This window comes from Amblyraja radiata, chromosome 15 (genome assembly GCF_010909765.2).
Source record: "Amblyraja radiata isolate CabotCenter1 chromosome 15, sAmbRad1.1.pri, whole genome shotgun sequence".
Taxonomy (NCBI): domain Eukaryota; kingdom Metazoa; phylum Chordata; class Chondrichthyes; order Rajiformes; family Rajidae; genus Amblyraja; species Amblyraja radiata.
This window is the reverse complement of record NC_045970.1, coordinates 35,997,745-36,101,343: the sequence shown is the minus strand read 5'-3', so window position 1 is coordinate 36,101,343 and position 103,599 is coordinate 35,997,745. Positions and strand designations below refer to the sequence as shown.

General features: G+C 45.1%; 3 protein-coding genes across 3 annotated transcripts; 2 read left to right on the top strand and 1 right to left on the bottom strand.

Annotated features, from left to right (window-relative positions):
- Positions 1 to 7,997: 7,997 nt before the first annotated feature.
- Positions 7,998 to 46,416, top strand: actr1a (actin related protein 1A). Its single transcript, XM_033034032.1, has 11 exons — positions 7,998 to 8,111; positions 27,540 to 27,604; positions 29,818 to 29,893; positions 31,102 to 31,227; positions 33,789 to 33,913; positions 34,535 to 34,751; positions 36,042 to 36,134; positions 37,169 to 37,343; positions 39,774 to 39,835; positions 42,465 to 42,505; positions 44,682 to 46,416. The coding sequence occupies exons 1-11, from the start codon at positions 8,019 to 8,021 to the stop codon at positions 44,782 to 44,784; spliced, it is 1,176 nt and encodes a 391-aa protein (XP_032889923.1). The 5' UTR covers positions 7,998 to 8,018; the 3' UTR covers positions 44,785 to 46,416.
- A 441-nt stretch (positions 46,417 to 46,857) lies between these two features.
- Positions 46,858 to 76,073, bottom strand: mfsd13a (major facilitator superfamily domain containing 13A). The gene is made up of 9 exons (XM_033034031.1): positions 75,853 to 76,073; positions 69,041 to 69,316; positions 65,087 to 65,166; positions 62,178 to 62,627; positions 61,160 to 61,277; positions 59,991 to 60,087; positions 57,347 to 57,518; positions 52,731 to 52,924; positions 46,858 to 51,656 (listed from the first exon to the last, which is right to left on the bottom strand). Exons 2-9 carry the CDS (start codon positions 69,200 to 69,202, stop codon positions 51,403 to 51,405), a joined length of 1,527 nt encoding a protein of 508 aa, XP_032889922.1. The 5' UTR covers positions 69,203 to 69,316; positions 75,853 to 76,073; the 3' UTR covers positions 46,858 to 51,402.
- A 5,132-nt stretch (positions 76,074 to 81,205) lies between these two features.
- c15h10orf95 (chromosome 15 C10orf95 homolog) lies at positions 81,206 to 86,875 on the top strand. Its single transcript, XM_033034030.1, has 2 exons — positions 81,206 to 81,447; positions 84,621 to 86,875. The coding sequence occupies exon 2, from the start codon at positions 84,735 to 84,737 to the stop codon at positions 85,347 to 85,349; it is 615 nt and encodes a 204-aa protein (XP_032889921.1). The 5' UTR covers positions 81,206 to 81,447; positions 84,621 to 84,734; the 3' UTR covers positions 85,350 to 86,875.
- Positions 86,876 to 103,599: the final 16,724 nt, after the last annotated feature.

Below are 103,599 nucleotides of genomic sequence, written 5' to 3'. Positions count from 1 at the left end.
TCCCCCTCTATCTCTCTCTCTCTCTGTCATTCTCCGTTTCCGCCCGCCATCCGTATCCATGTTTGGGCCGCCGGGTCTTCGCTCTCCTCATCCGTCGGCACGGCCAGCCGCCTTGCACATGTGCACCAAAGATCCTCCGCTATAGGATCTTTGATGCGCACTGCTACGGCCAGCACATCCTCCCCCTGCACATGCGCACAACCACGGCCAGCACATCATCGGCCGCCCTGCACAAGCGCACTGCCACGGCAACTGGTCGGTGCTGGGCACATTCTCCCTCGTTTTGAATTGTGGGAGATCTGGCCGCCATTGCTGTCTGGTCGTCGCCTCGCCGCGACCGCTGAAAACCAACGCAGAATCACTCCCTGGAGCTGGAGTAACTCCCTGGAGTAACTCTTGCTTCTGGTTTCCTGGTCCTCAAAAATATTCTAAATAGAATTTATACAGGAGGTGGTGGAGGATCCATCGCCAAACATATATATATGTGTGTGTGTGTGTGTGTGTATAATATATATACCCACACACACACAATTTCCCTCCTTATAAAGTTCTATCGTATAGTATCGTGTGTGTAGGAAGGAACTGCAGATGCTGGTTTAAACTGAAGATGGACACAAAAAGCTGGAGTAACTCAACAGGTCAGACAGAATCTCTGGACAAAAGGAAAATATTATGTTTTGGGTTGGGTCTGAAAAAGGTTCCTGCACACCTTTGGAATGTGGAAGGAAATAAGAGCACCTGGAGAAAACCCATGTGATCAAATGGAAAAGGAGCAAACTCCATACAGACAGCACCCATATTCAGGATCAATTCCGGGTCTCTGGCACTTTTAGGCAGCAACTTTATGGCCAATGCACTGCCCCATAGTTTTAAACTGAATTTAAAAATACAGTAGCTGTAAAGGGGAACATAGCGTCACTTGGAGATTTAAGACTGAAAATGGATATTTTCATTTTTTTAGTAACCAAAGTTATCAACGTATAATTTTGTGTGTGTTAGAAAACAAAATATAGTGGCACAGCTGGTAGACTTGCTGCCTCACACACCAGAGATCTGTGTTCGATCTTGTCCTCGAGCACTGCCTGTGTTGAATTTGCACATTCTCCCTGCAAGCGTGTGGGTTTCCTCCCACATCCCAAAGACGCATTGGCTTTGTAGGTTAACTTGTCTCTGTAAATTTGCCTCTAATGTGTAGGGAGTGGGTGAGGAAAGTGGGATAACAGAACTTGTGTGAATGGGTAGACAAAAATGCTGGAGAAACTCAACAGGTGAGGCAGCATCTATGGAGCGAGGGAAATAGGCGACGTTTCGGGTTGAGACCCTTCTTCAGACTGATGTGAGGGTGGGGGGGAAGGGAAGAAGAAAGGAAGAGGCAGAGACAGTGGGTTGGGGGAGAACTGGGAAGTGGAGGAGAAAGCAGGGATTACCTAAAATTGGAGGTCAATGTTCATACCGTTGGGGTATAAACTGCCCAAGCGAAATATGAGGTGCTGCTCCTCCACTTTACGGTAGGCCTCACGCTGGCCATGGAAGTGGCCCAGGACAGAAAGGTCGGATTTGGAATGGGAGGGGGAGTTGAAGTGCTGAGCCACCGGGAGATCAGGTTGGTTATTGCGAACCGAGCGGATGTGTTGGGCGAAGCAATCGCCAAGCCTATGCTTGGTCTCACGATGTAGAGCAGCTGACACCTAGAGCAGCGGATGCAATAGATGAGGTTGGAGGAGGTGCAGGTGAACCTCTGCCGCACCTGGAAAGACTGCTTGGGTCCTTGAATGGAGTCAAGGGGGGAGGTAAAACGACAAGTGTAGCATTTCCTGCGGTTGTAAGAGAAGTGCCACGAGAGGGAGTAGTTTGGGTGGGAAGGGATAAATTGACCATGGAATTACGGAGGGAGCGGTCTCTGCGGAAAGCCAACAGGGGAGGAGATGGGAAGATGTGGCCAGTGGTGGGATCTCATCGGTAGACAAAAAAGCTGGAGAAAATCAGCGGGTAAGGCAGCATCTATGGAGCGAAGGAATAGGCAACGTTTCGGGTCGAGACCCTTCTTCAGATTGATGTCGGGGGAGGGACACGAAAAAGAAAGAAAGAGGCGGAGACAGTAGGTGGTGGGAGAGCTGGGAATGGGAGGGGCAGGAGGGAGAAAGCAAGGACTACCTCAAAATAGAGAAGCCAATGTTCATACCGCTGGGGTATAAACTACCCAAGGAAATATGAAGTGCTGCTCCTCTAATATGCGGTGGGCCTCACTCTGGCCATGGAGGGGGCCCAGGACAGAAAGGTCGGATTCGGAATGGGAGCGGGAGTTGAGCCATCGGGAGATCAGGTTAGTTATTCTGAACTGAGTGGAGGTGTTCTGCGAAGCGATGGCCAAGCCTGCGCTTGGTCTCACCGAGGTTGATCAAACGCTGAATAATCAAACCACATTTTTGTTTGGAAGTGGAAAGAAATAATAGAAATTACATTCATTGCAATGTGTAAAAAGAGTTGAGATACTATATTATAATTTTGCTGCATGTCATTATGGCATCATGCCTTATTTGGTGAATATGTTTAGTTTGTGATTTTATTTGAAGCAGAAATAATATGTGAATGCTTCATTGAGCATAATTCCGACTGGTAACTACGCACTTCGTCTGAGCACATTGTCGCACGCATCATGCAAGAGAAAAAAAGTGAGAGCCCTGCAAGGTGTATAATATTTTTGACACTGTCATAGGCCTTTCTTACATATGCTGTCTCAACGCACTGTAGTCTCTAAACAACCCTTCAGTAATTTTCCTTCCTTCAGAAAAATAGTGTTTTAAGCCGATAACTCAACACTCGCACTGGCAATAAATAAATAAATAAAAAGCGCAGCTTTCCAGCCCCTTATTTCATTGGCCACGCTTGGCTGCAAATCGGTGTCAATCTGGTAGACCATCTTCCTCTAGTCGTGGGGATGGGGGATTGGGAGGGGCCTCACAAGTGGAACAGCCTAGGGCCTCTCTTCATCTAAATCCGGCCCTGGGTGTCACCTATGAATCTGAAGAGGCCTTACAACACACACACACACTGTAATTACTGGGCCAGACCTTTCTGGCTATTTCTTTGCAGTGAAAATGCAGTAATTCCTAGATTTCCTTAAACGATCAAACATAAACTTTTAATCCCTAACTTGCTGGGATTTCACAACATTACACCGTGAAAACCGCTCTTCGATCCTGCACCAGATCAGGGTAAAACGTTACTGTTTTTAATGGGGATTGCAGGGCAAAACCTTTAGTGGAAAAGGTTGCAACTTTTGAAATCATTTTTGCTTGCCTTATTTTTTTCAATGATTTGTATTTGATAATCAGATTAAAAGGTGTGGATGCTGGAAATCTGAAATAGAAACAGAAGTTCTAGAAACACTCATCAGGTTAAGCAACCTCTGCGGAAAGAGAACCAGTTAACATTTCGAATTTAGGAGTTTAGGGTCTCATTGCTGAAATTTTTTTTTTTTTGTCCAAAGATGTTGCCTAAGCTTTATCAGCATGTTCAACTTTATTTCAGTTACAATATTTATAACTGGAAGAGCCTTGTACCCCAATCAATTATGGAAGAGGCCTTTTCACTGTACTGCACAAGACCCTGACATTGAGGTGGTATACTCTGGGATGCAGAATCCGAATATGAGAGACTTACATCTGGAAAGTATGCCCTTTTTTACAGTGGCCAACTCTGACTGAAAGATCAACCAGACGAGTATCTGAAAAATGAATCTGCAATTTTGTCCTTTGCAAAATGTGCTGCTCTTTACATTCCCTTCTGATAAATCCCACATGTTGGAAGGTTTGCAACCCTGAAAGAATGTGGAAGAATTCTATTTTGGTCCTCTTTACTAAATACCAGTTGTACACCGCACATTTGGTCCATTAAAGTGAATGCATTTTTCACAGATAGCGTCTCAGAACACCTTCCAATTCACTATCCTATGATCACTCCATCGATATTGGAGAATATTCTTCCAGTTAAGCTGTTTTCAATTCCTCTAAAAGACATTTGGACAGGTAATGGACAGCAAAAGGTTTTGAAGAAAGGTTTGGGATGTGAGCCAAATGCAGGCAGGTGGAACTAGTGTAAATGGGGCATCTTGGTCGGCATGGCAAGTTGCGCCAAATGATGTATGACTATGACTCTTCCCAGAGAAATTCACAGGTCATTAACTATCCTTGTGTGTGGCCTGTTCAAAATGAAAACACTTCCCAGTCTTTTTTTTGAGTTGGTTATTTTTTAACTTTTTTTCTATTCACAATAACCTGTTGCCCTGGCCTCTTTCCCCAACGTGCTTTGTAATGATTTAGATGCCAACCACATCGCTACAATCTTATGCTTGCAACTATAGATTGCGATTATTTTTAGTCTTTAAAATATTGTTATAAGTTCCTTGTGCCCCTACAAATTCCAGTTTCTACACAACCTGTGATTGTGATCCATGTCCTCCAGGGTTGTTGCCTGGCCCACTGAATTTTGCTCCAGCAAATTGGGTATTTTTTTGTAAACTAGGATCTCCAGTTCCTTGTGTTTACACTTTGTACATCAGCATCTGCAGTTCCTTGTGTCTCCCAAACTTTCCGGTCTCTGCACGTCCTGTGATTGTCTTCTTTTTTTTTTCAATTCAATTCAACTTTATTGTCATTGCACAAATACGAGCATAGGTACAACGAAATGCAGTTTAGCGTCTGGTCATAGTCATAGTGCAAGATAGTAGAAGTAAAAATAAAAATACAAAATAAGCATACAATAAAAAAAAAAAATACTGGTTAACAATGTGTGGATTGTGGATGAATTAAAACTGGTACATAGGCAAATAACTGTATACAAATGGGAGAGTAAAGATAGCTAGCGACGGGACTCTGAGTTTAGCAGTGTAATGGTGCTGTTGAAAAAGTTGTTCCTCAGCCTGCTTGTGCGAGACCTGAGGCTCCTGTACCGCCTCCCTGATGGGAGGAGGGCAAACAGTCCATGGTTAGGTTGAGAGGGGTCCTTGATGATTTTCCCGGCCCGTCTCAGACACCGTTTTCGGTGGAGGGCATCCATGGCAGGGACAGGGCACCGATGATGTGCTGAGCGGTTTTCACCACCCGTTGCAGTGCCTTCCTGTCAGCTGCGGTGCAGCTGCTGTACCATACTGTTAAGCAGGTGGTCAGGATGCTTTCGATGGTACAGTGGTAGATGTTGGACAGGATCTGGGGGGACAGGTGAGCTTTCTTGAGCCTCCTCAGAAAGTAAAGGCGCTGCTGTGCCTTTTTGATCAATTTGGTGGTATTGAGGGACCAGGACAGATCCTTTGAGATGTGTACCCCGAGGAATTTGTAGTTGGTGACGTGCTCCACCTCAGTCCCGTTTATGTGGATGGGGGTATGTCTGCCACCTCTGGTCTTCCTGAAGTCAACAATGATTTCCTTCGTCTTCTTGGAGTTGAGGACGAGGTTATTGTTGGCACACCAGGCTGCCAGGTTCTGGACCTCCTCCCTATAGGCTGATTCGTTGTTGTCGCTGATCAGTCCTACCACTGTGGTGTCATCGGCAAATTTTATGATGGCGTTGGAGCCATACTTAGGGACGCAGTCATGGGTGAAGAGGGATTAGAGGAGAGGGCTGAGCACACAGTGTTCAGTGTTAGAGTGGAGGAGGTGAGGTTGTTGATCCTAACAGAGTGTGGTCTGTTGGTGAGGAAATCCAGTGTCCAATTGCAGAGGGAAGTGGTGATGCCAAGTCCGCTGAGTTTGGTGATCAAGCTGGCGGGGATGACAGTGTTAAAGACGGAGCTGAAGTCGATGAACAACAACCTGATGTAGGAGTTGTTGTTGTCCAGGTGGGTCAGGGTAGAGTGTAGGGCCGCAGATATGGCGTCCTCTGTAGACCTGTTGGTCCGGTAGGCAAACTGATGGGGGTCCAGTGTGGGGGGGGAGGCTGGCTTTGAGGTGAGCCAAGATCAGCCGCTCAAAGCACTTTGCGATGACAGGGGTGAGTGCCACTGGGCGGAAGTCGTTGAGACTCCCTGAAGCTGACTGTTTGGGCACTGGCACAATGGTTGAGGTCTTGAGGCAAGTAGGGACGACACCCTGGCCAGTGACAGATTGAAAATGTCGGTGAAGACCAGGGATAGTTGTCGAGCACATGCCCTGAGCACACGCCCGGGGATGCCATCAGGGCCGGCGGCTTTGTGTTCATTCACCTTGCTCAGTGCGCCTTGTACAGCAGAGGTGGAGAGACTGAGGGGTTGTTCGTTCGGGGGTGGGGCAGCTTTGATGGCTGGCGTTTTGTTGTCCCGGTCAAAACGAGCATAGAAGTAGTTTAGCTCGTCAGGAAGGGAGGCGTTGTCTGGGGGGGGGGTGTTAACTTTATGGTAGTCGGCAATGGACTTGATGCCTTGCCACATGCGTCTGGGGTCGGAGTTGTTTTGAAAATGCTCCTCGATCTGCCGTTTGTGTTTGAGTTTAGCGCTCCTGATTCCCTTTTTCAGGTTGGCCCTGGATGAGTTGTATCCCTCAGCATCGCCAGATCTAAAAGCGGCATCGCGAGCCTTCAGCAAGAGTCTGACCTCTCTGCTCATCCACGGCTTCTGATTAGGGAAGGTCTTTATTTGTTTATGGGTAGTGACGTTGTCGGTGCAGAATTTTATATAGTCCAAAACGGATGAGGTGTATGTGTTAATGTCCACTTGGGAGTCAAAGGTGGACTGAGTGGCAAACAGACTCCAGTCTGTTTGCTGAAACTGTTCCTGTAGTGCAGAGACAGCCCCCTCAGGCCAAACCTTCACTGTCCTCACGGTTGGTTTCACACGTCTGATGAGAGGTGTGTATTTGGGGAGCAGGAACAGAGAGAGGTGGGTACACAAAAATGCTGGTGCAGCAGCATCTATGGAGCGAAGGAATCCTTCCTTCGCTCCATAGATGCTGCTGCACCCGCTGAGTTTCTCCAACATTTTTGTGTACCTTCGATCTTCCAGCATCTGCAGTTCCTTCTTGAACACAACAGAGAGAGGTGGTCAGACTGACCCAGGTGGGGGAGGGGGAGGGCTTTGTAGGCTTCAGTAATATTAGTGTATACTAAATCCAGAATATTGTCTCCTCTCGTTGGACAGGAGACATGTTGATGGAACCTGGGGAGTACAGTTTTAAGGTTGGAGTGGTTAAAATCACCCGCAACAATAAAAGCCTCTGGGTGTGCAGTTAGTTGTTAGCTGATAGCAGCTTCCATTGCTAGCCTGGCATTAGCGTCCGGGGGTACATAGACTGCAGTGATAACAATCGATGTAAATTCTCTGGGCAGATAGAAGGGCCTGCACTTTATCATCAGATATTCCAGGTCAGCAGAGCAGTGACTACCAATCCTAACAACGTCCGTACACCATGAGTTGTTCACATAAATGCACAGTCCGCCGCCCTTGGTCCTCCGCTGTTCTGTCGGCCCTGAAGACAGTGCGCCCATCCAGCTCGATGGCGTTGTCCGGGATGTTATCGTTGAGCCATGTTTCGGTAAAGACCATGGCGTTGCAGTCGGCGATCCGTTTGTGTGGTGATCCGCCGCCGTAGTTCATCGATTTTATTGTGATCCATGTTCTCCAGAGATGTTGCTGTCCCATTGAATTACTCCAGCACTTTGTGTCCTATTTTGTCAACCAGTATTTGCAGTTCCTTGTGCCCACTCTTTGTAAATCAACATCTGCAGTCCCTTGTTTCTACACTTTGTAACCCAGCATCTGCAGTTCTTTGTGTGGACCAAATTTCCAGTTTCAGTGCAACCTGATTGTGATCCTTGTCCTCCAGAGATGTTGCTGACCTGTTGAGTTACTCCAGCACTTTGGAATCAAGCATCTGAAGTTCCTCGTGTCTACACTTTGTAATCCAGCATCTGCAGTCCCTTGTGTCTACACTTTGTAAACCAACATCTGCAGTCCCTTGTTTTACACTTTGAACCAGCATCTGCAGTTCCTTACGTCGCCGTGCCTGTGATTGACTGGATGGCGGTGATGTCATGGTCCGGGGCGGCGCATGCGTTGTTGCGCCCTGGGCGAGGTGAGGCAGGGCGGCTGCGGGATGGAGTCGTACGATGTGATCGCCAACCAGCCGGTGGTTATCGACAACGTGAGTAGCCCGCCCGACATTAGCCGTTAGCAACTCGTGGAGGAGAGGAATTAAAGACATCGGTTCAGCCAAACCAAATAAAAATAATTGTTAACCGCCCTTTGCAAACGCTGGCCGCTGCTATGGCAGCAGCCGCACCCCGACTGTCATTCATTCGGACCGCCTGCAAAATCACGGACGCCTTTTTTAATTGTAACATCGGTTTATGGGAATTATCCATTCATATTTTGATTATAACGCGTTTACCTCCCGTTAACTGATTGTATGAACGAACTATATGTTAGCCTGAAGGAAGAATGAAAGCCTGAGGCCTAGTGCTGGGCTTCGCTCCATGGTGGGCGGGTCGATGGCCCGCCCCCGAGCTCCACAACGATTGGTTCATTCAAGGCGGTGACGTAATCTTCCGCTGCGTGATTGGCGGAGGTTGGTGTCAGTTTTGATGTCAGGTTGACTTCCTATGGACACAAAACACTTGTGAGATGGAGGATTTTTATTTTAATGTTCAACGGTTCCTTTATTAAAACGTGTATCGGGGTGCAGTGAGATTTTTCTTTTGCATACAAATTAGCGAGATTATTGCTAGACATAAGTATAATCCCTGGTTAGCACATAATGCAAAGAAACAGCCCACTGAGTCTATGTGCAATAACATAGAAAAATAGGTGCAGGAGTAGGCCATTCGAGCCTGCACCGCCATTCAATATGATCATGGCTGATCATCCAACTCAGTATCCTGTACCTGCCTTCTCTCCATACCCCCTGATCCCTTTAGCTACAAGGGCCACATCTAACTCCCTCTTAAATATAGCCAATGAACTGGCCTCAACTACCTTCTGCGGGAGAGAATTCCACAGATTCACCACTCTGTGTGAAAAAAGTTTTCCTCATCTCGGTCCTAAAAGATTTCCCCTTTATCCTTAAACTGTGACCCCTTGTTCTGGACTTCCCCAACATCGGGAACAATCTTCCTGCATCTAGCCTCTCCAACCCCTTAAGAATTTTGTACGTTTCTATAAGATCCCCCCTCAATCTTCTAAATTCTAGTGAGTACAAACCGAGTCTATCCAGTCTTTCTTCATATGAAAGTCCTGACATCCCAGGAATCAGTCTGGTGAACCTTCTCTGTACTCCCTCTATGACAAGAATGTCTTTCCTCAGATTAGGAGACCAAAACTGTACGCAATACTCCACGTGTGGTCTCACCAAGACCCTGTACAACTGCAGTAGAACCTCCCTGCTCCTATACTCAAATCCTTTTGCTATGAATGCTAACATACCATTCGCCTTCTTCACTGCCTGCTGCACCTGCATGCCTACTTTTAATGACTGGTGTACCATGACACCCAGGTCTCGTTGCATCTCCCCCTTTCCTAATCGGCCACCATTCAAATAATAATCTACTTTCCTGTTTTTGCCACCAAAGTGGATAACCTCACATTTCTCCACATTATACTGCATCTGCCATGCATTTGTCCACTCACCCAGCCTATCCAAGTCACCTTGCAGCCTCCTAGCATCCTCCTCACAGCTAACACTGCCCCCCAGCTTCGTGTCATCCGCAAACTTGGAGATGTTGCATTCAATTCCCTCGTCCAAATCATTAATATATATCGTAAATAGCTGGGGTCCCAGAACTGAGCCTTGTGGTACCCCACTAGTCACTGCCTGCCATTGTGAAAAGGACCCGTTTACTCCTACTCTTTGCTTCCTGTCTGCCAGCCAGTTCTCTATCCACATCAATACTGAACCCCCAATACCGTATGCTTTAAGTTTGTATACTAATCTCTTATGTGGGACCTTGTCGAAAGCCTTCTGAAAGTCCAGATATAACACATCCACTGGTTCTCCCTTATCCTCTCTACTAGTTACATCCTCGAAAAATTCTATAAGATTCGTCAGACATGATTTACCCTTCATAAATCCATGCTGACTTTGTCTAATGATTTCACCACTTTCCAAATGTGCTGCTATCCCATCTTTAATAACTGATTCTAGCAGTTTCCCCACTACCGACGTTAGACTAACTGGTCTGTAATTCCCCGTTTTCTCTCCCTCCCTTTTTAAAAAGTGGTGTTACATTAGCTACCCTCCAATCCTCAGGAACTACTCCAGAATCTAAAGAGTTTTGAAAAATTATCACTAATGCATCCACTATTTCTGGGGCTACTTCCTTAAGTACTCTAGGATGCAGCCTATCTGGCCCTGGGGATTTATCGGCCTTTAATCCATTCAATTTACCCAACACCACTTCCCAGCTAACCTGGATTTCACTCAGTTCCTCCATCTCATTTGACCCCCGGTCCCCTGCTATTTCCGGCAGATTATTTATGTCTTCCTTAGTGAAGACACAACCAAAGTAGTTATTCAATTGGTCTGCCATGTCCTTGTTCCCCATGATCAATTCACCCGTTTCTGACTGCAAGGGACCTACATTTGTTTTAATTAATCTTTTTCTCTTCACATATCTATAAAAGCTTTTGCAGTCAGTTTTTATGTTCCCTGCCAGTTTTCTTTCATAATCTATTTCCCCTTTCCTAATTAAGCCCTTTGTCCTCCTCTGCTGGTCTCTGAATTTCTCCCAGTCCTCTGGTAGGCTGCTTTTTCTGGCTAATTTGTACGCTTCATCTTTTGTTTTGATACTATCCCTGATTTCCCTTGTTATCCACGGATGCACTACCTTCCCTGATTTATTTTTTTGCCAAACTGGGATGAACAATTGTTGTAGTTCATCCATGCAGTCTTTAAATGCCTTCCATTGCCATTAAGAATCAATCGCCAGTCTATCTTGGCCAATTCACGTCTCAAACCCTCAAAGTTACCTTTCTTTAAGTTCAGGACCCTTGTTTCTGAATTAACGATGTCACTCTCCATCCTAATGAAGAACTCAACCATATTATGGTCACTCTTGCCCAAGGGGGCACGTACAACAAGACTGCTAACTAACCCTTCCTCATTACTCAATACCCAGTCTAGAATAGCCTGCTCTCTCGTTGGTTCCTCTACATGTTGGTTTAGAAATCCCGCATACATTCCAAGAAATCCTCTTCCTCAGCACCCTTGCCAATTTGATTCACCCAATCTATATGTAGATTGAAGTCACCCATTATAACTGTTTTACCTTTGTTGCACGCATTTCTAATTTCCTGTTTGATGCCATCCCCAACTCCACTACTACTGTTAGGTGGCCTGTACACAACTCCCACTAGCGTTTTCTGCCCCTTAGTATTTCGCAGCTCTACCCATATCGATTCCACATCCTCAAAGCTAATGTCCTTCCTTTCTATTGCATTAATCTGCTCTCTAACCAGCAACACTACCCCACCTCCTTTCCCTTTCTGTCTAGCCCTCCTGAATATTGAATAGGGATATTGAGCTCCCAGCCTTGGTCACCCTGGAGCCATGTCTCCGTGATCCCAACTATATCATAGTCGTTAATACAGGTGCACAACCTTTTATCCGACAGCCTTGGGACCAGACACTTGTCTGATTTCGGAAATTTTTCGGATTTCCGAATGGAAGATTTTTAGCGTAGATTAGGTAGGTAGCACGGGCGGCTTGAAAAGTCTAGAGCGGCTGCCTCCTCCCCGGAGACCGGGGAATCATTGCTTAAATGTTAGTCAGTTAGTTTGGAGGGATTTTATGTGGGGGGGGGGGGTGAAGGGGGAAACTTTAATACTTAGTCCCCTACGTGGTCGGAGAGGCGGGGAGCGGTCAATGCCTTACCGGGTCGCCGTGCAGTAAGCTCCGGAGCGCTGCGGCCGCCGACTCCCAGCTGGGGCTGCGGGCGTCCGGCCGCGGGCGGCGCCGGTTGTAGTTCCGACCCCGGCAACTCTACCCCTGGCTGCGCGGCGCTCCAAATCCAGCGCCGCCCGTGGCCGGACGCCCGCAGCCCCAGCTCCGCGATGTTGGGAGTCGGCGGCGTCGCAGCGCTGGGATACCAGCGGGGAGCAGGCAATGCCTTACCGGGTCGCCGTGCGGTAAGCTCCGGAGCGCTGTGGCCGCCGACACACAACATGTTGGCGGCCACAGCGGTGCTGGGTCTGCGGGCGTCCGGCCGCGGGCCGCGATGGATTTGGAGCGCCGCGCAGCCAGGGGTAAAGTTGCCGGGGTCGGAACTACAACCGGCGCCGCCCGCGGCCGGACGCCCGCAGCCCCAGCTGGGAGTCGGCGGCCGCAGCGCTCCGGAGCTTACTGCACGGCGACCCGGTAAGGCATTGACCGCTCCCCGCCTCTCCGACCAGGTAGGGGACTAAGAATTAAAGTTTCCCCCTTCACCTCCCCCCCCCCTTCACATAAAAGCCCTCCAAACTAACTGACTAACATTTAAGCAATGATTTACAGATGTTTAAGTGTCTCCCCGGTCTCCGGGGAGGAGGCAGCCGCTACAGTAGTACAGACTTGGGTTGACCGTGGGTCGTTTCGGGTCAAGTTTGGCGCCAAACGCGAGCTTTGGTGTGCAGACGACATCCTGGAAAAAATGGCCGGTTTTCGGAGTTTTTCGGTTTCCGGAACTCCGGATAAAAGGTTGTGCACCTGTAGCTATCTGCACATTCAACTCATCCACCTTATTACGAATGCTCCTTGCATTGAGACACAAAGCCTTCAGGCTTGTTTTTACAACACTCTTACCCCTTATACTATTATGCTGAAAAGTGGCCCTTTTGAATTTTTGCCCTGGATTTGCCGGCCTGCCACTTTTACTTTTCACCTTACTACCTATTGCTTCTACCCTCATTTTACACCCCTCTGTCTCTACGCTCACATATTTAAGAAACCCTTTCCCTTTAACTCCATCCTCCACTATTCCATTTGACACCCCATCCCCCTTATTCAGTTTAAAACCACCCGTGTAGCAGTGGCAAACCTGCCTGCCAGAATGCTGGTCCCACACCTGTTAAGATGCAATCCGTCCCTTTTGTATAGTTCCCCCTTACCTCAAAACAGATCCCAGTGATCTAAGAATCTAAATCCCTGCCCCGTGCACCAGTTCCTCAGCCACACGTTCAGGTCCCGTATCTCCCTGTTCCTGCTCTCGCCAGCACGAGGAACTGGAAGCAAACCGGAGATAACAACCCTGGAGGTCCTGCTTTTCAGCATTTTTCCGAGCTCTCTAAAGTCACGCTGCAGAATATTCATCCCCTTCTTTCTGACATCGTTTGTGCCGACATGCACTACCACCTTCGCCCTTGAGGATTTTCTGCACTCTGTCCGTGACATCCTGGATCCTGGCACCAGGAAGGCAGCACACCATCCTCGCATCCCGTCTGTTGCCGCAGAAACCCCTGTCCGTACCTCTCACAATGGAGTCTCCCACTACAATGGCGTTGCCTGCCTTAGGCCTTTTTGGTTCTGGCTCAACAGCCCTATTCGCATCGCAAGCCAGTCCGCCGCTCAGTGTAAACACGTCTTCTGTCCCGACAGCTTCTAAGTGGGTGAACCTGTTCTCAAGAGGTACAACACCCGGGGACGTTGGCATTCCATGCTTCCCTCCCTTTCTCACTGTCTCCCACCTTCTCTCTTCCAGTACCTTAGGTGTAACAATCGTACTGTAGGACTTGTCGAGGAACGACTCTGTTTCTCGGACGAACCGGAGGTCATCCACTTGCTTCTCCAGTTCCCAAACACGGCCCTTCAGGAGCTCTACCTGGATGCACTTCTCGCATTTGTAGCAGCCAGAGGCACCAGCGGTGTCCTTGACCTCCCACATACTGCAAGCATCGCACTGAATCAGCTTGCCTGACATCTCCTTCTTTCGTCTCTACCTCTCAAGCGTATTGCGTGGTCTCCTCAGCCGAAGACTCTCGAGCCAAAGACTCACACTTTTCTCACAGGGCCGCTCACTCACTGCCGCTTGCTAAGAGCCGTCTTGCTTAAATTGACGGATAAATTGCCTGATTTACCAATTTGCAAACCTCAGTTTACAAATTCCTCAGTTTTCAACTGGTTTCCCGGCACTGACTCACTTCTCTCCTCCCACTCGGGCTAGAGCCAATCAGTCGTATCTCTTGCTAAACTCCTGCTGCTGTTGCTCCCAAAATCTACAGCAGTTCTGAGTAAAGTCTGCCTGTGCTTGGCTTCTACTTTTCAACTGTTTTCACCCCTCTGACTCACTTCTCTCCTCCCACTCGGGCTAAAGCCAATCAGTCGTATCTCTTGCTAAACTCCTGCTGCTGTTGCTCCCAAATCTACAGCAGTTCTGAGTAAAGTCTGCCTGTGCTTGGCTTCTACTTTTCAACTGTTTTCACCCCTCTGACTCACTTCTCTCCTCCCACTCGGGCTAGAGCCAATCAGTCGTATCTCTTGCTAATCACTAATAGTCGTGTAGAAACGAAATACAGATGTTTGTTTATACCAAAGATGTTTGTTTATACCAAAGATAGACACAAAGTGCTGTAGAAACTGAATTTGTCAGGCAGCATCCATGGAGAAAAAGGATGGATGATGTTTCGGGTTGGGAACTTCTTCTGATCCCCGGTTCTTCCTACAGTCATTTGTCCAGTGTCCGCCACCGCCTCCCTCCACCTCCTCTCCAGTTCTCAGTCTTCGGGGCGAGTAGTGGTCGAGCTTTGGCTTCACTCTCCCAGATCCCCGGCGGGCGAGCCAGGCCTGCTGTCAGGGTATGGCCGTTTAGTGCCTATTCAAAGTGATGTATTTGTAGTGGGGAATTAATTCGTGCAGAAATATGGACAATTGTGTACATTCTGGAAAGCTGCATGAAAATGCAAAACACTAAGTACATGGAGCCACAAGGTGCTACAGATGTAGGACTCTTGAGCAAAATACAAAATACTGGAGGTACTCATTGGGTCAGGTAGCACCTGTGGAGTTTCAAGAGAGTTAGATTTAGCTCTTTGGTTTAAGGGAATTAAGGGATATGGGGAAAAAGCTGGAACGGGGTACTGATTTTGGATGATCAGACATGATCACATTGAATGGCGGTGCTGGCTCTAAGGGCCAAATGGCCTACTCCTGCACCTATTTTCTATGTTTCTAGCATTTTGTATTTTAGAACAAAGTACATCCTGGAAATTTGATGTAAAAACTGAAAATGCTGGAAATACACAACAGGTCTGGCAGCATCCGTGGAAGCACAAACAGGGTTCAGGTCTCATGATTGAGACACGTCCTCAGAACTGGGAAAGAAATAATGAATTGGTTTCATTGCAGAAAAGGTTAGTGAGAATGGATAGGATGAATGGAACATCTGTGACAGAACAAATGTGTCAGTTAATGTTTATTTGTGTTGCTAACAGCAGGGCTGTGGGATATGTCATGCAGGTCAGGGCTTAAACTAATGGAGAGAGAAAACGGAGCCAAAATTGTAGATAGATGACTTGTAGGAACGGTCAGTCTTAACGACAAAGAAAATTGATAATAAGCGAGTTCGGTATTCCGAATAATGCAAGGAATTATGGGATTTGTCAAAGGTCATTTGTGATAAAGAAAATGCGAACGAAGCGCTGGCGGTATAAACTGTGTATAAATTGTTAACTATTCTATCAATTAATTAATCTAGAATTCTGTCAACTCAATAGCTTCCTTTCTTGTTTTGCTGTTCACACACTACTTACACAGTCCCAGTTCTAGTAATCTGTAATTATGAGATATTCAAAAAGTTAAAGAATTTATTATTTTCATTTAATCCTTAATGTGTTTACTACTGGAATAAGAAAATATTATTTGTGTTTGAAACATTTTCTTATCTTTATTCATAATTTATGTGTAATTTTTTTTTTTAATCTGAGGAAGGGGGGGGGGGGTGCCAGGTAGCGGGAGAGCGGGGTGTAACAGCGAGTGAGAGGGGGGCAGATGCAGGTGAGAGACGGGGAGAGACTGGACCGGCGAAGAGACGTTCTCGGCAACTGAGCTGCTGCATGTGTACAGACCTGCGTTTCATCCGTAGTCAGGATCAAACGTGGGTGTCCGGCGCTGCAAGCGCTGTTGAATTGCTACTGGACCATCCCCGTCCCCTCCCGAGTGCTCCATCCCTGTCTGGGGGAGGCCGGAGATGTCCGGGGTGACCCTGGGCTGATGGGACACCAGCCCGGAGAAGTGGCGGCCCCAGGCTTACAGCCAGCGCGGAGAAGAAGCGCTAACTCCAGCTCAACTCTGCTCCAACTCCCGAGGAACTCGTTTCCCGACAGGCCGGGGACCATCAGCTGCACCTCTCACCTTATCCAGTGGCTGTCGGTTAACCCCATCAGTGCCGGCGAAAGCCGAGCACCCGTCATTAACGGGGATACACTCCACTCACAAATCTGCCTCCTGGGGTTATGCAGGAGAGCGGTGTGTGGTTCGCCCCTGTATAATAACCCTGTATAACCCGGGAGGGCAGCCCAAGTGAGAATGGAACCCATACACCCAGGCTGAGGAGGACCTGACCATGATTCATTAGATTGTCACTGCTGAGCTTTCTGCATGGACCGGTGGAGAAGGGAAAAATAGTGTCGCTAACTCCCGTAGCAATTCACCAGCGCTTGCAGCGCCGAAGACCCGGTTCGTTCCTGACTGAAAGGGTGAAACGCAAGTCTGTATATACGCAGCAGGCCTGCTGCCGAGAATGTTTTTCTCGAGTGACCTATGACCTGGGCATGCGCAGTCGGAATACCGAACTCGCTTATTGATATTGTCTGAAGGCTGCAACCTGCTCAGACTGATGATGACACGTTGTTCCTCAAGTTTGGATTGTGCAGACTACAGACAGACAGCCTCAGAAATGGAGAATTAAAGCGACAGGCAATTGAAAGCTGAAGATCACTCTTGCTGAATGAATTCTGATGCTCTGCATAGTGAACACTTAGTTTCCATTTAATTTCTCAAGTCTAGAGGAGATCATATTGAGAATACCAAATGCGGTACATTAAAGTGGAAGAAGTGCAAGTGAATTGTTGCTTCACCTGGATGGTAGGAAGGGAACGGGCGGAAGGACAGGTTTGCATCTTCTGTGGCTGTAAGGAAAGAGGGTGAATGATTGATGGGGATGGAGGAGCCACCAATGACTCATGAAGGAAGCAATCACTTTCAAATGCTGGAAGGAGAGGGGAGAGGGATTTTTTTCCTGGTTCTGATGAAGGGACTCTGACCTACTGCGTTAACTGTTTCTCTTTGCACAAAGGTGCCTGACCTGCTGAGTGTTTCCAGCATTTTCTGCAGTAATAATACTTTACTTATTCATAGTAAAAATATTTAACAAGAACAAGGGAAATAAAAGCAGGGGGTGAACTACAAGCCATTTAAGCTATTTTTGTCAGACCGTTCCATGGCTGATCCTATTGGGTACCTTGTGCTTTCCATTCCTGATCCATTTAATATCCAAAATAATCAAACTAGCGCTGAATATTATTAATGATTGAGTATTGAGTAGTCATCTGCAACTGTGAATTCCAAACATTTACAATCTCTAAAAAAGAAATTACTTTGGCCCACCTTATCCATGCCAAGACCCAGATCATTTCAACCATGATCTTATTAAATGGCAGATAAGACTCTAGAATCTGACCCACCTTCTCCTTCAACTGTTCCTGGAATTCTCATTTTTTGTTGGGTGTAAAGAAAGGTTATAATATCAGCATAGATTTCTCTTGGGTGGTAGCACCAACTTGGGATCAAGGGATTGAATGACCCTGTACAGGTGCACAACCTTTTATCCGAAGATCCAAATAACGAAAACCTCCGAATAGCGGCCATTTTTTCGGTCCTTGAAGAAAGGTCCTTGAAAACGTTCACCGAGGGCGGCCCGCAGAGGTGACAGCGGAACCTCCGGTCGGTCCTCGAAGAAAGGGGAACTAAATCCCCATTCATAAAAGAGAAGGTGAGGGTATATTGCGCGGGAGGGTTAATAATTGACAATCTGCTGCTGCCTGCCCGCTGAGTTAAAAAGTTCCCACGGTAGACTCACGATACACAGTGCAGATTGTCGCTCCCTTCAGTTTCACCCCACCTACGCCCCTCTGCTTCCCGGCCATGTGTGTGACCCCTTCCCTCCCCTCTCCAGCTCCCTGCCCATTGCACCGGCGCGGGGGCTTTGCACTGTCTTCACGTCAGCGATTGCAGGACCGTGCCAATCACCGGAGACGTCAGGACCAATTGGACACCGACCCCCAGCCCACCGCAAGCACGGAGATCCCAGAGACCCACAGCCAACAGCAGCCCAGCCCAGCCCCACTCCAACTACAGAGGAACCTGGGTTGCGGATGACGGGGCGCAGCTCGGGGCGTCGTAGGGGCCCATCGGGGAGCGGCCACTCAAAGCCACGCCGGGCGTTGTAAGGCCCTGCCCCGGTCTTGATGTTGGAGCCCCCGGCGGGCTCTAGCAAGTCCGCGGCAATTTACAGCCGCGCCGGGCGTTGTAAGGCCCCCCTCCAGGTCACTCTCAACCCCGTAATTCGGGCGGGAGAAGTCGCTGCTGCCGGTGCCCCGCAAAGCAGTCTCCCACCGGGGACCCGCGAGCTCCCGGTGTCACCATCCACCGGAGTCGGGTCGCAGCAGCGCGCCACCGCAGCTCTCCACGCTCCGAAGCTGGCTAGCTCCGTAGGTCCACAGCTCCCACCACCGCCCACCGACCCCCAGGCCCACTGCAAGCACGGAGATCCCAGAGACCCACAGCCAGCAGCAACTCCAGCCCAGCCCCGCTCCAACTCCAGAGGAACACGTAGGGGCAGAAGCTGATGGTGTGCAAGGTACGTCTTGTTCTTGGGGTGGCGGATGAAGGGGCGCAGCTCGGGCTGTGGGCGAACTGCCACTTGTCGCTGTAGCGGCCAAAAATCATAGAGGAGCTCCTCTATGATCTTTGGTAGCGGCCCATCGGGGAGCGGATTCCTCTGGAGTTGGAGGGGGAGGGGGTATTGTGCTGTTTGATCGCCCCCTGCTATCCCAGGGACAGGGAGACACAGCGGCTTTTTAGACTGGTGGGCAATCACTTCCAAAGTTCTGCCCACACAGTCAGTACACTTCTCCTACACTGTATTTCATACAAACATTTATTCTGCAAGAAAAAACGACATTGAAGACTCAAACTCGCGATCGAGTAACTGCCAGGATCAAGGCGCAAACTCGCGACCTTGCGGATATGAGCCGAGCACTCTACCACTGAGCCAGCCATTAAAATCTACGCTAAAAAATTTCCATTCCGAAGACCGACAAATTCTGAATTACGAAAAGTGTCTGGTCCCAAGGCTTTCGGATAAAAGGTTGTGCACCTGTACTCTAAAATATTGCTCATCTACTCCCATATCTTTTTTTTGATTAAAAAATGGTGCAACATATTCTTGTGCATCTGATTCTGTCTTTTATTTATTCAATTTATTCAAAGTTTGTATTATGAAGTCTTAGAATAGAATTTGAATATCAGCTGGAATAACTAAATAACTCGGGAATTAATTGCGTCTGTACCACACAACACTCAAGGAAGAGTGTAGACACAAAAAGCTGGAGTAACTCCGGGCCAGGCAGCATCTCTGGAGAGAAAGAATGGGTAGCGTTTCGGGTTGAGACCCTTCTTCAGACTCAAGGGAGAGAGTTGGCTTGTAGTATGGCAGCATGCAGTATTGGTTTTGTACCCCACCTACAGTAAATTACCAACTTTGGCATAGAAGGAATGTTTTGTTTGAGTTAATTATTTCTAAAATTGCAAAGTATAACATGTTGGCAGAACTTATTGGCAGATTTTCAGTAGCAGCTTTTCTATAGTTAAAAATGCAAATGATAGGAATGGTTCATGAATGTTTTTTTGTCATGAAGTGCAAGTTCTAGCATTTAAAGTTGAGTTGTGCATTCTTGCCCTCGTAATAAGGCACCTACATTTCAGAAGAATATTTTGGCTCTCAGCACAACACTCCCCCCTGGCTACTCCTGCATCTCATTGAATTCACTAGCGATAATCCATTTATGACCTCATGTTTTATACGTTCCTTAAAAACCAGGTTGAGGCTGTTCCGAACTTTTTTTTTATCAGTGAACATGCGAACATCCCCAAATTTATTAACAACTAGATAACATGAACACACACTACATCGAACAGTGCAGCACAGGAACAGCCCCTTTGGCCCACCTTGTCTGTGCCAAACATGATGCTAAGACCAACTCTTATCTGCCGACACATAATCCATATCCCTGCATATCCATGTGCCTATCTAAAAGTCTAAATGCCACTATTGTGTCTGCCTTAACCACCATCCCCCGCAGCACATTGCAGGCACTTGCTGCGCACTGTGCAAACAAAAAACCTGCGCTGCGCATCTGCTTTAAACTGCTCCAATCTCCTTAAAGCTATGCCTTCTAGTATTTGATATTTCCATCCTGGGAAAAATCTTCTGACCACCCCATCTATGCTTCTCGTAATTTTTAATACTCTTAATATATATATATATATATGCCCAAACTCTTCCTGCAGCTGATGGTCCCTAATCTAGGCATCATTATGGTAAACTTCTGCACTCTTTGCAAAGCCTATTCTACGAAGAATAGAGTTCCATGAAAAGTTTTGTGGAACTGACGATTTATGGAGCTACAATGTGGCCAAGGGGTGGGAGATTGCAACCTTTTGAGATTTTAAAAATCAAGCCTGTAATTTATCCCATCAGATAAAGCTTAAAAAGAACTTTAATTTGATACCCAATTCACTTTCATATCTTCAGTATTAAAAGGTAATGGTCATTTTCATACTCGGAAATTAGCATCTTGTTCCCTATTGCTTTTCCATTAACTTAACACGAAAGCTGTGATCGAGGACAGTCAATTGACATAAAAGCCCATAACTTTCTTAAAAAATAAGAGAACGGAATGAATTTTTCAGTTATTATAGATTGAAGCATTCTGAAACAAATATGATCTTACTTGGATGGCCTGAACAGGGCTCTTGCTTAACTTTTTTCCCTGTTGCCAGCCAGGCAACCATGGCAGCTTTTTAGGTTGCCAAATGACAGTTTAGGTAGTCATTTAAGATGGCTTGCATGACGTGTGCGATAATGTGCTCGGACGAGGTGCGTAGTTACCAGTCGGAATTATACTCAATCGGAATTATACTCAATTATACTCAACTCTTGGCAGGACACTGTTGTTTGTCATGTACATCAATGATCTGGATGATGGTGTGGTAAATTGGATTGGTAAGTATGCAGATGATACTAAGATAGGTGGTGTTGTGGATAATAAAGTAGATTTTCAAAGTCTACAGAGAGATTTATGCCAGTTGGAAGAGTGGGCTGAAAGATGGCAGATGGAGTTTAATGCTGATAAGTGTGAGGTGCTACATCTTGGCAGGACAAATCAAAATAGGACGTACATGGTAAATGGTAGGGAATTGAAGAATGCAGGTGAACAGAGGGATCTGGGAATAACTGCACAGTTCCCTGAAAGTGGAATCTCATGTAGATAGGGTGGTAAAGAAAGCTTTTGGTGTGCTGGCCTTTATAAATCAGAGCATTGAGTATAGAAGTTGGGATGTAATGTTAAAATTGTACAAGGCATTGGTGAGGCCAATTCTGGAGTATGGTGTACAATTTTGATCGCCTAATTATAGGAAGGATGTCAACAAAATAGAGAGAGTACAGAGGAGATTTACTAGAATGTTGCCTGGGGTTCAGCAACTAAGTTACAGAGAAAGGTTGAACAAGTTAGGGCTTTATTCTTTGGAGCGCAGAAGGTTATGGGGGGACTTGATAGAGGTCTTTAAAATGATGAGAGGGATAGACAGAGTTGACTTGGATAAGCTTTTCCCACTGAGAGTAGGGAAGATTCAAACAAGGGGACATGACTTGAAAATTAAGGGACAGAAGTTTAGGGGTAACATGAGGGGGAACTTCTTTACTCAGAGAGTGGTGACTGTGTGGAATGAGCTTCCAGTGAAGGTGGTGGAGGCAGGTTCGTTTTTATCATTTAAAAATAAATTGGATAGTTATATGGATGGGAAAGGAATGGAGGGTTATGGTCTGAGCGCAGGTATATGGGACATGGGGAGAATACGTGTTCGGCACGGACTAGAAGGGTCGAGATGGCCTGTTTCCGTGCTGTAATTGTTATATGGTTATATGAAGCATTCACATATTATTTCTGCTTCAAATAAAGTCACAAACTAAACTTATTCACCAATAAAGACATGATATATCCCACAATGACAAAATTATAAGACAGTATCTCAACTCTTTTTACACATTGCAATTAATGCAATTTCTATTAGTCCCTCTTAAATATAGCCAATGAGCTGGCCTCAACTACCTTCTGTGGCAGAGAATTCCAGAGATTCACCACTCTGTGTGAAAAATGTTTTCTTCATCTCGGTCCTAAAAGATTTCCCCCTTATCCTTAAACTGTGACCCCTTGTTCTGGACTTCCCCAACATCGGGAACAATCTTCCTGCATCTAGCCTGTCCAACCCCTTAAGAATCTTGTAAGTTTCTATAGGATCCCCCCTCAATCTTCTAAATTCTAGCGAGTACAAACCGAGTCTATCCAGTCTTTCTTCATATGAAAGTCCTGACATCCCAGGAATCTGGTGAACCTTCTCTGTACTCCCTCTATGGCAAGAATGTCTTTCCTCAGATTAGGAGACCAAAACTGTATGCAATACTCCAGGTGTGGTCTCACCAAGACCCTGTACAACTGCAGTAGAACCTCCCTGCTCCTATACTCAAATCCTTTTGCTATGAATGCTAACATACCATTCGCCTTCTTCACTGCCTGCTGCACCTGCATGCCTACTGGACCATGGTAACATATATGCGCACGTATAGTTGTGAATGTTGCTCATTAAATAACTACAGTACTGATACTCCATATTAAGAGCATTGGTTTGCTGCTAAAATGAATTCTGTAATAACGTGTCAATGGCAGCAGTGACAATCGAACACTGCGGTTTTAATGTTCCACGTGTTCACAATTTAATTAATCCATCTTACAAATAATAACATTGGGAATTAAAACACATTTGATTGCATTCCGTTATCAAACATAGTCAATGTTCGCTCTGAAGATATTCCCAGGACAGTAGGGTCAGGGAGGGGGGGTGTGTATGAATCAGTGTGGGGTGGATAGATGGCGGGGGGGGGGGGCAGTCGGTGCAGAATGGATGGATTGAGGCAGGTGAATTAGTACGTGTTGGTTGGAGTAGATAAAATTGTGAGGGGAGAGCACGGGGGATGTCAGTGGTGTTGAATGGGGGGGGTTCAGTACGGGATGGATGGGGGTAGACAAAAGTGCTGGAGAAACTCAGCGGGTGAGGCAGCATCTATGGAGCGAAGGAAATAAGCAACGTTTCGGGTCGAGACCCTTCTTCAGACTGTTCCCCCCATTCTTCTTGAATGGGAGGATCAGTACAGGATGGATGGGGGGGGGAGATCAGCGCAGGATGAACGGGGGGGGGGGGGTGTCAGTACAGTGTGGATCGGAGGGTCTGTGCAGGATGAATGGGGGATCACTACAGGATGAATGAGGGGAAGGTGCAGGGTATCTTTGCTGATAAGGGCCTCTGCGTACAAACCCCCTAATGGCGCCTTCAAAACAATCCCTCCCGCAGGCCGAGGCCTCCCCCTCCCTTCCTCCTCCTGGCCTCGGCATGTGGGAGGGTTTGTTTTGCAAGCGCCGTTAGCGGGTTTGCAAGCAGCGGCCGCTATCAGGGCGGGGGGCGGGAGGAGGAGGAGATGGAGCCGCTGTTTGGGGCCCGTCATTCGCTCCGACCCTTCCTCACCTAGTATCTTTCAGCCGTCACTGCCGACACAAAACGTCGCAATCCTTTTCTCCAGAGATGCTGCCTGACCCGCGGAGTTACTCCAGTTTTTTGTGTCTATCTTCGGTACAAACCTGGTTGCCAAGCCGGGCAAAATGACTCGGTGTTTAGGTTGCCCGGCGGCGCTTTGAGTGGTCAGTGGCACCCGGGCAACCGTTAATTTCGAGCCCTGCTGAAATTAAAGTATATAATTAGTTAATTACCTAATTAAATAGCTAAATACAAAATTAACCGTTGTGACAGAAATAAACACCCAGACTGCCTTGAAATTTCAAAAATGTGAATAGTAAATACCCAACAAAAAAACATATCAGTGTCATCAAATCAATTAAATTTATCTAAATTCAATTACTAGATCTAAACATCTATCCCATTCTTAAGAAAAGGCTAAAAATAAAATTTTAAATAGCCAAAGTATCCAAATAACAAACGATCCCATTCACACAAGAATTCACAATATAACATGATTTTAAAATCTCACTTTGTCATGAATTTCTATGCCAAATGGAAGGATTTGAATGTTTAATTCCCATAAATTTTACTCTTAGATATAACACTGCAGCAGGCACGGGCCGTTTTACACAGACATTTTTTTCTAAAGCCAGAAACATCCACTCTCAAGATAATCAAAATCATTATTTTTTGCACAATCATGTCATAAGTACATCTAAATTATCTATATTTTGTATTATTGTCTATCCATGGTCAATGTTTTCATACTAAACATCTCACTAAAACTTTACAGTGGAAGTTTTCAGATATTTAGTATGAAAATATTGATCATGTATAGACAATAACACAAAATATAGATGATTTAGATGTTCTTATGATGTTCTTTAGATGTTCTAAACTGCCCAAGCGAAATATGAGATGCTGTTCCTCCAATTTGCATTTAGCCTCCCTCTGACAATGGAGGAGACCTAGGACGGAAAGGCCTGTGTGGGAATGGTAAGGAGAATTAAAATGTTTAGCAATTGGGAGATCAGGTAGGTTCAGGTGGACTGAGAGAAGGTGTTCAGCGTAGCGATCGCCCAGTCCGCGTTTCGTCTCGTATAAGAATCCACATCTTGAACAATGGATACTGTAGATGAGGTTGGAGGAGGTGCAAGTGAACCTCTGCCTAACCTGAAAGAACTGTCGGGGTCCCTGGACAGAGTCGAGGGAGGAGGTATAGGGATAGGTGTTGCATCTTCTGCGATTGCAGGGGAAGGCACCATTCCCTCCGCAACTCCCTGGTTAACTCATCCCTTCCCACCCAAACCAGGGAGTTGCGGAGGGAACGGTCACTGCGAAAGGCAGAAAGGGGTGGAGATGGGAAGATGTGACGTGTTGGGATCCCATTGGAGGTGGCTAACATTTCGGAGAATTTTTGTTGGATGCGACAGCTGATGGGTGAAAGGTAGGGACGAGAGGGACTCTGTTTCTGTTGCGACGAGGAGGAGGGGGATCAAGGGTGGCGCTGCGGGGTACCGAGGAGACATGAGTGAGGGCCTCATCTATGATGGGAAAGGGGAACCTCTGTTCCCAAAAGAATGAGGACCTCATCTTGGGCATTGATGCGGCATAGACGGAGGAAGTGGGAGTAGGAGATAGAGTCTTTGCAGGAAGAAGGGTGATTTCTCTTTCCCATCGTTGCTAGGTAGATAGTGGCTACATGTTAAAGCAATATCAACTTAACAGTCGTGATGCTTCCGTGGAATTCTAGCGTGCCCTGTTGTAACTTGCCTATGAATGAAAGGCTTGTTAGCAGCTGGTAATCAAATTATGTACAGTGCCCTCCATAATGTTTGGGACAAAGACCCGTCATTTATTTATTTGCCTCTACTGCACAATTTGGGATTTGTAATCGAAAAAAATCACATGTTGTTAACTTGCACATTGTCAGATTTTATTAAAGGCCATTTTTGTACATTTTGGTTTCACCATGTAGGAATTACAGCTGTGTTTATATATATATCCCCCCCCCCCCCCCCCCCCCCGTTTTAGGGCACCATAATGTTTGGGACATAGCAATGTCATGTAAATGAAAGTTGTCATATTTAGTATTTTGTTGCATGCAATGACTGCTTGAAGTCTGCAATTCATGGACATCACCATTTGCTAGTTGTCTTCTCTGGTTATGGTCTGCCAGGCTTGTATTGCAGCCATCTTTAGCTTATGCTTGTTTTGGGGGCTAGTCTCCTTCAGTTTTCTCTTCAGCATTTAAAATACATGCTCAATTGGGTTCAGATCGGGTGATTGACTCATTTGTTGCTTTAGCAGTATGTTTGGGATCATTTGCTGTAGAATGAACCCCCAGCCAATGTGATTTGAGGCATTTGTTTGAACTTGAGCAGATAGCATGTGTCTACACACTTCAGAATTCATTATGCTATTACCATCAGCAGTTGCATCCTCAACGAAGATAAGTGAGCCAGTACCTTCAGCAGCCATATATGCCCAGGCCACAACACCCCCACCACCGTGTTTCACAGATGAAGTGGTATGCTTTGGATCTTGGACAGTTCCTTCTCTCCTCCATACTTTGCTCTTGCCATCACTCTGATCTATAAGTTAATCTTCGTCTCACTAAACCTTTTTCCAGAACTGTGGTTGCTCTTTTAAGTACTTCTTAGCAAACTGTAACCTGGTCATCCTATTTTTGCAGCTAACCAGTGGTTTGCATCTTGCAATGTAGCATTTGTACTTCTGTTCATGAAGTCTTCTGCAGACAGTTGTCAATGACAAATCCACACCTGACTCACGAAGAGTGTTTCTGATCTGTTGGACAGGTGTTTGAGGATTTTTCTTTATTATAGAGATAATTCTTCTGTCATCAGCTGTGGAGGTCTTCCCACACAGCTCACCAGTGCTCTCTTTCTTAACGATATTCCAAACAGTGATTTTGGTAAGCCTAAGGTTTGGCTGATGTCTCTAACAGTTTTATTCTTGTTTCTCAGTGTCATAATTTCTCTTTGACTTTCATTGGCACAACGATGGTCCTCATGTTGATAAACAGCAATAAAGGTTTCCAAAGACTAAGTGCTGAGAGCTCTCTTAGCCCTGCATGAAGGGGGCAATAAATCACACCTGAGCAATTACAAACACCCGTGAAGCCATGTGTCCCAAACATTTATGGTGCCCTGAAATGGGGGGGACTATGTGTAAACACAGCTGTAATTTCTACATGGTATGTATAAAAATGGCAACATGGTATGGATAAAAATGGCATTTAATAAAATCTGACAATGTACACTTTAACCACATGTGATTCTTTTTCTATTACAAATCTCAAATTGTGAAATACAGAGGCAAATAAATAAATGATGGGTCTTTGTCCCAAACATTATAGAGGGCACTGTATCATGAATCAGCAATTTGATTCACTTGGAGGAATAAGACAGAAAGTTTGGAAAACATGTGGTTAAAACAATAGAATTGGGTGGCATGGTGGTGCAGCTGTAGATTTGTTGCCTTACAGAGCCAGATACCCGGGTTTGATCCTGTCTGTGGGTGCTGTCTGTACGGAGTTTGTATGTTCTCCACGTGACCGAGTGCTTTTCCCTTGGGTGCTCCGGTTTCCTCTCATGCTCCCACTACCCTCTTCTATTGCTTGCCTCATGGAAGAAGGTAGAAGAGGGATTGTCCGGGGTGAGACTCGTTCTTGATTTGGACGGTTTGCCGCTTACATATGTTTGTTCTCATATGTGTTTATCCTTTTTATTGCAGGGTTCAGGAGTTGTGAAAGCTGGGTTTGCTGGTGATCAGATTCCAAAGTACTGCTTCCCTAATTAGTAAGTACCTTCCCATTACAAATTCTATTTTAAGAAAATTTGTACCCGATTTCTGCAAACAGTGTAGATTAAGCTGAGCAGTGGCAGATGGTCAATGCACAAAAATTGTGCTTGAAACATTTCTCGCCTTCAAATTGTCATTACTGATGCCAATCCATCAACTAATTCTCACTGATTAATGTATTTTTAGCACATCTTGTAACAACATAAGAACTTCATTGGGAAGGTACCTTGATGGGTTTTGTTTCTGCGTTGCATATACAGGAAATGTTGGAATTAAAATCTAATTTTTTATTTTTTTTGTTCATAGCAAGTTATTGTTTGTGACCAAAATAAACGGAAACTTCCTTCAAGACTCTTGTAGTGACTTAAAGGGACCAGAACCCCCTTCCTCTATTTAATATGGGGAAGAAGTTTGGTTAATATTCCTGATCATTAGGGAACAAAAAATTTAATGATGAAACCTTGGTCAGTGTGGACTGTGTGTCTTCCACTGCCAAATAAAGTTGGGCTTTTCCTTCAGCCCGCAGAAGCAGATAAAACATGGGGAAACAAGGAACTGCAGCTGCAGGTTTATAAAAGAAGACACAAAGTACTGGAGTAACTCAGCCGGTCAGGTGGTACGTCTGGGGAAGAGATACCGCCTGACCCGCTGAGTTACTCCAGGACTTTGTGTCTTCAGATAGCAAATGGGTATATGCTTGCATGACAGGTGGTAATCAACAGCATCTTTCACCTTACAGACCCCTATCTGGCAGCCTCCTGCCAGGATCTTTTCATTGTAGTCCTATCGTTTCCATGCCCACTTTGGGCACTGTTATGGCTTTAAGGCTTTTACAGATAATATTAAGGTTCATCTGGTTAATGTGTGAAGGCTTAGAAAGTTCATTGCGTCCGCAACAACTCACACCAACCTCTACAGATGCGCCTTAGACAACATTTTATTGTGATGCAACACAGCATGGTTTGGGAACAGCTCATTCCAAGACTGCAAGAATTGTGGACGCAGCCCAGACCATCACGCAAACTATCCTCCATTCCATTGAAGGTAGACAAAAATGCTTGAGAAACTCAGCGGGTGAGGCACCATCTATGGAGCGAAGGAAATAGGCAACGTTGCGGGTCGAAACCCTTCTTCAGACTGATGTGGGGTGGGGGGGCAGGAAGAAGAAAGGAAGAGGTGGCAAGTGGTGGGATCACGTAGGAGGTGGCGAAAATGTTGGAGGATTATTTGTTGTATGTGATGGCTGGTAGGGTGGAAGGTGAGGACAAGGAGGACTCTTGTCCTCACCTTTCTTACGAGTGGGGGGATGTGGAGTGAGAGCACAGAGCCCTTCCATTGACTCCATCTACACTTAACGCTGCCTTCGCAAGGCCACCAGCATAATCAAGGATGAGTCTCACCCCGGACACTCCCTCTTCTCCCCTCTCCCATCAGGCAAGAGGTACAGAAGTGTGAAAACGTACCCCTGCTAGTTCAGGGACAGTTTCTTCCCAGCTGTTATCAGGCAACTGAACCATCCTATCACCAACTAAAGAGCGGTCCTGACCTACCATCTAGCGCATTGAGGCCATCAGACTATCTTTAATTGGACTTTACTGGACCTTATCTTGCACTAAACATTGTTTCTTTTATCCTTATTCTGCATACTGTGGACAACCTGATTATAATCTTGTACAGTCTTTTCGCTGACTGGATAGCACGCAACAAAAAACTTTTCAATTTACCTCGCTACACATGATAATAAACTATTGGCTGGGGCAGATTCTTAAAATGATATTTTGGGTGCAGATTATTTGAACGCCATGTAAAATTCAGCTCTGTATGATATGAAAAGTGACACAGCAGAATTTGCGATACAGAACTCACAAGCTTATGCAGTGGCGGACTGGCCAGGGTGTCAGCTTGCCTGATGGCAAGTGGGCCCCCTATATCTAGTGGGCCCCCTATATCTAGTGGCCCCCCTATATCTAGTGGGCCCCTGATGAAGTGGGCCCCTGATGAAGTGGGCCCCCTATATCAAGTGGGCCCCTGATGAAGTGGGCCCCCTTTGTCTCCTGGCAACCAATATGTTTACACCCAGTCCGCCACTGAGCTTATGCGTATTTAGTAAGTTTTTGATACTGTTTTAGTTGTATTGCACTAATGTTACAAAGGTAAAAATCAAAGCATTTTTTTAATTAATGTTATTTATGAACCATTTCTTGCATAGTGTGGGAAGGCCTAAGCATGTACGTGTTATGGCTGGTGCCCTGGAAGGTGATATTTTCATTGGACCTAAAGCTGAGGTATTCCTGTTTAATTTATTTCATTTTCTGCATATCTGATTGAATAGTCTGCTTTCTGAAACGCTTTGCCTATGTCAAGGAGCAGTGTTCCTATTCATTGTCAGCATTAACATTCCTGGACCAGATTCAGAAAAGAAAAGGGAATTGCAATAATGAGATGTTTTGGCACAACTGTGGTCTAGAATTGCAGAGCATCAATAAGACTAAATGGAAGAGATGTACATCAGGAAACAGGATAAACTTAATTCCGTAATTAGGGCGAGGGGGGACGAGGGGGAAAGGAGGGGCGCGGTGGGAGAGAGCAGAAATTAAACTTCCCAAAGCACTCAGGAGGAATTGTTGATCAAACATGCCCTAGCTTCACACAGACGATGGTGGATATATGGAACCAGCAGCCAGAGGAAGTAGTTGGGGTAGGTACAATAACAAAATTCAAAAGACATTTGGACGTTTACATGGATAAGAAAGGTTTAGAGGGAACGTGTAGGAAGGAACTCCAGATGCTGGCTTACACCGGAGATGGACACAAAATGCTAGAGTAACTCTGCGGGTCAAGCAGCATCTCTGGGGAAAAGGATAAGGTGACGTAACACAACCCAAAACATCAGCTATTCTTTTTGCTGCCTGAGGTTTAGAGTGATGAGGACCAAATGCTGGCAAATGGGACTAGCTTAGATAGAGCATCTTGGTCAGCATGGACAAGTTGGGCCGAAGGGGCTATTTCCATTGCATATGAATGTATGACTCTAAGCTCTTTACTAGAGGTTTAAAGCCTGTTTTAGTATGGTTAAATGGTTTGACCATACCTGAGACAATGCTGAGTAGTTTGGGTTATTATTTTTTCTCCATGCAAGTTCCAACTTGTTTTGGTGGTGGTTCCCAACACTGCCTTGACAATATATTAAGTCTTCATAAATCTCTTTGCCCCCACTCCTGTCCACTCCTCAACGAGCTTCCTCCATGATCTCCATTCCCTGGGCTCCTCACCTTTGTCCCACTCCCAGCAATGCTGCATGAATGTGCACGTCGGAGGAGTTTAAAGCAGGAAGATTGAAAGTGGAGCTAAAATGATCATCAACAGACTTTGGAGAAAATTAAGCAGGTGGCAAGCTACAATCGCAGCCATAACGTTCTCATTTCATTTTAGTTTAAATATTGTCAGCAAAGAAAATAAGTGTTTTTATTTAAATTCTGTCTTGATTGAATAGGAACATAGGGGCCTCCTGACCATCAGATATCCAATGGAACATGGAATTGTCAAAGACTGGAATGATATGGAGCGGATCTGGCAGTATGTGTATTCTAAAGACCAACTCCAGACTTTCTCCGAAGAGGTGAGGTGGATGTTCTCAGCGTGAAATCCTGTAATTCCCATATATAATATGTCGGGTGTAGGGGGAGTTTGATTTCCCATGTATCTGAATCTTTTAATGATACTCGCAAACGTTGCTTGCAAAGTCTGCAGTTTTAATTTGAGTTTGAATGCCAAAAACATTGAAAGTTATAAATACAGGCCCATCACCGATTTTCTGGTAACTGATGGTCCGGCACCTCCTTTAATCCGGACAAACAGTTCTTCACAGCTGTGGTATACGTGAGTGCCCCCTGTCTTCCCCATGTCTGTGGGATCCGTTTTTTTGTGTTTGCAAAAAAAAATCTGAGTGGGAGCATGTAAGAGCCTCAGGGCTGCGAGTTGCCTGCTTCCAGATCAAGAGAGTGGGCCCGGCTCGGAGACAGACGGAGAGCGCAGCACAACGGTCGCTGAACGGCAGCCGAGCTTGGTTCGCCCAGCGCTTTAACTTTATAAATTGTGTGCCAGTGACTGTGCTCTCGCCTCTCCCATCTTCTCTGGATATTATCATTATGAATTATTGTTACGTTACCTCTGTCGGCCGGCAAAGGGGATAATCCGGCAAGGCCGTAAAGAACCAATTATGCCGGAAAATCAATGGAGTTACTATTCGGTTGAATGAATGGCAACACATCAGATGACAGAATCTCTGTGTGGTTTGTCCACCTTTTCCAAGCATAATAAATGTTGCATTCAAATACAAATACAGAGCTGTCAAGTAGTACGGATTTTCTGTATTTTGTAAGGAAATGCGATAAGAATACGGATGTACGGAATGGTTTTGTAAAATATGGATTTTATTTTTAAATCGGCCCGACTTCCTGTTTCATCTTGCTGCTTAAAAAATGCAAGGATGTAAAAAGTCATATTGTAACTAAAAATAATAGCAGATTAGTATTTTACATTTCAGGATCTAGATGATTATTTTTGTAAGATTTGATCTGCCTGTCCCGCTCCTGGTTTAAACAGCGCTGTCAGTTTAGCGGGTGGAAATTTAAATGAACAGCCCTATGGGTTCTAATTATAGCACTACCAGCTGGATGGAGCACTATTGCCTTTACACATAGTGCTGTGGGTCACAGACTGTTCAGGGAGGGAGAAGGAGTGAGGGAGGGAGGGAATAAGAGAGGGAGGGAGAAAGAAAGGAAGGAGAGAGGGAGGAAAAGGGGGGGGAGAGAGGGATGTAAAGAGAAGAAGGAGGGAGAGAGAGCGAGGGAAGCTTCCAAAATGGCTTCTACATCATCATCTGGTGGTAAAAGCAGGAAGCAGTCGTTCAAACAGAAGTATACAAAGAGATGGCAATGAATGCACTGTCAAGTAAGGTGCATAGAAGACATGTCAATTGGTAGCTAAGTTACATGGGTATGACTGCACATAGAAAAGAAAAATCAGCAAAATGGCACCATGTAAAAATACTGCTTTCCTCAGTAAAATGCTGATTTTCAGGTATTAGAATACTGAAATGCTCTGACAAAACTTGGCAAATATGAGATTCTCAGGCTGATTGAACCTGGGCTATGCACCATTTTTTAAATCTTTGCTTCTTGCTATTTTGTCATGACTTTCTCGAAGATTCTTGATTAGAAAATATTATTATTTTTTTGCTGGCTGGCATTTGACAACTAACACAAGTAGTCATGGTTCATTTGAGAACAAATGTTGGCAGCTTTAAGTGCAGCATGTCTAACTCTGTGCTCCACACTCCAGCTCTGTCATACACACTTCAGCTCTGTCATACACACTCCAGTGGATTTTATTGGAAAGCTTTGCTAAATTCCTTGATCTGATTTTATGCATATAATTTCACCTCTTGTCTTTCCTATATCTCTCCCGCATTGTTACACATGTTCCTTATATATTTGCTGACTTTGCCTTTTGTTTCCCATTATTTAATGCCCCCCGCCCAGAAAAAGCGCTTTCTTCAACTAATGCAATCAGCTGCATTCTTCAAAGATTCTGTGCATGAATCTTGACTTTATTTTTAATACAGTCCTCCAGGGGAACATGTAGCCTCACAGCAGGAAGTACGTGTGCTGTTAACATTACTATGTGGACAATCGGATGCATACAGAAGAATGCCAATTAATCTGCCCCTTCAATAATTAGCTAAATTGGAAAGTTATTTAATCATTTACTAGCGTGTATCATTTACTACACTGAAATATCTTTGACTTGTGGCTGCCAAAAAATACCTTTCCCACCTACAGCAAAATGTTCTGCATGATAGTTCCATTGCCCTGTACTTCCTGTACAAGTCACAACACCCTGGTGTTCCTTTGTAATTGTTTGCCTTTAAAAAGTAACTTTATTGGCTTGACATAGTTGGCTAGGCAAAATAAATCAAATTAATTGTATTTTGCCTGCAAATGTAATCATTTGCTGAGTGGATATCCCCCCCCACCCCCCCCCCCCCCCCCCCCCAATTTTTAACTGAATCGTCAACTTTTAATTTTTGCTATTCAAATTTTGCTATATTTGTAGAGCAAATGAAAATCTATTTAATTGAAAAAGAGAATGACACATATTTTTAATTAAATCTTTCAGCATCCTGTACTCCTCACTGAAGCTCCATTGAATCCAAGAAAAAACCGTGAACGTGCCGCTGAGGTTTTCTTCGAGACCTTCAACGTGCCTGCATTGTTCATCTCAATGCAGGCTGTGCTTAGTCTGTTAGTATTTCATATTCATAAATATATTAATATTTGAAATGCAGTCTTCTGAGATTTTTTGTTGCCCTCCAAGAAAAGAAAGGATATGATTTTCATACGTCATCGGGGTTTAAGATTGTGAAAACAAGCAAATAGTTAGGATCTCAGAAAACTTCCTTACATCAATGTATTGTCATCATATTAAAAGCTTAATGGGGGTTCAGGCTAAAATATTCTTGCTTGGAAAGGAGCACTTGTCAACTGAACCAAGTTGGTATTCACCAGCACAATTCCTTTTGTTCGTCATTGCCTAAACTTCGTCCAAGAATGTGGAAGGCTTCCAATTGGGAGTAAAATCACTTTACAAATCCTTTTGGCGTTTTAAGGTAGGAATATGCAGTGAAAGTTAAAATCTGACTTAATTTAAATCAAGTTTTACCTGAATCTTCTCGTATAACTAACCCAGGGAAGGGCTAAAGGCTAGTCTTGCTATCAAAATATGTTTATTGATGGATCCCCCCCAAAAAATAAAATTCCTTCTCGGAAGTTCATTTATTGTCGTATTTCATCAGCTTATCAGACTTGATAAACAACATGTTTGTCTTTCTTGTAAATGTGTTTTTCTGCTCTACTTTTCTGAAGATATGCCACAGGTAGAACTACAGGTGTGGTGTTAGATTCAGGAGATGGAGTCACACATGCAGTTCCTATATATGAAGGGTTCGCGATGCCACATTCCATCATGAGGATTGACATCGCTGGGCGTGACGTGTCTCGCTATTTGCGCCTCTTCCTTAGAAAAGAAGGATATGATTTTCATACGTCGTCGGAGTTTGAGATTGTGAAAACAATCAAAGAGGTAAACATTTATATTTGTTTTGTTTTACTACCAGGATAAATGCTATTTGAGCTGTGAAATTGGATGAAATGCTGAGAATACGTTGCTAACTAATAATACAATTCAATTTGCCTCCATGGCTAAGATCGACCAACAATACTGAAAGCAGACACAAAATGCTGAAGTAACTCAGCGGGTCAGGCAACACCTCTGGAGAAAAGGAAAAGGTGACGTTCCGGGTCAGTCTCGGTCTGACCCGAAACATCATTTATTGCTTATCTCCAGAGATGCTGCCTGATCCCGAGTCACTCCAGAATTTTGCATCTACCTTCGGTATAAATCAGCATCTGCAATTCCTTCCTACATATTAATGCTGAAAGCAGATTGAATCTGAGCTTTCTTACCCTGAACATAGGTTTTGTTTTTATTGAAGTCCACTGCAGTTTAGAACGAGTAATTGCATAAGTCTTTTACTTTTTATAAAATTAGTAATGAGTCTTTAATGTAACATGAGCAAATCGTGAATTTTGTCTTTGATATTCAAACGCCAAATGGTAAAGCTGCTGTCTCACATTCCCAGAGACCCGGGTTCGAACCTGAACATGGGTGCTCTATGTAGAAAGTTTGTACGTTCTTCCTGTGACTGCGTGAGTTTCCTCCGGGTGCTCCATTTTCCAAACATATGTGGGTTTGTAAGATAATTGGCCTCTTTAAATAGCCCCTAATGTGTGGGGAATGTATAAGAAAGTGGGATAACAGAACTAGTGTGAACGGGTGATCGATGGTGTGGACCCAGTTGGGCAGAAAGGCCTAATTCCATGCTATATCTCTAAACTAAAACTTGGTTAAGAGATAGTGTCAGAAGGTCAGTTTAGAAAAAGTCATTTTGTAGGGCGACACGGTGGCACAGCAGCAGAGTTGCTGCCAGAGACCCGGGTTCGATCCTGACTATGGGTGTTGTCTGCATGGAGTTTGTACGTTCTTCCCGTGATCTAGGTGGGTTTTCTTTAGGTGCTCTGGTTTCCTCCCACACTCCAAATTGGCTTGGTAAATAAATTGTAACGTGTCCCTAGTGCATAATGTTGAGTGCGGGGATCACTGGTCGATGTGGACTCGGTGAGCCGAAGAGCCTGCTTCCGCGCTGTAAATTACACTAAACTAAAAGCCCTATTGTCTTCGTCTATTAAAGAATGTCCTCATTTTATCGGTTCTTTCTTGGAGAACCAAGGTTTAAAATTGTTACTTTAATTTTGAATGCGCATTTGACCGTTCTGGGAAATGACTTGCAAATTTATCTTTTCTGTTTCACAGCGTGCCTGCTACCTGTCAATAAATCCCCAAAAAGATGAGACTCTAGAGACAGAGAAAGCCCAATACATTCTGCCTGATGGGAGCACAATTGAAGTAAGGCACCATTCTCAACTCGTGATTGCTAAACTTGTTTGTTCAGAACACAATAAGAGGCACAGATTCAACCCTGCAGGATAATCCATCTCTACAATAGATTACAGAGGCAGAATCTGTGAATAATTTAAACTAAAACAGTAGGATGTCGCAACACAAACTAAATTTTATTTTGAGTACTGCCTTGCATTCTTTAATTAAGCAGCTTTGTGCTGGGCCCGTTTGCAAGTGGAGGAATAGTGGCCATATTATATGACCAGGACGGCACAGTGGCGCAGATGTAGAGTTGCTGCCTTATGGCGTCAGAGACCCGGGTTCGATCCTGACTACGGGTGCTGTCTACGGAGTTTGTACGTTCTCCCTTTGGTAAAACCAATTGTCAATTGTCCCTAGTGTGTAGGATAGTGCTAGTGTACAGGGTGATCGCTGGTTGGCGCAGACTCGGTAGGCCAAAGGGCCTGTTTCCACGATGTATCTCTATGGTCTAAAGTAAAGTCTATTGGAACTGTGGTGTCAATGAAATATTTAAATGTTGTACAACCACAAAGCAATTTTATTCCTCGGTGTTTATTTTCAGTTTTCGACATAACTGGCAACTCTTTGCCTCCTTTCTCCTCCCCCATAACTAAACTAAGTATTTTACATCAATGCACATGACTGTTACATCAGATCTTGCCTTTCTAAGTCTCCATGTGTTCATCATAGTGCCCAGAAAAAGCCCAAGGGTTTTATTCTACATTGCTTATGTAATTACATACATTTGCTGCACAGATATGAAGTTTACATCCATGAGCACCATTGGATTTCTGGCTAGTATATTAGATCCTGATGGAAATAATTTGCTTTAAATTTTTCCAGATGTAATCAATAAATGCATTTCTACCAATAAATTCAGTTTCTGGAAACATTTATGTCTTAAATATGCAGACATAACTAACAGCATTCTGACCAGAGTGAATGTTCAGAGAATTACTTATTCTATTCTGGTGATGTCCTGTGTATGGCAAAAAGGATGAGCAGATATTTATTTGCAGATAGGCCCAGCGCGCTTTCGTGCTCCGGAGCTTCTGTTTCGGCCCGACCTGATCGGTGAAGAGTGTGAAGGAATCCATGAAGTCTTGGTGTTTGCAATCCAGAAATCTGATATGGACTTGAGGCGAACACTATTCTCGAACATAGTTTTGTCAGGAGGCTCAACTTTATTCAAAGGTATGTTGTCGAATTGGGCTACCTCTATTGTAACTGCGTCCTTTTTATAAAAACTAAAACTAACAAAGTGCTGGAGTAACTCAGCGTGTTAGGCAGCATCTCGAGATCATGGATAGGTCACATTTCTGGTTGGTACCCTTCACAAATGCATGCCTTTTCTTGTCAAATGCACCAGATTTAAACCAAAATATTGAAAGTCTAACTTGCGGCAGTTTTACAGGCACGTTAGGCGCAACAGCAGCAATTAAATACACAATAAATTATCAGTTTTTCTAAGTAAATCAGACAATGCGAAAACCAAAGATAGACACAAAGTACTGGAATAACTCAGCGGGTCAGGCAGCATCTCTGGAGAAAAAAGATGGGTGGCTTTTCGGGTCCGGGACCTTTCTTCAGACTGCAGACATTCATGAAAGGAAATTGTCGGCTTATTATTTGGATCTTGTAGTCTGTAATTTTCCCCTGTGTGGATGATTCATTAATGCAAGGAAGCGTCTGGAAGTACACAGTGCCATCCACTGGGTTTAATTAGTGTAACTAGAGCCTCTGCTTTCTTGGACGTTTAGAGAGTTGGCATGTCACCAAATACTCTTCACAAACTTCTACAGATGTAATGTAGAAAGTATTCCGACTGTTGGGATGGCAGTTCCAATGCACAGGAACACAAGAGGCTGCAGAGAGTATTGAACTCAGCCCGGGTTCATCACGAGCACAGCCCTCCCCAACATTGAGAGCATCTGCCTCAAGAAATGTATCATTAAGCATCCCCATAAGGTCATCCATGATAGGGGCAAAATTAGGCTATTCGGCTCATCAAGTCTACTTTACCACTCAATCTATCTCCCCATCTTAACCCCATTCTCCTGCCTTCTCCCCATAACTGCTGACACCCGTACTAATCAAGAATCTATCTATCTCTGCTTTAAAAATATCCATTGACTTGGCCTCCACGGCATTCTGTGGCAGAGAATTCCCTTTCAGAATTCCAATGCCCTCTTCTTGCTGCTAACATCGGGCAGGAGATAAGCCTGATATCCCACACCCCCAGGTTCAGGAACAGCTCTCCAACCATCAGGTTCTTGATTTGATCTGCACAACCCCCTTGCCCACTGTAATGGAAAGCTGCAGACTACATCTTACACTACGATGGAGTTGTTTTTCAATTCTGTTTTACACAAACGTCTTTATTTTTTGCACATTTTTCTTTTCACTGTCTTAGAGAATTTACGTGCAATTTATGTATCATTTATATTTTGCATGTGCTTTGAGTCCGTGTTGCTTGCTGCAAGCTAGTTCTTTGTTGTACCTTTACTCACTGTACTTGTGCATATGACAGTAAGATAGACGTAAAATGCTGGAATAACTGGCAGCATCTCTGGAGAAAAGGAATTGGTGACACTTCGGGTCGGAAGTCCCACAGAAGAAGTCCTTACACATGTGACAATAAACTTGACTTGAGATACAAGAGACTGCAAGTATAAATTGAGTATAAATAAAGTATAAACACTTGAGTATAAATAAAGTGCTGAAGGAACTTGCAAGCTGAGTTCCTCCATCCCTTTGTTGACTTGACTTCTGAATTCTCAGGAGTCACCCCTGGCTAAAAATTAATGTTGTTCTTAAAAATGGCAGTGGTTATTTTTTTACTGGGATCGGAAGGCACAAACAAAGGACAGACAACATGGGAGAGGAAATGTGATTAAATTGTAAAGCCTTCTAGCATAGATGTAAAAACACAAACAGATTCACATTGAGAAATTGTGAGATATATTAGCTTATGAAGCATGACTCCATTTTGTTTACACAATTGCAGATCTGTCTTTGACATTGCCAAAGTAACAAGTACAGGAAAAGTAGGTGAAGTAAGACACTGCCAGTTAAATCAGACAGGTGGTTCCAAATGCATAAATCTTATCTGTCTATTTATAACTGCTGCATTATCTCATTCATTCCACAATGTGCTACAATAACACAGGGAGGTGGGGGGAGGGGAGCAGATACAGCAGGGGAAGGTTGTTAGAAGTCACCTAAAATTCAGTCTGTTGTTTGAAAATCACAGGTAAGAGACAAGTAAGACAGAGGTAGGTTTCTATTTCAGTGATAATCTGTTGAGTTTGAGTTTAGTTTATTGCACATGTACCGAGGTACAGTGAAAAGCTTTTGTTGCGTGCTAACCAGTCAGCGGAAAGAGAATACATTACAATCGAGACATCTGCGTATCACTTATTCTGCTACTGAATGTATGATTGATTTCTGATTAGATTTTGGGATATCTTTCAGTTGTTGATGGATCTGTGTGCATAGTTTGTCACTTTCCAAAACAGATATTTGATTTATGTCACTAGACAGATATAATATATATCTGAAAAATCTGTTGCTTCCTTTCACCTTTGTTGCCAACTGTTCTAAATTATTTTTGTTAAACCACAGGATTCGGTGACAGACTGCTGAGTGAAGTAAAGAAATTGGCACCCAAAGATATAAAAATAAAGGTATTGTTACCTTTCACGCTAGTGATGATTTTAGTTTTGTTTGTTTTAGAGATACAGCATGTACACACGCCCTTCGGCCCACCGAGTCCACCCCGATGACCGATCATCCGTTCTCACTAGTTCTATGTTATCCCACTTTCTCATCCATTCCCTACACACTCGGGGCAATTTTACAGAGGCCAATTAACCTACAAACCTGAAAGTCTCTAGGATGTGGGAGGAAACCTACACCGTCACAGGGAGAATGTGAAAGCTCCACACACACTGCACCCAAGGTCGGGATCAAACCGGGTTTGAGACGCTGTGAGGCAGCAGCTCTACCCTCTGTGCCGCCCTGGTCTCACCCTGCAATTTGTCTCTGGTTCCTAGGACAAACTGAAAGTCTGAGCGACTGGTAAATTGAGTCCATGGTTCACCATTTATTAATCCTTGGATTGAATGATCATCCCAGCTATACACAGATTAGTAGACACAAGGAATTGCAGATGCCGGTTTATTATTTTTTTTAAAGCACAAAATGCTGGAGTAACTCAGTGGGTCGGGCCGTATCTCTGGAGAACATGGATAGGTGACGTTTCAGGCCTGAAGAAGGATTCCGACCTGAAACGTCACCTTAACATGTTCTCCAGAGATGCTGCCTGACTCGCAGTTACTCCAGCACTTTGGGTCTTTTTTCATACTCATATTAGTTCTTGGTTTCCTTCAATAATGTTCAGTGAAGACCTGTTCAAATCCATAGGTCTTAATACTTGATATTCTACATACGTCATAGATTTGACCTCCAACTTGTCTCTCCGAAATCCCTTGATAAGTTTATTCAAGTAAACAATTGTAGTTGTTTATGGTTAAGCTTTTTCAAGTGAGATCTTTCTGAAGTAACCCTTGGTACAATGACCTCCTTGTACAATAGCTCATGATCCCTTCAATCTCTGTTAATCCCCTAACCTTCATTGCACACATCTGTTATCATAATTGTCACATACTTGTATCCACAAGCATTTCTTAAACATAACACCTGGAATGAAAAGACAGATCAGATTCTTGCTTGAGTCAGTACAACACCTTCCTCGTTGTTCTGAAGAGTCCCTTGCTTCACAGTATAAAAATGTTTCATGATTCAGTCTCAATTTATTAAGGATGCCCGACATACCACCACACACAATGCCTCTGCATGGACTGTCTTATTCTCCCACGTCTATGTGCATGCACATCCACAGTTTCTTCTCCTGCCTTTTTTTTTTAGTTTTTCAGAACAAAGGGACAGGAATAATGCAAAGGCATATTGATGGAGGAACTCGGTGGGTCAGGCAACATCTGTAGAGCAAAATGGACAGATGACGATTTGGGTTGGGACCAATCTTCAGAGTCCCGACTTGAAACATCATCTGTCCATTTCCCTCCATGGATGCTGCCTGATCAGCTGAGTTATAGAAACATAGACAATAGGTGCAGGAGGAAGCCATTTGGCCTTTCGAGACTGCACCGCCATTCATTGTGATCATGGTTCATCATCCACAATCAGTAACCCGTGCCTGCCTTCTCCCCATATCCCTTGATTCCGCTAGCCCCTAGAGCTCTATCTAGCCCTCTTTTAAATCATCCAGTGAATTGGCCTCCGCTGCCTTCTGTGGCAGAGAATTCCACAAATTCACAACTCTCTGGGTGAAAAAGGTTTTAAATAGCCTCCCCTTTATTCTTAGACTGTGGCCCCTGGTTCTGGACTCCCCCAACATTGGGACCATTTTTTCTGCATCTAGCTTGTCCAGTCCTTTCATAATTTTATTCGTTTCTTTAAGAATCCCTCTCATCCTTCTAAATTCTAGTGAATACAAGCCCAGTTTTCCAATCTTTCCTCGTATAACAGTCCCGCCTTCCCGGGGATTAACCTCATGAACCTACGCTGCACTGCCTCACTAGCAAGGATGTCCTTCCTCAAATTAGGAGACCAAAACTGTACACAATACTCCAGATGTGGTCTCACCAGGGCCCTGTACAACTGCAGAAGGACCTCTTTGCTCCTATTCTCAAATCGTCTCTGGAGTTCCTCCAGCAGTTTGTTTTTTGCTGAACATTCCAACATCTGCACCCTCTTGTATCCAAAAAAGGCAACACCTTCAGCCCCTCAAGCCCAGTGCACAGTTAGACTGAATGATTTGTTTGACCCATATCCCTCTAAACCTTTACTTTCAATGTACATGTCCAAGTGTATTTTAAGTATTGTTATAGTATCTGTCTCAACCACCTCCTCTCCATATACTCATCACCCTCTGTGTAGAAAAGGTTGTCCCTTGGGTTCCTATTAAATCCTTCCCCTCTCACATTAAACTAATGTCCCCTGGTTCTTGACTCTGGGTAAAAGACTGTGCATTCACTCTAATGATCTTGTATACAATCAGCCTTGTGTTCCATGGAATAAAGTGCCAATCTGCCCAACCTCCCCCTATAGCTCAGGCCTTCAAGTCCTGGCAACATCCTTGTAAATCTTCTCTGTACTCTTTCCCGCTTAACAATGTCTTTCCTCAAATTGAAACTCCCGCCCAGAAAATGTTGCAAATTAGATCTTGCGGACTTGTGTAGGCATTGCAGTACAATGAAATGGTTTATCCTTTCTGTATATGTTTTCTTGTAGATTTCTGCTCCCCAGGAGAGGTTGTATTCCACATGGATAGGGTAGGTACTCATTGCTGCATCATGACATCCACGATCTCTGCTTAAAATGAACAAAGTATGGTTTGGTAATGCTCATGGTGGGGGAGGCATGGTTCACCTGTTGCTGCCTTTACTGAACAACAAAGGCTATTGGCATCTTCTGAAGTACACGGTGTTGAACAGTATCAGAACAGTCGGCTGTCTTGTGAGGGAAGATCATATTGATTCTCCAACATATGATCATGGCTGATCCATACCCCGATCCAACTCCCCAGGCCCACTTTACGGGCCGGTATCTCGACTCCCCAGCGGCTTAGGTGGACAGTTCCGGTACCGTTCGACTCATCTCGGAGGCCGTGACCTCTGTTGGTCCGGCAAAGCCACCAATGCCCTAGAACCAAGGGTGCTGCTGGAAAATCAGTGGCGGACCTGTATTCACAAAGAAGTGCAGATGCCAGTATACAAAAAAGACACAAAGTGGTGGAGTTACTTAATGGGTCAGGCAGCATTCCTGGAGAATATGGATAGACAACATTTCAGGTCAGGGTCCTTCTTCAGATTAATTGTGTGGGGGTGGAGGGAGGAGAGAGCCTTGTATTTGTGGAGTGCCTTTTTAACATGTAGATGAGGGCAGGTATGGAGACAAAGGAACTGCAGATACTGGCTTACAAAAAAATACACAATCTGGTGGAGTTTTTCAATTCAATTCAATTTATTGTCATTTGGACCCCTTGAGGTCCAAACGAAATGTCGTTTCTGCAGCCATACATTACAAACAAATAGACCCAAGACACAACATAATTAACATAAACATCCATCACATCGTTGTGATGGAAGGCCAAAAAAACTTATCTCTCCACTGCACTCTCCCCCCCAATGTCAGAGTCAAAGTCAAAGCCCCCGGCTGGCGATGGCGATTGTCCCGCGGCCATTAAAGCCACGCCGGGTGATGCAAGGTCGCGCACCGGGTTCTTGGTGTTAGAGCCCCCGGCGGGCGCTCGCAGTCGCGCGGGGCGGTGATGTAGGCCCCGCTCCAGGAGCCCTTCAACCCCGCAACTCGGGCGGGAGAAGTCGCCGTTGCGGAAGCCCCGAAAAGCGGTCTCCCAGCAGGGACCCGCGGGCTCCCGGTGTCACTGTCCGCCAGACCCGCAGTTGCAGCCACCGAATCTCCGGAGGTCGGGCCGCAGCAGCGTCCACCACAGCTCCACCCGCTCTGGACTCGGCCAGCTCCGCGACGGTGAGGTGAGTAGTCGGCACCACAGCACCCGGTCTTCCTGTTGGAGGCCGCTCCTCGTTGCAGCCCCAACGACAACGGAGACCCGACAAAGAAAAGGTCGGGTCTCCCGTGCAGGGAGAGATTTAAAAGTTACCCCCTCCCCCCCCCACACATACCCCAACAAAAAATAACAAAAACTACATAAAAACATAGACATAAAATAATAAAAACGCAGACGGACTGCAGAGGCCGCTGCTGACGAAAGTCGCACCGCCCACCGAACTCAGCGGGTCAGACAACATCTCTGGAGAACGTGGATAGCACCTGTCCACACTCTCCAGAGATGCTGCCTGACCCACTGTGTTACTGCAGCACTTTGTGTCTTTTTGTTTGGAAGGAATTGAGTTGGGAGAAACCAGTCCCACCCAGCTCTGACAGTGTCCAGGTGGGGCAATAATAATAATGGAGAGATAATTTGCTACAGTCACGATATTGTTCATGGCTTTGACAATGGTTTATCAGGGTGTTAATCTGATGGGAGGGATTCAAACTATTGTGGGAAAGCTGCATATTGATTTGGGCAATGGTGAATTCATGGAGTGGAAAAGGAAATTAGTTTAGTTTATTATATTGTCACGTGTACTGAGGTAGTGAACGTTTTTTTATTGTGTGCTATGCAGTCAGTGAAAAGACTTTTCATGATTGCAATCAGGCTGTCCACAGTGCACAGATAAAGAATAAGGGGAATAGCGTTTAGTGCACGATAAAGTCTGATTAAAGATAATCCAAAGAATTGCAGGAAGAGAAGATGTTTTATGAGGAATTGGTGGTGACAATGGTAGCGGCACATGTGCAAGTTTTTAACTATAAAGATTTGGCAATAAAAAATAACAATATAACCTTTTTTTAAAGTATTATAGTAAAATCAATACCCATTGAAGAATACATTTGTGTTAATGTTCTTTCAATGTTTGTTTTCAGTGGCTCTATCCTGGCATCACTTGACACGTTCAAGAAAATGTGGGTATCGAAAAAGGAATATGAGGAAGATGGGGCCAGAGCAATCCACAGGAAAACGTTCTAAAGTACTTGGCAGAGTCTGTCCAGATGACGTGATCTTGCTTGTCTGGGTATGGTGTATGCCTGTGAGAAGGTGAATGTGTGTACATGAGAACATGGAGGAGAGAAAAAGACTGGGTTTTGGGACGCATGTGATCAAGACAAGAGGTTTCAGTCCATTTCAAGTGTTTTTCTATTTCCCCTTCCCTTTTCCTTCTCCAATTGCATTGTCATTCACAGCTAACATACATGTCAAACCTATTACACTAAACTATGGCAAGTGTAATTTGGCTACATCCACTGACTTGATTTTGTTGGAGGCTTCAATGATAGGGCAGAGCAAGGGATGGAGGAAAATGGAAACTGTGGTGTCTGCTGTGTGACTATTAAAAGCGTGGTATGAATGGGAATTTAAACTGGCTTTTGTTTCTATTTGCTTTTGAGACTGGTAAAGGATTTATAACCTGTTGTGCGTAGACAAATTGCACGTCCCTGAATTAAAAATATTAGCATAGCTCAGTATGAAGAAAATATATATATCCCAGCGCTTTAATGTGTCTCCCGTAACATATACTGCCTGTGCGTCCACTAGATGGGGTGTTCACCCCTGCAGGCTACAAGCATTTAGTGCTATTTAATCAAGTGCTCAGGGAGAGAATGGACAAGCAGGAAACATTCATTAGGAGCAACCCCCCTGCGTGTTAATGTTGTGGCATGTAATATAATTTAACTTATTTGTTCTTCTGTAAATGTTTCAATATAAGCCGATACCAACAAGTCATGAATTCCAACGTCAAACGTTGATTGCCACATGCAAACAATTGTTACCAATAACAGGCACAAAGTGAATGCATTGCAACTTAAAAGCAAGGATCAAGTTGTTCAGATTGCTACTACAGTCATTTTCAACATCACTCTGGTTTGCTGAACTAATGGTTGAAATGAAGGGATACAAAGTGGCTGCACTTGTTTTTAAGTATTTATTCACCGCTGCAGGGGTTGGGGTGGTGGAGGGAGAAAAGCAAGCGTGGAGTTGAGGATAAAGTGAAGGATATTGCCGTTTAATCTCAAATCACAAATCACGAACTAAATTCATGCCTGTGCCGGAGAGCCTTCCTGTTTGAAAACACTCCTCAGTGTTTAGCATGAAAGGAACAAAATAGTGTTTTATTTTAAAAGGGAAAAGTTTAAAGCCTTGAAACTATAGTGCCACTTGTACTAGTGACACTAATCCACAGTGGAGAAGTAAACCACGTTTTGTAAGTGCCAGTCGTTTATTTTAACTGTGCAGTTGTTAACCTTGACTGCAAAGGGAACTGCTGAATGCTACTGAACTGGTTCTGCTCAGTAAATGCAGTAAAACACTTTATTTTACTATGTAGCTTTCATCTGAGTGGTAGACTTGTTTGATTTTGTTTTTAACCTAAGCACATATGTCTTGGCAAGTGACCAAAATTGACTGAAGACCACTGCTTTGTCTCGGCTGCTGTAGAGCTAGGTCCCTGTACGATGGTAACGAATGAATAGGTCCATTCCGACAGTAGCTTTTACTACATTGTCATCCAATGTTTTACCATGCAGACGTATTGCAAACTGTGCTGCCACGTGTTGGCACTGGACGAGAAAATGTTAATAAAACAGTTCAAAAAGCCTGGGATTATTTTGTTGTCATTGAGAAGATAGAACAGTGCAACACAGGAACGGGTTCTCCAGCACATGTCTGTCGCACATTATGCCTAGTCAAACTAATCTCATCTGCCTGCACATGATCTCCATCCCTCCTTATCCAACTGAGGCGAGGACAAATGCAGCTGAGCATAAAGGCGAAAGCTGGAAGAGATTTTCCACACAGGTTAAAGGCATGTAGAGTTTTATAAATGGGTATTGGATTCTAACATCTTAAGATGATCAGCGAGGCTGGCTTCAGACTGTATACGCAAGTGGATCTTCCGTAAAATGGTTAACAGGTAAATCTACAGGTGAGCTAAGAGAGAAATAATTTCTGAGCATAAGAGGGAATAGATTCTTTAAGATAATTTCAGTAAATATAATTTTGATTAGCACATTTAAACCAAAAGTTAAAAACATTAAACTCAAATTAATTCAAAATATCTTTAATTAGGAAGAGAACCACTTTAATTTACATGCTTTTACTTAACACAGTATCATTTAATAAGTAACACTGAGAATTAAGGTGGCACAGAATCAGGTTTAGCTGGTGAGGAACCTCTACAGAAACCTGTTCATAATCTTAAATTTGGTACATTCATCCCAGTTAAGGCAAATATTTAAATCAGGGATCAAAATAGCAAACAATTCTTTTGTTCTGAAGTTAAATCAACATGGCTGTTAATTTAAAGCAAAAAGCAAGTACAAATGTTTTAAAACAAACAAGTCTTCATTTTATTGAAAGCAAATGTATACTGGAGTCCTGAAATCAAAGCAAAGTTGACGAGCCAAGCCTTTATTTAACCTGTAATTCAAAGGGTTTTTAATATACTGAAAATAAAGGTAATGAAACTTACCAGCTCAATGCAGCTTTTGGGAAGCAGGTCAATGAATGTTGACACTTCTCAACATTTAGAAAGTTAAATATTGAATGGAAAAGCAGCTGGAATACATCTCAATTTATTTTCACAGGGTTCCTTTCTAATATAATGGAGGTATAACGCTCATTACTCTGTTGCAAACCATGGGAGGGGTCAGTAAAAAGCAGGCAACTGCAATTACCCCTCAACTCTGGTGTGAAGCAGGATGATAACGCTGCAATATAAACTCCAAGCAAAATATTCACAAATCTTTTGCTGCAGAACAGGATCAGAGACCAATTCCAGATTCAAAGCACAGCTGAAGCTTCCAAACTGGTACCAACTCTTCCAATGCAAAACAGGCTCAATGAAGAACCTGTGATCACATTTTCTCTTCCATTCCAGTAGACAGAATAAACTCCACTTCTTCAAAAGCAATTGGGAAGAACAAGGCAAATCATCTATTGGAACTCCTGACTGAATGCCTGACAAAGAGTCCATTATTTAAGCCAAGAAAATTACAAGGTTAGCCAATAAGGGAGAATTAAACCAGTTACATAACCACAATGAAGAGTGTCAAGAGACCAGTTTGGAAGTACAATAAAGTCGTGGCACATCGCATCTAAGACCTTATTCAATCATTAACACTCTCGAGAGTGAAACTGGCTTATATATTATGGAGATACAGGAAAAAGAATTAATTTTGAGCTAGAGTTAGCAAGCCCTTTAAATAAAACAATCTCAAATAATATTTAAAAGCAGGCAAGTAATAATACTTGAAAAAGCACATAAATGATTAGCCTAATATAGGTCTTTAAGATATTTCTCTGTGTGAAACATTAAGTAGAAGCTGCCGGTATAATGCCTATACTAAGTGACAAAAATGTAGAAATCTCATAGGGAATGGCAGAGGAACTAGATAATAAGGGTGGATGGGACAAAATATGCTACACGAACCCTTAGCCACTATCTCTCGTGTTACTGGCTGTTTAATCAAGGGAGAAAGGAATAGAGGGTTCATGGTGATAGATTTAGAGCAGGAAAGATGGCAAGATTATAAAGTGGGGCATCAATGCCAGAATGGTCTGAATGGCCAGTTTCTGGGATGTGCATCCTGGTGGAGTGCTTATGACCATTAAAACAATAGAGATGATCAACTGATCCATCACGCCTGATGTGCTTAGAAAAGCTGGATCATAACAAGACATTTTCTCTTTAAAAAAGGACAAAGGAAGAATTCTGTGGAAAGAATACTTACGTAGGAGTTTAAAAAAATAATTTATCCAATCTTTTCCAAATATGGTTGCCATTTCTGGAGAAGTCTGTTGCTTTTCTACAAATCATAATTTTGGCAAAGTTAACCACCTTTAGATGGCAAGCATAACATTTTAAACATTGACAATAAAACCACACCGAAACTAGTTTACCATTCACGATATCTCCACAATTTAACATTTCACACAAACCACATTCAGCTTCCTTTGGAAATATTGGAAACTCCACCATATGATGTGAAAGCCTCAACACATTCTGCTGTGATTGCAATAGTGGCCATTGCCAGATATGATGCTTATAAATCTCACTGCTTTAGAGTATATCTCAAAGCATGGCATGCACAAGCAGTGAGCGTTCACATCCTGGGCTGATAGACTGGAGGGTAAGGAGTGATAGAGATAAAGTGCGAGATAGGAGTTACCAGTCCCAGCAGCGAATTTGATTTCTCTGTAAAAATCTATTGTGCTAGAAGTTCACAGACCACTAGCGGCCATCAGACCGTCAGCTGCTGAGTCTTGGGATAAAGAGCAGATTGGTTCCTTTAACTCAACGGCCCACAAGGACCTTCAGGAGGAGTGACCTTGCTGTGTGGGGAAGGTTGACCCGAGGTGTAGCACTTGAGCACCTCACCACAGCGGGAAAACATTCAGGTTCAGGAACAGCTCCTTCCCAACGACCATTGAACACATAAAAACTTCAAACTGCCTTGGTTGCACTAGGGATTTCGTGCTTTGTTTTTGTCTTTTGCACTATAATCTTTTTTTTTTTTTAATGTTAGCACATTATTAAGTACTGCGCTTACAAATCTGCGATACTGCTGCTAGAAAGAATTTCATTGTTCCATTTTGACAATAAACGCACCCTTGACTCTCTTGAAAACAGAGCCTGGAGTGCTGAGGGAAGTGACAGACATGGGTTGGCGTGGAATGATGTTGAAGGGGGTGGGGAGAGGGAACAATGCATCCATCCATTGTACAAATAAGAGAGTTTTAATCTCATGTTAACATCTTTAACATCATCTTTGATGTTTGAAACAAACACAGAACTCAGGAGCAGGCTTTGAATATATTTTCAAAGGACACAATGGGAACTTTAGCTGCCAAGTCCTTGAATAAGAAGCAAGCACCTCAGCTGGGATTTGGTTGCACCCTGTGTAATGGGATAGAATGTGACACTGGGGATTTTGGAAGAACCGATTAGTCAGCAACATTCAGCTGGGCAGTTCACCCCCAGCACTTAATGAGACAGACATGTGCGGCAACACCATTTTAGAAGATTTGCAGTGGTATCTGACTAGTAGCCACAAATACAACAGGAGCACAGAGGTTCAAAGGGCCGAATGGTAGCACAGTTTAAAAATACAAATAGGATGGGCTAAATGCAATGGGAGAAAGGACAGGCGAGGAGAGGGACATCGGTTCGCAGGGCAAACAGATGGAGACGCCGGCTGCAACAGACTTTTATGGCCAGTTAGGACTGAAACAGCACCAAAACCTGGCGACTCTTGCATAGAGATTCAGTGGGCTGGTTTGATGCACTATGTACTTAACCAGGGATTGTACTTATGTATGGGAATATCCTGATCTGTAAGCAAAAAAAAAAAAATGACTATCTTGGTACACGTGATAAAGAAACCATTGAACCATTGACATGGCAGAAAACATAACAGGTAAAAAATAGAAAAGTTTAAACTATAATATGGGGCATCTGGCATTATTAAAACCTGGAATTGCTTTCATTTACTGCAAAGCTTTGGCATCAGGGATGACCATTTTTTTTCCATCAAAGATTTTTGTCTGTGGTAAAAAGAAGTATTTCCCCATTGGCCACCAGGTGGCAGCATTGGGTACATGTCTAGAAACAAAGAACTGTCGATGCAAAGACAAAGGTGCTGGAGTAACAAGGTTTCGACCCGAAATGTTGCCTATTTCCTTCGCTCCATAGATGCTGCCTCACCCGTTGACTTTCTCCAGCATTTCTGTCTACCTGCTGGAGTAACAAATCAGGTCAAGCAGCATCCATGGAAGAGTTACGCCAGCACTTTATGCCCTTTTTTGGGCACATTTCTCCCAGTTTAAATACAGTTGGATCCAAACTTCTGCCCCAACAATTGGGCTCCGCTGACAACCCTGGAGTCTTTGTGCTGCTACAGCAGTTTGCACATCCACTGAATTTGAAAAATGTCGGAAAAATTGAATTGCCACGGTTTATGACTGGTGAGCCCTCCATCAAGACTGCTCCTTCCCATTTTACAGAGGTGGGCACTGTAATGTCTGTGAACTTTAAACAGCAAGAGGCAAGAGGCCAGAATCGAACTCACTTCATCATGCATTGCCCACCCAGTTTCTCTCTCTCTCTCTCTCTCTCACACACACTCAGTACAATGAAATGATGCTAGGTTACATAACAAGAGAACAAATATCAATGATAACAATGCCATATCTTTTGTGCAACATATTTACAAATGATTTGGTACAAAAGTAATAGTGGATCTATATTCTGATAAAATTCACAGCACGGATAAAGGACAACAAATTTGGATCTTGTGCACGTGTAGATTATCAAACTGTCCTTGGCTTCAATGTGACATGTGGACCTCTTGTAAATCGCAAAGGCCAAGTAATAAAATTAAAAATTGGTTAGGCACATGGTGTCTTCTTAACTATTAGTCTTAATAGAGTTCGAATTTGCTACATGATTGAAATCTGTTGAAGTCCAGACAGACCGAACAGCAGCATGTTAGTCCTCTGAAGGTTTTCACACCCTGAGCAGTAGAGTCGTCAAAAGTCAGGTCACATCTGACGGAGGCGGACGGATACTGGAGGCTCCAGGGTGGCGGTTCACACCGCTTTAATGTCCAGCAAGCCCTCTTGGTGTGTGTTCTGTCTCAGTGATTTGATGGTCTGGAGTCGTTTCCCGTGGAGGTTGAATTGAGACCAGGCGAGAAGCTGCAGTACTCCGCACGTTATGGGAATGAAGACCAACAGGTAGAAGCATCCTTGGCGGACCGCTTTCATCCAGGCTGTATTTGGCTCCCCCACCGGCTTTGTGCTCACAATATCATGTAGCGCGTCATGCTGGAAGATGTCATATCCTAAACAGGGCAGATCACAACACAATAATTTAACACACAAGCCATACAAAAATACTGACCTTACCCGGTTTGTTGCAGACAGCTTTGTAGCCTATATCAATGGGGACAACCACAAGCAAAAAGAAAATGATCTTACGTTTACTCTAATCTTAGTAGTGCAAAGTCCATAATAGTTTGACACTGAGGTATCAAGGTGCAAGAGCCTGATGGTTGCTGGGAAGAAGCTGGAGGTGATGGGTCTTAGCTTACTAAGCTACATTCAGAAAAGGCTTCTTTTTAAAAAAAGCAATGAAATTGCTGTGTTTCTAGAGTAACACTTTTCCAGTACAGGTAAAGTGGCAAACATCCTGCATGTAGAAGGAAATCAGAGAGCCATCAAATAGAAATAAGGAGAATTCCAGGTATAGCATCAATCGGTATAGTGTTCACAGGCCTATTATACTGTTGCAGGTAAGAATTTATTTACTCCATTGTTGATACATAGGACTATCAAACACTTTTGACTTGAATAAGTCACAAGTCATGTCATAGGAGCAGAATGCATGCATTCGGCCCATTGAGTCTACTTTGTCATTCAATCACGGCTGATCTATCTTTTCCTCTCAATCCCATTCTCCCGCCTTCTCCCGTAACCTTGGACACACGTACTAATCAAGAACCTGTCAATCTCTGCTTTAAAAATACCCAATGACGGCCTCCACAGCTATCCGCGGCAATGAATTCCACAGATTCACCACCCTCTGATGAAAGAAATTACTCATCTCCCTTCTCAAGGTACATCCTTTTATTCTGAGGCTGTTGCCTCTGGTCCTTGACTCTCCCACTAGTGCCTCTCTGCTGGGCACAACGTCAGAGTAGAAGAACAGCTGTACATGGAGCGGTGGCAGTCAAAACGCAGATTGGTCAGGTTAAATGACGTACATGATAGGACATGTTTAGAGGGTCATGGGCCAAACACAAGCAGGTGGGTCTAGTGCAGATGGGACATGTTGGCCGGTGGGGAAGTTGAGCCGAAGGGGCTGTTTCCATTCTGTGAGATTCTATGATTCGATAATTGAGAATAGTTTAAATTACCTGTATAAACATACAAAAGCCATGTCCCAAATAAGGGGGCAAATGTCTGTCCGGGTTTTGTCACCAAGGCAACCATTCCAAATAGCAATGCCGACGCTGCCTGTTTCCTCTTGTTCATCACAAAGTCTTCATCCACTAGGTCAGAGATGACCAAGTTCAAAAGCTTGCAGGTCCCCTCCGTGAATACACGATTACTACAAAGCAGCACAAGAGGTTGGAGAAATTAATGGTCAGTGAGTGAAGCTGGCAAAAAAAATGTCAGTCCAACTACAAAAGCAATTGATAAAAACTTTAAATCCTTAAACATTAGGAATTGACATACAACTCGATTTGTGGAAATAATAAACTTTTCTCTTAACTAATGCATAATCAAAGTAATGAATATGAAACCCAGTCTTTAGAAACCTAATAGACAGTGTCTCTTTTCCACTCTATAGCCTTTTATAATAATGTTTTCAATAGTCCATAGGGCCAAATGGATCAACGTGCATTTGTACACCGCCTTTCAGAACTAAAAGAGATTTTCACAGTTAGGTAGTTTTATAGGTTGTAAAATATTTACTCTAAGCACTAGGGGTTGTTACAAGGTTGAGAAAAGAGTTACATGAATGCTGACACAAGAAACTGCAGAAGGATCCCGACCCAAAACCTCATGTCTATTCCTTCCACAGATGTTGCCTGACCTGCTGAGTTTTTCCAGCACTGTCTTGCATAAATGCTAGTTGTTTGTAATACTGTTGTCTAATGTAACTGATCATTCGTGCAGCACAACACTGTTACACATTGTGAAGTGCTGGCAGCAAAGTTACAGGGGATGGAAGTGCTAGTCAATGAAGTTAGATTGTGATGCTGCTGTTGATGTGCCTCGAGGAAGAGGATTGTTGTACAAAGAGATGTTTTCTCAATTAATCCAATTTAGCATAATGGCAATCTCATTCTACACACTCTGGATGATATATTATGGAGAAAAGTCTTGGGCTGGTTACAAGGACTGAATGACACCTATCCCATTCCTTGTTATCATGAGCAAACATCGTCAGCAGGTCATTCAAGGACAAAACCAACTACCACGTTAGTTCTCCCACTACCTCCTACAAAATTAAATCTAACGGGCATGTTTCCAGACAGTTTGGTCTGAGGTAGTTCTAGCACGTATTAGTGCAAATATTTTGATATTCCCAACCAGGGTATATTTCGAACTCTTGCTCCTATCCCCCACAGTACTCCATGTGGATGAGTAGCCTTGGTTAAGCTGATGAAGATGACCAGATTTAAAATAATGTGTTTAAATTAATCTGTGGAAAAAAGACAATTTTTAACATTAGTAACTGAAGTAACTGAACTGAACCCAAGGGGTTGGACAGGCTAGATGCAGGAAGATTGTTCCCGATGTTGGGGAAGTCTAGGACAAGGGGTCACATTTTAAGGATAAAGGGGAAATCCTTTAGGACCGAGATGAGAAAAACATTTTTCACACAGAGAGTGGTAAATCTCTGGAACTCTCTGCCATAGAAGGTAGTTGAGGCCAGTTCATTGGCTATATTTAAGAGGGAGTTAGATGTGGCCCTTGTGGCTAAAGGGATCAGGGGGTATGGAGAGAAGGCAGGTACAGGATACTGAGTTGGATGATCAGCCATGATCATATTGAATGGCGGTGCAGGCTCGAAGGGCCGAATGGCCTACTCCTGCACCTATTTTCTATGTTTCTAAGAACACAACCTTAATATTTAGACTTGTTCCTGCGTCAATTTGTTTCCCGGAAAGGAAATGGTAGTCAGGAACTGTAAATCTGGCTAGATACAATTAATTCTTGGCAATGCTATTCATCTATTGCCACAGCTACTGGACAATGAAAAACAACTTCTAGGTTTCTCGTTCCAAAGAAGGGTCTCGACCCGAAACGTCACCTATTCCTTTCCTCCAGAGATGCTGCCTGTCCCGCTGAGTTACTCTGCTTTTTGTGTCTATTTTCGGTTTAAACTAGCATCTGCAGTTCTTTCTTATCCAAACTTTTAGGTTAATTGGGCTCCAATTCACCCCGTGTCTAGGGAGTGGATGAGAAAGTGGGATAACATAGAACCAGTGTGAATGGGTGATTGATGGTCGGCGTGGACTCGTTGGGCCGAAGGACCCGTTTCCATGCCGTATCTTTCAGTCAATCAAATTCTACACTCAATGACAGTCTCCACTGAGCATTAAATGAACAATTTAAAGTCTATCAGCACCTCATATTTCGCTTGGGCAGTTTACAACCCAGCGGATGAACGTTGATTTCTCTCATTTTAAGTAACTCCTGCACCTCCCTCCCCACCTTAGTCCTACTAATTCCACAGTTCACATCCTTGTATCCCTGTCATTCGCACATCTTCCCCAGCCAACAATGGCCATTGGGGACTCCACACTTCCTGAGGTCATCGGTTGCCGGCCCCATTTTGTTCTGGCCTTCTCTATCTTTCAGACTGAAGAAGGGTTCCGACCCAAAACATCACCCTTTCCTTTCCTCCATAGATGCTGCCTGACCCACTGATTTACTCCAGCACTTTGTGTCTATCTTCAATTTAAAGTAGTTTTTCAGATCAGTTATGCTGCAAGAGCAAGCAGTGAGCAGAAATGCTTCTGGCTGCAAGCAAACATCCACATACTTTACTTAATGAAAGGAAAGTAATTTTGTGCTGTTTGTTTGCATTGACATTACCAAAATCTTCTTTTAGATTGCACTTCTAATCTTTAGATAGCCCTGCAAGTTTAAGTCTGTACATAGACACAAAGTGCTGGAGTAACTCAGTGGGTCAGGCAGCATCTCAGGAGTACAGGGATAGGTGACATTTGCAGTTGGGACCCTTCCTCAGACCAAAAATAGAGGGGAAGGAACTATACTCTATCAGTCTGTACTCTTTATTGTGTTCTCAGGGAAATGTTGATCAAGGTGAAGAAAGCTAGATTTAAAGCCCAAGCTCGTGTGACTCCGTTACTCCACGTATATACAGGTAACAGAAGCCTTCTGAAGATCTGGCAAAAGAATTAGATGTGTACTTAAAATTAATTGAGTGAATGGTGATGTAGAGTACACTGCCTAATGAATGGTTGAAGTAAGTCCAAAGGGCAATGAGCTACATGTGAAAGGCAACATTTGTAGGGTCAGGGTAGGGTCAGTGATAAAGTGCCAGGGAACAGGACTAATTGAATAGATCTTTGAAAGAGCTGGCAGAGGTTAATAAGTCTGAATGATCCAATTCTCTGTACAATTTTATGGCTATGAAACAACACAAATTGGAGAAATTATGTGGGAAGGAACTGCAGATGCTGGTTTAAACCAAAGATAGACCCAAAAAGCTGGAGTAATTCAGCGGGACAGGCAGTATCTCTGGACTTGGATATATTATTTGCTCAAGATGATTACAATGCAAAAGTCACATCACTGGATTCCGTTATTTTCTTTGGGCACGAGTTCTTGCTGAATTGTTGGAATCTAATTTCTATCTCTATCTCTATCTTACAAAAACTCTCATCTTGTTGGTATGTCCATTTGTTTGCCCGCTTTGTATTCGCGGAAAAACGGTACACGATAGTGCTACAATTTATGGCCCACCTTACTCACCATTGTCCTGTGATGTAAATTAAACAGGTTTCCTTCAGATTGATGGTATATTTTACATGATTGATGTTTAAAACTTGTTAAAAAAAATTAAGTGCCCCCACTTGCCCTGCCCCCACTTGCTGTCTTTACTTGACAGGCATCACAAAGGACACCACATGGGTCCACAGTGCACCCTGGCTGGCTTCACAAAGGACACCACACAGGCACAATTTCAGACCGCCATCTTTCCTTCCATTTTAATGTCTGCCTGCCCCCCCCCCCCCGTGCAGGAGCCGATGCGGAGACCGGGGGCGGGGAGAGGCCGCACCGGGTACCCTCGGTTTCTCCCTCCCCAGGCTCCAGGACGCTCCCCCCCACCACAGCTCCCGCTTCAAGCCATCCCCCCCCCCCCCCCCCCCTCCTCAAGTGCAACTTCATCGCCGCCCTGCTGGAGAAAATAGGGTCGCCAGTAGTTTACATCGAGATCCTGTGGAGGTGAGTAGTGGGGGGATTGAGGGAGAGGAGGGGGTAGGGAGGGGAGAGGGGTTATGGAGGGAGTGACTGAGGGTAGGGGAAAGGAGAGGAAGGGAGAGGGGGAGGATGACTTGGGAAAGAATAGGGGGGGTGAAGAGGAGGGGGAGGGAGTGCTGGGGGATGAGGGGGAATGGAGGAGGATGGGGTAGGAAGGTATGGCGAGGCGCAATTGGGGGAGGGTTGCCGTGACTCACGTCACAATGGGGATCTCTGGCGTCACAACGGGAACCTCTCAGCCGTGCCTGCGCAGTTGGGGGCTATGGGCGTGTGCTGGAACATTACGTTGGGGGAACGGGATCCAACGGGTCCCACTTGGTCTAGTATTCTCTAACAGTAACCACGTGAGCCTGGTAGCCCATACAGAGCGATTTTGTACCGTCAAGTATAATAGATCCCAGAAATAAAAATATACCAATCCATTACTCCGAGGCAGATTGAGGGCTCCTCTGCATAAAGTCATGGCTCCAACCTACAATGGCACAGGAATATATTTGTTTTTATATACCTGGCTATGAAGAAACAAAGTAGGTAGATCTGATCTGGACCTGCCAGCAGCATGATCAGGCTGAGCACCAGTTTCAAGAAGAACAACCAGCGAATGACCATATAAACTCCAAATCTGTGGCACAGTGACAGGAAGTAAAGGTTGTTTAAATGAGGAGCAATATATGATGCACCTAAAAAAAGAGGAAAAAGGGTTTTAAGCTTTAATTACATTCTTTGAGCATTCCTGTTTTTCTTCGGCAATCAGATAATAAGGTTTACTTCTTCAGGTCAGGAAAATAATTAAACTCAAGGCATGACACATAGCACTGGAGTAGCTCATTGGGTCAGGCAACATCTCTGTACAACATGGATAGGTGATGTTTCAAGGCCTCCACCACCCTCTGAGGCAGATAATTCCACAGACTCACAACTCTCTATGTGAAGATAGACAAAAATGCTGGAGAAACTCAGCGGGTGAGGCAGCATCTATGGAGCGAAGGAAATAGGCAATGTTTCGGGTCGAAACCCTTCTTCAGACTGATGTGAGGGTGGGGGGCAGGAGGAAGAAAGGAAGTGGTGGAGCCAGTGGGCTGAGGGAGAGCTGAGAAGGGGAGGAGAAAGTAAGGACTACCTGAAATTAGAAAAGTCAATGTTCATACTGCTGGGGTGCAAACTGCCCAAGCGAAATATGAGGTGCTACTCCTCCAATTTCGGTGGTCCTCACTCTGGCCATGGAGGAGGCCCAGGAGAGAAAGGTCGGACTCGGAATGGGAGGGGGAGTTGAAGTGCTGAGTTGTGAAGAAGTGTTTCCTCGTCTCCGTTCTAAATGGCTTACTCTTTATTCTTAAACTGTGGCACCTGGTTCTGGACTCCCCCAACATCGGGAACATGTTTCCTGCCTCTAGCGTGTCCAAACCCTTAATAATCTTATATGTTTCAATAAGATACCCTCTCATCCTTCTAAACTCCAGAGTATACAAGCCCAGCCACTCCATTCTCTCAGCATATGACAGTCCCGCCATCCCGGGAATTAACCCTGTAAACCTACGCTGCACTCCCTCAATAGCAGGAATGCCCTTCCTCAAATTAGGGGACCAAAACTGCACACAATCCTCCAGGTGTGGTCTCACTAGGGCCATGTGGAGTACCACATGTCAGCTGCTCAGAAGGCTCTGCAGAGGGTAGTGAGGGGAGCAGAGAGGATCATTGGCGTCTCCCTACCCTCTGCACAAGAACTGTTCCAGAGCCGCTGCCTGAAAAAAAGCACTGAGCATAGCAAAGGACACACTGCACCCCCTCCACACACATCTGGATCTCCTGCCATCAGGCAAGAGATACCACACCATCAAAGCCCGGACAACCAGACTGTTAAACAGCTTCCTTCCACAGGCTGCGAGGCCTAAACAGTCACTCCACCTGATTCTGCTGCTTTTTTTGCACTGACAATTTAATAACAAACTCTGGCCACTTAAATCAGCTGCCCTGGACAATTTATGACTGTTTTTACTTGTATTTTAATGTTACTGTTATTTTTTTTTTTTACCTGCACTTTTTAACTATTCGTATTGTTTTTATCAGGGACTGGATTGTTTTTATTTATGTGTGAAATGTTTACGTTTTATGTGCGATGCTCTGTACGACTCGACAGATGCTGCCTGAACCCTGTGGAGTTACTCCAGCATTTTGTGTCCTTCCTTTGTCAACCATCTGCAGTTCTTGATCTCTACAAACCAACAGCCTATTGATTTATTTAATTTCCTTTAGTAAACAGCCTTGGGTTTGGTGGTATGGGCATGGATACAAGCTCCATTCCAGAACAAAGCATTAAATCAAAGGTGCTTTAGTGCAGTGCTGTCATAACAATCACAACTTTTCAGGTGGGATACAAAATGCCGAGTTACTGCAGCATCAAGTGTCTTTCTTTGGTAAACCAGCAGTTCCTTGTTCAGGCAAGATGTTCAATTGAGGGCCATTTACTAACTCCAGTGGATGTTAGAAAATACAATGCACAGTTCAAAGAACAAAAGAAACCATTCATCAATCTGGCCATCAATCAATCCTTAACTGATTAGCTTGGCATTTATGTCATTGTAACATGCCCTGCAAACAGGAAAGCAAGTACACTTCTAAAGCATTTCATCTGATTAGAGGTACTGTACCAAGTTCTTTCATTCTTTCTAACCTACTGTGCCACCTTGGTTCATTATTTATGTAGTCACCAACTTCACTCATCTCGCCAAATTAAACCAATTTTAATCAAATCTCACCTACTGCACCCAGTGCTCCCGATGTGGCCTCCTTTATATCCTTGAGACCAAGCACACGTCAGGCCATTGTGCCATCAAACAATTGCGCTCGGTCCGCCAAGGTTGGCTGGATCTCTTGCTTTCTAACCATTTTATCTCCCCTTCCCCATACTGATGTCTCTGTCCTGGGCCTCATCCATTGCCAGAGAGAGGCCACACACAAACTAGAGGAACAGCATCTCGTTTTCCACTTCAGCAGCTTACAACCCAAATGGTATGAACATTGAGTTCTCCTATCTTTGGTAACTAACCACCATTGCCTCCCTTCTCCCACTTGCCCCACCTGGATGCACACCCATTTCCCCCATGAAACCCCCCCTTTCCCCAACCTCCCCCCAATCAATGAATGCAGCTTACCTAGGAGAAAGGAACCAGTGGAGAGTGAAATTCTGTCTGACAGCAAATACTCCAGAAACAATGGGAAGAAATTACTGTTGAAATGGCAGTGAAATACCTATTCCAAACAAAAAGTTAATATTAGCTGGTTCATAAAAAAGTGTACTATTTCACTAAAGTTAGAAGCAACCATTTTTCAACTATTTTAGTTTACGGGTCCCAATCTGAAATGTCATCCATCCTTTTTCTCCATAGATGTTGCCTGATCCGCTGAGTTACTCCAGCACTTTGTGTCTATCTTTAGTTCAGCCCTTGTTTATAGACACAGCATGGAACCAGGCTGTGTCTCCACCATCCATTCACGCAGTGCGTTCCAGATTCTAACATTTCTTCCTCCAACCTCTTAACTAAAATCTAGTCCTTCTAGCTATAGACGCCTCTGCTCAGCCACACCCCTGCTTGGGGGAAATTTTCTTCTACTTACCCTGTCCACACCCATCATAATTTTAATGCTTATTTTGTAAGTAGAAAATCAGATCTGACCAATTTATTGGAGCTCCATGCTGAAAAGTGCCAGTGCCTTTTAGTATTTTTACTGCACACATTACCTCGGGTGCATAGTGCACCACAAAGGCACTAAGGGATATCTCGAGGCCAAACAAAAACTTTATGTTATGGTTTCTAAATTCATCCACATCCAAAGCCTTCTCACCTCTATAACCTTCATACACTCCATTCTGACCTCTTACTCCTGGACCCTGCTGCACAATTCCTTGCAAAAAGCCTACGCTTCTCTACAGCTTGCGCCTTAAATCCCATCTGCTACTGAGCTTTGGGTTTTTCCTCCTAATATTATTTCTCCGTATGTACACAATACATTTAGCAGTGCACTATTTAAACGTCAGCGTGGAAACAGGCCCATTGGCCCATGTCCACAAGAGATCCCCACACACCATCACTATCCTACACACTCGGGACAATTTACATTTTAACAAAATCAATTAACCTACAAACCTGCACGTGTTTGGAGTATTGGGGGGGGGGGGGGGGGGGAGAGAGAACCGGAGCACCAGGAGAAATCTCCACACGGTCACGGGGAGAACAAAGGACCTCTGGGTTTTTCCCTTAGAACATCCTTTATTTGGGAAATATTGAGATAGGGAGCCCCAGGGAAGTTGGGCTAGACTCACCTGCACTAGGTTCATGGACACAAACCAAACAAAGTTCTGCTGCCGGGACAGTTGCTTCAGGTACTCCGAGAATGTCAGTGTTTGCTCCTGGGCAAGAGGAGTTTGACTGATATGTAACCTGTGCAGAATCCGTAAAAAAGAAATGTTACTAGAAATTACTTGGTTCTGTGTTTCTACCTACTTTCCCCAATCTGTTTTAGCCTTGAGTAAAAAAACAATATATTTTAAGGCAGAACAGTATAGAACAGGAAGATAGACACAAAATTCTGGAGCAACTCAGCGGGTCAAGCAATATCTCTGGAGAAAAAGAGATGGGCGATGTTTCGGGCCGGGACCCTTCTTCAAACCCCATAACTTGAGGAAAGTTTACAGTGGGGGCAATCAGAGGGTGTAGGAAGGACAGCAGATGCTAGTTTATACCGAAGTTAGACACAAAATGCTGGAGTAACTCAGCCGTTGAGGCAGAGATGCTGTCACTGAGTTACTCCAGCACTGTGTTTATCTGCAGTACATGAATAGGATAGGTTTAGAGGGATATGGGCCAAACTTAGGCAGTTGGGTCTATTGTAGATGGGACATGTTGCTCGGTGTGTGCAAGTTGGGCCGAAGGGCCTGTTTCCACGCTGTATGACTCTGACTCTATACAGTTCTTTTCTACACATTTTGTCTGCTCCACTGCAAAATCTCCTCAAGGTAACTTCTCCAGAGATGCTGCCTGACCCAGAGTTACTCCAGCACTTTGTGTCTACCTTCCATGTAAATCACCATCTGCAGTTCCTTTTGACACATTACAGAACAAGAACAGGTCCTGGCTGTCTACCATATCTATATCTCCCCATTAATGAGAGAGGTGGTGCACAAGACAGTAAAATGAACAAAGGGTCTTGGAGTTGGAGGAGTAAACTGGATCATGTTTTTTTTTAGAAGCAAGGATGGAAATCAGGATTCATTCTAAGAGAAATAATAAGAGTTTGAGGAGAGGACAGGGTGAAGGAGGGAAGAATTAACAAATACTTACTCTTTTAACATGGAGGCCTCTATATGTTTTACTTTGACTTCCAACTGGAACCGTTGTCTGAGAATCCAGGTGCATATACTAAAGCCAAAAATGGAAAAGGCAGCTATTGCTGCACAGAAGAGTCTAAACGAGAAGAAGTTGTCTTTGTTCCAGACTGCGTAGGACATGAACACTGATAGGGATCCGAGGGCACAAAAAAGCGAACAGTAAAAATTCAGTCTAGTCCTGTCCTTTTCCGACACGGCCAGGTCTGCCAGTAAGGCATTGTGATTGAGGTCCACAATGGTGAGGAATCCATCGTATAGACAAAGGCAGACCAGAAATTGTACTCCTGGCCTTGCCCACGCCACCCAGAAAGACAGGAACGACAGTGCAAATAGAGGACCATTCCGCATTAGTGCTTTCAGTCGCTTCAACACGACCTCTGGGGAGGATATTGCAGCACCTGACCTGTAAGGAAAATAAGCACATGGTTTACAAGCCAATGCAGTGTTAATGCCCAGCAGTATGAACATTGATTTCTCGAACCTCAAGTAAATCCTGCATTCCTTCAGCATTTGACCTGGCAATTACTGACCAAGTTGACCAAGATAGACAGAATCTTCTTTACAGAGTGGAGATGTTAAAGACTAGAGTGCATACTTTTTAAGGTGAGGGGGAATAGTTTAAAGGGGATGTGCGAGGACATTTAAAAAAAAACAAAAAAAACAGTGGCGGGCTCCTAGAATGTGTTGCCTGCGGTGGTGGTGGAGGCATTTAGGAGGCTTTTAGATAGACACATTGAGATGGTTCACATGCAGGCAGTTTAACCTGGCATAATATTCAGCACATTGTGGGCTTAAGAGTCTGATCCTAAACTGTACTATTATGTTAAGTTACACCTTCATAGTAGCCATAGAAATGTATCAGTGAGGAATTATACTCCATTGATTGTCTCTGAGAGAATCTACTTCCCGACTCATTAACCCTTGTTAAACGTTTTATAAATGGCCCTGCTAACCTTAACTCACGGCACAGTGGTGCAGCGGTAGAGTTGCTGCCTTACAGGTTCAATCCTGACAATGGATGAAATTTGTACATTCTCCTTGTGACCCGGTGGGTTTCTTCCGGGTGCTCCCACACTCCAAAGACATACAGGTTTATAGGTTAATTGGCTTCGGTAAAAATTGTAAATTGTTCTTAGTGCGTAGGATAGTGCTCGTGTATGGGGAGTGATCGCTGATCGGACTCTGTGGGAGGGGCATGATTAGAGAGAAGAGACTCCAAGGCAGTATTCCATGCTCTTTCATGGGGAAACAGTTGGCAGCAAGTGCTGCTCTTCAATTTTTAACTGCTTACGAAAAAAAAGATGCTTCCGGTTTCAATGCAACAACACTGACTGTTGATAGCAAAACCAGTCATTACATCTGCAAAACCTTGGTCATTAAGAAATGAAGAACTGGAACAAAGTTAATTCTTTACTTAAAATCCAATGGAAAATACAAAAAATACAAAAATTCTGAATTTGGCCATGTTTATGCAATGGCTCTACATATGCTCAAGCGAGACACAAAATTCATGACGATTATGAGATTTATATCTATTGTGCATGAAAGCACAAGGAAATACACGCACTGTACTGAACATGGAACACCAAATTAAATTCAGAGTTCTGACCGTGGACTTTTCATGTGTTACCTTAATTGAAAACCTCATGTTTCATTTCGTTGGGGCAGCTCAGTTGTGCAGCTGGTAGGGCTGGTGCTTCACAACACCAGAGACCCGGGATCGATCCCTACCTCAGGTGCCATCTGGGTTGATCTTGTACTCTCTTCTCGTGACCACAGATTTCTCTCTGGGTGCAGGGGCGGAAAACCCGGGGGGCAAGAGGGGACACGCCCCCCCCCCCCCATGTTTTGAGAGGTGGGGACACCCCCCCCAAGATTTTGTCATCCGGATTTTAAAATCTCCGCTTTCCGCGAGACAGTGGAAGTGAGACTGCTGATCGAGGGCGCCGATTGGACGAGAGAGACGTCGGTCAGCAGACAATGGGGGCGGGACATGATGATTCAGCGCGATGATTGGGGGAGTGGGTGGGGGACTGAGGATAGAGTGCAGTGATTGGAGGAGGGAGACGTGGCACAGACCTGCGCCTCATCCGCAGCCAGGATCGATCCCGGCCGGTTCTCTGGCGCTGTCCCATCCCCACCCGAGTGCCCCCCCCACGGGTGGCCAGAGAGGTCGGGAGTCAGACGCGAGCTGTATCTCCAGGCCCACAGCCAGCGCAGAGAAGCAGCGCTAAATCCAGCTCAACTCTGCCTGTCCCGCCAGGTTAACCTGCCTGGGCTTGCGGGAAATATGGCCAGCGCGGAGAAGCAGCGCTGGTATCCCGTCAGTCCAGTCAAGGCTTGTAGGTTAACCCAGCGAGACAGGCAGAGTTGAGCTGCATTTAGCGCTGGATTGAGCCTCCGAAGCCTCGTGCATGTGTGTATGAGTGTGCGCCAAAAAATTATCTCCCCCATCCCCTCCATATTTTGATAGCGAGATCCGTGCCTGTCTGGGTGCACAGCTTTCCTCCCATACCCCCAATGACGTGCAGGTTTGTAGGTTGATTGGCTCTGTAAATTGCCCCGCATGTGGATGCAAAAGTGGGATAACATATAACTAGCGTGAACAGTGATCGATGGTCGGCGTAGTCTTGGCGGGCCAAAGTGCCCGTTTCCATGCTGTATCAATCAATCTATTCTCAGCATTCGTTTGTTACATGTATAATTCTAAATCCTTAATACTCGTGACTTTTTGGAACAGGAACAGTTTGGAGATTCAAGCAACACTCTTCCATTAACAATGCACAACTATTTTTCTGTGATCAACCCAACTTCAAAACCAAGCACAGCGACACCAAATATAAAATAGCTATTAATACGTACTGTTGTGTGCTCAGGAATGAGCGATCGCTTAGCCATCCAAATAATGGATCATTAAGACTATTCCATAGGAGAAAAATGGTCTGAAGATTAAAACAGAAGAAGAATTATGCAACAGCAATATTGAATATCAGTTAAACAGATACACAGTCTTATGAACTCAGTAACTTGTGCCACTAATGGTAACATCAGCACATTATTTATATTTATGTAAATGTGGACATTTTCAGGGTAGATAAATATCTGAAGACAGCCTAAGTTACATTAATCTGATCTTTGGGTTTACAAACAAGCTTGAGTGTGGAAACAGCATAGTTATGCTAACACTTAACTGCTTCAGCCTTAAAAGTGCTGTCAAATTCTCTGCACCTTACTTTAGGAGGAGCATCAATCCCTTGGAGAAAATGCAGATATTTATCACAACAGTATCAGGAATGGAGGAATACAGATGATCTGGAGAACTGAGAGGATCTGGGATTGCTCTTCTCAGAGCAGAGGCCATGTTATACAATTACATGTTAGCTGAGTTCACTCTATGGGATTCTCATCCAATTCTTGACACCCATTTAGTTTATTATTGTCACGTATACTGAGGTACAGTGTAAAGCTTCTGTTGCGTGCTATCCAGTCAGTGGAAAACCTATGATTATGATCAAGTCATCCAGTGCACAGATACAAGAAAAAGGGTATAAAGTTTAGTGCAAAATAAAGTCCAGTAAAGTCCAATTAAAGATAGTCTGAGGGCCTCCAATGATATAGATGGTAGAAGATGAAACCAGTCATTGATTACACTGTTCTGGTGAATTAGTTGGTCCTGACTCTTTTTGTTTAGAGTTCAAGGCAATCAGAAACTAGTGTACTGTGAAGATAGACACAAAAGGCTGGAGTAATTATTTACTCAAGCATTTTGTGGCTATCTTCAGTGTAAACCAGCATTTGTAGTTGCTTCCTAATGTACTATGGTTGTTGTTGAAACTCAAGATTTTTTTTTCTATTTTTCTTTGGAAGAGACTTCAGAGAAATTCATTTCCAACAGATAATGTGAATTCTTGCTTAGCTGCTTGTTATTCAAACAGATACCCTTGAGATTCTCTTAAATAATTTAACAGGACAAGAACAAAGCCCTTCATTGCCAACTTATTACAACAAATATGAACAAAAAGGATAAGAAATTTCTTCAGTCAGAGGATGGCGAATTTGTGGTTCATTGCCACAGATGGCTGTAGAGGGCATGATAATGGGTATTTTTAAGAAGGAGATTGATAGATTCTTGATTAGGAACGGGATGGAAGGTTATGCGGAGAAGGCAGGAGAATGGGGTTGAAAGGAAAAGATAGCTCCAGCCATGATTGAATGGCAGAGACGACTCGATGGGCCGAATGGTCCAATTGTGTTCATATGACTTATAAAAACAGTCGTATTAGAGTTTATCAAAGATAAATAACCATCATATTACCAACCTATTTAAAAACAGTTTTTGTCTTTAAAATAGTTTTTGAACAGCTTCTACATTCTGACATAACTGATTCGTCATTGATTGGTTTAGTGCATGGAAGTGGTTAATGTACATAAGTTGACGATGTTACAAGTTTCAAATCAGAAGTACGTCGATTTTGATTTACAAATTGATTGTATCTGCAATTCTTTGTTTCTGGTTCTTTAATAGTCTTGGACCAAAAGGCTCACTGCAAGATTGTGGTGCAAGGCAGGGAAAACTGTACATTCTATTAGTATCTAGGGAGCAGAGTTTACTGCAGAGATGGAAGGCAATGATTTGGATTTCTTAACATTTCAAGGACCTGGGAGGCAAGGGAAGATGGAGAATATTTGGTTATTGTAAGAGTGTTTGATGGCGCTGTTTCAGTTCAGGATGAAGGGGGGAGGGATTAGTCTCATTGAAAACTACCCAATAATGAAAGGCCTAGATAAAGTGGATGTGGAGAGGATGTTTCCATAGTGAGAGAGTCTCAGAGCAGAAGGCACAGCCTCAGGATAAAAGGATGTATCTATAGAATTGAGATGAGGAGGAATTTCTTTAGCCAGAGGGTGGTGAATCTGTGAAATTCTTTGTTCTTAAATAGGTTGGGAATATGATGGTTATTTATATTTTGTTGCACTCTAGTATGACTATATTTATAGAACAGATGGTGGTGGAGGCAATGTCATTGGGTATTGTTAAAGTGGAGATTGATAAGTTTTTGATTTGTAAGAGGGTCAAAGGTTACGGGGAGAAAGCAGGAGAATGGGGTTGAGAGGGAAAAATGCATCAGCCATGATTGAATGGTGAAGCAGACTCTATGGGCAGAATGGCCTTTTTTTTAAATTTTTATAAAGTTTAGAGATACTGTGCGGAAACAGGCCCTTTCGGCCCACCGGGTCTGCGCTGACCAGCGATCCCTGCACATTAACGCTATCGTATACCCACTAGGGACAATTTTTTTTTTTAACATTTACCAAGTCAATTAACCTACATACCTGTATGTCTTTGGAGTGTGTGAGGAAACCGAAGATCTCAGAGAAAACCCACGCAGGCATGGGGAGAACGCACAAATTCCGTACAGACAGCACCCGTAGTCGGGATGGAACCCGAGTCCCCGGCGCTGCATTCGCTGTAAGGCAGCAACACTACCGCTGCGCCACCGTGCCGCTAAATCTGCTCCTATGTCTTATGAGATGATAGTGAATATTAACAGAGACCAAGGGTTCAAGGGTTGCTTGATCAGAAGGGTGATGGGAGAAGACTGAGGAATGGTCAAGTAGCAGGGACCACCAACTACACCTGAATCTAATGAAATATGGCTTGGGAGGGAAGATTGTTTGCTAGTAGTTTAGTGACAATCAGTCTGAGATTACAAGACATGGGATTGCATTTACAAAGTATTTAGACAAACATGGACAGGCAGGGAATAATGGGTTACAAACATATGCAAGCAGATGGGATTAGTATCATGGTAGGTGCAAACAAGGTGGGCCGAATAGTCTGCTTCTGTGCTCCACTGCCACAGAACACTGATGCCAGTTTGATTGATAGACAAATTGCAGGACTGAATTCATCTTCAAGAACACCATGTAATCCATAAAATAGTACAGTTCCAGGATTTTAGACTTTTAGAATTTTAAATAGGGAGTAGAAGATAGACAGGAAGTAGGCAATCAACAAACAGCAGCTTGGCCAGTCTTATCACTACTCTTGTATCAAAAAAGGGGAAATAAAGACTAAAGCACAACGTTCTGTACCTCCTTACACTGTAATAATCTGGTAATTACAGAGAGTGAGAAAATTATCTTACTCTGATGGGTTACATGAATGTCACAGAATTTACAACAAAATTCTATCTTCAATTACTTTCTCTACCACGTCCACTCTTAAGCAACTAAAGAAATTACAAAAACATTTCAAATATTTTTCCAAGGAATACAATAATTTTACAAAACTATCTTTGGTAAATCCAAGATTGAACTTTGAAATGTGGATTCTATTTACACTACTAACACATGTTCTTTCAAAATAAATAACTATTTTTTTTCAATTACAGAAATCCAGTTTTATTCCTAACACAATCTAATAACTTTTCAAAGTGCCTTAGAGGATCGTATTCACCTTACAAATGGGCTTTAAAAAACACCCAAAAATATTTAACACCAAATATATTGGACAAGATTCATTCATTTGAATGAAATTTCCCAGTCACTCAATCTGACAAATGTGATATTTGGACACAACATCTGGAATTTGCAAAATATTCCACATTGAATTTAATGTAATTGAAAGAATTGTAGAAGATAAATGTATTTTCACTTAATTCAAGTCATATTAGAGTCTGAAATCCATGGACACATTTTGGCTGACTCCCATGAAACAGTAACAGTTGAGTCTGCATTTTTCAAGTGCTGATAAAAACAAATCGCTATCAAATAGATTTTTTTTTTAAAGAAAAAAAACAAAGAATCACTTACCTCACCAATCCAGAAGGATAATTTATCGATTTTGTAAACAGATACAAATGTATCCACATAGTACAGAAGAAAGACGTTATGGAGAATGGAGACAAACAGCGATAAAGAACCGTACAGCACTGCTGTAGGAATGTTCAGGCAGTTTACAGGTCTGACTCCCATGACTTCAACTATCCATTATATCGTAGTCCCAGCTTCTTGGTCATTTCGCTTGCATCATTGCCGGAGAAGTCTCAGAGTTATGAGAGCAGCCAAAAGCCATCGGTCCTGGGCAGGCTGTGAACAGCAATCCAAAGGTAACATTAGTTATCTGAACGATAAGGCACACAGTACACTGCCAAAAATCAAAGCAAAGATGTAGAAAGAATGAACTGCAAATGTTGGTTTAAACCGAAGAAAGACACAGAATGCTGGAGTAACTTAGCAGGTCAAGCAGCATCACTGGGGGAAAGAATAGGCGATGTTTAGGGTCAGCATTCTTCTTTAGATTATCGCATCGCCCAATATTTCTTCCCTATAGACGTCTCCCTGTTGGTAGTCTATGATCATAGTGTACGGGGGTGATGTGATGTGATGGTGGTGGGGGTGGGGTGGGTGTGTGTGTGTGTGTGTGTGTGTGTGCGTGCGTGCGCGTGTGTGTGTGTGTGTGTGTGTGCGTGTGTGTTCCGGCCCCCCGACTGCAGGTCCCACTTGGTCTAGTAATATATAAAATGTTGCGGAATGTGAAGCGGCCCATGTTGTTAGGAAGATTTCTGAGTATTTTGATGCCAAGAGGTTGCTAAATATTGGTCTTAAGAAGGACCTACAAGCTCTTGAAAACTTATTACTCAAATTTAATGCACAAAATCAAAGTTTTGCCAGAGCAATTGAAGAACAGTAGAGACAGTCAGCTCTGGTGAAACCACACTTGGAACATTGTGTGCAGGTCTGATCTCCTGATCTAAAGGAGGATACATTTGGAAATAGAGGAAGTGTAGCGAATGTTCATCAGATTGATTCCCAACATAGTAGGTTGGAAATAAGATGAGAGATTTATACACACTTGGCCTAATCTTTCCAGTGGTTAAGTTAAGCAACAGATTATCTCATTGATATGTACATAATTGTCGTAGGGTTTGACAAAGGTGATGTTTCCCCTGGCTGTGGTGACCAGAAACAAGGGGAAGTGTCAAAATAAGATGTTAAGACGACAGAAATGAAGAAAATAAATATCATCCAAACATAATTAATCATGGAATTCTTTACCCATGTACGAGGAGGCAGCTCAGTATATTCAAGCAAAAACTGATCAATTTTAGTAAACAGTTGGGGTCTGCATGCCAATGTTGCTCATTCCAGCCTCCTTTCCTTGTTTATTCCTACTCTACATTTTCCACATGTTCCATTAAATGGAATAAAGAATAATTGAAATGGAATAAAGGGTTAGACACAAAGTGCTGGAGTAACTCAGTGCAGGAAAGGGGTGCAAATGATCAGAATGGCGAGGTTAAACGATATAGGTAAGAGGGCCTATTCCTGCTTCTATATTGCATCAGCTGTGTAGGGATCAGTTTCCCAGCAAGAAAGACAGTTTGTTCCAAGAATACCACACTTTAAATACGCTTAGACGCGTATCCGTGCAGCTAACAGGAAAAAGAGTTTAGGAAAGGGCATGTTTAAACTAACAGGGCAAGGGGCTGGGACCCAATGCAAGGAGACAGAGGGTCATAAAAGGAGGACAGAAGCAAAGGCTAGAAGGGAGAAAAACTAACCTGAATGCTTTGTGCCTTAATGCGAGGAGCATTTGAAATAAGGTGGATGAATCGAATGTGCAGTTAGTAGTTAAGGGATATGATATAGTTGGAATTACAGAGACATGGCTCCAGGGTGACCAAGACTGGGAGCTAAACATGCAGGGGTATTCGATATTCAGGAAGGATAGACAGAAAGGAAGAGGAGGTGGGGTGACATTGCTGGTTAAAGAGGAGATTAATGCAATAGCAAGGAGAGACATTAGCTTGGATGCTGTAGAATCAGTATGGGTAGAACTGCGAAATAGCCAAGGCAGAAAACACTTGTTGGAGTGGTATACAGACCACCAAACAGCAGTAGGAAGATTGGGGAACAGCATCAAGCAGGAAATTAGGGATGCATGTAGCAAATTGGTTGCAGCGCTGAGGAGGATGATTTCCTGGAATATATACGGGATGTGTTATTTAACCAATATGTAGAGGAACCGACTAGATGGCCATCCTAGACTGGGTATTATGTAATGAGGAAGTATTAGTTAGCGATCTTGTTGTGCAAGGCTCGTTGGGCAACAGTGACCATAATATGGTGGAATTCTGCATTAGGATGGAGAGAGACTAGGGTCCTGAACTTGAATAAAGGAGAATTTGAAGGTATGCGATGGGAATTGGCTAGGATAGACTGGCAAATTATACTTAATTATACTCAAATTATATTTAATTATACTTAAGGGGCTGACGGTGGAGATGCAATGGCGAAGATTTAAAGACCGCATGGACGAACTCCCAAAATTGTTCATCCCTGTCTGGCGAAAAAATTAAAATGGGAAGGCGGCTCAACCGTGGCTGATGAGGGAAGTCAAGAATAGTGTTTAAGCCAAAGAAGAGGCATATAAATTGGCCGGAAGAAGCGGCAAACCAGACTGGGAGAAATTTAGAACTCAGGAGGACAAAGAGGTTAATTAAAAGGTGGAAAAAAAGAGCATGAAAGAAAGCTTGCAGGAAATGTAAAAACTGACTGTAAAAGTTTCTATAGGTATACAAAAAAGAAAAGATTATTGAAGACGAATGTAAGTCTCTTACAGTCAGAGACAGGTGAATTTATAATGGGAAACAAGGAAATGGCAGAACAGTTAAATGAGTACTTTGGTTCTGTCTTCACAAAGGAAGACACAAACAATCTCCCGGAAATACTAGGCAACCGAGAATCTAGTGGGAGGGAGGAATGGAAGGGAATCCACATTAGTCCGAAAATGGTGTTAGGTAAACTGTTGGGAGTGAAAACAGATAAATCCCCAGGGCCAGATGGTCTGCATCTCAGAGAACTCAAGGAGGTGGTCCTAGAAATCGTGGATGCATTGGTGATCATTTTCCAATATTCTCTCGACTCTGGATCAGTTCCTGTAGACTGGAGGGTAGCCAATGTAACTCCACTTTTTAAGAAAGGAGGGAGAAAACGGGGAATTATAGATCAGTTAGCCTTACATCGGTAGCGGGGAAGATGCTGGAGTCGATTAATAAAGATGTTATAGTAGCGCATTTGGAAAACAGTGAAGGGATCGGTCAAAGTCAGCATGGATTTATGAAGGGGAAATCATGCTTGACTAATCTTTTGAAATTTTTTGAGGATTAACAAGCAGAATGGATGGGGGAGAGCCAGTGGATGTGTTCAGGACTTTCATAAATCATTTGACAAGGTCCCACACAAGAGATTTGTGTGAAAAATTAGACCACATGGTATTGGGCATAGGATATTGGCATGGATAGAGAACTGGTTGGCAGACAGGAAGCAAAGAGTAGGAATTAACATGTCCTTTTCAGAATGGCAGGCAGTGACTAATAGGGTGCCGCAAGGCTCGGTGCTGGGACTCCATTTGGTTACAATATATATTAACGATTTAGACAAGGGAATTAAATGTAACATCTCTAAGTCTGCGGATGACACAAAGCTGGGTGGTAGTGTGAGCTGCAAGGAGGATGCTATGAGGCTGCAGGGTGACTAGGATAGGTTGGATGGCAGATGCAATAATAATGTAGATAAATGTGAGGTTATCCTCTTTGGTGGCAAGAACAGGAAAGCATATTATCTGAATGGTGTCAGGACTGCTTTGATCGCACCGACTGGGACCTATTTGCACAACAGGCTACCAGTGGTACAGAGATAGACTTGGAGGAGTACACATCCACTGTGCTCTCCTACATCAACTGCTGTGTGGAGACTGTCACAGTGGACAAGAAAATAGAGAAGGTACACAAAATTGCTGGGGAAACTCAGTGGGTGCAGCAGCATCTATGGAGCGAAGGAAATAGGCGACGTTTCGGGCCGAAACCCTTCTTCAGACCCTATATATATATAGACCCAAAATAGAGATGTTCCCAAACCGGAAACCCTGGATGAACAAGGAGGTTCAGGATCTGCTAAGGGCATGCAACAACGCCTTTAAATCCAGGGACACTTCTGCTTACAGTGCGGCCAGGTCGAACCTGAACGGAGGCATAAAAAAGGCCAAAGTCATCCACAGGCAAAGGGTAGAAGACCACTTCAATACCGCGGACACCAGAAGCATGTGGCAGGGTGTCAGGGACATCACTGACTACAAGAGCAGCCCCGCCTGCCCCCACGGTGATATCACACTGGCCAACAAACTAAACACCTTCTTTGCCCGGTTCGAAACTGGCAACACCACCAGGTGTGGAATAACCCCGGCCATAGCGGAGGGACAGGCCTTAACACTGAGCACTCAGGAGGTACAGTGCGCTCTGCGTAGGATCAATCCACGCAAGGCTGTAGGCCCGGATGGAGTCCAGGGAAGAGTATTAAAGGACTGTGCTGGACAGCTGGCGGAGGTATTCACGAGAATCTTCAATCTATCTCTATCTCTGGCAACGGTCCCCAAGTGCCTGAAAACAGCCACCATAGTGCCGGTGCCGAAAAAGTCCAAAATCACCAACCTCAACGACTACTGGCCGGTTGCCCTGACTCCAATCCCTATGAAGTGCTTCGAAAGGCTGGTCCTCTCCCATATTAAATCCAGCATCCCTGCCTCACTGGACTCCCATCAATTTGCATACAGGGCAAATAGATCGACAGAGGATGCCATCTCTCTGGCCCTTCACACTGTCCTGACTCACCTGGACAGACAGGGCACGTATGTGAGGATGCTCTTCATTGACTATAGCTCTGCATTCAATACGGTCATCCCCACCAAGCTCACCACCAAACTCCACCAGCTAGGCCTCAGCTCACCGATATGCGCTTGGATCCTGAACTTTCTCACGGAGCGACCGCAGGCAGTGAGACTGGGCCCGCACCTGTCCTCCACCATCACCCTGAGCACCGGCACACCACAGGGTTGTGTACTAAGCCCCATGCTCTACTCCCTCTTCACTCACGACTGTGTCCCTGCATTCGACACCAACACCATCGTGAAGTTTGCAGACGACACAACAGTGATTGGGCTGATCACCAACGGTGATGAAACAAACTACAGAGCGGAGGTGCAGAACCTGGCGGACTAGTGCGCCAATAACAACTTGGCACTAAACACCTCCAAGACCAAGGAGCTGATTATTGACTTCAGGAGGTCCCATTCTGGAGAATACGCCCCAATCTCCATTTATGGGGAAAGTGTGGAGAGAGTGTCCAGCTTTAAGTTTCTGGGCACTCACATTTCAGAAGACCTCACATGGTCCACAAACACCGCCGCGCTGGTCAAGAAGGCACAGCCACGACTGTTCTTCCTGAGGACATTAAAAAAGACTGGTCTGCCCCAACAGCTGCTGACAACGTTCTACCGCTGCACCACAGAGAGCATACTAACGTATGGCATCTCAGTGTGGTATATCAGCTGCACGGAGGCGGAGAGGAGAGCTCTTCAGCGCGTCGTCAACAGAGCGCAGCGGATCATCGGGACAGAGCTACCAGCCTTGGAGGGCATCTACCACACGCGGTGCCTCAGGAAGGCCCTCAGCATCCATAAGGACTCATCACACCCCTGCCACGGTCTGTTTCAACTACTTCCCTCCGGCAGACGTTACAAGGCCTTCTACGCCCGAACCTCCAGACTCAGGAACAGTTTTATCCCAAGAGCTATAGCAGCTCTGAACCGACCCTAATGAGTGCCCTCCCACCCACCCCCTTTGGACAGTCTCCCTCAGATGGTCACGTCAATCAATTCAGCTTGCTTATTTATGTATTGTATTTATTTACCTTTCTTGTACATCAGTGGAGCTGCACACTAAATCTCGTTGCACTGACGTGCAATGACAATAAAATATGTTATTATTATTATTATTAGAAGGGGAGATGCAACTAGACCTGGGTGTGCTTGTACATTAGTCACTGTAAGTAAGCATGCAGATACAACAAGCAGTGAAGAAAGCCAATGGCATGTTGGCCTTCATTGCAACAGGATTTGAGATTAGGAACAAGGAGGTCCTATTGAAGTCATACAGGGCCCTGGTAGACTGCACCTGGAGTATTGTGTGCAATTTTGGTCTCCTAATTTGAGGAAGAACATTCTTGTTATTGAGGGAGTGCAGCATAGGTTCACCAGGTTAATCCCCAGGATGGCAGGACTGACATATGATAAAATAATGGATTGACTGGGCATGTATTCACTGGAATTTAGAAGTATGAGAAGGGATCTTATAGAAATATATAAAATTCTTAGAGGATCGGACATGCTAGATGCAGGAAAGATGTTCCCAATGTTGGGGTAGTTTAAGAATAAGGGATAGTCCATTTAGGGCTGAGATGAGGAAAAAAGTTTTCACCCAGAGAGTTGTAAATCTGTGGAATTATCTGCCACTGAAGGCAGTAGAGGCCAATTCGCTGGATGTTTTCCAAGAGAGAGTTGGATTTAGCTCTCTGGGCTAACGGAATCAAGGATATGGGGGGGGGGAAAGCAGGAACGGGGTACTGATATTGTCTATTATCATATTGAATGGCGGTGCTGGCTCCTTCAGCCACCTCATTCTCCCCCCACGGCCTCTGCTCTCCCAATGTTCTCCCCTCCTCCGTTTTCGCCCTCTTACCCACTTCCCCACCTTCACTCCCCCGCGACTGCATCTCCGCCGACCCACCGGTTCTCCTTTAACCCATCGGCTCTTCCGGCCGCGACTGCCACCATGTCCCGCCGTGAGGGGAAGCCGACTCTTGCCACGACGGACGGACGGAGGGAGGCGGCGCTGTGTATCTGCTGCTGATCGTGCGGTCCGTCTCTCTCCCGTTACCCGTATAGGATCTGTGGTAACCATGGCCGCCCGCGCTCCAGCCCCGCCCGCGCTCACTCCCTCCTCGTGACACGCTCCTCCAACCGCCAACCGCCGGCCGGCACGCCGCTGAACCCGCCCCCTCCACCCCCGCCCATTGGCCGAACCCGCCCACGGCCCGCCCACAACGGCAACTCCCATTTGCCGCACCTGCCCGTCACTGGGATGACGTCTCGCCGGCTGCTCCAGCGTCGGTCTCCTGCGCACGCGCGGTAACATTCAGGGGAGGCGGGGGCGGGGGCGCGCGCGCGCGACCACTTTGATTGGCAGCTGCTGCAGACGTGGCGATCCCAGGGATTTCAAGGGCTTGTGTTGGGAATGGAAGGATTAAGGGAGAAGAGGATACAGGACAGGGAGATAGAGATAGAGAGAGAAAGAGAGAGAGAGATATAGAGAGAGAGATATAGAGAGAGATCTGCAAAATGTTGTTGGCAATAAAATTACAAAGGGACGGAACCGTTGTTTTTTTATTCCAAAAGCGATTTTTAAAAAAAAATGTTTTAATCTTAAACAAAAGGAGCAACAGCGTTGGTTTACAAATACCAGAGTTGAAACTAGCGTATTTCGTTAAAACACGGATGTCTCTTTTTTTTGTGATTTCAAAAAAGTCAACTTGCTTTAATGTAATGCCTTTCACAATGTCCCAAAGCCAAATAATGCTTTTGTAGATATGTAACTGCAGATGTTGGAATATTGTGCGAAAGACTGGAGCAAAGTGCCGGAAGAACTCAACGGGTCAGGCGAAATTGCTAGAGTTACTCCAGCACTTTGTGTCTTCTTTTAGAGTCATAGAGTGATACAGTGTGGAAACGGACCCTTCGGCCCAACTTGCCCACACCGGCCGACATGTCCCAGCTGCACTAGTCCCACCTACCTGCGCTTGGTCCATATCTATCCAAACATATCCTGTCCATGTACCTATCTAACTGTTTCTTAAACGTTGGGATAGTCCCAGCCTCAACAACCTCCTCTGGCAGCTTGTTCATACACCCACCACCCTTTGTATGAACAAGTTACCCCCTCAGATTCCTAATAAATAATTTCCCCTTTAATCTATTTCCTTTGGTCCTCGATTCACCTACTCTGGGCAAGCGGTTCTGTGCATTTAGCCGATCGATTCCTCCCATGATTTTATACACCTCTATAAACCACCATCTGGAGTTGTAAGGCAGCATCTACAGTTCCTTGTATCCGATGGAGGAACTCAACAGGTCAGCAGCATCGAAGTTAGACACAAAAAGCTAGAGTAACTCAGGCAGCATCTCTGGAGAGAAGGAATGGGTGATGTTAGGGGTCGAGATCCGTCTTCAGATTGAAAATCACAGGAAAGGAAAAAGAGATATACTGTAGACGTAGAGAGATTGAGAACAATGAATGAAAGATATGCAAAAAAGGAAACAGGCCATTTTTAGCTGTTGGTTGGGTGAGAAAGAGAAGCTGGTGCGACTTGGGTGGGGGAGGGATGGAGAGAGAGGAAATGCATGGGTTACTTAGCGTTGGAGAAATCAATATTTATGACACTGGGTTGGTTCATTCCAGGTCTGCATCGTCTATGGAGGGAATAGACAGGTGACGTTTTGGGTTGAGAGCCGCCTTCAGGCTGAGTGTAGAAGTGGGGAGAAAGCTGGAAATAAAATCTGAATACAGGTTGGGAGGGGAGGGATGATTGGCAGATGGGTGGACTGTGCAAAGGCAAGAGGTGAAATGGAGATAAACGGTATACGGTAAGGAAAGGGGACGGAGATGTAAAGCCGGAGGGACGGATATAGGTGGAAAGGGGGGATAAAAGGGAAATGAGGGACTTGGGAGATGTGCAAAGGAGTGGAAAGATGCAAGGTAACTGAGAGGGTGGGGGGGGAGGGATGGGAGATAGTGGGAGAAATGAGTACACACCAGAGAGGAGGGGAACAAGAGAGAGGAGGATTTCTTGAAAATAGGAGAACTCAATGTTCATACCATTGGGTTGTTAGATACCCAAGTGGAATATGAGGTGCTGTTCTTCCAGTTTATGTGTGGCCTCACTCTGGCAATGGAGGAGCCCCAGGCCAGAAAGGTTGGTGTGGGAAGGGGAGTTAAAATAGTTTGCAACCCGGAGATCCAGCAGGCCTTGGCGGGCAGAAAGGTCGATGTGGGAAAGACCCATCACTGTTGCAATGCGGGAAAACACAGATTGCTGCAGTGTTGATACCTCATTATATCAATGGTTCATCTGCACTAACATTTGATTGTATTTCATATGGGGATGGTGTCATTAAAATGGCTGAGTAGCATAATGTTCAAGATGGTGCAAGGTTTGCCTGTCCCTTTACAAAATTTGCCGCTTATAAATAATGTACCATTGGCACTGTGGAACTTTGATGGCAAACTTTGATATCTGGCATTGAATACCTGGGTTGCTGTGGAAACCTATGTAATGAACAGTATCTTTTGTAGAGGCTGTTTATGGTACATAATGTCCCAGAACTAATGGTTGCTCCCCAGGTTGCTAAGATGCAGAAGATTAACAAGATCATGGCAAAATAATGACATTTAGAGTCATAGAGCTGACCAGCGTGTCGATCAATGCTAATCTCACTTGTCTGCATTAATCACTCTCTGCCTTGCTCATTCAAGATGCCAGTTAAAAGTTGTTACTGTTCCCATCCCCAGTATGTCTTCTTGTAGCTCATTCCAGATTCCAACTACACTGAGTGTGAAAAATCTTCCTCTTAGATCCCCAATAAATCTACTCCATCTCACTCTAAAACAATGTAGGTTTAAAGTGGATAGGTAATAGTTAGACAGGCAAAAACAATGCCCTATCCACTTTAAACCTACTCTCTCTCTCGTCTTTCTCTTGCTTGGACAGAGTGGATGTGGAGAGGATGTTTTCAGTAGTGGGAGAATCCAGGACCAGAGGCCAGAGCCTCAGAGTATAAAAACTTTCCTTTTGAATGGAGATGAGGAGTAATTTATTTCGCCAGGGTGATGGATCTGTGGACTTCATTGCTGCAGATGGCGGTGGAGGCCAAGTTATCGGGCATTTATTAAGCAGAGATTGATAGGTTTTTGATTAGTAAGGGCATCAAAGGCTACAGGGAGAAGGCAGGAGAAAGGGGTCAAGAGGGAAAAATAGATCAGCCATGATCAAATGGCGGAACAGACAACAATGGGTCGATTGACCAAATTCTGCACCTATGTCTTATAATCATCTTATGACCTTATACCTAGACCTTGTAGTTTTAGACACCCTTCCCATGGGACACAGATTATGGCTATCTACCCTATCTGTGCCCCTCATAATCTTATACACCCCTGTCATGTCACCCTCCGCCACCTTTGCTCCAGGGAAAACAGACCCAGCCTATCCCTTCTCTCCTCACAGCTCAAGCACTCCTTTCCATGGGACGTCCTTGTGAATAGGTTCTGCATCCACTCCATTCCTTCTTGTAACATGACGACAGGAATTGCACACAATACAACGACAGACTAATCAATATTTTGTGCCACATCCCAACTCTTATACTCAATGCCTCGACTGATGAAGAGACACAGTGGCGCAGCGGTAGAGTTGCTGCCTTACAGCGCCAAAGACCCGGGTTCCATCCTGACTATGGGCGCTGTCTGTAACGAACTGAAACCCTCTCCTCTCCTTGCCCGGGGGTGCTTCCTGCTGCTGTCCTGAAGGCGCTGGAGGCATCGCCCCAGTTCACTCTCCTACTGGCCCTTGCTCCTCGCATCCACCATCTCCAGTAAAGTAAAGTAAGTAAAGTAAATTTTATTCATATAGTACGTTTAAATCAACTCGCGTTGAAACCAAAGTGCTTTCCATAAAATAAATAATAAAGTTTCTGTACATCCATAGAAAAACATTTTTTTTTAAAATGATACAACACATTATAGAATTCAACATGAACGTCCCCCCACAACAGAATCAAATTTTTTCACTGTGGGGAAAGGCATCAAAAAGTTAAGTCCTCTTCCTCTGCGAATCACCCGAGGTCAGGGCCTATTTGTGGCCTCCACAGCCAGTCTGATGTTTTCAGGCCCTCTTGCTGGAATGCTGGAACTCCGGCGTCGGGTGAACAATCCTCGGCGGCTTGGAAATGTCTGGAGCTCTCTCCCGGTTATTTATGACCAAAGAGCCGGTTCCCGGACACGCTGTCCATCGAGCCTTTGGCGGATCCCAATATCCGACGAGCCTTCGGTATCATAGGACATTTATCAGTATAAAGATCGACAAACTATTTGCCTGTCTAACTACTTGGAGCACCTGGATGTTAAGTGTTGCTGACGTGTGCGCAAGAACATCCAGGTCCCTCTGAAAATCACCATTTTAATAGTACTCTGTTCTGGACCATAGAACACAGCATAGGTTCACAATGTCTGTGCTGAACATGATGCCATGACAAACTCATCTAATTTGCCTGCACGTGTTCCATATCACTCCTTTCCCTGCATATCCATCTGCCCATCCAAATGCCTCCAAAACGCCACTATACTAACCAAAGATCTTATAGCAGAGCTATAGGATCTTTGATACTAACTGCCTCCACCACTACCCCTGGTAGCATGCTCTAGTCTAAGCACCTATTAGTTTTGGCGTGACAAACTTGCCCTGCACATCTCCTTTAAACTTTGACCCTATCACCTTAAAGCTATGCCTTCTAGTCTTTCAAATTTGCACCCTTTCCTGAGGAAAAGATTCAAACTGTCTACCCTATATTTTTACCTCTCATAATTTTATCTACGTTTATGGTGGGTGGGGGGGGGGGGGGGGGGTCTGCTTCTATTTCTTGCTGTTGTCATCTGGGGATTATTTAGCACCATGATAACATTCCAAGAAGCACCTCGCAGCTGCTGAACTTGGTTGAATTAGTTTAAGGTCGGAAAGCACCCGTCAAAAGTGTTTAATTGTCATATGTACCCACAAAAAAAACACAATTAAATTCTTACTTGCAGCAGCATAACAGGTCGGTAAAGACGATGTTATAGATATATAATAACAATATCAATAAATCAATAGCCCCAATGTAGAGAGAAAATATTAATCTTTTTTACTCCTTTATTCTGTCTTCCCTTCCTGCATTCGCCACTCCCTGTCTCTCGCCTCCCTCCCTCCCTCCCGCATCTCCTCCCCCGCCTTGTTGTCCTCCCACCCCGCCTAGTAACGGGGTCACTCGCACACAGCAGCGGGCAGTGAACGGCTAGTTTGCCTGAGGCGGCGTGTGGTGGGTGAAGGGGACAGTGGCTGGGAGACGGGACCGGCGCCGGAGAGAAGGAACCGTGACTGGTACACCGGGCCGGGTCTGGAAGACGGTAACGGGAGACCGGGACACGGGTCTGGCGCTGCGAACCCGGGACCGCCACTGGAAACACGGCGCCCGGGGCTGCAGCACATCAAGTCTCTTCCAAGCTCTCTCCAAGGTCTGTGCTTCCTGCAGCAATCACAGCCGTCTTGCTCCGCTTGGTCACCAAGCATGTTATATTTAAAGCGCCCATTTTCAATCTTCGCTTCGTGTTAGGCTTGTGTGCATGAAATATTTATCTGCTCGAGAAAGTAAGTAATAAATCTTTCCCTTTAAAAAAAAAGCCTCTTAAAATTCTTCATAGGAACCTTGAGAGGCAACTTTTTCACTCAGTGGGTATGTGGAACTAGCAACTAGAGGAGGTAGTTGAAGCAGGTGCCATAACATTTAAAAGCCCCCTGGACAGGTACATGGATAGGGACCATAGAAGTTTAGAGCAATATAAGTTGTAGGAGCACGATTAGGCCATTCGGCCTATCAAGTCTACTCCACCATTCAATCATGGCTGATCTATGTTTCCCTCTCAACCCCATTCTTCCGCCTTCTCCCCTTAACCCCTGACAGCCGCACTAATCATTAATTTATCAATCTCCACCTTAAAAACATCCATTGACGTCCTCCACAGCCTTCGGTGGCAATGAATTCCACAGATTCACCACCCTCTGACTAAAGAAATTCCTCCTCATCTCCTTTCTAAAGGTATGTCCTTTCATTCTGAGGCTATGGCCTCTGGTCCTGGACTCTCCCACCAGTGGAAACATCCTCTCCTCACTCACTCTGTCCAGGTCTTGCACTATTCGTTAAGTTTCAATGAGGTCTCCCTCATGGGTCACATGTGAGCAGGTGGGACCAGAGTAGATGGGGCATCTTGGTCAGCATGGACGAGATGGGCTGAAGGGCCTGCTAATTTACTAAATAGAGTGGTCTCATATGTGTCTCTTACCTGAGCTATTCATTCCGGTAAAACATACTGGCTACAGGCTATGCTGAAGAACACAGATTTGAACTATGAATGTGTGGCGGGATGTTATTTGTTTCTCGCTTGAGCGAAATGTGAAAGGATTTATTTATTTTTAATATTTATGAACCTTTTGAAGTTATAGTGTTCTGTATTTAAACAAGGCAAGATCCATAAACCAACCCTCGAGTTCCTAAGAGGCAATAGTTGTATTTGTGGTTCCCATACTCCATTCATCACTAGGAAATGAGAGGTCAGGTAACCTTATATCACTAATTTGTTGCTTGTAACGTCATGGGTTTGAAGGTTATGCAATTGTTCTGAATCAGTCTTGCGTTGTGGCACCGGTAATTCACAACATTTGCAAGGCAGGGAGGAAAGTATTTTACAGAGTTGTAGTCAAACAATTCTGCTATTTATCTTGAGTGTGTAGAAAGGAACTGCAGATGTTGGTTTAAATTGAAGATAGACACAAAGTGCTGGAGTAACTCAGCCGGTCAGACGGCATCTCTGGAGAAAAAGGATGGGTGACATTTCGTTGGTCGAGACCCTTCTTCAGACTGAAAGTCGGGTCTCGCAGCACTCCGGTCGGAGAGGAGGAGAACTCCTTCAAAGTAGGCATTCCTTGAGATTTAGCAGTGGAGTAGAATGTGAAGAAAGTAACTGCAGATGCCATTAATCTTGTTTGCTGTATATATATATGTTTAGTTTAAGATTTAGAGATACATAAGTTCATAAGTGATAGGTGCAGAATTAAGCCATTCAGCCAATCAAGTCTACTCCGCCATTCAATCATGGCTGATCTATCACTCCCTCCTAACCCCATTCTCCAGCCTTCTCCCCATAACCCTTGGCACCCGTACTAATCAAAACAGTTTGAAACAGATACAGTTGCAAAGAGGCCCTTCAGCCCACTGAGTTCATGCTGTCAAGCGATCACCTTGTACACTAGCACTATCCTACAAACTAGGAACAATTTACAATTTACAGAAGCCAATTAATCTACAAACCTTCATATCTTTGGAGTGCGGGAGGCAATGGGAAATCCCAGGGAAAACCCATGTGGTCACTGGTACAAATTCTGTGCAGACAACACCCGTAGTCAGGATCGAACCAGGCACTCTGACGCTGTAAGGTACCAACTCTACTGCAGTGCTACCGCCATTTGTTTGCCCATTCCTGCTTAGATACCTGGGTCCTGTTACCCTTGGCCTTTTCATCTTGTCCAAATGGGAAGTGGGGCCAATTCTATCTAATGTACTTACGTTTGCCTTGCTTGTATTTATGTATAGTATTATCTGATCTGATTAAATAGCATGTAAAACAAAGCTTTCCACTGTATCTTGGTACATGTGACAATAATAAACCAAAACTTAAATAATGCTCAGGTGGGTTTTATACACACGTGGTTGAGAAAGCCATAAGAGCACAATTAGGCCATTCAGCCCATCGAGTCTGCTCCACCATTCGATCATGGCTGATCTATTTTTCCCTCTCAACCTCATCCTCCTGCCTCCCCGTAAAACCTTGACCTCCTTACAAAGAAACTATCAATTTCAGCTTTAAAAATACCAAATGAACTGGTCTCCACTGCCGTTTCTGGCAATGAGTTCCACCGATTCACCAGCCGGCTAAAAATCCCCCCTATCTCCATTCTAAAGCTACGTCCTTTTATTCTGAGGCTGTGCCCTCTGGTCCTAGACTAGGTCCTAGACTTTCCCATGACTGGAAACATCCTCTTCACATCCACGCTATCTCGGTCTTTATCATGCGGTAGGTTGCAATGTGATCACCCCCTCATCCTTCTAAACTCCAGTGAGTACAGGCCCAGATTCATCAAATGCTCCTCAATACATTAACCCTATCATCCATGGGATCATTCTGGTAAACCTCGAGACCTCCTCCAACGCCTTCCACATCCAACCTCAGATATGGGGCCCAAAACTGCTCACAATGCTCCAAATGGTACGATTGAGGCTCACTCGGGTGGCACAGCGGTAGAGCTGCTGCCTTACAGCGCCAGAGATCCCGGTTCAATCCTGACTACGGGTGCTGTCTGTATGGAATTTGCACATTCTCCCTGTGACCATGTGGCTTTTCTCCGGGTGCTCTGGTTTCCTCCCAACCGCCCAAGACGTGCAGGTTTGTAGGTTATTTGGATTCGATAATTTTTTTTAATTGTCTGCAGTGTGTGTAGGTTAGTGTACGGTGTGACACTGGTCAGTGCGGACACGGTGGGCCGAAGGGCTTGTTTCGTGCTGCATCACTAAAGCCCAAAGAAACAGTGAAAGCTGCAGTTAAAACTAAAACAAGTTGTTTCTTTTCTTTCACAGCAAGCGGAAAACTGAGGCTGTGATTGTGACGTTTCAGCGGAGAGAGTGGCCGGGACTCTCGATAGCCAAGTGCTGGAGTGAGCTGGCGATGCAGAGACTGAGCCTGCCTTGACCATGTACCCAGCCCCCGTGCCCTATGGACCTGTGGCACCGTGGAGGGTCACGGTGCCCGCTGAGACCTTTATGCTGCCTCCCATCCAGATGCACAACTTTTCCAGTCGACCGCTCACCTTGGTCATGGTGGACCCCACCTTGGACCATGAAGGTCCAGGGAAGCATACGGAGTACCACCATTTCTACAGGACTCCTTACATCTCCCCGTACTGGTACCCACCACTACCACCAGTGCTGCCACCTGCAAACCCGACCTCCTACCAATACCCACCATACTACCCGTACACGGGGTATGTCCCTCCTGCCGCGGGCGCCTGGCCCGAAGGTGCCTCCCTGAGGGGCGATTTACACTGGGGTAAGATGGGACAGATTTACGGCCCCAGTAGGGAGCTCCCCGAACTCCTGCAGAATGACCTGCGGCGCGTCTACGGCACCTACCCCAAGACCCACGTCACCATCTCCTACCAGAACGGAGAGTACCTGGTCAAAGCAGAGCCCAAAGTCGGGGAGCAGAAGTACAAGGTGGAAAAGAAGGTCATCAGGAGGCCGCTCACCCCCAGCGACGACGAGATCGAGGTGGTGGTGGAGAAGCCGAAAAGGAAGTCCAGACGCTAAACACTCAGAGATGTGCTGAACGGCGACTGCTGTCACAACGAGGTGTGATGGCATCCAAGCCATCACCGCATTGCCACACAATTACAGTGAGATCTGCACACCAGGAACTGCAGGTGATGGTTTACAAAGAACAAAGGCACAAGGTGCTGGAGTAACTCAGCGGGTCAGGCAGCAACTCTGGAGGACGTGGATAGATGATGTTTCAGGCCGGGACTCTTCTTCAGACCATGGACACAAAGTGCTGAGGGTCAGACAGCATTTCTGGAGGACCGAGACAGTGACATTATGGGTGGGGACTGATTGTAGTAGGGAGATCCAGCGGGCCTTGGTGGACTGAGCGTGTGATTGGAGAAATGGTCACCAAGTCGACTCTTGGTCTCGCCGATGTACAGGAGGCCATATCAACCACAGGGTGACATTGGGAAGAAGATGGCTCAAAGTTCCATGGACACCAAGGTTCTCCACTCACTCAATCCTGGTCCAAACTGAGGTTGGTTCCTTGGCGCCAAGGTGCTCCAGCAGATGTGCCGTGTTCTGAGCACGCTTTGAAACCGTGGAACAGAGGAGAGCCAGTCTGGGAATGTGCCAGGAGAAGAAGGGGCCAGGAGTGAAGATGTCTCACCAGCGACCCTGGGATGATGCTGAGTATGAGTACGAGTTGTCACAGAGGGAGCTCACCAGGATAACAGAGCAAAGCAAGAAATAGAAGCAGGAGCATGTTATGCTCCACCATTCAATAAGATCATATAACATCGAACAGTACTGTACAGCACCGAAAAGACCCTTTGGGCCACACTGTCTGTGCTGAACATGATGCCAGGACTAACTCTAATCTGGCTGCACATAATCCACACCTCTCCACTCCCTGCATATCCATGGGCCTGTGCAAAAGTCTCTAAAATGCTGATATTTTCTCTCAATACCGCTTTCTTTTGATTTCCTTATCATTTAAAACTTTGTCCCTGCCTTGGATATCCTCAGTGACCGACCCACCACTGCTCTTGGGTGACGATTTGGTAAGATTTACTACTTAGTGTGTGAAGAATTGTCATCTTTACCCTGAATAGACATTTACTTAACTTGAGACTGTGATCCCTGAATCCAGGTACCCCAGACATAATGTTCACATCATGTCCTTAAGAATTGTGTGTTTGCATGAGATGAACCTCTCAGGTCTAGAGAGTGTCAGGTTTAATCTTTCTTCATTTGGACAAATGCATCCTCCCGGGAACCAAAACTGAACAAGCCGTCAACAGTCAGCTGGTCAGCCAGAATCTGTGGTGGGAGAAAAACAAGAGGAAGAAAAGAAGGACCATCACACTGGGAAACGTGAGAAGCATGTTTTAACATAGGCCCTTAGGCCCACAATGTCTGTGGCGAACATGATGCCAAGACCAATTCTTACCTGCCTGCACATAACCCATATCCCTCCATTCCCTGCATATCCATGTGCCTATCCAAAAGTCTTTTGAATGTCACTATCCTATCTGACTCCACCATCACCCGCCACACCAAGTTCCAGGCAACCACCATGTCCCACGCATCTATCTATCTATATCTATCTATATCTTGTATATCTATATAATATTAAAACTCTGTGGCTGCCGGCTGGCTGGCTGCTGGCAGGCTGTGTTTCTGCCTGACTTGTGGTGGCCAGCCTGTGGGTGCCAGCCTTTGATTCGTTGCTACGCCAACACCAGACCCACAAACGCCCAGAATTTTTCCATTTCGGTAGAGATTATTTCACTTTTCATTCCAAGTACCCACTCCTGATTAAATTTCGTCGTGTTTATGTACACATTTTTAATAAAATCCTTCTACCCCCCCCCCCCACTCACTCATTTTGTTGCCTCCTACTGGCCAGCGACCATAACGGCTGTTGGCGCCCGACTCTCGCCTCAAAGACGCCATTTAAAAACAGCCGCACTTCTGAGTGCTGGAATCTTATGTTTGGGAACAGCTTGAGTTGGAGGACCACACCTCCCGTGGGGGCTATGGGTAGGGAACGGCTGCGTTGGGGGAGCAGACCCAACGGGTCTGCACTTGGTCTAGTATACTTATAAAAGTCTCATCTTCTTTCTAAGTGTGTGTGTGATTGTATTTTCGCCAAAACGGTACACATTAGCGCGAACATTTTTGCAAAACCCCATCGTCGATGTAATAAGTTTCCTTCAGATTTGATGTTATATTTCACAAGTTATTGATATTTTAAGTTTAAAAGAAGCCAACTTTGAAAATAATAACTGCCTGTGAGAGGGAGACTTTTCTAGCAGCTTTCAGTGATGATGGCACAATGGCATCTCACAGTCGGCCAATCACAATGGGATCTCATTTACACAAGCGGCCGTGAAGATTCCGGAAACCGAAAATTACATCACAATGTGATCTCTGCTGCAAATGCACAGGCTATGAGAGTGTTTTTACATTGTTGTAAGGAGAGGGACGTAGAGAATCTACCAGCCTAACCCAGCACGACAAAGTTTAATGATTAGATTTGGGTAACAAAAGATGGCCTTGTCAGTGGCACCTACATCACATTAAATCTTAGTGTAATTGCATTTTTTTTAAAGTTTAAAATGAGGGAGTGGATTATTGTGTTGGGGAATGGGTTGCGTTTGGGGAATGGGTACATCACAATGGAATCTCACCAAGCAGCAAATCTGGAGGGGGGGGGGGGGGTTAGTGTGTGGAGTGGGTTAGTGTGGGGGAGGGGGTTAGTGTGTGTGAGGGGGGGTTAGTGTGTGTGTGCATGCATTGGGGGACGGGGCCCAACGGGTCCCACTTGGTCTAGTATACTTATAAAAGTCTCGTCTTGTTTCTATGTGTGTGTGTGTGTGTGTATGTGTGATTGTATTTAAAGTTTAAAAAAAGCCAACTTTGAGAATAATAACTGACTATGAGTGAGACTTTTCTAGCAGCTTCCAGTGATGATGTCACAATGCCATCTCAGACTCCTCCAATAACAATGAGATCTCATTTACACACGCTGCCGTGAATAATCCGACAACCGAAAATGACATCACAATGTGATCTCTGCTGCCGATACACAAGCTATGAGACCCAAAATCGAGTCTATTCATTGGTTCCGGGAAGCATCGACTGCTCCCCCCACGTGGGAAGGATTCATTGCCTCCAGGGAGCACCAACGCTGACCCAAGAGTCGAGTCAATTCATTGGCTCCAGGAAGCACCCACTGCCCCCCCCCCCCCAAAGCGGGAAGGATTGATTGCATCGGAGAAACGGGTTGCATTGGAGGAAGGGGTGAGTGGTGGAAACGGGTTGCGTTGGGGAAACGGGTGAGTGGTGGAATATAGCGTTAAGGAAAATGGGTCAGGGGGGTAGGGAGGAGGGAGGGGTTATGGAGGGTGGCAGGGCGTGACTGAGGGTAGGGAGTGATTGAGGGTAGGGGAAAGGAGAGGGAGGGAGAGGTGAAGGAGGGAGTGGGCGAGAGGAGGAGGTGAGGAGAGAGAAGAGGGAGGGTGAAGAGGAGGGGGAGGGTGTGTTGGGGAAAGAAGGGAAATGAGCCACACCTTTTCCACCACAGTTGGGGGCTAAGGGTGAGTGGTGGAATATTGCATTGGGCGAACGGGTTACGTTGGGGGAACAGGTGATGGGAGTGATTGGATCCGGGGGGCGCCTGTCTCCGGGGTGAGCGCCAACGCCGCGTTCGGGGACTAGCCCTCCCATGTGACGCCGCGCCCTACCCCCCCCCCCCCGCGTTGGGGGACGGGGCCCAACGGGTCCCACTTGGTCTAGTATACTTATAAAAGTCTCGTCTTGTTTCTGTGTGTGTATGTGTGATTGTATTTTCGGCAAAACAGTACACAATAGAGCGCAAATGTTTGCAGAACCTTACTCGGCTTTTTCCCGTCATCGATGTAATAAGTTTCCTCCAGATTTAGTTATATTTCACATAGTTATTTATATTTAAGGTTAAAAAAAAAAAAACTCTTTGCTGCTGATTCACAATGGCATCTCACAGTCGTCCAATCACAATTGGGATCGTTCAGGTGAACGAGCTGCAGTGAACATTCCGAAAATGAAAATGACATCACAATGTTATCTCTGCTGCCAATACAACAAGCTATGAGAGTGTTTTACATGTTGTAAGGAGAGAGGGACATATGAGGGTGATATAAAAGTTTTAAAATTACATTAAAAGTCGGATTCTTTCAGACATCTGCACTGGCACATTAGGGGCAGTTATGATCCGTCACAAATGCCACTGCCAGCTACAAGTTCTATCCCAGAACACTGAGAGTCCTTCACAGCTAATGTCCTTTCTGGGAAAGTATCTGCCCCTAACCTAACCCAGCACAGCAAAGTTTAATGATTAGATTTGGATTATAAAAGTTGGCATTGTTGATGGCACCTGTAGATCTATCAGTACTAGTTGACCTGATCCACGTCATGTTTTACTGCATACCACTGCACACTCAATCAGCTATCTGGTTTGAGTGTCTCATATATTATCCAGCCTGCTAGTCCAGCCTCTAGTTAGATTTGTCGTAGAGCTTGAGCTTACAACACCTATGTATTTGAGCTCTGTGTGCTTTATTAATAAACAACTTATACTTGTGTATGGATTCTGAGTTATTTGACATTCTCACAGCACCTACAACACATTAAATCTTAGTGCAATTGCATTTTAAAAAAAAGTTTAAAATGACCCGCACAGTTGGGGGCTATGGGTGAGTGGTGGAATATTGCATTGGGGGAACGGGTTGCATTGGAGGAATGGGTGAGTGGTGGAATCTTACGTTGAGGAACGGGTTGCGTTGGGGGACCAGGCCTCCCATGGGGGCTATGGGTGCGTGGTGGATTATTGCGTTGGGGGAACAGGTGAGTGGTGGAAACGGGTTGCGTTGGGGGAACTGGTGAGTGGTGGCTTATTGTGTTGGGGGACGGGGCCCAACAGGTCCCACTTGGTCGAGTCTCCTCTGAATTTTACCCATTTCACCTTGCCCTCAAGTATTTGATGTTTTTATTCTGGGATAAAAGTTCTGACTGCCTACCTCAATGCTTCTCATAACATTTTATACTTCTATCAGTTCTCCCTTCAACCTCCTGTGTTCTGGAGACAACAATCCAAGTCTATCCATGTTCTCTAGTGGGACTCCAGCTTAAATGGGGCACCTTGGTCAGCATGAACAAGTTGGGCTGAAGGGCCTATTTCCGTGCTGTACGAATCTTCTCCCCGCAGCTAATACCCACTGAACCAGGCATCATTCTAGTAAAGTTCCTCTGCATGCTCTCCAAAGCCTCTTAAACACCGCTATCGTGTCCGCCTCAACCAGTACCCCTGGCAACGCATTCCAGGCACTTGCTACCCTCCGTGTAAAAAAGAAACTGGCCCCACACATCATATCTGCCTGTCTGCCTGTCTATCTGTTTCTGCCTGTCTTGTGGTTGCCAGCCTGTGGGTGTCAGCCTTTGATTCGTTGCTACGCCAACACCTGACCCACAAACGCCCAGATTTTTTTTCCATTTCGGTAGATATTTCACTTTTCATTCCAAGTATCCACTCCTCATTAAATTTCGTCGTGTTTATGTACACATTTTTAATAAAATCCTTCTCTCCCCCCGCCACTCACTCATTTTGTCGCCTCCTGCTGGCCAGCGACCATAACGGGTGCTGGCGCCCGCCTCTCGCCTCAAAGACGCCATTTAAAAACAGCCGCACTGCTGAGTGCTCGAATCTTCAGTTGGAGGACCACGTCTCCTGTGGGGGCTACGGGTAGGGAACGGCTGCGTTGGGGGAGCAGACCCAACGGGTCTGCACTTGGTCTAGTATACTTTTAAAACTCTGTGTGTGTGTGTGTGTGGGTGTACGGCATTTTGCATTTGAAACGTATCTCCTCGAAAACCAGATGCAAAACACTAACACTAAGGGGCAGAAAACGCTGGTGGGTGTTGTGTACAGGCCACCTAACAGTAGTAGTGAAGTTGGAGATGGTATCAAACAGGAAATTAGAAATGCGTGCGACAAAGGCAAAACCGTTATAATGGGTGACTTCAATCTACATATAGATTGGGTGAATCAAATTGGCAGGGGTGCTGAGGAAGAGGATTTTTTGGAATGTATGCGGGATAGTTATCTAAATCAACATGTAGAGGAACCAACGAGAGAGCAGGCTATTTTAGACTGGGTATTGAGTAATGAGGAAGGGTTAGTTAGCAGTCTTGTTGTACGTGCCCCCTTGGGCAAGAGTGACCATAATATGGTTGAGTTCTTCATTAGGATGGAGAGTGACATTGTTAATTCAGAAACAATGGTTCTGAACTTAAAGAAAGGTAACTTTGAGGGTATGAGACGTGAATTGGCCAAGATTGACTGGCAATTAATTCTAAAAGGGTTGACGGTGGATATGCAATGGAAGACATTTAAAGACTGCATGGATGAACTACAAAAATTGTTCATCCCAGTTTGGCAAAAGAATAAATCAGGGAAGGTAGTGCATCCGTGGATAACAAGGGAAATCAGGGATAGTATCAAAGCGAAGGATGATGCGTACAAATTAGCCAGAAAAAGCAGCATACCGGAGGACTGGGAGAAATTCAGAGACCAGCAGAGGAGGACAAAGGGCTTAATTAGGAAAGGAAAAATAGATTATGAAAGAAAACTGGCAGGGAACATAAAAACTGACTGCAAAAGTTTTTATAGATATGTGAAAAGAAAGAGATTAGTTAAAACAAATGTAGGTCCCTTGCAGTCAGAAACGGGTGAGTTGATCATGGGGAACAAGGATATGGCGGACCAATTGAATAACTACTTTGGTTCCGTCTTCACTAAGGAAGACATAAATAATCTGCCGGAAATAGCAGGGGACCGCGGGTCAAAGGAGTTGGAGGAATTGAGTGAAATCCAGGTTAGCCGGGAAGTGGTGTTGGGTAAATTAAATGGATTAAAGGCCGATAAATCCCCAGGGCCAGATAGGCTGCATCCCAGAGTACTTAAGGAAGTAGCTCCAGAAATAGTGGATGCATTAGTAATAATCTTTCAAAACTCTTTAGATTCTGGAGTAGTTCCTGAGGATTGGCGGGTAGCAAACGTAACCCCACTTTTTAAGAAGGGAGGGAGAGAGAAAACGGGGAATTACAGACCAGTTAGTCTAACATCGGTAGTGGGGAAACTGCTAGAGTCAGTTATTAAAGATGGGATAGCAGCACATTTGGAAAGTGGTGAAATCATTGGACAAAGTCAGCATGGATTTACAAAAGGTAAATCATGTCTGACGAATCTTATAGAATTTTTCGAGGATGTAACTAGTAGCGTGGATAGGGGAGAACCAGTGGATGTGGTGTATCTGGACTTCCAGAAGGCTTTCGACAAGGTCCCACATAAGAGATTAGTTTACAAACTTAAAGCACACGGCATTGGGGGTTCAGTATTGATGTGGATAGAGAACTGGCTGGCAAACAGGAAGCAAAGAGTAGGAGTAAACGGGTCCTTTTCACAATGGCAGGCAGTGACTAGTGGGGTACCGCAAGGCTCAGTGCTGGGACCCCAGCTATTTACAATATATATTAATGATCTGGATGAGGGAATTGAAGGCAATATCTCCAAGTTTGCGGATGACACGAAGCTGGGGGGCAGTGTTAGCTGTGAGGAGGATGCTAGGAGACTGCAAGGTGACTTGGATAGGCTGGGTGAGTGGGCAAATGTTTGGCAGATGCAGTATAATGTGGATAAATGTGAGGTTATCCATTTTGGTGGCAAAAACAGGAAAGCAGACTATTATCTAAATGGTGGCCGACTAGGAAAAGGGGAGATGCAGCGAGACCTGGGTGTCATGGTACACCAGTCATTGAAAGTGGGCATGCAGGTGCAGCAGGCAGTGAAGAAAGCGAATGGTATGTTAGCTTTCATAGCAAAAGGATTTGAGTATAGGAGCAGGGAGGTTCTACTGCAGTTGTACAGGGTCTTGGTGAGACCACACCTGGAGTATTGCGTACAGTTTTGGTCTCCAAATCTGAGGAAGGACATTATTGCCATAGAGGGAGTGCAGAGAAGGTTCACCAGACTGATTCCTGGGATGTCAGGACTGTCTTATGAAGAAAGACTGGATAGACTTGGTTTATACTCTCTAGAATTTAGGAGATTGAGAGGGGATCTTATAGAAACTTACAAAATTCTTAAGGGGTTGGACAGGCTAGATGCAGGAAGATTGCTCCCGATGTTGGGGAAGTCCAGGACAAGGGGTCACAGCTTAAGGATAAGGGGGAAATCCTTTAAAACCGAGATGAGAAGAACTTTTTTCACACAGAGAGTGGTGAATCTCTGGAACTCCCTGCCACAGAGGGTAGTCGAGGCCAGTTCATTGGCTATATTTAAGAGGGAGTTAGATGTGGCCCTTGTGGCTAAGGGGATCAGGGGGTATGGAGAGAAGGCAGGTACGGGATACTGAGTTGGATGATCAGCCATGATCATATTGAATGGCGGTGCAGGCTCGAAGGGCCGAATGGCCTACTCCTGCACCTAATTTCTATGTTTCTATGTTTCTAAAAACGCGGAGATTTTTACAATTTCGGTAGGGAATTAACTTACGGTTTCAGAAACTCCTCTCTAAATTCGGTCAATTATTTCCCCAGATTTTGAATAAAGTTGTTCACAAAACTCACTTTTTAAAATAAAATCGCCGCTTGCTAGCTGCTACGTCACAATGCCCACATGGCTCCTGCACCCCCCCCCCCCCCCCCCCCCCCGCTGAAAGATCGAGAAAGTTCTGCAGAACAAATATACTACAGCTCCGTCCCGCTATAGGATCTTCCTTCTGCAGATCCCGGATCAGCGGCGCCTCTCGCGCTGAACCTTTTCCTCACCTGCCGGCGCAGCTCGTGAAGCCCCGCCTCTTCCAGCTATGGGTTTCCAGAGAGTCAGAAGCCGGTGCTTCTTTGCTGTCAACGCCCGCTCGCTCCTGGGCGAACGCGTCTTGCCTTAGCAAGATACCGCTATAGGATCTTTGCTCTCTACCCGTCACAGGGGATGATCGTCTGTCTCCCCCGGCCCGGCCCGGCCCGGCTCTGTCACACTGGTGGAAGCCACGATCGGCTGGTCCCCCCGCTGATTCTCACCGTCCTCAGATCGCTCCGTGCCTCGCTCGGGCTGTCGACCTGCCCCTCTTCTCTCTCTCTCTCTACCCTCCCTCTCTCTCTCTTCTTCCCCTCCCTCTCTCTCTCTCCCCTCTCTCTCTCTCCCCCCCTTCCGCTCCCCAAACCCCCTGCCCTCCCCCACCCTCCCCTAAACCCCCTTCCACCCTCCCCCACCCCCTTCCCTATCCCCTTCCCTCCACCTACCCTTCTCACCCTCTCTCCCCTTCCCTTCCCCCCCTCTCAGCCCCCTTTCCCCCCTTCTCTCTCCTCCCATCTCTTGCTCCCCTCCCCCTCCCTCCCCCTCCCCTCTTCCTCTGTCTCTCTCCATTCTCGCTCTGCCCTCACTCTCTACCCCCCCCCCCCCCCCCTCCCCTCCCTCTCTAGAGGCGCCTGCGAGTTGGGGGCTATGCGTCAGTGGATAGGGTGGTAATGGGGTAAAAGGAGCAAAGTAATAATATTAATATAATATCAAGGGGGGTAGTTAGCGTTTGTGCGGAGGGGTAGTTAGTGCGTGACGCTGCATGCTGCCCCCCCCAGCCCACTCCCCCTCCCCCGCAACCACACGTTGGGGGAACAGACCCAACGGGTCTGCACTTCGTCTAGTATATTATTAAAACTCTGTGTGTGTGTGTGTCGTGTGTGTATGTGTGCATGTTATTTTGCCTGTGAAACGTATCTCCTCGAAAACAAGACGCCGAAACGGGAACATTTTTACATATTTCAGTAGAGATTTTCCTAGTGATTTTAGAAATCCACTCCTCTGTACATTTGGTACATTATTTTCCTGACCTTTTTAATTAAAATTGGTGACCAATCTGACCTTTTTTTAAAATCTGACCGCTGCCCAGCTGCTGATGTTACAATAACAGTGACATTTTTACATCTTCTGGTAGAAATTTTCCTTATGATTTCAAAAATCCAATCCTCTATAAATTTGGTCCAATATTTCCCGAGATATTTACTAAAATGTATCACCAAACTGACATTTTTAAATAATACTAGACTAAGTGGGACCCGTTGGGTCCCAGCATCACACAGGAGGGCTGGTCATCCAATGCAATATTCCACCTCTGCACCAATTCACCAATATTATTTTTCATTGATGGGAAGAATTCTCTGCACCTGCTCAGCGGAGGGGGACTGAGTAAGATGGCCAAAAATCACAGCCGTAAGTGGTAGCGTTTTATCTAAAATCAATATACAGTGCAAACAGGAAGTAAGTGCATTTACAGTAGTGCCTTTCAACTTCAAACCAAAGCACCCAAGCCACCATTTGCAGTAAGTAGTGCATTTCAACTTCATGCCACCATTTGCAGTAAGTGGTGTCTTTCAACTTCAAACCAAAGCACCCAAGCCACCATTTGCAGTAAGTAGTGCCTTTCAACTTCAAACCACACCCAAGCCACCATTTGCAGTAAGTATTGCCTTTCAACTTCAAGCCAAAGCTCCCAAGCCACCATTTGCAGTAAATAGTGCCTTTTAACTTCATGTCACCATTTGCAGTAAGTAGTGCCTTTCAACTTCAAGCCACAATTTGCAGTAAGTAGTGCCTTTCAACTTCAAGCCACAATTTGCAGTAAGTAGTGCCTTTCAACTTCAAGCCACACCCAAGCCACCATTTGCAGTAAGTAGTGCCTTTCAACTTCATGCCACCATTTGCAGTAAGTGGTGCCTTTCAACTTCATGCCACCATTTGCAGTAAGTGGTGTCTTTCAACTCCAAGCCACACCCAAGCCATCATTTGCAGTAAGTGGTGTATTTCAACTTCAAGCCACACCCAAGCCACCATTTGCAGTAAGTAGTGCCTTTCAACTTCATGCCACCATTTGCAGTAAGTAGTGCTTTCAACTTCAAACCAAAGCTCCCAAGCCACCATTTGCAGTAAGTAGTGCCTTTCAACTTCAAGCCAAAGCAACCAAGCCACCATTTGCAGTAATAGTGCCTTTCAACTTCAAGCCAAGCTCCCAAGCCACAATTTGCAGTAAGTAGTGCCTTTCAACTTCAAGCCAATGCACCCACGCCCCCATTTGCAGTAATGCCTTTTAACTTCAAACCACACCCAAGTTACCATTAGCAGTAAGTAGTGCCTTTCTACTTCAAGCCAAAGCTCCCAAGCTACAATTTGCAGTAAGTAGTACCTGTCAACAACATGCCACCATTTGCAGTAAGTAGTGCCTTTCAACTTCATGCCACCATTTGCAGTAAGTAGTGCCTTTCAACTTCATGCCACCATTTGCAGTAAGTGGTGTCTTTCAACTCCAAGCCACACCCAAGCCATCATTTGCAGTAAGTGGTGTATTTCAACTTCAAGCCACACACAAGCCACCATTTGCAGTAAGTAGTGCCTTTCAACTTCAAGCCAAAGCAACCAAGCCACCATTTGCAGTAAGTAGTGCCTTTCAACTTCAAGCCAAACCACCCAAGCCACCATTTGCAAAGTACTGCCTTTCAACTGCAAGCCAAAGCATCCAAGCCACCATATGCAGTAAGTAGTGCCTTTCAACTTCAAGCCAAAGCAACCAAGTCACCATTTGCAGTAAGTAATGCCTTTTAACTTCAAGCCACACCCAAGCCATCATTTGCAGGAAGTAGTGCCTTTCAACTTCAAGCCACACCCAAACCCAAGCCACCATTTGCAGTAAGTAGTGCCTTTCAACTTCAAGCCAAAGCAACCAAGCCACCATTTGCAGTAATAGTGCCTTTCAACTTCAAGCCAAAGCTCCCAAGCCACCATTTGCCGTAAGTAGTGCCTTTCAACCTCATGCCACCATTTGCAGTAAGTAGTGCCTTTCAACTTAAGCACCCAAGCCACCATTTGCAGTAAGTAGTGCCTTTCAACTTCATGCCACCATTTGCAGTAAGTAATGCCTTTCAACTTCAAGCCATTGCACCCAAGCCACCATTTGCAGTAAGTACTGCCTTTCAACTGCAAGCCAAAGCACCCAAGCCACCATTTGCAGTAAGTAGTGCCTTTCAACTTCAAGCCAAAGCAACCAAGCCACCATTTGCAGTAATGCCTTTCAACTTCAAGCCATTGCACCCAAGCCACCATTTGCAGAAAGTACTGCCTTTCAACTGCAAGCCAAAGCACCCAAGCCACCATATGCAGTAAGTAGTGCCTTTCAACTTCAAGCCAAAGCAACCAAGTCACCATTTGCAGTAAGTAATGCCTTTTAACTTCAAGCCACACCCAAGCCATCATTTGCAGGAAGTAGTGCCTTTCAACTTCAAGTCAAAGCTCCCAAGCCACCATTTGCAGTAAGTAGTGCCTTTCAACTTCATGCCAATGCACCCACGCTACCATTTGCAGTAAGTAGTGCCTTTCAACTTCAAGCCAAGCAACCAATCCACCATTTGCAGTAAGTAGTGCCTTTCAAATTTACATGCCACCATTTGCAGTTAGTGCCTTTCAACTTCATGCCACCATTTGCAGTAAGTGGTGTCTTTCAACTCCAATCCACACCCAAGCCATCATTTGCAGTAAGTGGTGTCTTTCAACTTCAAGCCACACCCAAGCCACCATTTGCAGTAAGTAGTGCCTTTCAACTTCAGGCCAAAGCAACCAAGCCACCATTTGCAGTAAGTAGTGCCTTTCAACTTCAAGCCAAAGCACCCAAGCCACCATTTGCAGTAAGTAGTGCCTTTCAAATTTACATGCCACCATTTGCAGTTAGTGCCTTTCAACTTCATGCCACCATTTGCAGTAAGTGGTGTCTTTCAACTCCAATCCACACCCAAGCCATCATTTGCAGTAAGTGGTGTCTTTCAACTTCAAGCCACACCCAAGCCACCATTTGCAGTAAGTAGTGCCTTTCAACTTCAGGCCAAAGCAACCAAGCCACCATTTGCAGTAAGTAGTGCCTTTCAACTTCATGCCACCATTTGCAGTAAGTAATGCCTTTCAACTTCAAGCAATTGCACCCAAGCCACCATTTGCAGTAAGTACTGCCTTTCAACTGCAAGCCAAAGCACCCAAGCCACCATTTGCAGTAAGTAGTGCCTTTCAACTTCAAGCCAAAGCAACCAAGCCACCATTTGCAGTAAGCAATGCCTTTTAACTTCAAGCCACACCCAAGCCATCATTTGCAGGAAGTAGTGCCTTTCAACTTCAAGTCAAAGCTCCCAAGCCACCATTTGCAGTAAGTAGTGTCTTTTAACTTCATGCCAATGCACCCACGCCACCATTTGCAGTAAGTAGTGCCTTTCAATTTCAAGCCAAAGCAACCAACCCACCATTTGCAGTAAGTAGTGCCTTTCAACTTCATGCCACCATTTGCAGTAAGTGGTGTCTTTCAACTTCAAGCCACACCCAAACCACCCCCAAGCCACCATTTGCAGTAAGTAGTGCCTTTCAACTTCAAGCCAAAGCAACCAAGCCACCATTTGCAGTAATAGTGCCTTTCAACTTCAAGCCAAAGCTCCCAAGCCACCATTTGCAGTAAGTAGTGCCTTTCAACTTCATGCCACCATTTGCAGTAAGTAGTGCCTTTCAATTTCAAGACACACCCAAGCCAAGCCAACCGGGGGGGGAGGCTTTCTGGAGCGCTAGTATGAACCATTTTAGAACCAATAGACTTTTTTTTTGCAAGCTTTAGAACCAATAGACATTTTTTGCAAGCTTTAGAACAAATAGTCTTTTTTTGCAAGCTTTAAAACCGATAGACATTTTATTGCAAGCTTTAGAACCAATAGACATTTTTTTGCAAGCTTTAGAACCAATAGACATTTTTTGCAAGCTTTAGAACCAATAGACATTTTTTGCAAGCTTTAGAACCAATAGAGACATTCTGCAAGCATTTTAGAACCACTAAGGGCACTTACATTTGAGTAGACATGTGTTCAGTGTTATTCATAGCTCAGAGAAACGTGACCCTCTGCCTTCCTCCAGCTTGCAGACACTGATTGAGGCACACCACTTCCTGGTTTTATAGTCCCTCCCCCCTGCCGCCAGCGGGGGCAACAGAGAGAATGGGGAATTTTGTAAAATCATTAATATCTCTTTCATATTTCATCGACGGGAAAAATCCTCAGCACACATTCGGCGGAGGGAGGCTCTGAGCGAGGTGGCCAAAAATGACGGCCATAGGTGGCGGCGTTCTCTCGGAAATCGCAGCACAGATCGCCAAAACCGGTCAAGAACAGAGTTTTAGTAATATAGATATGGACACACTGATCTGTTCCGTAGTCATGCCTACTATGTTCTGTTGTGCTGAATCAAAGCAAGAATTTCATTGTCCTATCAGGGACACATGACAATAAACTCACTTGAATCTTGAATCTATTTTAATTGCAGAGATTGACAGGTTCTTGATTTGCAAATGTGTCAAAGTTTATGGGGAGAAGGCAGAAGAATGAGGTTGAGAGGGAAAGATTGATCAGCCATGAGTGAATGGTGGAGTAGACTTGATGGGCCAAATGGCCTCATTCTGCTATGACATGAACATATGAACAGAGGGTGTTGAAAATGTACAATGAAGCGGAAATATGATCCATGCAAATTTGGCATTTGCATGGCACCAGAACATTAACATGTCTGCATTCCCGACCCTTCCCTTCATTCCATCTGATATTTTAGTAATCCATCTCTGTCATAATTAATATCTCTGTCATTTTTAATCGACGGGAAAAATCCTCGGCACACATGTGTGCCAAAAATGACGGCCGTAGGTGGCGGCGTTCTCTCGGAAATCGCAGCACAGATCGCCAAAACCGGTCAAGAACAGAGTTTTAGTAATATAGATTAAGGTTGCCCGGCTGCTGACCTCACAATGCCTTTCCTCGTGCCCCCCCCCTCGCCGCTCTGGATTAATGCAGCTACTGTCAACGCGCATGCGCAGTTTTCCACGAGGTACGTTAGCTCCCCCCCCCGTTCTTCAAAAGGCGCAGAAAGATCGAGAACGTTCTGCAGCAAAGACCCTACAGCTCAGCTCTGCTATAGGATCTTTGTTCTGCAGATCGCGGGGTCAGCGGCGCGCACATGCTGAAGAAGTTTTCTCCTCACTGCCGGCGCAGCTCGTGAAGCCACGCCCCTCCTATCCCCGCCTGCTCACTCAGCTGCCGGTTTCCAGAGTGTCAAGCCGCTTCTGTCTCTCTCCGCATTTCGCAGCCCACTCACTCGCCTCCAACCCCCCCCCCCTTCTTCTCATCTGCTCCCCTCTCCTCCCTCCCTCTCTCCCCTCTCCTCTCTCCCTGACATGGGCCCGATCATCTGTCCCCCCCCTTTTATTTGTCATTTGAACCTCACATGAGGTTCAAACGAAATTTGGTTTCTGCAGCCATACAAGAAAAGAACCAAGACACACACCAACACAATTCACACAAACATCCATCACAGTGAGTCTCCTCCTCACTGTGATGGAAGGCAAAGTCTTGTCTCTCCCCTGCTCTCCATTCCTCTCCTGAAGTCGAGGTCATCCAACTCAGTATCCCATCCCTGCCTTCTCTCCATACCCCCTGATCCCTTTAGCCACAAGGGCCACATCTAACTCCCTCTTAAATATCGCCAATGAACTGGCCTCAACTACATTCTGTGGCAGAGAATTCCAGAGATTCACCACTCTCTGTGTGAAAAATGTTTTTCTCATCTCAGTCCTAAAGGTTTTCTGTAAATTTCATAATCCCTGTAAAATGCTTTGGAACAGTTTGCTTCATTAAAGGCATGATGTAAATGAAAGTTGCTGTTGTACAGTGGCAGAGCACTTGATCTCTGGCAGGGATTGAAGTTATTGAGAGGTCTACACTGAGGTAAGGTACCAAGAGCGCTCACTACTGCCCTCTGCTGGTGCTCAGCGGGTCAGGCAGCTGTAGGACCTTTGGGCAGCATCTGTGGAGGACATGGATAAGTGACATTTCCAGTCGAGACCCTTACAACCCTGTCTCACTGTACGAGTTCATTCAAAGAGTTCTCCCGAGTTTGCCCTGATACGAACTCGGAGCTTTACGGTAATGGCGGCTCGTCGGTGCTCGGGGCTCTCGTGGACATTGTTCAACATGCTGAAAAATCTTTACCAGTCTTCCCGAGCCTGTCGGGTGCTCCCTCCCTCCCACATCCCAAAGACGTGAAGGTTTGTGGCTTAATTGGCTTCTGTAAATTGCCCCCAGTGTGCAAGCGCTCTCTCTCTCTCTCTCTCTCTCTCTCTCTCTCTCTCTCTCTCTCTCTCTCTCTCTCTCCCTCTCTCTCTCTCTCTCTCCCTCTCTCCCTCTCTCCCTCTCTCCCTCTCTCCCGCTCTCCCTCTCTCCTCTCTCCCTCTCTCCCTCTCTCCCTCTCTCCTCTCATCCCTCTCTCCCTCTCTCTCCCTCTCTCTCCCTCTCTCTCCCTCTCTCTCCCTCTCTCTCCCTCTCTCTCCCTCTCTCTCCCTCTCTCTCCCTCTCTCTCCCTCTCTCTCCCTCTCTCTCCCTCTCTCTCCCTCTCTCTCCCTCTCTCCCCCCCCCCCCCCCCCCCCCCCCAGTCCCTTAGTATGTATCGCCCCTGCGTTCCTTGGCGGCTACATTTAGTGCCTTTATAGCAGTGGGGTAAAAACTGTTTTTAAGTCTGTTTGTCCTTGTCCTTGTAGATCTGTACCGTCTGCCTGACGGCAACAGTTCAAACAGGGAGTGTCCGGGGTGGGAAATGTCCGGGGTGGGAAATTCTGGGATTTTTTGATGCAGCGGGAACTGTGTAAGTCCTCCAAGGTAAGGAGTGGGCAGCCGACAATCCTCTGGGCGTTGTCAATGGCCCTCTGGAGCGCTTTCCTCTGAGCCGCTGTGCAGCTGGTGTACCATACGCATACACAGTATGTTAGGAACATCCACGTTTCAAGTAAAATTTCTGCTTTGTGAAAGAAGTTTTCATTTGCAGGGGAAGGGGGAGGGTTGAAGAGAGATTTGTGATCAGGTGGTAATTGAGAGAGGAAGTTGAAAATACAATGAATAGCAAAAACATCATTGAGGGGGGAGGGGGGGGGGTGTGGTGCTGGTCTGAGCAGGAACAACAATGTCTTGTTATCCACACCTATTTGTTAGTTAGATTTTGTAAACCCCAGTCCCTGTATCACAATGGTTCTGTTCTTCCAGAGCCGCGAGCTGGTTGAGTCATATAATGTGCGCTCGAGAGATCAAATATAGTGCACCACTGAGTGAAGCGGTGACACAAGCAGAAATAGTATGCATCCCTCAAATGATACTCCATCAGTTTTGCAAAGATAGAGCACTTGTGGCTTTATAACGAAGGGTTTTAAACGGTGGAACAAGAATGTAAAATCAGGAGCACTTCCGTAAGGCACTTCCGAGCCTTTCCACTGGGTAGCCTGTGACACGGTGGTGCAGCTGGTAAAGCCGCTGACCCGGGTTCGATCCTGACCCCAGCTGCTGTCCGTATTGAGTTTGCTCGTTCTCCCTGTGACCGCGGGGCTTTCCCTCGGGTTTCCTCCCACATCCCAGACATGCGGGCTAACATAGAACATCGAGCAGCACAGCACAGCAACGGCCCCTTCTGCCCACAATGTTTGTGCCGAACATGATGCCAAGTCAAACTGATCTCATCTGCCTGTACACGATCCATGTCCCTCCATTCCCTGCCTGTCCACGAGCCTATCTAAAAGCCTCTTCAGCTCCACTATCGTATCTGCCTCCACGGCAGCCACTTCCAGGTCCAGCTACTGGCTTGACCGATCCAGCCGCTTTCCTTCACCGTTTGTTCATGCCTTGGTTTGGGAATGTAGCAGTTTAGTTTTGTTTACTTTAGAGATAAAGTTGTGAAAACAGGTTCTTCAGCCCACCGAGCCCACGCCCAACATCTATCACCCGTTATCCTAATCTCACATCCACTCCCACTAAGGGCAATTTATAGAGGCTGATTAATCTACAAAGCTGCACGTTTAGTTTAATTAAGTTTAGTTATACAGCATGGAAACAGGCCCTTCGGCCCATCGAATCTTCACTGATCACTCACTCAAACTAGTTCTATTTTATCCCACTCTCTCAACCATTCCTTACATAATAGGAGCAATTTACAGAGGACAAACAATTGTCATATTCCAAAACATGTCTTTGGAATATGAGAGGAAACCGGAGCACCCAGTGGAAACCTTGGAGAGGTGTGAGCGTGGAGCGATTCCGGCCGAGCCTACCCCCAGCTCCGTCGGAATTGCCCATAGGACCTACGGCCCGGGTCCCTTCC

What these genes read in the sequence shown, in the direction of transcription:
- c15h10orf95 (XM_033034030.1), top strand. Translation starts at nt 84,735, where the DNA reads ATGTACCCAGCCCCCGTGCCCTATGGACCTGTGGCACCGTGGAGGGTC.
- actr1a (XM_033034032.1), top strand. Translation starts at nt 8,019, where the DNA reads ATGCGTTGTTGCGCCCTGGGCGAGGTGAGGCAGGGCGGCTGCGGGATG. An exon ending in TCATTGGACCTAAAGCTGAG is followed by an intron (nt 29,894 to 31,101) that starts GTATTCCTGTTT and finishes TTGATTGAATAG; the next exon opens with GAACATAGGGGCCTCCTGAC. An exon ending in TCCAGACTTTCTCCGAAGAG is followed by an intron (nt 31,228 to 33,788) that starts GTGAGGTGGATG and finishes TAAATCTTTCAG; the next exon opens with CATCCTGTACTCCTCACTGA.
- mfsd13a (XM_033034031.1), bottom strand. Translation starts at nt 69,202, where the DNA reads ATGGGAGTCAGACCTGTAAACTGCCTGAACATTCCTACAGCAGTGCTG. An exon ending in CACTGGTTCCTTTCTCCTAG is followed by an intron (nt 57,519 to 59,990) that starts GTAAGCTGCATT and finishes CTCTTTTTTTAG; the next exon opens with GTGCATCATATATTGCTCCT. An exon ending in CTTTGTTTCTTCATAGCCAG is followed by an intron (nt 52,925 to 57,346) that starts GTATATAAAAAC and finishes GCTGCTTTGTAG; the next exon opens with TAATCGTGTATTCACGGAGG.